Below are 144,179 nucleotides of genomic sequence, written 5' to 3'. Positions count from 1 at the left end.
CAGCAGTATCAGGTGCGTCTTCCCCTGCAAAGACATAAAAACAAAGAAATGGAAACAGGCATTAGCACCATGGCACACAATGAGGGCTGAGAAGCAAGAGAACCAGTACTTGATTGACACATGTCCCACATGACGAAAACCCTCCCATGCATGCACCCTCACTGCGTATGAAGGGGAGGCAAATGGCACACATTGATGACACCAAGATGGAAGATGAACACATTTTCTGCATGCTGCCTGGCAGTGGCATCACACATTGGCCTGTGATTGCCAGGTGAAACACACATGCCATCACACAGATGGCATGTACCATTGCTATTGAGTGAAGATGGAGAGGAGGGCAGCACCTATTCATTCAGTCCAGTTCCCGCATGTAATAGCTTTTCTAATTCAAACAGGTCAGATTTTTCACCTGGAGCTGCCAGTCCAAAATGGTCCAATTGCACAGGGACATGTGTGAACAAATGATATCCAGGTAACAAAGTCACTCCACTTTACCATAGCCATGTCAGACATGTGACTAGAGGACTGCGAAATGCCTAGTAAAAGTGGTGAAATGCAAACAATCTGACTGAATGAAGAGTGAAAAATAAGCAACAATGTTGTGGCAAGGTGACACTTCAAGGGCAACTGGCGTGCAGTTGGGCTAGATGTCTACTGTTGGCAGAAGGGATACTGCTATGGCCAAATGCAGCTGCGCAGGATGTATTGCATGAAGCACATGGCTGACCCATATGACTCAGGCGCACATACTCTCACCTGGCACACAAACAGAAGCCCTCACACACACACCATGCACATGGATGACACACACATGCATGTGCACTCACCGGACAATGCCTCGTAATCAGGCAGATCTCCCACGCCTTGGATCTGTTCCTCCGTGACGTAGGTCCCAGCGACTGACTCATGTGGAGTGAGTTCCATGTCTACTACTGGAGACCCACCTCCAGTCACTAGAGTTACGGCATGACTTGAGGCCAGCTTACTCTTTGCCCTGCGCTTTAGGTCATTCCAGCGCTTATAGCAATCATTGGCTGTGCGCCTCACGATTCCAAGGGCACTTACGATGTCTGCAACGGTCTGCCAGTGTGCGTGGCGTTGTGCAGGTGTGGTCTTGGATCCTGCAACAATGACCATCTCGTTATCATGTGCGGACACATACTCGACAAGTGCATTCAGTTCGTCATCCGTGAAGCTGGGCTTCCTCGACGGGCCGAACTGTGTAGCCGTGTCTGGGGCATCAGCCTGTGCCGGACGAGCACTCTTCCTCTTCCGCTTGGAAGCTGGTGGTGATCCTGAGTGTCGTGCGCCGCTCTGGACACTAGGGGCAGGAGCCCTGGTGGACTCTGTATCAGGAGTGTGGGATTGCACACTCAGCATGTGAGTTGGTGCAGGCATTGGCTCAAGTGTAATGGTGTCAGGGGGAATGTCAGCAGGATGGACTAGAACCGACACTGTCCTGGCTGGGTGTGTGAGAGCTGGGGTGGATGGAGCCGCAGCTGGCCCTGCAGCCTCTCCGCCCTGCCTACTTGGGGCAGCAGATGACCTTGCTGCCCCAGATGCACGTGGCATGATGACATCAACGTGCACCAGCGCACGTGTCATAGGCCTGCTGACCTGGAAGTCAGCCATGGAGTCAGCCAGGTCTGGTGCCACAATGGGCTGGTCCAACAAGGGCTGAGCATGGATGGTGTCAGCCACATCAGCCTCAACAGGAGGGGGGAGGGGGAGATTATGGGTGCCCTTGACTGGTCCTCCACACATAGGGGGACAGGCTCACCCTGCAAGTAACGACCACGTCCCCTACCGGATCCACCACGGCCACCACTTGTGGCTCTTCCACCTTTGCCACCCTTACGGAATCCTCGCCTCCCAGCCATGGCACTGATGTTAATGTGCGTATGGGAGTGGCTGTAAACTATTGTCCTGGGCAATTGGGGGTCAAAGGGGTTGGGTACCAGATGGTAATTGTACCCTAGTGCTCTAGCAAGGCTGAATGTAACCCCTGGGGAAAGATGACGGGTCACGCTACGCACAGGAGCCCCAAAAAAGTGAGATGACGTGCACGCAACCCCTCCTAGACCACGTGTGCAGAAAGAAAAACCTGCACTACGCTGTGGCACCCAGTAACACAAGAATGAACGTATGCGTGTCACACGCAGCCTAGAATGACCTCTGAAGGGGTAGGCTACACACGGGGCAAGCACAGATGTTAGATACGTGCATGACTCACCGTCTGCCAGGTAAAAGAGCGTGAAAAAGGAGCGCGTTTGGTTGGCAACACCCCCGCCAAAAGAAGATTTGTACGCTGTCTGAGGAGACAGGACAACAGTAGAAGGGAACACTGTTTGAGGGAACAGGCCCAGGTAAACCAGTAAAAGAGAAAAAAGAGAAAAAGCTGTCAGAGGTAACAGGGAATATGAACTTGAAACGCTGTGAAGTAAATCGCGTGTGAAACGACAAGAAGTACAGAATTCACCCACTCGCTCTCCACGAAAAGCACGTACAAGGAAATGGTGTTCTACACGTACCTTTTATACAGGCCCACACGTCCAGCGTCACTTACGCGGCGTGTACGCGCTAGGGTCATTTCCACCAATTACACGCTTTGTCACTGCCACGTGTACGCGCTAGGCCCATTCTTTCATTTTTTTAACACGCAACATTTTCTAACGTGTGCCCAATTCAACGTGCACGTGACTTCATAGACGCGCATACGCTGGCGACGCCTTTACGCGCTAAGGGCCTTTGGTCCAATGACATCGCATATGCGTGCTGCCGTGCATACGCGCATGGCCCTTTCCTCGTATCACACGCGGACGTGCATTTTTTCACGCACGCTGAAATGCGCATGCACGTCTGTACGCGTCACGTCACAGGGGCGCTTGCGCTTGGGGGGCCTTCTGTCCAATGAAAATGCGTATGCGTGCAGACGCGCTTACGCGCTAAGGGCCTTTCCTCGAATTACATGCTGACGTGCAGATTTTTCACGTGCCAAATCACTCCGTATCAAGCTGGCCACGCGTATGCACACGGAAGACCACGCTCCTGCCCAGAAGGCCGAACTACTGCCCCACAGAGCCCCGAGCACGCTCCCACCTGTCATCTGCTGCTGCCTGACTGCCTGCTGCCCACGTGCACTGCCATTTGCTGCCTGCACATCAGCCAGGGGTGCTGTTGCTGTGACCACCCCTGCTGGAACCGAAGACTCCCGACTGGGATTCCATCGCTCCACAGCCCAGCCCCAGGACCCAGTTGCCCACCCACTCCTGCCTCTGAGGTTGTCATGTCGGGGCAAACACCATCTGTGACCACTGACAACCCCCGGCCAGAGAGGCAGAGGGGCACCAGCTTCAGTGCCACCGAAGTTGGTGTCCTGATGGAGCAAGTCCTGGGGCAGTATGATGCCCTCTTCGGAAGTTCCCGCGCCGACAAGGAAGGACGGACTCGGATCTGGACTGACATCGTGACTGCCATCAACGCAGAGGGGGTGGCAGTCCGCGACTTACAACATGTCAGGAAGCGCTGGGAGGACTTCAGGTCCAGGACCCTGAACAAGGCCCGGCGCCTCTTGAAGGCAGCGGATGCCAAGGGGCGCCGGGGCCACTTGTCGGAAGAACAGATGAGGGTCCTGGAACGCATATCCCCAGCGCTCCACGTCCAGGTCCTAGAGAAGCAGACCCGTCTGGAGTCGAGCGGTGAGTGTACATGCATCCTGATTGTGAGCAGTGCGTGTGGTGATTATTCGGTAGTGTGCAGGTTGCACATCTGTTTGTATGGGGTCGAGTATGGCTGGGGGTGTACAGGGCCGTGGGGCTGACACATGCGAGGGCTGTAATGTGTGAGACATGGATGGTGCTTGTGTGTGTAGGCTTGCATGCCAAATGCAGTTGTGTGGGCACACATGTTTGGATGAATGTGTATGTAAGTAGACATGTCCGTGATGTCACGCATGTATGTTGTTTTTGGCTGCATGTATCAGCACTGTGTACATGTGCATGTGTGTGTATTTGACAAGGGTGCAACAGTGATGCAACATGGATGCATGTGACAGCGGTATGTGGAAGCCTGATTGGCAGATGTGACATGGATGCCCGTCTGAACAGTGCGACACTTGGCAGAGGTGTACACATGCATGCAAGTGTGGTGGTGTGTGTACATGTGTGGTGCACTTCCTGTGTTGCATGTGATGTCGGGCTCACCTTTGGCTGCTCATGCTGTTGTTTGTCTAGGGATGCTGGTGGCAGTTGCGATATGGCTGTGGTATGGCTCATGTGTGCGAGTTGTAATGACATGTGTGCTGGGGATTGTGATGACATGTCTGAGGTTTGCCAATGCCACTCATGTGCAACTGTCATGTGTGTATGTGTCCATTGTACAGTGCCCTGATGCCTGTGTTTTGTTTCTCTCTGTCTGCAGCGTCAACTGATGAAGAGGGCGGAGAAGGTGCTGTGGAGCACAGCGGCGGGGATACCACCGCCAGCCGGAGGCGCAAGGCCCGGCTCCCCTCCCGTGTTGTCATCTCGTCGGGGAGTGAGGAGTCCGGTGCCGCATCCCAGGCCGCAGCTGCCGGGGGGAGGTCCAAGAGGCGGAGGTTGGAGTTGGACTCCTCGGCAGCAGAAGGGGCAGCTGGGACCCCACAGGGCCCAACAGGGGAAGATGGCACGGAGTCATCCAGGTTGGTGGGGGGTTTGGTGGAGGAGGAGGCCATGCAAGCACCAGAGACGGGGTCTGGAGGTGGGGATCCCACTGGTGCTAGTGGTGCAGTGCAGGACCAGGGACAGGAGGCAGCACAGGCCACCGCAGAGGTGCCTATGTGCAATCCTGTCCCCGATCCTGTCCCTGCATCATCTTGCACCAGCAGGGATGCCTACGTCCAGACCCGTTTTCAGGCAGGGGATGAGCTGACGTCAACTGGCCTTCCTCTGCCTGCGGACGTGGCTATCCAGGTCCGGGTTGAGCCTGTCCTGGCTGGTGTGGCGTTGCGTCAACGGGCCATGCGAGGTGACCTGCAGTCTTTTCATGGAGAGACTGCACGTCATCTCGAATGGCTCGTTGACCATGTCAGCCTGCTGGGACAGGTCACCCAGGCCGGATTCCTCCGTCTGATGGGGCTTGCTCCGACCCCCTCCTCAACTGGACCCCCTACGCGCCAGTCGTCCTCTGAGCCATCTTCCCACCCATCAGTCACCTGGGTGCCCTGTGGAGCTGCCTCTGACGGTGCGGCCAGGCTGGTCGAGGAGGCATCCCTGCCACAGTCGGGAGTCGGACGTCCAGCAGGGGTGGCCACATCTACGACTGCACCCCAGCCGGCGGAGGATGTGCAGGCAGCAGGAGGCAGTGCACGGGCAGAGGCAGAGCAGCAGCAGCAGCATGGTGGGAGCCATGAAGGCTCGGGGCCTTCGACATCGGAGGGGCAGGCATCGGCTGCAGGGCAGGAGGACCCAGGACAGAGTGTCTTCCGTGTGGCAGCGGTTGGGCCACGCCATAGATGCGGAGCGGCGGCGGGCGGAAGAGGCGCGGCTCACAATGGTCAGGGCGGAGAACTCCATGCGGAGGGCCCTGAGGCGGGCCGAGTGCCTCAAGGCAATCCGCAGGGGGTTGGAGGAGGACACGGCGTCGTCCCTGCGGACCCTCGGGGCCATGGAACAGGACCGCCTCCGGGACATCGAACAGGAGTTCGATGATGCCCTGGCCCGGAACACCACGGAGTGAGCCTCTGGACTTGCCCGCCGCCTTTGTATATAGTTCTTTAGTTTTAGGTTTCCTTTGTTTGTTCTTATGATTTGGAGTCGACGGACACTGCTCCACTTTTTGTATATAGTTGCATTTTAGTTAGGGTTTTTTGTAAGTTTCCTTTGTTCAGTTGGGCTCATGGACCCTTGGAAGTATTGTACATAGTTCTTCATTGGATTGATTTTATTTTTCATTTGACTTTGGACAGCATTGTTTTGGATTAGGATTTGGTGTTTTTATTTTTTTAAACGGACATGCAGCTTATCTTTTTTTCATTGCCATTGTAGTTTGTTTCACTTCTTTTGCATTCTTATTTTTTTAATACAATTTTGTTTTCATACTTCACTGTGTGGTATCATCTCATTGGTTTCATGCATGTCATGTTGGGTGTTTTCCCATTCAATTGCAACCATTGTGTGTGACGGACATGGATTCATTAGCTTTATGAACATTGGGGGTGTAACATGTAATTTCCATTTCCATGTGGGTGAAAGGGTTACTTGGTAGGGCTTTTTGGCTGTGGAGGCTGACCATAACGCACATGATTGGGGATTGTGAGGACCTGGTGGAGGCTGCCCATGGTGGCTGGGGGGTGGGGGTGGTGGGAGACATGAGTGGGGGCCTGGTGGAGGGTGCCCCTGCACTGCTGGGGGGTGGGGGTGGTGGGAGACATGAGTGGGGGCCTGGTGGAGGGTGCCCCTGCACTGCTGGGGGGTGGGGGTGGTGGGAGACATGGGGGGGCCTGGTGGAGGGTGGTGGGAGACATGGGTGGGGGCCTGGTGGAGGGTGCCCCTGCACTGCTGGGGGGTGGGGGTGGTGGGAGACATGAGTGGGGGCCTGGTGGAGGGTGCCCCTGCACTGCTGGGGGTGGGGTGGTGGGAGACATGAGTGGGGGCCTGGTGGAGGGTGCCCCTGCACTGCTGGGGGGTGGGGGTGGTGGGAGACATGGGTGGGGGCCTGGTGGAAGGTGCCCCTGGTGGCTGGGTGGTGGGGGTGGTGGGAGACATGAGTGGGGGCCTGGTGGAGGCTGCCCCTGGTGGCTGGGGGGTGGGGGTGGTGGGAGACATGAGTGGGGGCCTGGTGGAGGGTGCCCCTGGTGGCTGGGGGGTGGGGGTGATAGGGGCCATGGGTGGGGGCCTGGTGGAGGGTGCCCCTGGATGCTGGGGGGTGGGGGTGCAGGGGGACATGAGTGGGGGCCTGGTGGAGGCTGCCCCTGCACTGCTGGGGGGTGGGGGTGGTGGGAGACATGGGTGGGGGCCTGGTGGAGGGTGCCCCTGGTGGCTGGGTGGTGGGGGTGGTGGGAGACATGAGTGGGGGCCTGGTGGAGGGTGCCCCTGCACTGCTGGGGGTGGGGTGGTGGGAGACATGAGTGGGGGCCTTGTGGAGGGTGCCCCTGCACTGCTGGGGGGTGGGGGTGGTGGGAGACATGAGTGGGGGCCTGGTGGAGGGTGCCCCTGCACTGCTGGGGGGTGGGGGTGGTGGGAGACATGAGTGGGGGCCTGGTGGAGGGTGCCCCTGCACTGCTGGGGGGTGGGGGTGGTGGGAGACATGGGTGGGGGCCTGGTTGAGGGTGCCCCTGCACTGCTGGGGGGTGGGGGTGGTGGGAGACATGAGTGGGGGCCTGGTGGAGGGTGCCCCTGCACTGCTGGGGGGTGGGGGTGGTGGGAGACATGAGTGGGGGCCTGGTGGAGGGTGCCCCTGCACTGCTGGGGGGTGGTGGGAGACATGAGTGGGGGCCTGGTGGAGGGTGCCCCTGGTGGCTGGGGGATAGGGGTGGTGGGAGACATGAGTGGGGGCCTGGTGGAGGGTGCCCCTGCACTGCTGGGGGGTGGGGGTGGTGGGAGACATGGGTGGGGGCCTGGTGGAAGGTGCCCCTGGTGGCTGGGTGGTGGGGGTGGTGGGAGACATGAGTGGGGGCCTGGTGGAGGCTGCCCCTGTTGGCTGGGGGGTGGGGGTGGTGGGAGACATGAGTGGGGGCCTGGTGGAGGGTGCCCCTGGTGGCTGGGGGGTGGGGGTGATAGGGGCCATGGGTGGGGGCCTGGTGGAGGGTGCCCCTGGATGCTGGGGGGTGGGGGTGCAGGGGGACATGAGTGGGGGCCTGGTGGAGGCTGCCCCTGCACTGCTGGGGGGTGGGGGTGGTGGGAGACATGGGTGGGGGCCTGGTGGAGGGTGCCCCTGGTAGCTGGGTGGTGGGGGTGGTGGGAGACATGAGTGGGGGCCTGGTGGAGGGTGCCCCTGCACTGCTGGGGGGTGGGGTGGTGGGAGACATGAGTGGGGGCCTGGTGGAGGGTGCCCCTGCACTGCTGGGGGGTGGGGGTGGTGGGAGACATGAGTGGGTGCCTGGTGGAGGGTGCCCCTGCACTGCTGGGGGTGGGGGTGGTGGGAGACATGAGTGGGGGCCTGGTGGAGGGTGCCCTTGGTGGCTGGGGGGTGGGGGTGGTGGGAGACATGAGTGGGGGCCTGGTGGAGGGTGCCCCTGCACTGCTGGGGGGTGGGGGTGGTGGGAGACATGGGTGGGGGCCTGGTGGAGGGTGCCCCTGGTGGCTGGGGGGTGGGGGTGGTGGGAGACATGAGTGGGGGCCTGGTGGAGGGTGCCCCTGGTGGCTGGGGGGTGGGGGTGATAGGGGCCATGGGTGGGGGCCTGGTGGAGGGTGCCCCTGGATGCTGGGGGGTGGGGGTGCAGGGGGACATGTGTGGGGGCCTGGTGGAGGCTGCCCCTGCACTGCTGGGGGGTTGGGGTGGTGGGAGACACGGGTGGGGGCCTGGTGGAGGCTGCCCCTGGTGGCTGGGTGGTGGGGGTGGTGGGAGACATGAGTGGGGGCCTGGTGGAGGTTGCCCCTGCACTGCTGGGGGGTGGGGGTGGTGGGAGACATGAGTGGGGGCCTGGTGGAGGGTGCCCTTGCACTGCTGGGGGGGGTGGTGGGAGACATGAGTGGGGGCCTGGTGGAGGGTGCCCCTGCACTGCTGGGGGGTGGGGGTGGTGGGAGACATGAGTGGGGGCCTGGTGGAGGGTGCCCCTGGTGGCTGGGGGGTGGGGTGGTGGGAGACATGAGTGGGGACCTGGTGGAGGGTGCCCCTGCACTGCTGGGGGGTGGGGGTGGTGGGAGACATGAGTGGGGGCCTGGTGGAGGGTGCCCCTGGTGGCTGGGTGGTGGGGGTGGTGGGAGACATGAGTGGGGGCCTGGTGGAGGCTGCCCCTGGTGGCTGGGGGGTGGGGGTGGTGGGAGACATGAGTGGGGGCCTGGTGGAGGGTGCCCCTGGTGGCTGGGGGGTGGGGGTGATAGGGGCCATGGGTGGGGGCCTGGTGGAGGAAGCCCCTGGATGCTGGGGGGTGGTGGTGCAGGGGGACATGAGTGGGGGCCTGGTGGAGGCTGCCCCTGCACTGCTGGGGGGTGGGGGTGGTGGGAGACATAGGTGGGGGCCTGGTGGAGGGTGCCCCTGGTGGCTGGGTGGTGGGGGTGGTGGGAGACATGAGTGGGGGCCTGGTGGAGGGTGCCCCTGCACTGCTGGGGGGTGGGGGTAGTGGGAGACATGAGTGGGGGCCTGATGGAGGGCGCCCTGCACTGCTGGGGGGTGGGGGTGGTGGGAGACATGAGTGGGGGCCTGGTGGAGGCTGCCCCTGCACTGGTGGGGGTGGTGGGAGACATGCACTGTTGATCAGTAGTCCAAGGTGACATGTGGGTTGGCTGGGGGGCATGCCCATGGTGGATGGGCTGCCTGCGGGACATGAGCAGGGGTGCAGGGTAGTCCTCCGTGGTGTGGGCTGCCTGCAGGGGCCGTGGAGGTTGTGGAGCGTACACCTGGGAGGACCCACACGGCCAATTCACGTGTAGTACTCCCCAGAACCCCTGAAATATACATACCCTGCTGAAATCGCGTGTGGAACTTCCCGCGCACCCCTGAAATACACGTACCCTGCTGAAATCGCGTGTGGAACTTCCCTCGCACCCCTGAAATACACGTACCCTGCTGGAATCGCGTGTGGAACTTCCCGCGCACCCCTGGAATACACGTACCCTGCTGAAATCGCTTGTGGTACTTCCCGCGCACCCATGGAATACACGCACCCTGCTCGCACTGGCCCAATCGTGTGTGGAACTTCCTGCGCACCCCTGAAATACACGTACCCTGCTGAAATCGCGTGTGGAACTTCCCGCACACCCATGGAATACACGTACCCTGCTCGCACTGGGCCAATCGTGTGTGGAACTTCCCGCGCACCCCTGGAATACACGTACCCTGCTGAAATCGCGTGTGGTACTTCCCGCACACCCATGGAATACACGTACCCTGCTCGCACTGGGCCAATCGTGTGTGGAACTTCCCACGCACCCCTGGAATACACGTACCCTGCTGAAATCGCGTGTGGAACTTCCCGCGCACCCATGGAATACACGTACCCTGCTCGCACTGGGCCAATCGCGTGTGAACTTCCCGCGCACCCCTGAAATACACGTACCCTGCTGGAATCGCGTGTGGAACTTCCCGCGCACCCCTGGAATACACGTACCCTGCTGAAATCGCATGTGGTACTTCCCGCGCACCCATGGAATACACGTACCCTGCTCGCACTGGCCCAATCGCGTGTGGAACTTCCCGCGCACCCCTGAAATACACGTACCCTGCTGTAATCGCGTGTGGAGCTTCCCGCGCACCCCTGGAATACACGTACCCTGCTGAAATCGCGTGTGGAACTTCCCGCGCACCCCTGGAATACACGTACCCTGCTGAAATCGCGTGTGGAACTTCCTGCGCACCCATGGAATACACGTACCCTGCTTGCACGGGGCCAAACGCGTGTGGAACCTCCCGCGCACCCCTGAAATACACGTTCCCCGCTGGCGTTTACCGTTTGCCAGCCCGGTGAACTGGTCCAGGGTTAGCGCAGCCCTTTGCGATGATTTAGCGATTTTGATGGCTTTTCCTTGCGCGAGGGCGTTCTTGGGGGCGTTTCTGGCGCTGCTGCAGGGTCGCTGCGATTCTCTGCGCCACGGCTGGTTTGGGAGCCTAAAATCCATGAATACGCTGTGCGCGGAAATCGGTTTTGGCGCACGTGCCTGGCGCAGACAATTGCACGCGGACACTCTGCGCCAGCCGCTTGCGACACTTTTCTGCGAAATTCTATGAATTACCCTGACAGTGTCCAGAATGTCCAGAATTAAATGAAAATGGAGGTGTCCTAAGGACACTATACCTGTCCGTACTGTTCGCAGGCAAGGTGAAACTGTTCTAAGAACACATACAGTGTCCGAGATGTCTGCAAAAAAACAAAAATGGAGGTGTCCTAAGGACACTGTACCTGTCCATACTGTTTGCAGGCAAGTTGAAACTGTTCTAAGAACACGCATGGTGTCTGCGGACATAAAAAGGCTATATGGCATAGTTAAAATGTTTGATTCTATGGGTGTGAGCTATGGGTGTGATCTATGGGTGTGATATGCTGCGGTGGTTGTGGCCAGGGCCTAGAGTCTTGGGTGCATGGCCGAAGGCCGTAGGCCGTAGTCCATGCCCCCAAGACTCTAGGCCCTGGCCACAACCACCGCAGCATATCACACCCATAGAATCAAACATGGGTGTGATCTATGGGTGTGATATGCTGGGGGGTGAGTGTGGCAAGGCCTAGAGTCTTGGGTGCATTTGGTGGTTGTGGTGAGGGCCTACAGTCTTGGGTGCACCCAAGATCAAAGTTCAAGACCAATGTTATAAGTACCAAGGTTATAGTCCGTAATCAAATGAAAATGGAGGTATCCTAAGGACACCATAACTGTCTGTACTGTTTGCAGGCAAGTTCAAACTGTTCTAAGAACAAACACGGAGTCCCAGATGTTCGTAATTAAATGAAAATCGAGGTTTCTAAGGACACTATACCTGTCGGTACGGTTTGCAGGCTAGTTGAAACTGTTCTAAGAACACACGCGGTGTCCGGGATGTACATTATGAAACGAAAATGGAGGTGTCCTAAAGGCAATATACCTGTCCGTATTGTTCGCAGGCAAGTTGAAGCTGTTCTTAGAACAACCACGGTGTCCGCGGACATTATCTGAATTGCAGGTAGTACATAATCTACCATGGTTTGCATTTTGTACAAGTTGCTGAAATGGAACAGATTCACAATTAGGTATGGATACATACATGAAGCGCTCATTAGGGATTTGTTCCTGTGTCACATTGTTGCAGAGAGTGCATGTAGGTTTCCACATGTATGAAATCTGGAAAATTTAATTTATAGGTATGTTTTTGTTTTCCAGTACTTGTAGTAAGTACATTAGAAATTCTTGTGGATCTTCTTGTGAGTTGATAGTGAATTTCACCATTCCAGCACAGTAGTCCAATTCTTGTCTTATTCCATGAACACTATACGTGTTTGTCAGGATTGTTTGTTGCGTTTCTATGAAGTACTAACATTTGCAAACACAATTGGTCTGTACTGTGTAAGTAGATGTTCTCAACAATTGGTGGTAATTGAAATAGAATATTCATTGCTACATTTGCGTAGCAACTTACACCAGTTATATTTGAAAATTTGAATGGACCAGATAGGTCTGTGTCCAAGTCATTTTTTCGGAGTGCTTGTTGCTTCTTTGAAGAAGTACCTGAGTTACTTTGAGTAATAGGTTCTTCTTTGGTTGTGGTAATTGAGGAAGTATTAGTTTCTTTTTGTCTCTTTGGAGGATTTGCAGTGAGATCTTGTTGCATTTCTGTTTGAATTATTTTTCTTTTACGACGTTTTCTTTTTTGTGGAACAGGATAGATTTTTAGATGGGGGTGTATAGACAACGTAGTCTATTGTATTCTAAAATGCAAGGAATATCAGCGTTTACTTTATTTGCATCAAAGTTGATTAGAAATAGACCGTCAAGTGTACTTAAGCGTGATAGTGCTACGTAGCTCATGCCTTCTTTAAAGACTGTGTTACCAATATCTATCATTGCTTTGTCTAGGGTAAAACCTTGTGATTTATGAATGGTGACTGCATATGCCAGAGTTAGAGAAAATTGTTCTCTGCGTACATACATGTCTTTGAAGAGAAGGAATCAAGCTGTTGAGTGGCCTATCCTTTTTATTTTTGAAGGTTTGTCAAAGAGAATATTGACAAACTGAATGTTATTGTCACGTGGGTATTTTTGAAAGCCAACAACTTTACCCATTGCTCCATTAACTAGTCCTTGCTCCAAGTCAAGGTTACGTTTAAGCATTACTCTACAGTTTAAAGATAATTTTATTATTTTTTCCAAACAAGCTGTCTTGGAGATAGAATTTTCCAAGGTATTTAGTCTTGTTGTGGCTTGTTCACACATGGGTAGTGTCATACCATATACGTCCATTTTGTCTGTTGCGTAAATTTCAGTTATTGGTTGCATTTCTTTTTTCAACATTGTTTCATTGAATTTGGAACAGCTTACAAGAGTTGGCATTAAGGACATACAATTGATATTATTGTGTGCTAATTGTTCCATAACATCAGTAGCACATGAGTTATGCCCATAAAGTGCATGGATGTGCTGGGTTTTTAATATTGCTTGTGCTTCTTGAGATAGTACACCAACTCTAATACTTTTTAAAATGTTGGCGTAGGTGAGGTCTGCAGACTGTCACATGTTTTCTGTTAATTCTCTGTATTGGAAATGTTGCCAAAGGTTATCATTTCCTATGCTACCAACAGTTTTCCGGCAGAGTTTGTGTCCTAAGGTTTTAAACATTGGTTCACCTTTCACTGGTGTCAATTGAAGATGATCTGCGAAAACAATAATGTGTTTTCCTCCAAAGAGCTCTTTATAGTGTGTTTTAACCCTTTAAGTGCCATGGGTATTCTCCCCAGTGCCAGGGCCTTTTTTGGTGATTTCGGTATGTGGCCATTCAATGGCTTGTAACTTTTTTGTTACACGAGATATCTCGGCCAAATTTGGCTCCTTTTTTTCCCACATGTAGGCGGTCGTAACGCCACCCAGGAACCCTAGGTTGTTGTAGGGGGGGTGAGAGAAAATTTAGTTTTTTTTTAAAAAATGCCAATGAACCGATGTACAAAGTAGCCTGTGGTTTTTTTACTTGTAAGAGCTAGGAACAAATGGTTTGCTGTGCTGAATTCCCCAATTTCCTGGCTTTCAAGAACAGTTTGGGTGGAAATGGCAAAAAATTATTTTGATGTGGTTATCAACCGTTTTGTGAGAGGTAGGCGATTTTGGCCATTTTTGCCAATTGGACATGCATGGACGAAATGGAAGAAAAGCGTAGAAAAGCCGATTTGGAGGACGGAAAGGCATATATTTCTGAAAAGTAGACAAAATTCCAAGTTTAGGAAGGGGTGATTTGCGTAGGTCAGGCAACAACTAGGTAGGGGAAACTGCCATAGATTCGGGGAAAAGCGGGAAAATGACCGCAAAAAACAGATATGTGTTGGACATGGTTGGCTTGGTACGGCAATGGCTTCTTTGAATTTTGAGAAAAGCAATGCTCCGCTCCATTCCCCCGGCTCTTGCAGTTAGGAGAGCACACATTGTTTGTAGTGTTTTACAAAACAAGCAATACCACAAGATAAAAACTGAGCCATGGTACACAAGAGTTTTACGCTCATGGCCTGAACAGACGCACTTAGCATGTGTAAATCGGGAAAACCAATGTGGTGAGGAGCAGCAAGCATACATTTTTTGAAAGAGCACAGGCAGACCTTTTCAAGGGTAGGTTAATTGTGCAGGTTACAAAAGTGTATGGTGCCTAAAGCAGCGGCTAAATGTAGGTCACATTTGGGAAATGAAAGGGTTGTGTGACAAAGGGCACCAGCAAATGGGTCAAAACGTTATGAAAACCACACAAACACAACACATGGCCTACCATCCCACATTCCCTCAGGTGTGCCGATGAAAACGGTACCTCACATGTGTTGGTGCACCTACCTGGGCGCCAAGGGGAAAGCCTAAAACACAAGTAACCCCAAGTCTGTTTCCAGACCGGAATTTCAGATGCTCTGCCGACCGGCACACCATACAGATATGGGCCTCGGGTGTCCAAGCCACCAAGGAAAACAGGGAACCCCATGCATTTCTGAAAAGGGGACACCCGTAGGAATCAGCAGAGCTATGATTTGTCCAAATCGCCCCAGAATTTATTACCCAGACACCCCCGCAAAGTCTGAAATGTGGGAAAATAAACGTCTTTTCTGCACATTTCGCTCGGCTCACCCACCGAAACACACTGCCAACAACACATGGCCTACCTTCCCGCGTCCCCACACGTGTCCCAATGAAAACGGTACCTCACATGTGTGGGTGCACCTACCGGGGGCACAAAAGGAAAAGGGTAACCCACTGGTAACCCCAAGACTTTCGCCACTGCTCATTTTGTTCATGTGGGCAACCTACAGATTTGGGCCTAGGGTGTCGAAGCCAGCAAGGGAAACAGGGAACCCCATGCATTTCCCAAAAGAGGACACCGGTGGAAATCCACAGAGGTCTGCCTTGCGCAAATTGCCCCAGTTTTTATTAGCCACAATCCCCGACAAAGTGTGATATTTGGTGGGGAAAAAACACAATGTTCACTTTGTCTGGGGTTCTGGGTAATAAATTCTGGGCTGCTTCGTGCAAGTCAGACCTCTGCACATTCTTACGGGTGTCCTCTGCCGGCTCGTCGGTGGCAACCTGGAGCGATTTCCACTGACGAGCCGGCTCGTCGGTGGCACTTAAAGGGGTAAGTACTTGTAATCTGAGGTGAGTCAAAGTCAACATTAGGTTGGAGACCATGCTCACTTCATCTATTAGTAGCATTTTCATTTGTTTTAACACTCTGTGTAGTTCCATTGCAGCTTCTGTAGAAAGTTTGTAATATTCTAATTTCTTTTGGTGTTCTACTGGTAGGAGTAGCAATCGGTGTAAAGTGACACCGCCTATGTTGTTGGCAGCTACAACAGCTGACAGTTCGTTGTTTGTCAATTGTTGAAGGAACTTGCTGATGATTTTGATTAAGAATGTTTTGCCTGAACCAGCTTCACCACTGACGTATAATACTATAGGTTTGTAATTTTGGCAGGTACATTCTTTATTTTCATGTTGTACACCATGTGCAATTTCTTTAGTTACTTCTTGAAAAATGCTACGCTGCTCATTGTTTAGTTTTGATTGTAGTGTACTTAAGTCTTCTGTATCTTCATACTGACACATGGAGTTTTCTACTTCTGTCATAGCTAATTCTGCCTCATTTGCTATTAGTGGCTGTCCCTGTGGTTCTTGGCTTTCTGTTATAGAAGGTTGACTACTGTCAGGAGTGTCCTTATCTAGTTGAGCCTGGAGTTGTTCTTCGTGTTGCTGTTCATTGTGCAACATTGTTTTGTACTGTGTAAAGTTTACATCGGTGATAGTGCTTTCATTTGCTCATCGGAGTCATAGTTATCTAGTATTTCTTCTTCTTTTCTCCATGGTTTAAAGAGTTGTAGCAGGGACATGTAATATAATTCTTTATGTTGAGGAGTTTTTAATGCCAATTTGATATGATTAATTAAACCTGGTTTGGTAAGTTTTACTGAGCTGCCTTCACAAGTTGTCACTCTGCATCTTCCTTTTTTTTCATCGGGTTTTGTATTATTTTTGTATGTGAAGTTTTGGGCAATGTGGTATAGACACATGGGGGCTCCTTACAAGTCAGGCGGTATGGGTTAACGGGGTTCGCTAATGGATGCGGACCCGTTATTCCCATTCTGCCTGATTACGAGGTCCCCTCGCGGGACCCGGTAAGGACACCTGGTAAAACCAGGCATCGTTACCGGGTCCCGAGAGGGGACCAGGGAGCTAACAACGGGCCGGTCGTAATCGGCCCGTTGTTAGCTCCCGCTCCCATTCCCATTGAGCCCTATAGGGGCTCAAATGGGAATGGGGAAGGTCCGGGCCCAGGTTCCATGAGGGAGGAATTACTAGGCCCTCCGAACTCGGAATGGCCCGGTAATTCCCCATTCAGGGAACCCAGACCTGGACCTGGGTTTGGAGGCAGCCATGCCCTACCGCCAAACCCGTAATGAGGCCCATGGTTTCCAAAGTGGTACTTCTGTTTGGTAGTATATGTCTAGTAAATTGTTTTTCAAAATGTCTTGGCTGTTCAAAATTGTTTCTATGTCGTTGTATGATTTGAAAACTCTTTTTCTAGATTTAGCAGGACCAAGACTTAACCATACTTTATTTTCCGATTTTCCATACAAAGCAGTACCGGTTAAACAATCTGCAGCTTCATAGCAGCCACATTCTCTATGGGAGAGCATTTTTATGCCCAAGCTGTACAATTTCTGAGACAGTGTTTTGTCTGATGACAGGTCATTTCAGAGGTCTTGAAGCTCTGTTTTTTCTGCTTTTGTTAAGTAGACTAAAACATATCGTGCAACTTTAGTGGAATTGTCTGCAATGTACTGCACATCTATGTTTGCATTCCACAAGAGGGCAATGATTGCATTGTAATCATTGATATATTTGCTTTTTCTGTTCTTTTTATGTAATATGTATTTTTAGGTGATTTACCTTTAACACTGTGTCTAACTGAAGACATGAAGTTGTTCACTTCACCTGTTTCTGTAACTGGTCTAGGGAAACCAAAAAGGCATTTGGTGTAGTACTTCCCTTTGTTTTTGTATTTGCGACGACAATATTTGCCACTTTTGTGTCTTTGAAATTGCACAATTTGTGCATGAAGATCACATATTTTTCGATAAACTGTAACACAGTGGCATCACTGTCTTGACCAAATTTAGGAGCATCTTTAATCCATAAAAGCATGTGGATATGTGGTGCTCCTCTGGCTTGGTATTCTTTTCTCCAAAAGAAGTGTTGCACTTCTCCGAGGGGAGGAACAGTTTTATTACAAATAAAGTGTAGCATAGCAATGAAGCGGTGATGGAAATATCTTGAAAAATTGACAGGATCTAGACAGCAAAGTTCTCCAGGTGTTAGTATATCATCTGTTTGTTTTGTTTTTGTTTGATATGCGTAGGAAATCATGTAGATCTTCCCATGCATATTCTGAACAACTTAATGTAACAAACCAAGTGGGTGGGCCAAGGTTTCTTATCATGCAATGTACATCTCCGTGACGTCGGAACCAGTACTCTTTCGTACCACACATGTTTGCTAACAGATTTGATTGTAAAACGTCATCTTTTTCTTGCACTTTTTGTAGTAATTGCATAGCTGACATATTTTGAAAGCGGGTTCCTGATTTTAATGTGTGTGCAACTCCGTAACATAGAGTAGCTAGTTCACTTTCAAAGAGTAGGTGGATTATGTATTGCACATTTTGTCTAAATCTGGGATCTTCAGAATACATTCGTAATGAGCGGTATTCTGATGCTGTTATCTGAGTGGGTGCCAGTAGGAAAGAGTAAAGGAAAAGCACATCCTTCTATACTTTTTTCCCATATGCTGATTGGTGATCCTTTTGTTTGTCGCATTTGGTACGTTTCTAGTGCATCATCTATGGTGTGTTTAGAGTGTAATGGATGAATTGTATAATGGTCTAAAATATTGGATACTGTAGCAGGATCTAGAAGTTCAAATTGACCAGTTTCTGGTGACTCTTGTACTATTTCAGTTGATTCTCTTAAGTTTTCTTCAATATTTATTTCTTTGTAGTATTCATTATTGTCGTTTAGATATTGCAAGGCTTGTCTAACTTTATGTAAATCTACCAGTTGTTGCCAATTTTTTTTGTCTTTTGTAGTTACACCATTTACTAGGACAATTAAAGATTGTTCTATTGGACGTTGCACTCCCAGAGTGTGCACATTTTCTTTTAGATCTAATGGTAAATATACTACTTTGCTGTGAATGCCTTTCACCAATTCAGAGGGAGGTAATTTTGCTGTTGTTGGTTGAAGGCGTATTATTGCTTGGAATGGGTGTACTGTTTGAATTATGATGCTCTCATATAAATTGAGTTGTTGCAGGGGCTTTGGTAGTTGTTGCAGGTGTTTTAGTAGAGGGAATAATTCCAAATTATTTGTGATAGCACGTGAAGGAGTTTGATTATTGTCAGGTTTTGCAGTGCAGTAATTGCAAAGTGTTAAGGGGTCAGTTATTTCGTATTTGGTTTCTGCTATAAGGTAGAGATCTAATGCAAACCATTTGGAATCTTCATTGTCTTCTATCTTGTATGTTATGTCTATAGTTTTTGTGTTGCTTTTATAAAAAGTTCTGAGGCAACACACACACACAAGGTTTGGTACTTCAGCGGATGTACTTTTGAATTTTAATATTTCTTTTTTGTATGTGTGTATTAGAAGGTTGCCACGTACAGTATTGTTGCTAGTCTGTTGTAAAGCGATTGCATTTTGTAAGTGGTTTTCACTTCCAAAATATTTGCTCTGGATAAGGTTGATTTCTTCGAGTAGGTCTTTGGCTGTACCATGCAGAACATTGTTATTTAAAGTGGCTAGTGCTAAAGCAGGACTTTTAGCATAGTACAGTTTATAGACTAGATTTCTTATAGTTGAATGATGTGTTGAGATCATTTTGATGTGATGAAGCTGCTTTTGCAAATAGGTCCTGAAATGCAGGCCAATGAATGTCCTTGCAGTCTTGTGTATTTGCGCACTGGACAGGTATCCATATTTTGCAGCAGTTTTATTTTGATTTTGTCTTTGCCTTTCACATATTGATTGAGGAACTGGCGTAAAGATTTGAAAGATTTTTGGGAAATTTTACACATTGACGTGCATGACCATTTGTAAACTGGACGCTCTGGTTCAGTCAAATGGAGAATTGATTCTGAGTTCGCTGGAGATATTTTTGTAAGCAGTATTTCCTCTTCCATTATGGTATTATTGGGTTCTTCATAACCTCGTCCACTGCTATGGATGGCAATTGTGTTTGTTTGTTTGTATGCTTCTTCATTGAAATATGGTTCTGTGCTTGTGGTGTGACTCCATTCACATACACAGATATTTAAGAAGTTATTTTTGTTGACATTCCGTTTATTGAGAAGACTTTGTTTGTAATTTAGTACTTAGTTTTGTTAGTGGTTTCATTCTGTTTAACACTAAAATAAATAACTTTCTTTTGAGAAGGATTGCACTGTCTATGAAAACCTCTAAGATTAATTTTCTACTGTTGTTTTTTAAGGGTTGTGCATGATTTGTCTCCTGATTTTATAAGATTCTGAAGGACTCTGTGGCGGAACATTTTTATTAATATACTTTTTTGGTTTGGTTATTTCCTGCTATATCAAGATTTATAGGAGCAGTTTTAGCAGTAGTGGTACCTGCATTTCTGTTAATCATTTTCTGTTTTCTTTTACATTTTGATAGAGGAGGCAATGTTTTTGTACTGGAAGATTGTTTAGTTTTGCTAAATGACTGTATTAGCTGTTTTGTTTGAACTTTTTGTACAAACTCTGCTAGAGATGGATGCTTATTTTGGACATTTTTATTTTCATTTGCTCTATTTCTGCATTGCTTTCTAAGGACTTGCTTTCTGGTAGGTATTCTGTGGGGTCTGTTGAAACAAAAAAATAGAAGGTATGGGTTGGGCTGTTGTGTAGTGTATGTGTGCAGTATGCATGAGTGTTTGAGTATGATTGTAAAGATGTATCTGGCGGTGTGTGATTGTGCATTGGACAGCTACAATTAGTTGTGAAGGCTATTCTTCCATTTGTGTGTTACTATACAGTGGTTCAGATGACAGTAGAAAGTGAGCTAGTGGTGAGGATAAGCACTAATAGTAAATCAAATGGTATAAAATTAAAACTATTCTTTGTTTTGTAATACTAATATTCTAGGGGCTGAGTTATGTTATTTGTGCTCTGAAAAACAGGGATTTGTGTGCCATTCTGCGTACTAATCCATGTTTAATAAATGGTGATTTGTGGGTAGAATGGTACACAAATCTTCGTTTTTTTACTGCACAAAATACATGAATCACCCGCACAGTTGTTACGCTCACCTGGCTCCCACAGAGGCGTCGATCGGAACTGGACAGCTGCGGTCTCCACCAATGTAACGCATAGGGCCGAGATGACAGACTGGACTGGCCCATCTAGCTTCGTTTGCATGGCCCATAGGAATATTCTTCTGCAAATGGAGAAAGAGAATTAAACACCCGTGGAGTTGAGCGTAAATCCCCCCACCCCCGCTGTTCTCCCCACAGATCGCCTTTGATGTCCCCTCTTATAGTCTCACCTGATGGTTTGAAAAGATGAGCTCTCCATACTGCATTGAGCGCAGGGGCGCGTTGATAACCAGTTGCTTCACTGGCTCGAAGGAATTGGTGAGTTCCAGAACAATATTGACTCCGAGATTCCCGGCAAGACGCCGTAAGTATAAAGTTCATAAGAGTTCAAATGCCTGACTTTCACTCTTGTCCGATTCCTTGCAGGTTGCATCTTGACCCTAATGAAGAGTTCCTCGTGGCAATTGGTAGTATTCTGGTAAGGATTTGTATTTTCCGACACAGTTCGATAAAATAAAGTCAATATGTAACCTGTTGCTTTCTCCCTTATTCAGGCGCTGAGAGAAAGTATGAAGTCTTGGGGATTAATACCTCTAGCGGTAAAATCATGTAAGTCTATTGTGGTGAGGAGGGTTCCCCTTGTTAGTTCCTTTGTTTCACCTTGCTGTCCTTTTATTTCCCCTTAGGGGCCGGGGTTCAGCAAAGATGCAGTGGAAGCTGCGCCGACCCGTGAAGAGGAATAGTACCCCCGGTGGTAAAATCAAGTAAGTCTTTGCGGGGGTAACTAATATTCCTCTGTGTATTCCCTTAGCTCACCTTGCTGTTCTTGTCTTCCCCTTAGGTGCCGGAGTGCAGCGGGAACATGCAGGAGGATGCGGTGGAATGTGAAGATGCTGCGAAGGCCGGTGAGTTCAGCGCGGCGCTGCAGCAGGTGAGGCGACGTGCATAAAATAACTTCTTTCTTCCAGCTCGAAGGCGCGATGGATCGGGAATTCAGAGAAGGATTAAAGGCATTGCTCTTGTTCTAACCTTTTCTCCTTCTTTATCCCTTTTTCTAGGAGCTCCAAACTCGAGGCGGGTGTGGCAGAAGGCTGGATGCAGACTTGCAGGCACGGTGAGCGTTACGCTGCTGGATGCAGAATAACGCAAAGCGCGTGCTGCTCTTCGGGCGTGGTTTAAATAGCCTCCAAAGTAGTCCCAGGTAAGTATTCCTCTCCAGCCCCGCCCGAGTAAAAAATAGTCCCTAAGTAAAGTAGTCCCTTGCAAGCCTCTTTTTGCTTGGAGCTCTTGCAGCATGGTCTGCATCAGGTAAGTTTGCAGCATGGTCTGCATCAGATAAGTTTTAATATATGAGCCTGGCGCTTGCGCCAGGACTGACTCTCCATATGAGCCTGGCGCCATAGGCGCCAGGACTGGACCCAAACAGCCCCTAGCAGGGGTTGTTGGGCTTGCTTAGGATAACTTGATGCCTGCTTCCGGGGTTGATGGATGTAGTCTGGGTCCACGGGGGTAGGCATCATGACAACAGTGTGTTTGAGTAATATATTTTAATAACAAGATGATAAATATTACAAGTAAAATTATAACAGTAACAGTGGAAGCAATTTAAAATTGAGAATCAGACCAAGAAAACAGTAAATAGACCAATTAAACTGAAGGAAAGAAGGTGAGTAGTGCAGTAGAAGTGAGAAGGAAGGGTGTGAAAGAGGAGGACGAGGGAAACTTATGGGGTTAAAGGGGAGATTTGGAGGAGAAAGGATGGAGATGATTAGGAGATAAGGCAAGGGGGAGGGTGCAAGAAGGTGGGAGGGGTTTCATGTTGGGGAATGGAGAAGGAGAGATTTGAGGAAAGGGTAGAATGAGGAAAAGGTAGAAATAGAGCGGAGTGAGAGAGGTAAGGAGTTCCAGTGCAGGGGGGCTAGGAGATGAAAGGAGCGGAAATGGGGTGTGGCACAAGAGGAAGGAGTGAGAAGAAAGTGGTCAGCAGAGTGAAGGGAGTGGAAGGGAGTGTAGAAAGAGAGGAGAGAGGAGAGATAAGGGGGAGCAAGATTGTGGAGAGATTTAAAGGCTAGGCAGAGAAAGTAAGGTAATATTGTACTTACTCTTTTTTTGTGGAATGAGCAGGTTTCTTTGTAGTTGGTGTTTGTAGTTCAGATTGTGCTGTTTTCCAGGAGAGTGGTCTTCACTACAATTGTAAAAGAAAGAAGTTAGTACTTTTGCATGTTTATAGCAGTGATGTTAATTGAGAGATTCATTTGTATGTCTTTGTAGTAGTATTCTTGTTAGTGTATGCATGCAGTTTCATTTAACTATGTACAGCCTTTATATTTTATTTACAATATTTTAGTTCAACATGCTTTGCAAACAAGTATAATATTAACTGTATGAAACTCACTTGGTTTTTTAAAGTTGTGTTATAGGATGTTAGGAAAAAGAAGAAATAATGATATATTTATTTTGCAATTTTTATAAGGTAAATGGCAGAAACTATAGAAAACCATGGAATGTGTGCATTTGTGAAGGTGTGGGTAATAAAGCAGAAGGATGTGATTTACAGGCATTGGTGTTATTGCAGCTGGGAGCTTTTCAATTATAGTGTCTATGTGTGTGAGTGTATGAAGATGCATGACCTTTTACTGGCTGTGTATACGTTTATAATACACTTCTTAATGTTTTTCCACAATTATATTGTTATTTCTTCCATCTTCTAATATTATATTTTTTTAGATAGGTGTGTGTGTAAATAAGAAATAAGATAGCAGACAGGTTTGGAAGTGACAATTGATTATATCAGATGGAAAAATGACAGTAAGTTCATTTTATAGGTTACACAGTTTAAGTGGCAGTTACTCTGTTCATATGCATTTATAAGAGTTGTATGTGTACTGTGCAGAAAATATGCATACCTGTAGTTTGTATTCATGCATGTGGATATGCATGCAGCTGCCAGTAGAAATCTTGGAGACTTGTAGAGCAGTTGTGTAGGTGCTTTCCAATGATATGAGACTTGTACTCAGAGTGATCAACAGTACATTTGAAGTGCTGAACTCTGATGATGGAGTTAGATGTAGAGGTCTTGGATGTGATTGGTGGATGGTTGTGTGACTGGGTAGCTGTAGCCAATGAGGTAATGCATGGGGAGTGAAGTGGAAATGGTAGAAGGGCTGTCCAAGTCACGATATGTCCCCGGACATGGCAGTAGTCCGCGGACATCGTGTATTACATACAGGGATTTTTGGGTGCAGAGGCATGTAAATAAGAGTGAGCAGAGCGATTGATTGGTCAGTAAAGTTTAGTGGGTGAGTTGTGTAAGGTGAGAGTTTGTCAGAAAGTCTTTTTCCTGAGAGAAGAACAGTTAGCTATAGCTGTGTGTTTCAGAAAACAGATTGTGTGGATTTTGGGAGACTCATGGATACATTTGTTGGAGGTGCATGCACAACAGTGTGGAGTAGCTGCAGATCTTGGATTCCCTTGTGTGGAAGTGCACTGGCATGGAGTCCGTGGAATGAAGTGGCTAGACTTGCTACCTCTCTGTGCTCGTTTGGAGACACAGATTCATCCAGACATAATTATAATTCATTGTGGAGGGAACAGTTTGGGACAGGTGTCAGGAATTTCTTTGCAATTTGCGATGAAAGAAGGACTTGGGAAGGTCATGGACATGTTTATAAATTCCCAAGTAATATTTTCTCATATTGCACAGAGACAAATGTGGCTGCGTTCTTCTTCATTTGGTCCACAAATGGAGAAAGCAAGGCGGAATGTTAATAAGGCTGTTTGTGCCTTTCTAGGAGATTTTGGCATGCCCTCTTTTCACAATGAAAATATTATGTTTCGTAGCACATACATTTTTTGTAGAGATGGAGTTCATCTTACTTATGCTGGTAATCAGATTTTTCTGAGAAATGTACAAAAATGCATTGCATCCTTTTGTGCAATTACAGCCATATTTTTTACAGCAGGTTATGACTATTTCAAGTTTTTCAAATACAAAAAAAACACCACCAAAAGGCTCTTTTCAGAGCCACCTCTTCTTCCCAGAGAAAAGTGCAATGATATTGATAGGGCAGCACCCCAAAATGTTTGATGTCTGCGAACTGTCCGCGGACTTAAAAAAATGCACAGGGCCCTGCTCCATTTATTAGTCTCTTCTATTTTTAGACTGTGAAGGGCGGTTATGAAAAGAGCCTTTTTTTATTTTTGTTGTTTTATTTTTTTGGTTTCTTCCCCACGACACACTTGGAGAGGAGGGGAAAGGAGGGTAAGGGGGGACACCAACCACAGGGATAAGAAAGGGCAGGTGGAGAGAGGAAGATGTAGGGTGAGCCTTACTTAGGTAGGTAGCAGGTCTTCTCGTGCTCTGAGACAGCAGTCTCAAAAGCACTTTGAAGTCTCTCCCCCCTGCAGAGTACTGCGTCGCAGTACATACACAAAACTGTGACCCTCAAAAGATAAGGGTCATCAGCATTGTGAATGGCCTGTGAGACAGCTGGAGGGATGCGCTCTCCCACTGGAGTGTCTCTTGTGGTGAGAGGAGCGGAAACGGAGGATGAATAGAGGAACTCAACCTACTACGCTCCTCGCAAGGTACAACCTTGCGAACGGCCCCACCGTGGAATGACCTTAGGTGTCGCTTCATAGTAGTCGTACCAAAGCGGTAAGAACCAAGCCTCCAGGACTCAACACCATTTTGCACTGGTTGCAGGTGACTTTGTTTGCATGTGCCTTGGGTACGTTACCATGAATGGTAAATAACCACCACACCCAAGACTCGCGACGAGTGCTGGTAGTAGGGACTTCCACTACCTCATCCTCATCATCCTCCTCTACATCCTTACGCCTGTTCCCCTCTTCAGGCCCTTGGGGAGGTGGTGGTGGTGGTGGTTGAGGGGGTGTTGGTGGTGCTGAGGCAGATGAAGCACCAGGTGGCAGTAGAGGAGCCATGGATGCCATCAGGTTTCAGAAAAATCTGGAAGATTGGCAGCCAAAGTACATAGTGTTCTGTAAGATAGCCAGAAACACAATGAGGATGAGCTCTGGGGTGTGGCCTTTTATAGGGGTGCGGGTGTGCAGTTCGCGGACACCCACCCTGTCCGCGGACAGATCGAACATCCCAAAAAGGCTCAAAAAGTTCCAAAAAGTATGTAGAGAGTCAGGATAATTGTCTGGGACATGTGCTATGGTGAATGTTTAGTATTAAATACTGTGGATAGCCTGAAAATGCACTTTTAAAATGTTCGGGGACCCGGACAGTGTCTGCAATTCAGAACACACGCTCAGCGTGGGTGCGGTCACATGATGGCGTCGCGAACATGTCCGCGAAGGGAATGGGTGTCTGCAGGACATCAAATGCACAGGAATGGTTGTGCACGGGTGTTCTTGCGGACAGTGTTCGGGTCCTGAAATTTAATTAAAAGTGCGACACAAGTGACGCGAACAGTTACGGACAGGTGCGATGTTCGGAAATTTACGGGTGTGGTGCGCATGTGCGTTGATGTTCTTTAGGCAGTACGGACAGGTATAGTGTTCTTACAATACCCCCATTTTGGTTTTTACGGACATCCCAGACACTGAGTGTGTTCTTATAACAGTTTCAACTGGCCTGCGAACAGTACAGACAGTTAGTGTCGTTAGGACACCTCCATTTTGGTTTTTACAGACATTCCGGACACCGAGTGTCTTCTTAGAAGAGTTTCAACTTGTCTGCGAACAGTACGGACAGGTATAGTGTTCTTAAGACACCCCCATTTTGGTTAATTACGGACATTCCGGACACCCGCACCCTAACTGCCTTTTTTTTAAAAAACACAAAAAAGAACTGAATTAAGACACATAATATTTTTGTTTTATTATATATAGATGTACAATTTATGAAAGAGAAGGGGAAGCAGAAACTGACACAAACACAGAGGAATTGGGGGTTTCAAGAGGATGGATAGAAGGAGATGAGGGGATGGAAGTCTCATCAAAACGTTTTCCTTCGTGGAGAGGGTTTGGTGATAGTTGATTGGGATATGGAGAGGGGGACAGGTACATGTGGGACAATGGTATTTAATTTTTCCTTTTATGTGGTCCTCCACAAAGTTCTTCAGATGGTTGAAATTTGCCATGAGCATGTCCATTTTTTCTTCCATGCGCTGGAGAGTCTTATCCAATGTATCGTTTGGTGTACTATTTTCAATGTTTGTATGGTCTGTTAAAAAAAGATGTTACGTGTACATAAAGTAATGCTTATTAATTTGGTTATATAGAGAAGTGTCTACCATTAGTATCACTATCGTCAGACATTCCCTCACGTGGGAAATTCTCATCAAGCCACTCCAAAGTACTGGACTTTTCTGTGAAAAAAAAATCTTACTTTTATTGTATGCAATACAGACATTTTAGAAATATATAAGAAAAATGAAGTACACTTACTAGCTTCTGGTAAATTGTGTTCTTACTGTCTGTAGATCTGCTGTTGCTCCTAGTTGTGCAGTTTCTGTGAGGTAATTGTGTTGGAAGCCTATCTTTTTTTTATTTGGGTATATTCCATTTTAGTACATATGGTATTTAAATGGATGGTTGATGTGTTAGATATATAGGTTCCATTTCTTATTTATTACTACATATAATGTGTTTGTGTGCTGGTTTTTGAACTTGTGCACTGTTCATATGGCACAATATAACAATTTAAGATACCTCCTGAGTTTTTGGGTAGTGTTGCTGTTGTCCGCGTCTGTCCGCGGACATACGCACAGTCCGCGGACATCAAAAACACTAGCTGTGGGTTCAACATGTTCTATGTTACATGTATATAAAGTCATGGATATTATGGTTAGGTTGCGCTACTAAAAACCTATGAAATTCAGTAAAAAAACATTGTTAAAGGGACGTTATGGTTCCAAGTAAAACCGAAAAACCCCTCGAATTCATAAGTTATGGTAAACTAAGCAACCATAACTGGCGCCACCACTGTGCACTGCTAAGACTAACACCCAGGAAATCAAAGATGACATCACAAATGTCATTGATGACATCACATGTTTATTTACTTTTCATGAAAAGTTTGTACAAGGGATTCTTATTATAATGTTGATAAAAAAGTATCAAGGATCATTGGAATAAATATCATGAGCTACTAAGTACATTAAGCAATGCACTGATATAGATATCATTCTATTATGAAGTTCTATCCAGTGTACTAAACTACTCATGTAGAAACATAGGCATTGTGTGCAGCACACATGATGGAGTTGCAATATTCATAATCTTGGCATATTGAATAGTAAGATGATAACTGCTATCTTATTAGAGTTTGCGTACTGTGAAACATGTAATAAGTAGCTAATAAAACCCACTTACTACATAATTGCATTATATTACAGACAAAACACAAAGAGACAACAACACATACAAATTTGAGTATATACAGGGAAAGTGAAGTAAGCAAAAAAGCAGCAGTGGTAGCAGAAAGTGTTCATAAACTAACTGATTATCTTTAAGCAGAGAAATGATTGCTCTGTTTCAAAGCTGCTACTTACCCTATGTATATGTATAACATGATGTGACTGGACCCTAACGAAAGTAGTGTGAGTACAATGCATACAAATATGAGCATATACAGGGAAAGTACAGTAATAAAAAAACAGAACTATCAGAAAGTGCTGATAACTCTACTGATTATCTTCATGCACAGAAATGATTGCTGTCGTTCAAGCCTGTGTCTTCCCCTATGTATATGTATCATATGATGTGACTGGACCCTATGGGAATTACTGTAAGAACATATTTGAAGAATATGTGTACAAATATAGTACCTTTTCAATTTTTAGTTCCTGACTGTTACTGAAGAAAACATTGTGGCCTAGATATGTCAGTAAATGAAAAAAGGGTGAGGCAGACATGTGATGTCATCAGTGATGTCATCAATGACATTTGTGATGTCATCTTTGATGTCCTGGGTGTTAGTCTTAGCAGTGCACAGTGGTGGTGCGAGTTATGGTTGCTTAGCTTATGATAATTTACGAATTTCAGGGGTTTTTCGGTTTTACTTGGAACCATAGCATCCCTTTAACAAAGTTTTTTTACTGAATTTCATAGGTTTTTAGTAGCGCAACTTAACCATAACGTCCCTTTAACAAAGTTTTTTTCCTGAATATAAATATATATATATTTAATTTTATTAGTTTGTTACAAACTTTTTTAAAAAAGAAGTTGATGGAGAGCAGAATTAACTCATGATTTCCCCAATCCATGTGTTTTATGAGATGTTTTGTCACACCATGAAGTCCATCTAAATTAAGCTTAATTTTATGTGTGATTTTACATCTGGTCGCAATCCATGATTGGTGATAGTAGTTTGGATATTTGATCCAAGTAAGTGGATAAGGCATCAGTTAGTTTTATGTTTTGTCCTTTGCAGAATATCTGCCACCATTCTGCTCCATTTAGTGGTGGTCTTTCTGCAATGAAGGTTCCAAGATGTCTCGTTCTTAATGCTGTTATTGCTGGACAAAACAAAGTTAAATGTTTCAGTGTTTCCGCAGGTCCTTCACATAGTCTGCACTTGTTGTCTGGGAACTGTTGATTTTGTGACTCTCGAAGAGGTCTTTTGTCAGAAATAAATTGAGCTGAAATCTCATGAATAAGTTACGATGATGTTAATTCGGGAATTTTTCTAACTATTTGGGCAATTTGTTCATGGATTTCATTTTATTGCATACATTTTGGAACAATTTGTATTTTTGTCTTTGATCGGTAGTGTCAGACCAATCTCGTTAGCAAAGTTTCCTTTTTACTTGATCAGGATTTTACTGCAATGTGGTCAGTGACATGTTGATATCTGCTAGTATTTTGACACATTGATCAATCAATTCTTTAAGAATTGGTTAGTTTGTGTAATGGCAGTGTGAATGTAAGATGTTAAACTGTGGTGCAGTGTCGTCTGTTACAATTTTTCGGTGGAGATAAAGCACACTGAAAATATATACAGCACTGCTTCCAACTGTATCCATTATACCTACTTGCGATGGGTGGTCAGAAAGGTAGTTAAAGTTCAGACCACATGGATAGCTATGCAAATGGTATGCTTCTGTGATGAAAAGAAAACAAAGAATGAAATGCCCATGCTGCTGCAACTGCGCTGTCGCTATTGAAGCCAATTAAACAGAAATGCAGCCCTTGTTTAAGAACATTTTCATTTTACATAATACTACCTGTGCCCTAAAGCAAAGTGAAAAGAATGTTCATGATTCAATATGCTTTAATAACACTGTAACCTACACAATGCAGGTAGTTGAACAAAGTGAACAAAACACAAATTCCTTTTTACATTACTCAGAAAGTATTATCTTGATAGAATCATTAACAGAGGAGGGTGATAAAAAAAAATAAAAACACACCAGGACACATCCCAGTTGCTTCTTTCAAGGAACTGTGTTGATTACTAAAGTAAAGAGTTGGTTTGCAAGCTGCTGCTAGCCAGGCTGTCACCAGCGAGCTCCATGATTTATAAATAGCCTGTGTAAGTGGTACGCAGGGAAGAATGAAAGGGCCCGTATTGACAAGATTTCTGTGAGTAAAAAGGCCTAATATGCACCTTATCCGGAGGGCTGCCTTCTTCCTAAGGAGAGCTGCCCTCTTTCAGACTGAGGAGGTGAACCCACTACGTAAAACCCTTCCTAGAGGTTTGGGCAAGCGCGAACTCACTGAGGGTGACCTCCCCCCTTCCTTAGGGAACAAGGACTCCCCAGTGAAAACAACATCTCCCTTAACACAAGTGCCCCAAGTGTTTTCTGCATATATGAGCGCCTTGATGAAAATATTGGCATAATGGGGCCTTTAAATATGCTTGGATGGCTGCTAACCCCTCCCCCCGGAGAACTGAAACCCCAGGACCGATGGGACTGTGTCTCTCGTTGCAGGGAGAGACAATTATTTGGAGAGACAGAGCAGTTGAGGTGGTGCAAGCCAACCATGGGGAACAGGCCAATTCGAAAAAGGCCACACAGAGTGGTTGCCACAGCTACAGTACAGAGCTGACACAACTTGGAGGCTGGACCATAACATGTACGTGGTGAGCTGAGAGCCCGCATAATGCTTCTGAGCCCAGGAGCACCAGAGGCCCTACGCTCCGAGGTCTCTGCCGGAAAGAGACCAACCTGCAACCAATGTGAAAGATCAGCAAGCCTGTGGCAGAAGTGGTGACCACTGTCAGGTTCTGGCTATGTATGCAGGTTGTGTGTGGAGAGAGTTGGATCAGGCTATGTATTTAGTGTGTGTGAAAGCACATGTGGTTAATTAAATGATTGAAGAAATCTATGGTGTTAAACTGGGGTTGGCCTTAACTACCTTACTTACAGAAGGAGTGTTCCCCAAACCAAAATGGTGGCGATTTTATCAGGTAGTTGATTGGAGAAGATAGGCTCAGGCAGCTGACTGGGGGGGGGGGGGTGTACAGCAGAGAGGTGTTTGCAGCCACGGTGTAAAGTCAATATTGTAAACCAGGTGCTGGAAAAGGTATGGCAGATGGCAGCATTAGTATGGCGAGGTGCGCGTGCTGCAACAGAGCTGCTTACAAGGAACAGAAAGTAGCAGCTGTGCGGAGAGCGTGGACACAAATACAGAGTTATGCGAGGAGCACTGGAAGCTGCAAATTTAGTAGAGAGCGGGGAGCAGAACATGTCCTTGATAGGGAAATGTGAAGAGCACTGGAGGCACGGAGAGAGCAGGAGAGGGAATGCAGGAGTTGAAGTGAGGAGCCCTGCAGGGGGACAGAGGCAGAATCTAGGGAGTGCTGTGCTGACAGGCAACAAAGCGAGGAGCCCTGCAGTGAGCAAGAGCAGGGTCTCTGCAGTGCCATGATGTAAGACACCGGAGCGAGGAGTACTGTGCTGGCAGCCTGGTGCTGGAACTGGGAATGTGCAAGGAGTGCAGCGGGATCCAGGGGTTAACTGTAACTGCCAAGAGCAGTAGAACAAAACAAATCCCAAAGCGGCAATGAAGTAGCAACGCATGGTGTTGCTGGAATGGAAGCCATAAGTAGAAGGCAAGTCATGTTCACGCGCCGGCACGAAGGAACACTAGACTGAAGTCTGCCTCCTAGTCTTAAGTTCCCCAGCAGTGGCCATCTTGGGAGGTGTATGCTTGTATGTTAAAGCATGCGAAAGGATGGGTTCTCCAGTGGTCCCATACTTTCCAAGGTCTCCAGTTCATGACAGTATGCCCCTTGTGACAGATTGGGTCCAGGTTTCCATGGATGGAGACAGTGAAAACGATTGAGAAGCGCTGGGGCATCTACAGCAGAAAATGGTTCCAACGTCCGGTCAGCTGGACCATATCCTTTCCAGTCAAACAGGTATTGTGGCCTGCCTTGGAAGTACCTTGAGCCACAGATTCCTGAAACTTTTTTATTCAGGTCCGTCAGTGATGTAAATCAGTAGTGGTTTGTTCTGCTGTGGTCGACCAAATCGGTCCTGAACGTGGGGTTTCAGTTGGGATACATGAAAGACCAGATGTATCCTGGGCGAAGATGGAGGTAACGAGACCAAAGAAATGAGGAAAGAGTTTGAAGGAACTAATTGTCTGAATAGGAACATGGAGGTGAGCCATACCCGATCTCCGACTTGAAGGGTCGGTTCTCTTCTTTTTTTGACGTCTGTATATCTCTTATGTGTTTGAGTACCTCATCGGTCTGCTAGAGCAATGGCATGCCCTTGTTGGATTTCTGTCATCAGGACCGTTACTGAGGGGAATTTCAGAGATGTTGTTTCTGCGGTAGGGATGCAGCAAGGGTGAAATCCGTAAGTACAATGGAATAGACTCATTCCAATAGCCGTATGGAAAGAGTTGTTGTAGGCATATACGGCCAGAGGTAACAACTGATCCCAGTTGTCTTGTGTGGAAGAAACAAAACATCTGAGATATTGCTCTAACATCTGGTTGAGAGATTCCATTTCACCATTGGCTGAGGGTGGAATCCTGAGGAAAGAGCTTGTTGGATTCCTAAAATGCGTCAGACTTCTCTCCAGAATCTTGAAGCGTACGGAGGGCCTCGATCGGAGATGATCCTTTCTTGTAGCCCATGTAATATAATTATGCTCTGTAAGAAGGGAGAGGCCATTTGAAGAGCTGTAGGCACTTGGGGCAGGGCCAGGAAATGTGCGATTTTTGTCATGGTATCAAAGGTAAGCAGGATGGTAGTCTGTCCTGTAGATGGAGGCAAGTCCAAAATGAAATACGTTGATATGGATTGCCATGGGTGAGTCGGTAAGAGGGGTTGAGTCAGGAACCCTGCAGGTTTCCAGGTTTCTGGTGCGACACCTTGGTTTGGATGCAGACAGTACAAGCAGTGACATAGTCCTGGACATCTCGAGTTTGAGTGGGCAACCAGAAGTGTCTGCAAATGGATTCCAAGGTTACACGAATGCCACTATTGCCCTCAGTCAATGAGTCATGACACATCTGTAGAATGTCTTTCCACAAAGGACGGAGTTGGCACAAAGACCTGCCACCTGTAGAAAAGAAGATCATCTTCTTGTTCCAGATGATAGGTCTGGATCTCCTTTTGTAGACTTGGTTGCAGGTTTCTGGTCTTTTGGGTGAGCATCTGAATGAAGTTCGCTAGATAAAAGAGGAACATTGCCTTAGGCAGTAGTCTTTCAGTTTGAAAGGATTCCGTCCTCTCTTCCTGGATTTGTGACAGAGCATCTGCCAATACATTCAATGAGCCTCATTCCAAGCTTGCCCGTCTGGTAAAAAAAAAGTGGTGATAGAAGACACCAGCACTTTTACCAGATCGGCAAACTACGCGTGAGGCGGACCACCATAGGCAGAAACATAGCCACCGGTAAATCGACATCCGTTAATAAAAGCACCGGTGAATCTGGTGCCGATGTGCACCAGCTTGTCCCCTAAGCTATGGCGGTAATACCGCCACAATGGCAACACTGCCACATCATGAGCTTTACCATTCCGGAAATACCACAAAGAAATTGCGGTAACACAGCCAAATGCTAAGTAGCTAAACCTTCACCTGAAAGCAGGCTGTAAACGGCAGAAAATGCATGCAGGTGTGGGGAATGAGGCCACAGGAGCGCCCAATGCATTCAGGTGCACCCAATGCAGCATGGAGTAGTTGTAAAAGGCTGCACCTTCAACTGACACACTTCCAAACACCAGAATGCTACCGCTGGCAGCAGTCAGCATTGACCTGCAGCTGAACCATGCCAACAAAGTGCTGCAAAGGCTCGAGGATCAACAGAGGGCACAAAAGGCATTGGGCAGGAGGAGAGGCACCATGCAAGGCGTGCACCCATACCCCATGTACAGGCCACACCATGGACCCTCAGTTACATGCAAATCCTAACCCTGCACCGCCTCGACAGGGAGAGCATATCATATGTCCTCAGCATGATCCAGGGAGACATTGAGTGCAGGATTGGCATACGCACAGCCATATCACCGCTGGTGAAGGAAGTGTCGCTCCTACATTTCCTACCAACAGGCACAATAAAGCATACTGTAAGTGAGCTGCACGGATTAGCACAACTGATATTCACCAAAGGTATGGTGGAGGTGCTGGATGCAATCATGCTGCATGTGGGACAGCAACTACAACTCTCAGAATGCAAAGTACCAGGAGGTGTACATCTAACATGCCACAGGACACCCCTGCACCAATGACAAATGGCACAGTCAGCAGGAGCACCCATCACATCATCACACAAGTGAATCAATGAACTGCATGGCACACTGTGCGTCAGTATGGGATGCTGACCCACAGAGAGACACTGTGCGTGCAGAAGGACACGTGAAATCTACAGGCCCAGGTCACAGTAATGTAAACCAGAGACATGGGGTGCACACCATGTCATTCAGTGCAGAACATCGCCTTTGTTTGTTTAAAAATGTACATTTGACTGAGGAGAGCAAATAAAAAATACTTCCAGTCTTATATTAATTAAGTGTTTGTGGTATACATCTTTTCTCCTTGGTATCTTCTCATCTCTCCTTTGGATTTATATGAATAAGTACTATAACAAAGGATTAAATACATATTAAATTCTATTTGCATTCCAATTACTTGCAATCAGCTTTGACTCTTTCAGCCAGGACTACCCCCCTTGTGTTTCCTTTACATGAGATGTGCGCCAGATGAAATGACACAGGGGGACCCCTCAGCAGGAAAAGAGATGGCATGTGACCAGATCAGTCCTGTGTGCCCACAACCATGGCTGCTATGTATGTGGGGTGTGAGCATCATTAAGCATGTAGGTGGAGGCTCTCACTGGAATGGCCCCCTGCCCCTATCAGACTTGAGCAGGACCTCCTTAACTTTGCCAAACTATTCCCATCCCCTACGGCCTTACCACTATCGCATCCTTGCCAATCACCCCTCTGCCACTGACTCCTGTGGCCTGGACCTTCATGCCACTCACAGGGTACCAGGCCCCTGCCTACACGACACCACCACCCTCCCACCCCTGCCCTAGTGGGCACCCTAACCGGTGGATGTGCACACCACCCTTGGGTCCACTCCAGCCTAGTACCTAGCCAGTGCCCTCCCACCCTGGAACCCCTCAGCACTTCACTCCCGGGCTGACAACAGCACCTGCCCATACCTTTTGCTCCCTCCCCAATCTCCTGCATGCCTCTTTGCAGCACTTGCATGTCTAAATGCCACAAGGCCTAGTAGGACCATGATTGCATATGTACTGTCATTTGGCATTGTTTTTTACTTCTTTAGTCCCTTCCCCATATTGCAGTGTTGGGCCGCAAAACATTATTTGGTAGTATCAGCGCCTCATGAAACCACCACTAAATGAAATGAACATGAATGGCAGAAAAGTACACTCAACATCCAATGGCCCATATGCAAATAGGTGAACTGTGCAACCACATGTTACCCTGATCATTGTGGCACTGCTGGAATTATGCACCCATCCACAGTACCCAATTATATGCTCCTATGTCTGTCCCCCTTGCAGGTGACTCCGGATATCCACAGCTCCAATAGTTGATGACTGCCCTGAGGAATCCCCAGAGACCACAGGAGGTGGCATATCATTGTGCCCACATTAGGACCAGGGTGACAATTAAGCTAACATTTGGTCTGTGGAAGGCACACTTCCGAAGTCTACATCGTACAGGGGGAGCTCTGATGTACAAGCCATATAAGGTGGGCAAGATCATGCCAGCATGCGCTATTTTACACAACATAGGCATCCAGCGTAACATAGCCCTGACTCCAGATGTGGACATGCCCCCACTGACGATGATGATGCTGTGCCTGCGGTTGGCACACATGAGGACACTGCACGTGCAGAGGCCAGGCTGAGTCGGATTGCTCGCCAGGAGCCAATTGAGACCTTTTTCTGATGCTGCCTACCATTATCCCTAGCAATGCATCCTTCAATGCAGGGTCAGACTGGGACAAGACATAGGCCCGGACATCCAAAATAAAGTGGCCCACCCATCGCCTCAAAAAAGTGGCCCACAGCTCGCCTCAAAAAAGGGACCCACCCCCGCCTCAAAATAAATGGCCCTCAAACCATCATCCATAAATTGCGTCAATTTGCGACTTTACAGAAAATGCTACTTATGGAGGGTTCATGTATCTGTTACATTACAACACAACTCTTAAAATAACAACTTTGCATACAGTTTTGTGACAGGGTCCAAAGCTCCAAGGCGCGGGATTGGCATGAACACAATCTTTCACCTATTGACAAAACAGGAAGTGGCATCAAATAGCATTGTTCCAAAGTACACTACGAAAAATATGGTTATGATTTCACTAATGTGATATACATTTCATACAAGAATGGATCACCATATGTATCATTAATATTTGTGTGTATAGATCCATATTGTCAAATTACTGTGAATGCAAGCAGACTTTCAAGCACAAATGATAATATGTACTGTATAGCACTTACACTTAAGCTTTATTTATAGAACAAATATGGATACAATATCACTCAACCTATGTTCGTACTCATTTATCGACCTCAGAAGGATGAAAGGCTGACATGGTTCGAACCTGCAACCTGCAGATCATACACTCATCATGGCAGCGAGCGCTCAACCCACTGAGCTATCATATCGGCTATAGTAAAATTAGCAATTATTCTGTAGTGTGGAAACCATTAACTGGTGGCAGAGATTTAACAGCAGACCAGTTAAGTTCATCTGCACGTCTGGTGCAAACTTGGCCGCATGTCAAGCCTGCGTGCATCTACTTTTCAGGCTTCAAAGGTTTGCAAAATAGGGAAATCACCGCGCTCATAGGACATCGAATACTCTGAGCACTCGTTACCTCGTACATGCAAACAAACATCCTGAACAGTATGCCAGGGAGATGGGAAAGATAGACACATTACAACATTACAACAACAAATAATGGTACAATGAAGTCAATGGTAAGCCACTTGATGTGCTATCCCACATCCGTTGCGCCCTACTGAACTACCCAATACTTTGAGTTGTAGAACCTTTGCGTGCATAGGATATATGATTTGCTCTAATCTTATGTAGTTCAATATTTTACAGGGTTATGAAAGATGGTGAGTTTGGAGTATCCCTACTCTTTATTCTACTGACAGCACTCCGACCCCGCCTTTGACTCATGCCTTCTTGGTACTACAGTTCCCCAGTAGCTGACATCCATTTGTTTTAAATTAGATTGCTGCTTTGATTGCTTCCTCGTCTCGTCGGAGGTTATGTCTCAAAATACTCTAGATGGTTCCAACAATTGGTTCCCGCCACAACACGCATGAGCAAACACTGCGATTTGTAGGTCAATGCACGGGTATGGCAGACCAGAGAACAGACCCTCACATGATGTTTATGTAAAACACTGCAGCAGGTAGCAGTCTGAGATAGGCTGATCATTTCCAGACACATGGAATTACTCTTCTTGCAGTTCCAAAGTGCAGAAGTGTCAGCTAAAGTGCCACCCCACTCATGCTCACCGATGCTTGAGGGCATAGAACGTGCTACCACATGACCTTTGATATCCCCTACCCCAGTGATGAGCTTCTGTATTATTTAAAGCAATTTTTATCCAAAACGTTGGCATTCTGCATCTTAATTAACAGAGATTGACAGCCCCCACAAAGAGCCAGCTACTAAAACTAGATAAAGCTAAATGCATTGCGTCAAGAATCCATAAGGGTTGCAACTATCTGTATAGGGATGTCTCCAAATGGCACACCCTGGTTCTACATACCTCTCCTCCTCAGGTCCAGGGCAGTGAAGTGAAGTGGGCTGGAGGAAGCTTCTTGTGATGTTTCTACAGTGGAACGTTGTACTTTGCCAGGCGACTTGCATTGTGTGAGCTTAAAATGGGGTTTTCTTGTTCTGCTTGTGGCTGAGCGTTGGCCCTCAACACTCAGAGCGTTAATGACTTCCCAGCTGAATTGGGAGGAAGCACTAATGGTGATTGCGGAGGGACCAGCAGTGAAGGCTTGTTATTTAATTTGTCCTCTTTGGTTCCTATCTGTGATTTATGATTTCAGTTTGTGGGCTGTCATCACTGCTGTGCAAGTGATTGAGGGCCTCAGCTTCAGTGTTGTGCAGTTGTGGTTAAGTGTGGTTTTGGGTTCTGTTGGGACTGTATATGAAAACAGAGGACAGGAAAAGAGAGTTGAAACCCTTCTCATATGCCACCCATGGAAGATTATTCCGGCACATTTAGAAACCCTTCATGGCCATTCTTATAGATGACCAGGCAAATCCCTAAATGGTGGTGCTGCTGCAGCCTAACAGGGACCTTTTCTAATGCTATACCACACCTGAATCCCACTGGCTGTTCCTGATAGTTCTTAATATGTGAGAAAGAAAACGCTGTACCAATCTACAGAACGAAAGTGTAAGTGTTGTGCACACTCGTTGCAAATGATTCAAGGACATAGTTGTGCAGTCTATAGCTGCATAATGCAAACACATGATGCTATGATCAAATATTTCTACACTGTACACAAGCTCTTAGGCACAAGGTTTTTGTCAAGTGACCGAGGACACCGAGATGGAATGTCTTGTGATGATCGTAACAGAGACAATGGCAGGAAAAACATGCTATTATTACTGCAACCTGCGAAAAGCAAAATACATAGTTACAGTTATGGAGGGAGATCCCGCCTACCGTACCATCGGAATCGCTTAAGAGTCTTCCCCGTGGGGTCCCAGACAGTCCCTCTAAGCCTCCTGAGTGGAGCCTCAGAAGCGGACAGAGAAATCCTTGTCCACCCTGCTGTCCGACGACGAAAGCAGCTCACTGCTGCAACTTGTGGCGGCACTGGTGGCGTGTGGCAGAGAAGTGAGCAGAGTCTGTAATACAAATCACTGGGATGAAGCAGGCCGGGCTGAGGCAGCCCTGGCCCCGCCTAGCCCTGCTGCTTCCTCCCAGTGTTTTGGACCATTGACTGCTGCTGGCACCATGGTGTCGCGGGCCGCGGCAGTTGGCCGCTGCGGGCCCGCCTCATTCATCAAAGAAAAGGTAACACTTAGGTGTTACCTTTCTCTGCATCTGCGGCGGGCCAGCGGGGCCGCAAAGGATCTTTAAGTTACTTACAGATACTTTGCAACTTACGTGTCCGGAGAGGCCCTGGGGGCCAGTTCCTGAAGCCCACGCCTGGGCCGGAGTCCGGCCCAGGTGGGCTTCTGGAACAGGCCCACATGGCCTCCTCATGATTTCGGTACGGTCACAGGCGAATGGCCGAGGGGCCAATCCGACCCCTGCTTCAATGTTAAATGCACACAATAAAGACATGCACATACTGATTGAGGTCTGACCAAGGAAGGTTGCAAGTGTACAGTATTTATATTGTAAAGTGTCAATCAAAATATACATATACTGAACACCAAACACATCACCCTCCCCAATCACCCACCCCAACAATACACATCAGCAACATTACTTTGTGCGTGCCTCACTTTCGGGCACATTTCAGTTTAGGGTCTGGTTCCTGGAGTCTTGTGGTGAGATGGCGCATGGAACGTGGGTTTGGGGTTGTGGTTGGACTGAAGCCATGTGTGGTGTCCCCCTCATATTGCTCATAAGACTCAAAGGCCACATCCTGTTCCCCATTGAAGTCGGGCTCCACAGCAATATCCACCTGTGGCATCTGGTGGTGGGCATGGTGCAGGGGGTTGCAGGTGCATGTGAGGGCACTGTCCTGTGGCATGTGTGCACTGTCACCCCCAGTTCTGTAGTTGGAGGCCACCACAGTGTGTGCATGTGACACTGGTGGTGGCTGGGCTGCAACTGCTGGAGGTGGTGGTGGCTGGGCTGCCACTGCCAGAGGTGGTGCTGGTGGGGCAGCTGCAGGTGTTCCAGCTGGTGGCTGGGCTAGACGTGCAGCACTGCCATGCTGCCTGCTGTGGCCTGCAGTTGGTCTGGCCTGCGCAGGAGTGGTGGCTTTCCTCATGCTGCCTGCAAGGGCCCTGCCTCGTTGCTGTTTGTGGAGAGAGTCCCTTGTTGGGGAGACGAGATGGGCTGTCAGCTCTGCCTCGTTTTGTATGACTTGACACTTTTGAATTTCCCTTTTTGTGCCTCCTAGCAAGAGAGCGTTGCCGTAGTCAAGTCGCGACAGGATGATGGCCCTGGCGATTGTTGCAGCATTGACTTCATTAATGAAGGGTCTTATTGCTCTCAGGAGACGTAAATAGTAGGCATTATTTTTCTGCAGGTAGCTTACCTGTACCTCTGAACCCACTGAAGCTTCCACCAACATCCCGAGAGTTTTAACATGTGGCATCACCGGGATGTTTGCGTCCTTGATGGTGAAGGACTTATATTCATTCCCTAATTTGCATATGGCCTGTCGAGTGCCGAAAATCAGCAGCTCGGTTTTAGTATTGTTTAAACACATCCAATGATGTTGCATCCAGTGGTCTATGATGTTATAAACCTCTGAGATTTTCGTGGTATAATCACCTGTGAGTTAAAAAATGAGCTGCGTATCATCGGCGTAATTCGTAAAGAATGCGCCGATGTGTTCCAGGAGTTCGCAAAGGCTTCTCAGATATAAATTAAACAAGAGAGGTGACAGACTAGCTCCCTGCGGGACTCCGTAAAAGATGGGAGCGGCCTTGGAGAAATTGTCGCCCCAGTGTATTCCAGCACACCGATCTTTGAGAAAGGATGATAACCAAGCCAACGCCTTAGGGGAACAACCTACAATGTTGGCCAATGCCTCCTGAAGGAGCTGATGATCCACCAAATCAAAGGCCGCGCTTAAGTCGAGGAGCATGAGAATACCTGTTTTGCCTTTATCTCTCAGGCCCAACATATGCGACTGGAGGTCCAGCATAGCAGATTCGGTACTGTGGGAGGCCCGGAAACCTGATTGTTGATTATGCAACAGCTTCAGATCTTCCACATGTTTTTGCAGTTGGTTTGTGGCAATTTTATCTAGCACCTTCAAATTGAAGTTCGAATTAGTGATGGGCCGTAGGTTCCCGGGATCTTTGGGGTCCAACCCTGCTTTTCTAACTAGTGGGGTAATAGTTACCTCCTTGATGTCCTTGCACCACACCTTCACTGAAAGATGCATTAACTATCTTCGTTAAAACCGGTGAGAAGAGTTTTTTATGCGCCAGAATGATTTTGGTAGGCAAAGTAATCTCTGCACACGATGTCGGTTTCATCTTGGGTAGGACCTTACATAAATTGTCCTCCGATATGGGTAGGAACTTAAAACTCCCACTTGCTTTCCGCGTTTGTGGCTGCATCAGAGTTTAGATTTAGGCGCAAAATCTTGGACATGGAACAATGCCCCATCAGTACTGTCTTAAGACTTGAGTTGGGTCTTGTATCCTTATAAACACTGGAGAATATCAGAAGCGCCTCCTTGGCACAGGCCTTCTCCTAAGGAACAATTCTTCTCCTTTGTCATAGTACTACTTCATTACAGTCCTCCGACATTTTGTCTCAGTCTTTCGACTTAGTCCTCTTTCATCGAAATCCTATGTCAGTCCTTCTCCTTTGTCACAGCGCTCCTACTTCGTCACAGTACTTCTACTTCATCATAGTCCTTTCTTAATCAGTCCTTTTTGTTACAGTCTTTCTTCATCACATTAATTTGTAAAGGTCCTCCTTGCTCGTCACAGCTCCTTTCCTTCATCACAGACTCTTTCATCAGCTTATCATTTTCATCACAGTCCTCCTACGTTGTTACAGCCTTATTTCTTCACAGTCCTTCTGCTGCATTATGGTCTTTTTTCCTTTGTCATACTCCTTCTACTTTGACACATTCCTTCTGCTGCAACATAATTATCTTTCTTCACTGTCCTTCAGCACAAACCTTCTTAAGCACAGTGTGTTTCCTTTGTCACAGCCCTTCATCACCGTTATTTTCCTTCACTACAGTCCATCATGTTCTTTCTACTTTTTCACATCCCTTCACCTCAATCATTCTCCATCATCACATTCCTTCACAACAGCTCTTCTCCTTTCATCAGTAATTCTCCAAAATTACACTCGTACTCCTGTGTCCTATGTTAGCCCTTATCTTTCATCACGTTTGTGACAGTCCTTCTCCTTCGTCATAGCCCTTTTTCACAGCCCTTTTCCTTTGTCAAACCCTCCTCCTTTATCCTAGTCCTTCTACTTCATTCTAGTCCTTCACTTTCATCATAATTATTCGTTTTTCACAGTCCTTAATGACAGTTCTTGTCCTTCATTTCATTTATTCTCCCGCATCACAGCTTTTCAGAACAGTCCTCCTTCATTGGAGCCCTTCTTCATCACACATTTATCACAGTCCTCCTCCTTTGTTACTGTCCTTCTCCTTCCCCACAGTTCTCCATCACAATCCTTCCCCTTTGTCACAGTCGTTGCCATGCATCAGTCATGCATTCCCCTGTTATTCTCCTTCATCGGTCGTTCATCACAGTTGTTCCTCTTCACCACAGTTCTTCTACTTTGTACAATCCTTTGTCCCATTGAAAGTGTCAATGGGAGAGTCCCTCAACCAGTCACAGTCTCCCTCTCTCTAGCTCCCATCTGTATCGCACCATCTACCTTTTATTTTCTCCCCCTCCATATGCCCCTGTTTGTATGTTTCTCTCGCTCTAGCTTTCTCGCTTGATTGCTATCCCTTTCGCTCTTGTTTGCTACCTCTCATAGGCGAGTGTGTTGCCCGCTGGGGTGGGAAAGTTATCAGAGAAGGCTAAGAAAGAATTAAAGACTGAATGGAGAGTTTGTAAGGAGTTACATACTGAATAAAATGTGATGTAATTTTGATCCGTTATGCAAAAACAACCACTTCCTTCACCAAGCATGCATATGGATCTGATTATGGCATTTCCACATTGATCAACTTGGGGACTTGCTTGGTTGCAGGGTTCAAGGTATGCATCAAACTTGAGCTCAGTTATTATGTGTCAGATTTGCAGACATGGACTAAGTGGAGCAGCTGCTTCGGGTATCCTGGAGGTAAATGGTAAGGCATGAAGTCTGCTCCAATATTTTTAAGCAAGAAATGAGCATATGCCTTCCTGCTGTCAGATCTCCTTACATATGTTATAACTAGCTTGTTTACATTAATGTTTGGCCCTCTTTGCATGGTAATGCCTGGTATCATGGTGCTTGTTGTTTCCACACACTAGTATGCTCATTTTGCTCCAAACGATAGTTATCAAGCAGTACATGCCTTCAGATGCATCCCATATGTTATGTAACTATGATCATGCAATGTTTGATGGAACAGAGATCAAAAGCATTGTATGGGCCTCTACGGCTGTGCAATCTGCAGAGTGTGATAACCTGGTGCCGATTTACAATGATAGAAGTATTTAATCAGCAGCAGAGATTAACAGCTCACATTATAATAATTATGTGATGACAGGCTATGATGCAAGGCAGGTGTATGCTGCATGGAGCATTGCAGATATGATGGCCATACTTATCGAGGTAGATTTAGCTCCACTACCCAGCAGAAGATAAGGTGATCTACGAGAAGGAAACGCGACAGGTCTTTGCTAGGACACGCACCCTGGAGCGCAGACACTTTAATTGTGCTTCACCAGCGCAATAAGAGAGGATGTTGTTCCCCCTTCTGCACACGTGCAGCGTTTTGCTCCCTGGAAACCATCATGGCAACACACAGAATGAGGATCAGCCTTGTTGCTTGTTTTCAGACAGAATGAGCCTGTAAATCAGGCTGAGCATTGAGGCTTAAACTATGAGTCTGCGCTTTCATGGAATTTAGCCTGCTTCTCTTTTTGTCATTCTACCTCGTGGGTGTATACACACATGCCGACATTATCCATCCCATTCGGGAGGCATTAGGCCACTCTTGGGTTTATCTTGTCATTTTGGAACTTGGATTATTAGATTTGCCCATTATAAACACAGCACTAGATGCCCCAGAATGTAAAGTTATAACCAGACCTGGACTTACGTCTCGTGACCAAAATGGCTAATGTTAACACATATGTGCATGACATTGTTACTTGCTGGTAATCTTCACTACTCCTAGTCATATTCTTCCTCTTCACAGTACTCCATCCCATGAATCCATTCCATCTTTTAACCAACACTCCAGAGAGTACAATACACCCGCAACCCAACAAATATTTTAGTTTCAATAACCCTTAACACATAATGGAAGGTTTTCAAAGTTGCACGAGGTGAGGCAAGGGTATGGGGGAGTGTCATGCATACTGTGACGAGGAAGAGAATGACTAGGAGTAAGTAACCAGGTCATTACCTTCACATCCCTCTTCCTCGTCCCAGTACTCACTTGTGAGACATACAAAAGACAGTGGAGAAAAATTGATTCATGAACACAGAAACACTAGTCTGCAGTTGCAACACTTCATCACCAACTTTATTTCAGAACACCACAACATGACCCCGGAGTTGCAGTCCCAGCGGTCAAGACCTGCGCCCCCGCCCCCAAAGGAGGTAGACCATTGCATGTGCAAATTGAGACAATAGTGTTACCAAAGTGTTAGGGTCGGCCCATGTAGCCGCCCTGCAGATCTCATAAATCGGCAATCCCCTTGCCTCCACCAAATATGCCGCCATGTCTCAAAAGTCGTCAAAGAGACATGCGCCCCAGAATTGGCTAAGGCAATGGCCTGCCTAATCCAATGGCTAATCGTAGGTACCGTTGCCTTCTGGACAGGCTTCGGACTCCCGAATGTTACAAACTGTTAAGACTGTTGAAAAGAAGCTGTTCTGTTTAGGTAGGTCGAGACAGACCTTTTCCCGTCCAGTGTATGCGACAGAGCCTCTTCAAGCCGGTCAAGTGGCACAGCGAGTAGAGCGCCCGCTTTGACACCCGTGCAGAGCCTGTTAACGCAGGTTCGAATCCCGGCGGGGCCAAACTCAGCCTTTCATCCTTCCGAGGTCGATAAATGAGCACCACACACCGTGGGTAATAATAAGCAGCGCTCAGATACCTGAGGGTTTGTAGCGCTATATAAAAGCCTAATTATTATTATTATTATTATTATTATTAAGCGAGTTGGGACTGGGAAAAAAGGACGGCTGCACAATATCCTGTTCCTGATGGAACTTCAAAAGGACTTTAAGAAGGAAACTCGGATCACATCTAAGAACCAGAGAATCCGGGAGAACTCATAGGAACTGAGCCATGCTCAAAAATGCTCCAATTTCACCCAGCCTCCTTGCCAAGGTAATGGCCACAAAGAACACTGTTTTCTGTGTGAGAAACTTGATATCAATGGACTACACTGGTTCAAATGGAGAGTCCAGCAAAGCATGCAAAACCAAAGGAAGGCCTCAAGGAGGAACACCAGCACACTACATGGGTTTAGACAAGAGAAAACTGTTCAACAGCCGGGAGACAACAGCTCACACCCAGACCTGAGAACCCAGGGCTCTCTGAAAGCCCAGATCGCCGCCCACTAGTCCCTAAAAGAGGACAGAGCGAGACCCAGGTCCCATCCATCCTGCAGAAATTGCAAAACCCATCCATCCTGCAGAAACTTCTAAATCAAAGTTACTGAACAGTCCAGGGATCACACTGACTTCCTAGCATATCACCTTGCAAAGTTTTTCCAATGTGCCCCATACACTTTCAGCGTCGAGGGACGCCTGGACTTCTGAATGGCTAAGGCCAATTGTGGAGTTAAGCCCTGTCTGCGTAATCCCTGCCTCCCAACTTCCAAACCGCCAAGTCGGAATCCGAGAGGCAGGAGGGCCCGCCTCATCCAGAGTGGGCACAGGCGCTAGGGAAGGAACCATACCGGAGTCACAGCCAGGGCGAAAACAAGAGGGTACCAAAAGCGCCTTGACCACACCGGTGCCACCAGAATCACATTTGAACCAGAGTTCTGAATCTTCAGCAGTACCTTGGGAAGCAGTGCAATTGGAGGAAATGCATAAAGAAGTCCCTGCGGCCATTGCAGTGTCAAGGCATCCACACTACAAGGCCCCGGATATGGGAACCTGGTGCAAAACCGGGGCAGTTAAGCATCCATCAGTGATGCAAACAGGTCCAGCACCAGTGAGTTGAACCTTCGACAGAACATGCAAAACACTGACCTGCACAAGATCCAATCAGACGATGGGAAAATCCTGCTCAGGCCGTCGGCCTAGACATTGTCCACCCCTCTGTCTGAACTGCTCGCACAGACAGCAGGTTGTTCTCTGCCCAACATCCCAACTGGAACGCTAGAGACTCGAAGCAAAGTGAGTTTGTAGCACCCTGTCAAATGACAAACTCCAAAGCCAACATATTGTCTGTCCGGACCAGACCAGCCTATACCCGCATGGCAAAGGAAAACATCTTGAGAGCCAAGAAAATCGCAGCCAGCTCCCTTCAATAGGACGAATGTGATGTCTGCATCGGTGTCCAGCAAACTTGAGCACTCTTTGCCCCAAACCCTGCCGCCCACCCAAGGCCACTGGCGCCGGTAGTACAATTTTTCAGTAAGGTGTGAATAAATAGAAAACCCCTTAACAGATTGTCCAAATCCATCCACCACCATAGCTGAACCCTGAGATCCGGGAGAATGGCTGAGACTGGTACATCTGGGAATCTTTCCTCCAAGAGCAGTCTAAGTGAGACACCAGCGGTCGCACGTACAGATGTGCCCATGTGACCACAAAGGCAGACGCTGCCATGTAACCCTGTACTCTGAAAACTTTCCCGGTCGTAAGCGAGTAAGTGCTCATCAGAAGACACAAAAGACGCTGCAGGCAGACTCCCAGGTCATTGGAAGCAGAACCTGCCCCTGTGCAGTCCAGACATGGGCCCCTATATACTGCAGATGATGAAAGGTTCCAAACAAGATTTGTCCTCCAAATGGATTAGGAACCCCAAGAGATTTCAACATGCCACGGATGATGGCCACATGCTCCTGCAACAGTTCCCTAGAGGAGGCCCTGATCAACCAGTCATCCAGGTATGGAAACACCTGTATCCCCCTGACATGAAGGAGAGCTGTCTTCAGGCTGACGGGAAGGGTATGGAACTGGAAATGCCCGCCCAGGAAGAGAAATTGCAGATACTTTGATGCGACCCCCGAATGGGCATGTGAACGGATGCGTCCTGGAGATCCAAAGTAGCCAAAAAGTCCAGATTCTCGATCAATGGGATGATCCACTGCAGACTTGAAATGTAGAGTCTGCACAAACATGTTCAGACGCTTGTGTTTCATGATTATACAGCACTTGTCAATGGGTTTGGGCACCACACATATAACAGACTAGAAACACATAGCCCTCTCCTTCTGCTGCGATCTGAGCGTGACCTGCAGGTCGCAGGTCCGAATCCTGGCAAGGGCAACTCAGCCTTTCATTCTTCCGAGGTCGATAAATGAGTACCAATTGCGGTTGGGTGATATTGTATGTAAATATGTGCTCTGTAAAGGGCTTTGGATTAAGGCGCTATATAAATAACACATCATTATCATTATCATTCTCTAACAGTTCCAGGACACTATAGGTCAATGCCAGAACATACTCTGCCCTCCTGGGAAGCAGAGGAGGCTAGACAAACTCGATCTGGTATCCTCAAACAATTTGGTTCACCCACAGGTCAGCAGATACATTCCTCCAAACTGAACATAACAAGCAGAGCCTGGCACCAACACATATGGTTTCAGGACTTTTGCAAAGGCACCGGAAGAAAGGGTTTGCCAGACTCCAACTGCCTGTTTGACTGGCATCCACCAGGATGCTTCGGAAAACTCCCAACATGACACAGCATGACCTCAAAATGTCTTGCGGTCACGAGAAGCCGCAGCCCTGGGCTCCACCTCAGAGCATCGACGAAGCTTGTCATCATGCTTATCCACTTTTAATACATGAAGAACCCTGTCCTCTAGTGAATCACCAAAGAACATCTTGCCCTCAAATGGAATTGTGAAGTCCACCGCCTTCTGATGCCCATCGGAATACCAGTCAGGGAGGTGCAAGTGACGGGGGTCTGAGACCCCAAGATGGATGTAACATCTGAAGATATATGTACCATTCATCGATGACGTCTTCAGTATATGGACATCAATGGAGGATGACTTGTTGACATTTTTTGAAGTGATGGACAATATCAACAAAAGGATTAAGTTTACTACAACATTTAGCAGATTTAACATTCATTTCTTGGGTGTGGAAATCTATCAGGATGGTACTGGATTGAACACCAGGATATATACCAAGGATACCGATAGGAACAGCTTATTCTTCACCATAAGCTTTCATCCCAAACAGACATTGGATGTGTACCATTAAGCCAATTTCTCAGATATCGTAGAAATATCTCGAGCCCTGAAGAGTATCAGAGACAAGCATTGAATTTAAAATCTAAATTTGTGAAACGCAAATTCGACCCTGAACTCATTGGGGGTGTAGCAGAGCGAGTAGCACACATTCCAAGGGAATCGTTGTTGACACTAAAGCCACTGAGAGCAGATCCCGAATGATATATGTAACCCTATTACACACGAGTTCACAAATCAAGAAAATCATCCAAAAACATTGGCCCATGTTGCATATGGATCCCACTTTTGAGACATAATTTCCAAATCCTCCTACATTTGCATATAGGAACAGCATGTCACAGAGAACCTCTTTGGTGAGAGCTGAATTGGTCAACCCGAAAAAATTGAAAACTACATTCATGGGTACACAACCGTGTCATAACTGTCAGCACTGTGGTAACCTCATGAGGGGCAATACCATAACTCACCCATATTCAGGGGGGGATTCCATTTGAAACATCAATGTATATGTGATTCTTCGAATGTCATATATGCACATGCCCCTGTGGGTTTTTCTATGTAGGTATGACCAAGAGAAAAGCCAACTTATGTTGGACCGAACATAAATCCAACATACGTACCAAAAATCTCAAGTCACCAGTGGCAACACACTTTGATGTAGACTACACTTGCTATCTGTGAGGTGGGGTTCTCTCATTCTGGGTAATTTTTGTGACTCAGCATGGGGCTTGTGGCTAACTTATTATCATCATGTCAGATTGTGAGCAGGGTGGCTTGCAGGATGTTATTCAAGATGTTATTAATAGGGTCCTATAATCTAACATACTTCTGTTATTTTTGTTTCTTTGCGTGGTAGTCTCTGAAATGTTGGTGTTGTATACTATGAGGGAGCACCCTTTGGTGGTTTCCAAGCCTATGTATATATATAAGCAGGCATTTTGGAGAACCTAGGTATCTGTTGACGTGGTGTACTACTCTAATTAATTATGAGCTCACTGTTCTGCTGACTCAGCGCTTCCCGTCCGGTCGCCCTGGACGGTTCCTGCGATTGTCTTATTAATCGATGGACAATTATTACTTTAAATTGTCTTCTTCGTTATTTTACTCCAAGACTTAGTCTTTGTCTGTAGATACTGACTGGGCTTATTAGCCTATAGTGACTAACACGCATTGGCAACAAGCGCCGGTGTTATCTAATTGAACAGAGTGTAGCCACTCCAAGATGGCCGCCTCCCGCGACCCAGCCTCCCTGGACCCGGAAATGCCCATTATCCGTCTCTGCTTTAAATTACAGACGCAGAGCACCAGACTGGTTCGCCGGTCCATTGCTCTCCTGTCCAAGTGAAAGGCCATTACTCCAGTTACAGGTACGATCTCAAGGGTCACCCTTTGAGTGACGTGATGGGTTTAAGGTAGGAGGGAGTTCTCATTGATTCCTTCATTTGTAGATTTCTGAGAGAACGCGTTGTACCCTATTAGACGCTCATCGTTGGGTGAATGGAACCGCATCATTGATGGCAATTACTGATGTGATTTATTTAACTTATGGAGTCTGATTATTGCGTTTTACATTTCTAGGTATTCTCTCCTTAGTGATTGGATCTACCACTTGAAAGGTCAGTATTATCATTATACACAAGCAGTGTTGAACCTATGTGATTTAAGTTTATTTTATGAATAATGTTGTTCACACAGGTATATTTTTAAATTTTCAGATGTTAATGAAATTAAGGCAGTAACAAGTTAACAGCCTTGATAAAGGATCATTTTGTTCCAAAACATGTCAGCATGGTGGAATTGTCTGTCACTGAGATTTACCACAATGGGCATTCTACGTTAATACTGTTCGATGAATATTTGTGATTCATTTTCAGGTTCTTATTGATTTTGTGTATATTTTCATGTATGATCTGTGATTTATAACAGCTATGATACTGTCTTACATGGAACTTTGGTATGTGATTTACTATTCGCTATTTGTGATTAGCTTTATACTTTATGTACTTAGCTTTACCATTTAGTAAAGCCAGTGTTATACTCACTACTGTCTGTTAGTGAATTCCTGCGATTCAATGTATGATATTACCTGTTTATTTTCTTTACATTTTCAAAAAGGATAATTATGAATGAAGTTGGTTTGGGATTTTGTCCCACAGGAGTGCATATGGGTTCACCAGTTGGCAATGACTGGATTGTGGTTTTTTTGTGCTTATTTTGGAGTCCCAATTGGTCAGGGGGCACCACCTGGTAGAAGTATTGTACATTTTATAGGTAGAAGGTTTGAGCATCTGAAATTATTTGAAGTGCAATTTACTACCACTTTGGTGCACCTCCCACTTGTTTACACCCCAGGCCCTGTGTTCACGGGCACAGCACAAACCCCATCATATGCCAAATCTGACAGGAGCTTCACCTGTGGCTGCATAGCTTGCAAAATGTGCCCATTCATCCACAAGCTGAGCCAATTTATGAAAACCATCCAAAGCAGTATCAGCTGTGTAAGAGGCGTACGTGGCAGCCCAAAAGGCCATGTGCGCCCTAGCGGAAGACATTTTGAGGGCTGAATCCACCTTTTTGTCCACAGGATCCCCATCAGCCGCCTCCTCATCCACCATTGATTAGTGACACTATCAGATGTAAGCATGCACTAACCCGTGCTTCTGGATTCAGCTTGCAGATAATGCCGAACAGCCCTAACAGCGTTTGTGACCCTGGAACTTTAAAGGGGACTAGACCTCCGTCCAGGATGTCAGCAGGGAAAACCCCCTCGCAGGGACAAATAAACCTTGCTGATGCTGCTGGTAAGTATTCCGAGAAGAATGATCGTGAAGAGTGGCTGTAGAGCTGGAGTCCGGGTTGAGATGAAGCTCCAAAAGGAAAGGATATCAGGATTGGAAGGAGCATGTTAAGAGGGCGTATCCAAGAAAACAGAGAATTGGGAAGAAGGGACTAGAATTACAGGAACTAACGTGTTAAAGACACGCAGCGTAGGGCACCTGCGAACTAGTAAGCTCGAGAGCCGCGAGGAGCTCAATTAGGAATGGAAATGCCGAAGGCGGCAGGAGAGAGCAGAACGCTTCAAAGACAAAGAGTTCTATGGGAAAGCGGATGTACACTACATAGGCTGCAACTAGAACTCAGGGTTAAGAAGGGAACAGAGAACAAGAGAAGAAAAGATTACATTAGAATAGCGGTAATGCTTACTAGGATGAAGCGACGCATCCGCTTACTGTCTTGCTTATCCTGATATGCTCTCACTGCCTTCTGGAGTCTGTCGTCGGTTTCCTGCTCCCACTGTGGAATAGACTGCTGTGGATCGAATAAATCCATGGGGCTGTAGAGCGCCATCTTGGATGCGAAAGTATAGTACTGATACAACGTCACTTCCATCGCTGCCACAAGGACCAAGCTGACAACAGCCGTCTGTTGACAGACCCACAAGACTGGACAGGATAGTATCCATTTGGACCCCCTGAGGAAGCACAACCTCCTCTCCATGAAAGGTATAAAGCTTAGCGATAAAGCGAGGAATCGCCATCTTCAGCATCAGCCTACACTGCATTGCAGAGGAAGGCAAGGACTCCCCCCTGTTAAAAGAAGAAGATGATGACAGCACCAGTCTCGTGCAAACGCGGACCAACAACCTATCCAAGAGTGCAGAAGCCCTCTTACTCTTGGAAGAGGAACTCTGGTCAGAATCCATAGAGAAAGACAGGGACGTGTCGCCCTCCCCCTCCAAATGATTCAGCTTACACCGCCTTTTTCTAGGAGCCATGGCAGCCAGGTGCAACAGGTAGAAAAACTCAGGTAACCACCAGCAAAAACTTCCATAAGGCATCGGCAGCAGGACCCAAGAGGAGAACACCAGGCACCAGCACAGCAAAAGACCAGAAGCCAAATGAACAGAAGCAGAGCCCCCAAAGGTAAGAAAACATGTACCACCAGGTGCAACCAATTTCGATCAGGCCAGCCCATGCATGGCCGCCTCTTCCATGTACCTGGGCCACCACGTGACCAGCTGTCCCAGTCAAGCAGCCTATGGGCGTTCAAGTGCCCACCAGCAAAAAGCATGGCAAGACCGACAGGTGTTATGCCTGTCCAAAGCCACCCCCTACCCCCAGAATCCAACAGGAGGGACCCCGCAGAGACACCGGAGCCTGCCTGGATCCCTGTGGGGTCCAGAAACAATGCACCCGCCAGTAGAAGCAGCTGCACAGCCGGGAGCCCAGTCATTATCTCATTGCAACTGAAAGCAGCACTGGAGACCGGGTGCTAGAGCGCGGTAGTCAGAAGACGTCAGGAAGCCTCTCCACACCTCACCTGACGGCAATGACTCCCCGTCCGGCCCCATGCATGCCAACATTTTGTAGCAGCTTGAAGGTAGATTCTCTCTGAGTACCGGTAGAGTTGAATTTATCCATTAGAATGCATTGGAGTTAGAAGTATTGTAGGAGGGAGGCAGTAAAAAATAGCAACAATTTTGCTAACAAAAGCAGGAGTCTCCTGCCTAAATTGGAAGGGTTGGCATGTATGCAGCTCCCACCCACCAACGGCCAAGCCTGGAGCTACTCTCCGGACCTGGCAGATGAAACAAACAAGGCCATTCACGCCAGCCCACCCATCAGGGCCAGGAGGACAGGATCCAGCTGAACAAAGCCCATGCTCAGCAAGGCGGCCTTGGAAACCAACGTCGCAACCCCTCAACCCGCAAGCACCATGAAGCCCAGCATTGACTGCAGGGGGCAGGGAATCATCCAGGTGCCCCTGCAAGCTCAGCAGGTCTCCCAGCCACGCAGGAAGATGCTGACAGTTAGGTAGGAAAATTAAAACTAACATGTTGTGGGGGTGGGGGAATATTGTACTCTCTGGAGGGGTGGAGTAGGTGTAGGCGTTATTTAAAAGATGGAATGGATTCCTGGGATGGAGGTTGGGGACCTCACAAGTGGGACAAGGAAAAGGGATGTGTATAGCAGGAAGGACAACTGACCAGAATGCAACAACACCAGGGTGCCCTGACATCCCTGGTGCAGCAGCACCTTCAGGAGGCACAGTTCATGCGCGAGAGCGTCCAGTCCAGTGGACACCGTAATCATACATGCCAACGTTCCGAGGCACCTGGGTGGGAGATTTCTTCAGAGAAATCGGGAGAGAATAATTTCCTCATAGGAATGCATTGGGGAAAGTACAATTTTAGGTGTGAGAACGTGAAAATAGCAGTATTTTTCCCTGAAAAATCAGGATTCTCCCGCCTAAATCGGGAGGGTTGGCATGTATGACCGTAATGCACCTGCACTTGGTCACTGTGCATGTGCTATCATACAGATGTCAAGGAGGGTAAGGAAGGGGAACAGAGTTATATCATACATCGCAGAGACAATGGCCATGTTACTCCAGGCTTTCCTGGATCGACGGCCCAGGCCACCCTCCCCCCGACCCCACACCATCGACAAACACAACACCTGCTAGTTTGGTGCAGAGCAGCCCATGAGCTGAATTAAAGTGTATGCTTACATCCATACAAAAGCCCATGCAATGGGGGCATTCTTGGGCAAAGCTGGCTTCGTCAAATTTAAAAAGTGGGGAGTGTTCAGAGCCCCTGTCAGAGCTTATCACAAGAAGCAACATTTGTAATAGAAAATCTATGTTGCTCCTTCATATAAACGTCTGTAGCTCTTCATCATGCATTATTTTCAAATAATCTCTCCCCTTTAACCAGTCTGTATAGGGCACGTTGACATCATAAATGCCAGCCATCCCGATTTAGGTGGGGAAACTCCTGACTTTTCATGGAAAAATTTTATATTTTTCACTTTCTGCCGTCTAAATAATTCTAAAGCCAATTAATTCCTGTGGGAAAATGTATTTCTCTGACAAAATCTTCCTCCCAGATGCTTCAGAATGTTTGCATGTATGTTGCAAGTATGCCCTAAATTCAGTACAAAATATACATCTACTTTATTTTCAAATCATGTTCATAAAAAGGCTACAAGATACTTAATCGTGTATGAGCCAAAGGTGCGCGCGCTGTCTAACTGTTAGTGCAGACCATGTAAACTACACAAGTACGAAAGAGCCACATCCCCGGCTAAGTCAGAGAGATTCCAGTGCAGGTTTTCCCTCTCTCTCACGGCTACACGCACGGTTGTGCTGCAGTGCACAGTTTCCCGCCGAAAGTCCAAGTTATTGGCCGAGCTTTCAGTTTAATGTCTGTACCGTACATGTGTGACAAGGAAGGCGTCGGTTTTGGTGTGTTGTCGCAGTGCCCAGCCAGCTCTGCCCCTTTCGACACGAATTATCCCGCGTTCGGAGAGATACGTCCGCGTCACATACAGGGTGAGTTACTTCAGACTTAGGTGGAGGGCGGGGCCAGCATGGCGAGTGAAAAGTATGAGCTGCAGCCGGTTCTCGACGAAATCGTTGTGGTCCACTTGTACAGAAACACGTTTCAGCGGTAAGTATCCAAAGCATGTTTGTTATGCGATTGGTAGGGCATTACAAAATATAAAAGCAGATGCTTATCTAAATGCCTTGACCTCAGTCTGTGGTGTGGGTGTGTGTCTTCCTTTTTTTTTCTTGTTTGCTTTCTGGGACTTGTAGTTCAGCTTTTCCCATTATAAAATTCGGACTACAAGTCCCAGAATGCAAAGAAGAAAAAACAATATTACTGGCACATACAGATTGGAACGGGTCATGTTGGTTGTGAACTAACGTCCTGTCTATTGTTATTTCAGTTGCCCTTGTTACTGATGGCACAATGCAATGGGGAGCTGGCAGTGAACCCCAGTATGGTTTCTAACGTCATTTGCGTAAGCTGGTAAGAGTTGATGGTAAGTTCACATTCCACAAGTTTCAGCACTTCCCCTTCTACATTCAATACGTAACTTTTCAATTAAAGCAGCAGTGTTAAATTATTTGTTCTTGTTTATCCTTCCTGTTAATCAAATATCTCAACTGTATATAAATAATGTGCTTCATAATTTAATAACGTTAATCAGTTCTTGGTAAACCAATAAGTATGTATTTGATTTAGCATACATCCATGTAAGAAATAAGCACTTATGGTCACACAGGAGCGTGCAAATGTTAGAAACCGGAGGCAGTGAGTCTCTTATAATGGGGAGAGTTTGAGTGGCATGATGACTGAGGATGAGAAGGGGTATATTGCACAGATACCGGGAACAATACAGTGGACGTAATTAGGACAAGTAATTGTCAATGGATAGGCAGTCCGGCCAACTAAACATGAGCTCTGACCTCAAATTATTAAGTGCTAGTGTAGTAGGGAAAAGAGAGGTAAGTGGCAAGTTAGTGGCGAGGAAAGGTGTAGTAGTAAGGCTGGAGAGGTGAGTCAAGAGTATAGTTCAGAAGCCAGGAGGTGGGCTTTTAATTTGTTTTGATGCATCAATGTAGACTGTGTTTCGATTTGCAGAGGGGAGGGAGTTCCAAGTAAGAAGAGCAAGAAGAGTGAAAGAGCAGAAGCGAGAGTTGCCATTTGGTGGTGGAGGAGGCAGAGCGAAGGCTGTTAAAGGGTGTGTTGGGGTTGATAGAAGAGGATGCATATGGTGGTGCCTTTTGTGTTTCCCTTCTATGGGGCCCTTGTTTTCCCCAGATGTTGCTGCGCAGCAGCGTGCCAAAATGGGGGGGACACATAGACAGAGAGAAAGAAGTGTCTTTATTTAATTTCTCTCTTTCTGATGACAAATGTGGCAAAACCCTAAAGTGCACGCGCGAGGGCGTGCGTTCCTATTGGTTCCGTCCAGCATGACAAAGCTCCTCATCACGCTGCATTATCGGGTCCTTCCCGGACATGACATCTTTCCCTCTCGGGCAAAACAAACCACCGTACTCGCAGTTCAATTTAAAAGAATTTCAATCAACCTCTTGTGATACATCGCTTTGGTCTTGCTGACATCGCCATTGCGGGTCCAGGCTCATTTGAGCCTGCATCATCATTTCTTGACCCGTCTTGCTTGCCTTCTTCATTGTTCTCCTCTCTATCATGCTCCTTCTCTCCCTCATGATAAAGCTTGAATTGTGACACGTTCCGGTTGATCACCCTGCCCAGGGATCGGGCAGTCACCATGGATCCCTTGATCTGGGTGATTACTAATTTCTCTGGATCAAACCTTGACTCCGATTTTCGTACTTGTTTCTGACACACGAGCACGATGTCTCCATATTTCCGACATACAAGCACCTTGTTTGACATGTAGAAGACTTTGCTCTCTGTCATCAGCATATCTTTTCATTTCACGTTTCTTTGCTGCATCCTCTGCCTGAAGTGTCATGAGGTCATTCTCCCGAGGCTCTTCTCTGTGAGGAAGTCGCGTTCTCACTTTTCTTTGAAATACCAGCTCAGATGGGCACCTTCCCGTTATCATGTTCGTGGAATTTCTGTAATCCCGGAGCATGTGGCACACCGCTTTATTTAATGACATCTGGCTGAGCTCATTTTGTTAAAGCACTTTCTTTGAACTCCCCATGAACTTCTCAATCATTCCATTGGCTTGCCAGGGATGCAGCGCACAATCAAAATGCTTTTTAAATTTATGAATTTGGATTCAGCTTTGAGAAGGCAGCCAACCTGTCTCACACCCCCCTTAACGTACACCCCATGTCGCAATGGACCATGAACCAGGCAGGTGTAATAATGAAATATTTATTTTATTTTAATTTTGAATAGAAATCAAACACATTCAATATAGGGCAGCAATCACCAGTGTGGTGATAATTACATAGGAACATAATAGAATACACTTAGTTTAACCTTCTAGCACAGGAGACACAATGGACAATTGAAAGAAAGCAAAATTATTTTTGGGGTAGTGCTTTTAAATGGCACCACAGTTAAGCATTCCCCCTGCAATACCCCCTCAAACCTCTGTTAACCAAATTTTGTGTGGGCGGAGAGGAGTAGCAAAGAGTCAGGTATACTATGCAAAATCGGATTGAAAATCCGACCTACCACCCCTAAATGGGAGCTCCCTTGAAAATTGAGTAAAATGGCACTCGGAATTACTAAACAGTTGTTTTATATATGCGGTTGAAAGAATGAGGCAAGAATGTGTGTGGCTGTACTAACGAGGCAAGAAAATTCACAAGCTACAAGGCAATGTACTAACAGGCATACAGTTTAGAAAATTGACTTTGGAATAAAGACAGTGCAGCAAGAATCACGTGGCAAAATTGCAATTTCTACATTTCAGGGGTTTAAACAGCAAAACGGTGTGGAAAATGAGATAAGCCGACAAAATCGGAATGCGGTTTTAATGCTAAGGTACAAAGGCACATAACAGATATGATATGAAAGAGAAAGGATAACTGTACGAATTCTTAAAGGGAAGGGAAACTCGGTTGTTCAACGGGAACAATTTCACGGGACTACTCGGTTTTGTTAGTAAAGTGATTTCTTTTACTGAGCTATATTTTAGTGACTAGATTGTTAAAGAAAGAATGTGAGGAGGTTACTTGCAATGGCAACTGCGTTCAGCTCTATATGGGAATTAATTAAATTATTCAAAATAGTACTAAGAACTTACACAACGGAGAGAGATGGTTTGGAAAGAATTGTGCTAACACATGGAGATTAGTACTAATTTTCCTAAGGACAGGATGACAATTTAAGAATTTACTAGGGTATTTACAGGGTTTGACAAATGGCGAGGTAACAGAGCAAAGGATGCAGCTTTTTGGTTACTGCGGAAGGGTGATACTTACAACAAGCACTTGAATGGGGTAGTTTGGACAGCAAACCGGGTTTCTGGACAGCAAGGCAAGATCTCGTCACTGCGCAGCGGCAGGCTTTCCTGGAGGGGACAGCTGGGCCTAATCTGGTCACTGTAGTCAGCGAGGTGCATCAGCTGGGCAAAACACGGAGCGGGGCAAAAGACGGTCTGGTCGCTGGATAATCCCAAAAATGGTTCCACAGCCTTTCTCCCTGAATTATTGCAATTTTTGTAGGGTTTAATTCTGAATTGGAGCTTCAGCGTGGGTAAGAGGTTCTGCCTGGATCTGCTCTCAGCTTCCCCTGGCCCGGCACTGGAATCTGGATTCTTGCAGGGTGAATGTGGAATGTTTGGATCCCTGGATGTTAATTTATGAATGCAGGATTTTCTTGAATCTTGGATTTTTGAATGTCCTCACTCCCCCCCCCCCCCTAAACTTCCTTATTTTATAAAGGCCGGATGACATCAGAGGATTTTTACGATGTGGGCAGAACTAAGCTAGACCTACCTCTAAGAATTGGATAGGTCAGCCTGTGCATGTCGCCGCCTCCCTGTCCGCAGATTGGACTGAAGGAAGTGACTCACTTATATTGTGTGTGTTTTTACAATGTGCTTTGTTCTACCAAGTTACTTTAGCCAAAATCAGTTATGGAGCAAAACATTATATTTACAAATGTCATTATCAGGAAAATTAGATAGGCAGATTCCCTATTTCACAAGGGACCTTTCTGTCCAAACGCCAAGTTTGTGCGATATTGTTTCATCATTCTGGCAATCTTTTCCCATTTCCATGGAAAACATTTCACCTAAAATTATACAATTGTCTACATATATATGTATTATCACTGGGCATGTTAGCATTAATTTTCAAAACTGTACCGTGTACACTCTCCCCAGAAATGACATTCTACTGCCATTTGCATCCACAACATGTCGGAAGAACCTACAATGTCTTTGTATTATGACATTTAAACAGTCATAATTTCATATTACTGTTTATTTAGGTTACTGAAATAAACACTTTCATATCAAAAATGCAGCTGAAGAGCGGTGTCGCCAGGAATTCACACTTGCCCGTGACAAGGCCAGTCCCCCTGATCCATTGTTCTTGGCTGGAGAAACGCCAGGAAGTCTGACGAGGTCGCCACATCCCACACCTTCGCCCCTTTCATGTGCCCAGGGACTGGTCCACTTGGGAAAGGTAATTCTGTTCCCAGGGGAGGCAGGGTTCTTTGAAGCCAGTGCCTGCCAAACCATTTCTGCTGGTCTCAAAGTAATTTCATTTATTTATTTTTTCCTTTCTTTAAACAGAACCCAAGTCTTTTTGGGAGTACATATCGTGTATATTTTAGAGCAAACCCCCATCTTCCAGCACATTTCTGTGCAAGCACATGGCATCATTTTGATAATTCACTTTCCAAAGGCATTTTCCTGCTTGGCAAAAGCACCATTTTACACGTGGGTTAATTTTTCTTGGATGTCACTTTACAAATGTGGTTTTTCTTTGCATCTTTATTCTGAACATTTCCATAGCCCTAGTCAATTTCTACTACTCAGGAATATGTTCAACACAAGGGTTCTTTGAAATTGACATAATCACAGAAGGAGAGAGAGAGCTTCTTGTGAGGAATTTTGCCAGTACCACTTTGTTGCAAAAGTAAAACGCTTGCTGTATGGCCTGGAGTGAATTTCTTTTCTATTTCACAGATTTTACTTGACACACATGCCATTCAGTGAGGAATGCCCTCCTTTGCTGGTGTGTAACCTGAAGATAGGTGGGCATGAATGGATCAGCACCCAAACTGTGTACTGTGGAAAAGATGAAAATAACACTGGTGCATATTCCTTTTAAACACAGAATATTTTCTTTTTCAGTGTGAAGTTTTGAGCTGGCAGAATAGCAGCGCTGCCTTTGAATTCTTTTCTTTGGTGCACATGAAGAAAATACATGCATCAATTCTTGGGGTGTTCTATGTTTCAACTCGCCCCATGTGTGCTTGACAGAGCCAGCACAGCCATTATTTTTGAAACTGCAAAGTGCAGTTTTGATGCAAGGGAATAGTGCTGCGCAGAGCTAGCGCAGCCGTACTTCTTGTAACTGCTGAAAATGCAGTTTGGTGATGTAGGGGAAGTTCTGCTGGGCTAGTAAATGTACCGCACAGATTGCCATGTCTACTACCTGCTGGCATAGATCCTTAGGTGAAATTATGCTCTGCCCACACATCACCAATCTTGCAGTCACCGACCGCTCATCCTTCACATGTCTGAATGCTTGCATTTCTTGTTTCAAAATCACTTGATTTCTTGTGCGTAGTCCAATGACTGTCTCTCCACCTGCGATCTGTTATGGGCTCTTTCACTTTCTGCAATGTTCTGTCATTCATGGTGTCATCTCTCATCATCCTTGTCGTAAGTGGCTTCAGTGTTGCCTGCTGGCTGAGTAAACAAATGTATTCCTCTGCCATGGATGAGTTTTTGTTTCCCAAGCGGGTGCCAGGATATGAAGTCCGACGGATTGTACTCCTTTTTTTTAATATCCTGGCTTGTGAACGATTGTGAAGTTAAAGTCCTGCAGCTTTTTTACCACCTCTCCATTCTGGGAGGCATTTTGCAATAGGGGTTTCCATATATAGTGACTAGGGCTTGGTGATCAGTAACCACTGTGAATGTCTTTCCCAGCAAGAACATTTGAAAGTGCTCACAAGCCCAGACGACTGCTAGGCCTTCCCTTTCTGATTGTATTTTGTTTCAACATAAGCACCCAGACCTACCAGGCTAGCATCCCTTGTTCCGTGCAATTGGCTGGATCAAAATATACCATGCACTCAGCTGATTCGATGCCTTTCTTTATTCGTGCAAATGCCACTTGACACAGTCAACCCTACTTTTATTCCTTTCCCTGTTTGGTGAGCTCTCTTAAAGGCGCACTGATCGTAGCAAAATCCTTAAGGTACCTGCTGCAGTAACTAACCATACCTAGAAACGACCTCACCTCACTTCACTCATGTCTTGTAGGGGCGAGATTTCTACAATATCGGTCACTTTTCTGGGATCAGGCCTCATTCCATCTTGTGAGAACACATGTTCAAAGAACTTGAGGTGCTTCTTGTGAAATGCACACTTTTCGGCATTCAGTGTTAGCCCTACATCAGAGAGAGCCAGACACACCTGATGTAATGTTCGATCGTGTTGTTCGAGATCCACACCAAAAACTAAAATATTGACGCTGTAATTAAAGCAGTTCTTGATGTGTCTAATTACTCTCCTGATGCTCTCCTAGAAGATTTCGGCAACTGACAATATCCTAAAGCTTAATCTCTTGTTCTGAAACAAGCCCTTGTGAGTTGCAAATGTAGTTATGTAATGTGATTATTCATCCAACCGTTTCTGGTGGTACCCTTTGGTATAGATCAAGCTTAGTGAATATTCTTGCTCCATTTAGCATAATCATATCGTCCAGATGCATACCAGGATGTTGTTCTCGTTCAATTGCTTTGTTGGCTTGACGCATGTCCACAGACAGCCACATTTTATCAAATAATCATTGCTCGGACACGGCGTCCACATGCGAGACCCATGGGGTGGGACCACAGGTAGGTTCTACAATGTCTTCTCTCAATAGGCATTCAATGTTCTTCTCTACTTGCGGTTGTAGGTGAATGGGTATTCATCAGGGGTGCTGCGCTACTGACCCATCTATGTGAAGGGTAACTGGGTCTCCTTTCAAACATCAGTTCCCTTGAACAATTCTGATAATCATTGCATTATTGACAATGTTGCATGATATACATCACTGCAGCAATTTTCATTTCGAGGGCTGTGGGTCTCCCCAGAAGATTACTTCCCAGCACTTCTCCTTGGAGGACCTACAACTCCGTCATGGCTTGTCACCCTTTGTAGCTTAGTTGTATCAAGAACTTTCCATGTTTTTGGACTGGATCCCTGGCGTCCCACTGGCATACTTTCAACTCTGATGGTATCAACTTGGGTGGATGCAGCATTTTGCGAAATTCTGAGATGCACATTATGTTGAGCATAGCTCCTGTTCCCATGACAAACTTGGCGGGGTGTTGACCTACTTCGATATTGATGTCTCCTTTCGGGGCATTCACCATATCGGTTATCATATATGCTTACTCATGCAGGACTCTTTCCTGCACTGCAGGGGATGATGGAGACCTCCCTGTAATTTGCAGCACATGACTAACCAGATCTCTTCTCGCGTTGACATCTTTAATGGGCCCTGGCGGGCGCATACTGTATTCTGGTCTGGTCCCACTGCTGCTGCTTCTTTGTGCCTGGTGTGGTGGTGCATTACACACTCTTGCCATGTGGTTTTCCCTTCCATAGTTGGGGCATTTGTGTCCAAATGCAGGGCATCACGTGCCTTCCTTGTGTGGGAATGGTAGACCACACCTATAGCATTTTCCAGTTGAGCCATGCCTTCAGGCCGCGGTATTGCTAGAGTTGTTGCCTCTTTCTCCTTGCCTGATGTAATATGCCTGCTCTTTTCCCAGTCCCTTATTTGTCTCAATCTGCGTGGCCTGGTAATCTTCTCTCGCTTCGGTCCTTGCCATTTGCAAGATGGTGTCAAGGGGAAGAGGTTTGCTGTGTAGCCTCTTCCTGAACGGGAATGATGGGCACCCTCCAATAAATTTCAGTCTAATGGCTTCTTCATTTGAACATTTGTGATCACAGTGAGCGATTTGCGCAGTCGCAAATGCATCTATGGACTTACCCGTCATTTGACATTTTGTGTTGAACATATGTTTCTCATGGTCTAGGTTGCGCTCAGGGTCAAAACATGTACACAGGGCCTCCTCGAGTCCCTCATATGTCTTTAGTTCTTCAGGTGACAACGTAGGAATGAGCTTTTCAACTTCATCTCCCACTAAGTTGATGAGCAATTTTCTGGCAAACGTACTTGGCGCCTTCTCGTCGTATGCAGCAATGTAGTTCTCAAACCTTCACAACTATCTTTCCCATTGCTATCCCAAGGCTTGCTGGTCACCCATGTAAAAAGGGTCTGGTGATGGGTTACTCATCCTTGGACCTTTCACTTGTCGGCCTCTGACCTTGTCTCTCTTTACCCCCAGACATGTTAGCTGTAGACCTTGCACTCCAGTAATGTGTGGTAGTGACCAACTTTATATGTTAACATTTTTGTTTCTCTTTCTTTTCTCATGTGAGGAGGTGCAATGATCCCACCTTCATTGCCAGATTTGGACTCACTTCTATGGAGAACTTGTCGTCCCCAACTGTCGTGGCACAGCAGTGCACCAAAATGAGGGACGTGGAGACAGAGAAAAAAGTGTCTCTTTATTTACTTTCTCTCTTTCTGCTGACCACCACAGCAAAACCCTAATGCGCATGTGCGCATTCCCATTGGTTCCAGTCCAGCGTGACGAGACTGTTTGTCACGCTGCATTCACTGTGTGCTTCCCTGACACAACAGTGCCTTACTGTTGATGGATTTATGCACTTGTAGGACAAATTTGAATTTGACCCTGTTTTGCATAGTTAGCCAGCCTGCTGGCGTTAGGAAGAAGTAGGGGTAAAGCGAGGGAGTTCAAAGTCCTATTAGCAAAGTTAATATTTTTTTCAGGGGGACAGAATGCATGGTTTGGAGTTCCAAAGGGGATACTGGCGCAGTAGTCGAGTTTAGAGAAGACAAGAGTAGTTATGGGATGTTTGGTGGTTTTGAAGGGAAGGAGGTGCAAGATTGTCCTAATATTTATGAGGTTGAGGCAAGCCGCTGTTGCAGTTTTATAGATGAAGTTTCAGAATGTGGGTGAAGGGTCACAGATGACACCAAGTTTAGAGCTGTAGAGAAGGGAAGAGTGTTGGTGGGAATTGGATAGTTAGGGAAGGAGAAGCAAGACAGATTATGTAGGGAAGAACAACACCTCTGTTTTGGAGGAGTTTAGCATAGCAGAATATGAGACCATCCCGTAAACAGTAGAAAGACAGTCAGAGATTTTGGTAGATGGGTGAGTGGCGAGTTCAGGATAGGAGAAAAAGATTTGGGTGTTGTCTGCAAAGAGTTGGTACGAGAACCCAAAGGAGAAGATCAGTGCCACAAGATCAGAAGTGTACAGTGTGAAAAGGAAGTGACCCAATACAGAGCCGTGCGGAGCACGAACAGTAAGAGGAGTGAGTTGAGAGTTGGTGTTGTTGCAGAAAACAAGAGATTTGACAGGGTTCCGGGTAGGAGTTGGTCCAGCAAATGCTTAATCACAAATCCCAAGCAGAGAGAGAGTATTGAGGAGATCAGAGTGATCGCTGGTATCAAAGGCAGCAGATAAGGTGAGTAGGACTTGGATAGGTTGGAATGTTCGACAGATGCAATAATGTTGGGGATATTCATGAGAGCAGTTTCAGTACAGTGGCAGTAGCAGAAACCAGATTTTGAAGGGGCTTAGGAAGGTTGTGCGTGTCAAGAAATGTTAAGACAGTTGAATGCAACTCTTTTCAAACCTTCGATTAGTGAGGAAGAAGCGACATGAGGCAAGTTGGTGGGCAGGTTTGGATCTGGACTTTGGAAAGTAGAGAAAAGCATATGGAATCGAAGGATGGGTTGAAGAGATTAGCGAGGTGAGAGGACTCTAGAGGGTTTGACAAGCTGAAGAACAAGAGGATTTGATGGCCCACAGGAGGGGTTAGCCTTCATCAGCTGTGCAAGAACTTCTGCAGTGTGGGTATGACTGAAGTATGAGATAGAAGCAGTGAAACATGGTAGAGTAGGTGGAGTGAGAAAATACGAAGATGGAGTAAGAGGGTGGTGGGGAGATATTGCCTGATTTTGGAAGCAAAGTGCTCGGCAAGGTCACTAACTGGTATAATTGTGGGTTTAGGGTGCGTTGGAGTCAGCGAGGATTGTTGGAATTTTGAAAGACATGCCAACTAGCTTGGTTGTGACAAAGGTCTGAAGTTATTTGGCCTCACTTTAAAAAGGGGAATTGCAAGCATAGTGTCGGAGGATTAATCCCCAAGGGATTACCCCCTTTTCTGAAATTAAGAGTGCCCTTTTAGAGCGAGTCGAACAAACGGAAGGGTTCTTTAAACAGAAGTTTACAGAAATACGCCTACTCTCTAACGAAAACATCATTAGAACTGGGGGCTAGGGTGCAAAACACTGTCTCGCCCTGGTTAGTGAAAAAGACTCCCTGAAACATTAGCCATAGAACAGTTCATGAAAGCCTTACCTCTCATGCTAAAGGTTAAACCCACTATAATACAGCAATTCAAATAGCCGAAGCCCATGCAGAAGCAGCTAAACAATTGAGATATATAAAGCATTGGAGACTAAACAAGAACACAGACCCTTCACTAAGAATACAGGCTTCGAAAAACATCCTAGGGAATTTCCCCTGGAAATACCGAGGAGAGAAGAAGTCAAAAGACCCATTCCCCATAAAGGATTCGCTTCTCCTAGAGAAGGAGGGAGGGGGAAAATGTCTGCACCTTTTATCCCTGTGTGTTTCTCCTGTGGGGAAAAAGGGCATTTGACCCAACTGCGACCTAAAATCAAACAACCGATGGAAATAGGATGATTGTCGTCGGAAGAATGGCCAGAAATTGAAAGTGAAATTTAAGAGGAAGTGGAATGTACAGAGGGATGTTTTTGTACATCCCAAGCCTTTTGACTCATTAACCTATAAAAGTAAATGGTATAGATGCCCTAACCCTAGTAGATTCCTTAAGTAAGCAGACTACAGTACGATCAGATTTGCTATATCCTAATGATCCAGAAGGGAGAAAACCAGTAAGGATAACGTGTAAATGGTTATGTTGAAGCCTATCCAAAAGTATCATTAACCCTGAAAGTGAGGAATCACCTGGTAACGATGTCACCAATAGTACCAGGTCTAATCGAAGAGAGGTCGTACCAACATTTTGACTCCAAAAATTCCGGCATATACAATATTGCGCATTTGCATGTACCAAAATTATGACTCATTTTGGTGCGACCCAAATGTGCAGTATTGTACACGACTGAGGGGTTTGCGGGGGGTATCCCCTGCACCCCTTGTTCAGAGTAATGGGAGTCGGGGGGGGGGGGGGGGGTTGCAGGGCTGTCCCCCGCTTCCATTACATGGAAAGTGGCAGACAAGAAAGTTAAAGTTTAAAAAAAGAAAAAAGGGACCTGCAGTGCCAGTTCCCACCGATTGTTAGTGGGAGGGAACTGACGCCGCAAGCATGGAGGGGAGTCGGCGACACACACAGAAGTGTGCTGCTGAAAAAGTTAGTAGGTAGGGGGGAAGCGGGTAGGGGGATGCAGGCAACAAGTAATCTATATGGTCACTGTTCCTCGCCATAATGGAAGTCCGTATTTTGCTAGGTGACATTTTTGGCAGCGCAGTGATCACATCGATTCCCCAGAAGAGGTAATATTGGTACTGACTTTCCCAACTTTAACAAATTATTAGGAAAATGTCACTATTCAATATCTAACTAGTCCCCCCCCCCCCGCCGCCCTACAATAGCTGGGAACTAGAGATGGAAGGTCTCGATCCCATATGAAATTGGAATATAGCGCCAAGGAGCTAGGGAGCAGAGTAGTCACCTATAATCAGAATCCTGAAAACCCACAAATGCCGATCTGTGAAGAAGGGGACGTCCAAAGCCAGAGGGGAAGGGTATGTGATGAATTGTGGGATTCAGTCACTGCTCCCAAGAGGGGAGCCCCTTCCTGTGAGGCTAGGGAGGTGAGCACGCTACACAATGTTCTCCATAGGGGGGCGGTAAGCGGGACCTCACAGGGAGAGACTCCCCTCTTGGGAACAAGAACTCCCTTTCTGGTGAGGAACTCCCTTTACGTTGTCTTCAAAAACCCAGGGCAACCATATCAGTTGACAAACAACAAGACTCCTCTTACCTTCTTCTGACATTATAATAACTTATGTATTTGCCTAGTACTGCGAAGAGTAAGAACAGAGTCGCCGTAAAGAATACCTGTCTGACAAATACTGAGATGAAGAAACTTGATGGAGTTATGCAAACAGTCTAAAGGAAGGACTATCCTGAGAAGCTGGTGAAGCACCAGCATTGCGTAATAAAAGTGGGAGTGACCCAAGATTGTCAAAACGAGAGCTGAGAATTGTAAACCAGCTGGAGACTTGAGACTGGTGACTGTGGGAGAACAGCGGTCTATTCCAGGAGGGACATCCACGCAGGGGTCAGGAGAAGACCCGAACAGAAGGTGCTTAAGGTAAAGCACACCAACAGCAAACCCGGAAAGTCTGTTTCCCGATGAGGGAAACCGAAGTGAAGGAAACTGAAGTGTGTGGTGGCATGATAGGACAGAGAAGCCAATATTCTCAGAGACCAGGACCCGATACGGAGGTGTGTCCAATGAAGTCGAGTATACAGATAGAACAACTGTCCAAACAAGGAGCCGAATGGAGTCTGATGCCGGCCCAGTGATGCAGCCCCAGTATAACAAAGGCAACTGGGAGAATAGGAGATCCGGTGTACAGGGCATGTGTGACACCTATATACACTTCTAGAGAAAGTATGATTGTGAAGAATGGAGGTGCCTACTCGTCCCAGTGAGTGGCAAGATTCCGAGAGGAGTGTAATTCAGTCAGGGACTCATCCTCCTCGCCCCAGTGTCTGGAAAAATGAAAAGAAGATTGCTAATTGCATAGGGACTCCTACTCGTACCAGTAACTGGCAAAATCATAAGAAGAGTGATAATTACACCAGGACTCATCAAACTCGTCCCTGTGACTGGCAAGATAATACAAAGAGTGAGAATCCTTCAGGGACTCGTCTTACTTGTCCCAGTAACCACTTAGAGTTTAAGAAGAGCAAGAGTCAAGTAAAGACTCCACCTACTCAATTCAATGAAGAGTTAAAAGAATTAAAGGAGTGGTACGGTTAGTTTAGCTTAGCCTTTTGGAGGGAGGATAGACTTGTTCGGACTTTGGACTTCACCATTGATGACGAGCACCCTAGTTTAGTTGTGTTAGGTAGGGAAAACCCTAGGATAGGAAATGTTAGGCATTTTCCTTTTATTATTTTCTAGCAAATACGTTGAACATGGAACCTATTAATCTGCCCCTTCCTTCTGACATACCACAGTGTCAATGAGAGAAAGGTAGAAATCCCTTTTAGCAATATCAAGTGAAGACTTTCATAGAGTCAATGGCAGAGAGGTGTAGTTGTAGGTGACTCCATCTGCGCAGGCGTATCCATGCAAGGACTGTGTATGAATGGGGAGACCCAAGGTTGAGGACACTGGGATTTAGGGTGAAAATTAACAGTGAGAAGGGGGAAGTCTGTATGGTATCAACACTGACATCATCCCCACTCTTTCTAGCTCCCATCCCTGACCTCCTCCCCACTCTTTCCCATCTCCCATCCCATCCAGGCAGCTGGTTCAGCCAGCCACCATCTCTTGAGATCTGTCAGCCACTTCTCTATATTAGGACACTTAGCGTTTTGCCAGCACAATAGACAGACCTTCACATTTAATAGCAACTGGGGGTCGGAGGTCGGAGAGCAACCAATCGGATTGCTTGGATCACGGGCTGGATCCCATGTTGCAAACCTGCGTTCCAAACAACCGGATGATTTCTTCCCCTGCCCCACCATCTCCCCACCTCCACCCCCCTCGCCCTCCCTTCCCTTAATGTTACATTTCCCGTCCCTCCCACTCCGTTACCTTTTTTCTTCCCATTGCTGCTGCCCCTCTGTCTTCCTTCTGGCCTTCAGATTGGGGCCAAAGTTAAAGCTTTCGCTATACTTTGGCTTTTAACTCTGGCACCAGGCCGGATTCGGTATTCTTGCTAACATGTGTTTCAAGACTTTCCGTCTTGTCTAGGATACATACCCAAGAGACATACCTGAGGTAGGTACACTTATTTAGTTATACTTAGATCATGTAGCTTCCGATATACGGCCACCCAAAACACCAGTAGCACCGGGTAGTCCCAGAAGACATGCATTAACCCTGCATACTCCCGTGCACACAATTAAAAGATGAGTTAGGAAATAGTCATCTGCGTGGGGGGGGGGGGGGGGGGGAAATAAACTCTATGCAGTAAATTATATTGTGACAGTTTGAACCGGGCGTTCTTCGAGACCTTTGGGTACAACGTCACTCTCTTCAAGGTGGTCTCATCAAATGAGATGCTGAAATTCGTCTCCCAGCTATCTTCAATCGAAGATTTCCTTTATTCAATAAAACGAGCATAGTCCCATACAGATGCGGTATTGCCCCTGATTCTTCTCTCACATTATAAAGTGTGGACAGCAGTTCATCGGTCTCTGGTTCAGAAGGCAAGGCTACTACTTTCTGGCAATATTAATGTCCCGCGTAAACAACGGACCAATCAGCAAGTCTGATCTGTCTCGTAGGTAAAAGGAAGCATGGCCCCATTTTCGAAACCATCCCCCATACCGCTATCTTATAAAAATGTCTTACCAGGCCTGCCTTCAGCCACCCAATTTATAGGCACTCTGCATGTCCTTCACTGAAGTCCTGTTAAAAACAAGCATGGCAAAGCTATCGAAGTCCTGTTTAAAATAAGCATTGGCAAAGCCAACTTTTTTGGCTTGTGCATATGTTTTGAAGCTTTTGCCATGCACTGCTATTAGATGCTCAGGTACTCTCACCATTTTGCCCCTGCTAACAACAATGTGCAGTTAATACCACTACGACTGTGCCCGACAAGCACCTTTCCGATGCCTAAACAAAAGCCCAACAGTTGGCATTGCCAATGCTTGTTTAAAGTTGCTGCTAACTTAGTTTGAATATCATTAGCCAGTTCACAAGGGTTCCGTGCATGTTATTATGTTTGATGTTTGTATAGTGCCTACTGCCATTGCTGTGGCTTCGAAAGCCATTTGGTTGGACGGCCTGTCAGAAGACCATAGTCTGTTCAAACATTAAAATAAAAGAGCATTACATTGAATACCGAATAGTAATTCGAATTAGGTGACTATTTAATTACTAGTAGACTAGATTAAAACATGAAGATCCTGTACAGCATTGTGTTCAGGCACAGAGATGACTGCTATGTCAGTGACTTTGTGACAGCTTAACCGATTTTATTATTTATTTTTTAATGGGACTTGGCTGTACTCTATGGGTTGCAGCGCAAAAGGGGGGATGCACATTATACATAGTCTATCAACCCCCCAATGCAACTGTCTACAGTTGAGGGCTGTGCTATACTTAACATGCAGAACACATGTACACTGAATAAAATGCAAGTGACATGCACAATTGTCAGATGTACCAAAGATATATTAAACACATGTTCTCTTGTCTGTACCATCGGGCTCTTGGAGTTGAAATGTTTTATATTTGATACAAACGTGATGGTGGTAACGCATAGCTATCTGTAGAGAAAAATACCACCTCATTCTCCATGACCTCACCAATCCCCAAGACTCCCAGTGCAATAGAGAAAAAACACTTGCCCCACCCACCATTTCCATTGCTGTCAAATCTGCTTGCCAGCCTTCTTATTGTTCATTTAAAATCATTATTGGTGTCACCTTCAGGTGCAGGCGGTTGTTCTTTATGCACGCGCTGAAGATGTATTTGTTAGACTCCCACCTCCAATACATTCAAAAGCATAGCGTTCTTTCTGGAAACAACACCTGTACCACTGATAGCTTCAATGTATGTTTCAATGGTCAGACTCCCTTGAACCCAAGGGACCGCGAGCTTCCTGCTGTTGCATGATTCTAAATTGAGGGAAGCTATTCACCTCCTGCTTGAAGCCCAGAAGAGCCTGGTTAGCTTGACACCAACAGCTACCAGGAGCTTCTTTTGGTTCCCCATGCCAACTGATGCAGAATAAACAAACCTATGTGACATTAACTTTCTGCATTTGGGACAATCTATAAATGAGCATTAGGACACATCTATGTGATGTATAGCACATAAGGGGTCACAAGTTTGCATTTTATGTGGAAGTTAGATTTGCAGAACGCTATGAACTGGCTCCTTGTTCCCCAGTGGTAGCTTCTGCTCTATGGTTAATTCCAGATGCTCAGGAGCTGCTTTTAGCTACTGCTTAGCCAATCTTAATTTCAAGACCTGTGTTGGCCGGATTTCACACCTTGCATGATGGGCGTAGGCATTGGTAGGTCACAGGCTGCTCATCGCTAATGTAGTAGTCCAAAATGCGGAGCAAATGCTTAGCTCACAGGATTGTCATGCACAGGTTGTGGAAGGGGCATGGACAGGTGTGTCACAGTTCTTGGGGCCTCACGGCTCAATCTGCAGTCCTAGTTCTGCCGCACTCCTACCAATGTTTGATTTTTATCAGACCAGCTCCACTTAGGGGCCACTGTGCCACAAGTTTTATTTTCAAATTGAGGACAAGCTCGATGGAGGTTACTGAATATATGTACCTCAGTTATCAGGAGGAATTGACACAAATCAATTTGATGGAAACATTGTTGTCATAGTGTAAATTGCCCAGATGACGGACTAGCGTCCAAAATGCATTGGCATCGACTACACTGTCTTGCGTCTGTTTTCTCTGAATTCACAGTTTGATCGAACCACTGAACATGATACTAAGCTGGATTATATGCATGTTAATTATGTCCACAGACCACTAATGTGATTAGCTATTTTAGCATTGATTGCGAGCATGCAGTTCTCTGAAACCTTTTCAGGGATTTGTTTGTGTGTACTTTAGAGTCCAGAGTTACCTGGGCCTTCTGTAGTGCTCCTCTAAGATAAGAAAATAGGAATACAACGTTGTTTACAGTTTACGTTCTAAAGAACGGAGGTGTCCGCCTTTCCCAGATTTCTTTACCGCTGTGTCATTGCAATCAGGACACAGAGGTAACAAGGGAGTGGGCCGGCTCACCACAGTAACATTATTATAATCCAAAATTAACAATTGAGGATAGGCCCAAGCAAAGAAGCCACACTGGATAGGCACCTGAGAGTAGCAGCGGATGTATCCACTCACTCTGCGGTCTCGCTCCAAAAGTCCTCGCTTTGCATGCTAGTGTTCTGTACATAACCCATTCACCCTCTGCATGCCAGACACATTTCCATTATTCGTTTTAGAAAGGGTGAAGTTTGGGCATGTGTGTGTTTGTCACAATATTCCTCCTTTTGTGAATAATAGGATCTATGGCAGTTCACTCCATTTAACTTGCAGTCCTTCAACCTCAAGGGTAATCTTCTTTCATGCCCTGATCGCCTAAGCACACATTGGGGCTCATTACAAGTTGGGTGGTAATATGGCGGTAATTCTGCCAACGTGGAATTACCTTTACTGCTATATTGTCAGGCGGAATTACCACTGTATTTCAACTTGGTGTGAGCGTGCACACACCATTGGCGGTAACAGTAATTCTGTTCCATCGGAATTACTGCCGAAAATTAAGTCCACGGCGGTAATTCCGCCCGTATTTGGCAGAATTACCTTTACCGCCATAGATGCAGTGCTAATGCCGCGGGTGAAATTACCGCCAGCGGAAATATCGTAATGGCCAGAACGGGAAGCATGGTGGCAGCCATTTTGAAATCAATCCTTTCAAAAGAGGAGATGGTACATCAATACCTTTTTTCTCAAATGGTGACCCACTGTTTTTTCAAAAACACTAATAAGCAGTGCAAAACATTTTTTAGTAAAAAATATACTTATTTTTATTTCATTAGGTATCATAGAAAATATAATACAATTCTAAAACACCTTGTAATAAACCAGGTAAATGATCTGAACACATTACATACAACAATGCAACATTAATCTATTTGTTGTGTTAACAAAGAACCCAACATGTTTCTGTCAACACAACCATTTAGGTCAGACATTCATAAGGGGGTATCCAGTTGCAGCTTTTAATCAGTGTCCGAACATGTATTTACTGGGAGAAGGTCACTTTTAAAAACTGCTATTATAGTATCGTGGAATTCCATTTAATGGACGGAACATATTCCAAAAATCCTTTTCAGTAGGACTTGTTATTTCTTCAAAAAACCCTTATGATGGGGCCGAGCAAAGGCACACTCCAATGAAGGCTAACACAATGAATGCAGCAGGGCCAAGCAAAGCAACTTCTCTTCATAACCCTAATTTACAGGATTGCTTTTCGTGGTACATCATGGCAAATTTCTCCACATCCTCAACTGGAAAACGTAAATGCTTCACTTAGAACCACACTGTATATGTATACATGAATGCTGCATTCATTGAGCGTTACCCTTCATTGGAGTGTGCCTTGCTCTGACCCATCATGTTGGGTTCTTTGTAAACACAACATATAGATTAATGATGCATTGTTGTATGTGATGTGTTCGGATTATTTACCTGGTTTATTACAAGGTGATTTAGAATTGTATTACATTTCCTATGATACTTAATAAAATCAAAATAAAAGTGTATATTTTTTACAAAAAAATGTATTTTGCGCTGATTATTAGTGTATTTGAAAAAAAACAGTGGGTCACCATTGGAGAAAAAAGGTATTGATGTTCTACCTCTTTTGAAATTACTGTATGTTGTCTTTCCCTAGACAGTGGAGCTAATTGTGTCTTGCAATAGACAAAAAATTAGGGAAACAGTACAAACCTGTATAATACTGAAGAAGCCATTTTGAAATCCCCATTAAGGAATTGCCATCCAAGCCCAAAACGCACTCCAAACAGTCCTCCGAGATAGGCAAAGGGAAGGTGTCAGAAATGCGCATGAGAAAACCCAAATTCAACGAGCGGGAGCTCACTGTTCTGGCAGAGGATGTGGTGGCCCATGCAGGGGAGCTATGTGGCCCACGCCACCGCAAGACATCCCCTCCACAGTGCAGGAATGACACATGGACCGAAAAAGGGACCAAGGTATCAGCCGTGGAAAATGGTATGGTGATGAAATAAGGAAGCACTGGTATGGTGATGAAATAAGGAAGCACTGGAATGGAACGACCTAAGAGGCAGTGTGCGGATGCTCGTCTCCAACCACCGTACGGACACAGTGGCCACAGGTGGAGGAATTGTGAAAAGCATCCTCCACATGGCGGGCCTGAAAGGCGTGGATACGGCAGAGGCGGGAGCCAGCAGCCAGGAAGACCCTAGTGAGTACATGAGTGAATAATGTGCCACATACACAACTATTACAATGGAATGGCAACAGACATACTTGCAGTCTCCCAGCCAATGCAGAAACAACACATGAAACACCTTGGGACAGTACATCAGTGTGCATGGTAGGTGTGAACTGCCTAAAAAGCAAACAATTTACCAGGTATATCCCCACCATCTTGTACCAGCACGTTCAACACCCATCCGCCAAAGAGCTGCAACACACTGCACATATGCAGGGTTAGAAATTGAGGGGAGCTGGGAGCTATTTAGCTCCTGCTTCTAGCACAGGTAGAGCCTGGTTAGCTTGAAACCAACAGCTACCAGGAGCTACTTTTGGCTCCTAGGGCCAACTGGTGCTTTACAAACATGTAAATGTCACATTAACTTTGAGTATTTGAGAATGTTAATAAAGAAAAATTAGAGCACATCTAATATACATTTAAACACATTGGTTTATACAAAATGGACAAAAAGGTAAATGAGCATCTTTGGTAGCTCTTGGTCCCCCCCCCATGACCCCCAGTAGCTCCTGCGTACGGGGTGATGCCTGACACCCAGGAGCTGGTTTCTTGCTCATCGAATCTCACTTTTGATCCCTGCATATGGCATACATGGAACAGCTGCAGATGTCTTAGTCAAACAACCATGAAATGCCACAAAACAGTAGCTGTAAGGCCTCTGTAAAGAGTGCTTCTCGCCAAATGTCACACCAACACTCCCATGGCTTGCAGGACATCCCTCATGTGACAGGAGAAGAGGATATGCATAACCAGCAAGCCCTACATTGGCACACATTTCCTTGCACATCTGTCAATTACATGACAAAACACTCCAGCCAAGGCGCACATAACAAACACTTGAGATTCACACTTAAACATGATGCCACCAATCCATCATACTGCCTGTCGTATGAAAAAGGCCACCATGTGGTGGTATGTCCCTGTGACCCCATTATACATTGCATACATTACATGAGAGCACACCCTACAACCTTCCAACAAGGTTAATGATGCACTCTTTACTGTCTCCCAAAAGGCACACAAGACACCCAGGTCCCCATGGAGGGCACCAGTGGGTTCGGCACACCTGGACCACCAAGTGCAGCTAATGGAGCAAACAATGCCACACCCAGAGAGGTCATTCCCCAGAAGGAAACCTCCGGGATTCCCCAGTCCAAGGGTCCTGCTGCCAGCACCTCTGGGGACACGGGCACATCTGCCACAGTCGTGGCAGTGGAACGAGACTCTACAGTGGACACCATCAAAACACCTGCTGTCACAGCAGCACCTGACACTGGCACCCCTGGTTCCTCCTCTCCAGCTGCCCCTGTGAAAGAGATGTCCCAGGGATCATCCCCGTGTGTGGCCATTCGCCCATGCAGTCTTCTCGCTCCCCTTTATCTTCTCGCTGTGCCCTCCATTGGCACCAAACGGAGGACACGGAATCACAGCCAGATGATGACGAGGTGCCTGATGAGCAGGTGTCTGGCATTCAGGGAATGCACCGCCATCCCTCACCAAGGCCAGTACAACAACCCACTGTGGATGACATCTGGGCGAGGCTCACACAGATGGAGTGGCGGCAGAATGCGATGGAGTGCAGGGCACGGGCAATGTGTGATGTGGCGCTCCATGCCTCCAGGAGGGTGTCCAGTGCCCTGGACTGACTTTGTCCTTGTGCTGCTGCGGGAACTGCAAGTACCACCCACACGAGCGGAAGGGTATGGGAGTTGTGTGTGCAAATGTCAGCCACCAACAATAACTTCTCCAGGGTCATCCCCCTCACCCTTCAGTAGGGAAAATGGCACTGTATAAATGACAACTTCAATACAATGTCCGGAGCAGTAAACCGGTAAGTTCCACGTGCTGCTACTCCCACAACAAAGCGTGCAAAGAGGAGGAGAAGGTAATGGACACATGTGTCACACAGGCTGCAAGGGCTTTGTTTTGGGGATAAGGGTGTGGGTAGGTTATTGTGTTGGGGATGAGGGTGTGGGGGAGGGTATTGCGTTGGGGATGAGGGTGTGGGGTAGGGTATTGGGTTCGGGATGAGGGTGTGGGGTAGGGTATTGGGTTGGGGATGAGGGTTTGGGGGGTATTGCATTGGGGATGAGGGTGTGGGGAGGGTATTGTGTTGGGGATTTTAACACTCGAGTATTAAATACAAGTTAACTTGAAGCAATGCTAGGACATACCTTTTTGTGTGAATGTGATTCCTTTTATACATGCCTATGCACAAAGGGGAGCAGCATTTGATTATCGATGTGATCGGTAATGATTGCATATTAGTTAATGCCGCACCAGAAGTCCATCCTTCCCTCCTCCCGCTCACTGTCTGGCAGCACTGCACCTGCAGGTAGTTGGTCTTTGTCATCTTTACTTTGCTTTACTTTATGCTTATAACGCGCCGTAAGCCTGCGGGCATCATCAAACGGACATCTCGCCTGAGCAAGATGTTGATGAGTTTGTAAACAATCGCTCTGTTTCTTGGCGAGTATCCTGATTCTAAATTGTGATGCCCGTGTCGCTTGACTAAAGGTTCACTGTTGTGTTTGTCCAACAGTGACAGGACATCTTTGAAGAAAGTGGTGCTTCTTTCTATGGTGGACGTGATCTCACGGCCAGCATAGAAAGAAGTACCACCTTCTTCGTCTTCATATAGAAAATATTAGCATACAAATACAATTAAAACCGCACATAAAGCATTGATATTTTTGTTCGGTGAATCAATGTAACAATCAACTAGAACCCCAATCGGATAAAGAGGTTTTTTCTTTAATAACTTAAGCTCATATTTTTGGTTCAGTTCATTGAGCATGGTATAATGCAATCAGTAGAAAATAAAGATATGAACAAATAAATTAATCCTCTCTCTTTGGCTCATGAAATCTAAAGATTGAATTCAAAGATATGTGTCCAACCTTCTCTGGCCCGTGCTTCAAGGCCCCTCCAGTTGGTTTTAGACACGAAAAAACGACCCTTCAGCAGGCCAAAGTTCGGCTCTATGGACAGACTCGTCCTGACGTGTGCCTCGTTGTAGGCCACCTCCTGTGGCGTACGTGGATTGCGCACAGGTATCATTAGCCAAGGTAGCTGGCAATATCCAGATTCAACTGCAAGAGCAAAAGTCACAGATGTCGGGCACTGTACGTTGTGGACTTGTTGACTATTCTAAGGGCATGTTGATGGACACTCTTTGAATGCGTTTTTCCATATTTTTCATACATGATTTTCCATTACAGTACTTGTATGTAGAGTCATTTGCTATGGAGAAACATGTGAATTGTCATTTTATACCATGCACACAGCTCACGGGCAGTACTCGTCACTTTCTTGGTCTGTGATTGACGTGGCGGAATGCATGTTGGCTGTGTTGGGCCTTTGCGTTACTGGGTGATAAGACGTTACTATACTGGTTTGCGTTCCATCCATTATATCCTCGAGTACATGGCATAACCTTCTGCAAGTGTTTCTTTGTCTTCGTGCAGTGTTGACATATGAAACTGGATATGTAGGGATGTGTTCAATTGCATTGTGGTTCCTGCAGTCCTGTGAGTGCTTTGCTTGCCTGCTGGGGCAATGTGCATTGCCTACATACTACTGCATTGTCCAGCATGTCCTTCTCCGGTTGGTTGGTAGCTGTCTTGTGCGGGGTGGGAGGGCAGGTGTTGACAGGGCATGCATTGTTCAGTTGTGGTAATGCCCACCCCCTTTCACGTTGCATTTGACTGGTGCTGCAAATTCAGTTTGTGTGATGGAACTTGTACTAACCCAGTATCCATATCCATTGCCCTCTGTGCCTTTCCATGTATGCATGCGGTACAGGGTGTTAAGCTAGTTGTCAGTTAAGGTCCAGGGTGAGGGCCTGACCCAGGGTATGGGCACTAGCCTTGCATGGCGGCTCCTCCTCCTCCTTTCTGCGCCCTATGCTGCTGTTCCAGCCTGTGCAGCTTAATGCAGAGCAGGAGCAGCTGCATGTCCCAGTTAGCAACAGCTGGTGTTGGAAAATGTGTTGGGGGAATAATGTGCTTTATGTACTCCTGAGTGGATTGGGTGTACCTGTGACTTGGTTTCTATCACCTGTATGCATTTTCCTCCACCTAGAAGATGGAGGTAACTGCACCGTGTTTTTGGCTGAATTACTGCCGATTCCCAGTGGAAATTGAGCTGTGTTTCGACTTGTAACACAGTGGAAATACCATTTCTGGTTCTGGCGGTAAATCTGCCAGCCGAATCAGCTCTTGGGCTAATTCTACCTATTCTTAGCAGTAATTTCGCTGGTGGTAATTCTGCAGATTGAATTGGCGACAAGTACATAGTTCGGCAGAGTAGTAAAAGTGGCGGTAATTCTGTTACTGCCACCTTTACTGCTTACCGCCAAACTCTTAATGAGCCAAATTGTCCTTGAGGTGAAAGGTTCTCTATTTCCTCTTCGATACAGAATCCATGTGACTTAGGTTCTACTTCTATGCCACCAGTTTCCTCTAATACGACTCCGTCATGTCTTTCTTCATCTTCTGACTGATTGTTGATTTCCATAACTTCTCCCTTTAAACCTGGACCCTGGTCCTTTCAGCAGATCTGCCCTATTCACTGTTGTCACTCCTGTTTGTATAGCATAACTCCATTTTCTATACACTGCTGTCTCCTGTAAGCATGTTATTCCTGGCTATCTTTATCACCTTCAAAGGGCTACTATACACGCTTTTGCGATATTGGTTTCTTATCTTAGTCTCCGGGTCATATATCGGTTGCTCACACTGCATACCTGACATTGTAACACAATTTATGATTTCAGTGAATCTTCAACTCTGTAACACATATTTCTTCCACTTATATGCTGTAATCCTCTCTTTCGGGTAACCGAGAAGGGGTCAGGCTTGAGTGAGCTGTCCTACACCAACAAAATGGTGGGACACATTAAAATATTCAACTTTGTATGGGATGAATCGGCCTCAATGGCTGTGAGCTTCGCATTGTGGTTTGAGGCCAGTGCCAACTACAGGCTTAATTTTCCTGTTGGGAATCAGTTTGCTCTTTCCACTTGTCCAGTGGCCTCGGGGATAATGTATGGCTGCTCTATTGTTTTTTTAATGCCGTAATTAATGTTGGACATGGCCTTCCTTTGTCTAGAGAATAGACCGTTTATATATGAATGGTTCCACTGCTGTGCATTTTATGATTCTGCTGAAACCGTGTAATGCGACAACCGAGTTGGCAAGGACTATAGCTTAGGTTACAAACTTCCTACTATGTCCCATGATTTATCTAGTAATCCTCAATCTCATGGGAACAGTAAAGGAATCATATACTGAAATTCAGCGATGTTGGTTACACAGGACAAGTTCCGTCACTCGCAGCAGACTAACGAGGTTAGCCGCAGTCCAAAATAAAAGATTAAAGATGTTTGAGAATAACCAAATCGCAGGCGCGTTTGTTACGACAATCCAAGCATTATTGGTACATCAACTCGTGTTAATTCCATGCACGAAGGAAGTGTTATTGGTATTCACAATCAGAATTTCTCTGAATTTTGATTGTAGCTTTAGACAATTGTGTATTAACCTCATTCACATCCCACGAATTGTCATTGATCTTATATCGGCATGCATAGCTTGCAGACACGCCTCCTTTTTGTATTAAAGGGTAGTTCCTGGGGCTCTTAAACCTTCCACTGTAATCCCTCTGCTAATGAATCCATCGCTTGACCCAGGGCTCCTGCAAGATTATCAACCAATAGCAAGTTTGCCCTGGCCTGCAAATGTTCTAGAGAAGGTAGGTGGTTGTATTCCAAGGTCAGAGCCATGTTCAGGAACACCACCTATTAGAGGTTTTTCAATCTAACATTCACCCAGCACACAGGACAGAGATGGCCTTAGTGGCATTGTGGGATGGCTTCTTAAAACTTGCTGATGAGGGAGCCTGCACGCTGCTAGTTATATTGGATATTTTGGCAGCATTTGATCACCTAGACCATGACATCTTAATGCTTATGCTGTCTGTATCGCCCAATCTCCATCACTCCCTTCCTGGGCAAGCTCCTGGAGAAACTGGCCATCTCCCAGTTTAATCTCCATGCTGAATCTGTGGGTTGTCTTCATGACCATCAGTCTGGCTTCAGAGCTGCCAGAAGCACGGAAACTGCTCTCCTGAACATCCGCAAAGACCTGCTCTCCAACCTTGACTCTAACATTCCATGTGTTCTCTTCTTGCTTGATCTCTCTTCTGCCTTTGATACTGTCAACCATGCCATCCTGCTTAATCGTCTCTGTGATAACCTCGGTATCACTGGTCAGGCTCTGGCGTGGCTGACTTCTTTCCTCTCCAATCGACCCTCCCAGGTCCAACTTGGGCCCTTCCCCTCTGACATCTTTTTCTCTACCTGTGGTGTCCCCCAGGTGTCCCCCAGGGATCTAACCGCCGCTCTCTCCCCAACTTTCAGTGCTGTGCGGATGATACCCAGCTCATTTTCAGGCTACCCTCGGCCTCCTCCTCTCCCTCCCTCATCTCAGACTGTCTGTCCGCTATCCAGGATTGGCGTGCTGCCAAAGACCTCTGCCTTAATGCCAGTAAGACCGACATTCTACTCATCGGCACACCCACTCCCTCCTTCCCTGCAGCTCTCCGGCCGGCCTCTCTTGGCCCTCTTCCTGCTCCTACCTGCAAGGCAAAACACCTCAGGGTCATCTTTGACTCCACACTCTCCTTCTTTCCTCATATTTTCGACGTCTCAAAGAAGTCACACTACCAGCTGCACCTCCTCAGAGGTATTATTCCTTTCCTCTCCTTCCCCCAGAAGCTCACTGTCTCCAGAGCTCTGGTTCTCTCTAAGCTGGACTACTGTAACAGCCTCTATCTAAATCTGCCTGCCTCTACTCTCCGCCCTCTGCAACTCATCCAGAATAGGACTGCGAGACTTGTGCTTGGCCTCAAGCCCAGGGACTGTATCTCTCCAGGACTGAAATCTCTGCACTGGCTCCCAGTGGCTGCGAGGATTAAGTTCAAAACCCTCTGCATTGTCCACAAGGCCTTCTGGGGCCTGGGGCCAAAATACCTTCAACTCTCTCTTCCTATATATCTTCCTTCTCGAGCTCTTCGCTCATCCACCTCCTACTCCCTCAGGGTCAGCCGCTTCTCCAAGCAACGAGTTGGGGGTACATCTCTCTCCTCGGCTGGGGCCTCCCTCTGGAACAGCCTTCCTGCCTCCCTGAAACTTGAGGAGAACCATCTCTGGTTCCGGAAGCACCTCAAAACCTTCCTCTTTGCTTCTGCTTTCTCTCCCCCTCTCCCCTGCTAAATTCCTGATTGAAACTGCATTGAATCTGCACTGGGCCACTCTCACTGTTCTCGGTCCCTGGCCCAGCCACTTGCCCCCTGCTCTGCCTCCTTGGCAACCCCTGCACTGTGGGACTGTCTCTGTATCCCTACAGCCCCCCCTCCCAGCACTTGTCTGCACTTACCTTGCACTTGCCGCCAGCTGGCCCTTATTATTTATCTTGTTATTCTACTACCCCTGTACTGCACTTTCCCCTCTCCCTTTCCCCTTGCACTTTCCCTTCCCCTCTTCCCATGCACTTGCGCGATCTGAATGACACCTGGCCTAGTAAGATCGTTGTCTGTCTTCCCTTTGTCCCCCCTCCCTGCCTCGTCGCGCCTTGAAACACTTGTGTATAGGCGCGTTATAAATGCCATATCATATATCAATCCATGAGATTTCGGTTCTCTCCACCCTGTAAAGGGGCTTATTTGGTATGTAGACCACCTAAGGCCACAAGCAAACTTCCCATACCTTATGTTTAGTCAGTATTGCGCCTTGATACCCCTAATGGGCTTTGCTGATTATGCTAAAACTTGCATTTGTGAGAGGTATGGCTTAATCAGGGATGCAAGGACAATGAGAGGAGTCTTTCATCTGACCACCATTTGTTTCTGTAACATCTCACCTTCGGCAAAGATGTTTCACTCTGTATGGCAACCATTCACTCACTCGCTATATCGCTCAGTGAGGGCCGATGCCAACACATTCTGCCAAACCTGTGATGGGTGTCTTTGCTCTGTCCTAAGCAAATGTTTTGTCTTTTTTTGGGGGGGAAGTTAGAGACACATTTTGCATAGTAGTCTGCCACTTCCATGAATTATTTAATTTTTTCTTTGTTGTACAGAAGCAGGGCATCTGTGTTCCCCTGGAGTATTTTAAGAATCTCCTGACTACCAATTAGAAAAGGGTCCCCAAGGTGGGAAGACTTTTTGGTGTTCAGATGTCATAGCCTTATTCACTTTACTCAGAATCCTATAGTTCTCTATTGTATTAAACTAGTATACAGACACACAATTCCTTGGGTTTTTAACTTACTGTGGAAGAGATGGATGGATGGAACAAGATAAACAATGCCATATTCGTCCAAAAGACCAAAACAAAGAATGACCCTTGTCTGCAAACATCTCCTGGAAGCTTCAGTCTAATCCTTTCTTTTTACATGGTGCACACCGTGATGAAGTCAGTTGCTGGATTCTGTCCCAGGCATGAATGGGTTATTTCAGCCCAGGAAAGAGTGACTTTCAGACCATTGTCGCTAAAGCTGTGAGTTGCCTTGCGATTGAATTTGGTCACCATATCTCTGGATCAGAAAGAAGTGACTCAGGCACTGTCCTCTTTGATGGTTTACAAATAGTTAGCTGATTTATCCCTTTGAATTGGTCAAAGAAGTGACTAGGTGTTAACATTCTGGAGTTTGTCTTTGAGAACGAAGACGTGACAGAGGCCATGTCCCTGTGACACTGATGTTGAGAAAAAGTGTACTGGGTGCTATATAGATAAAACTGTGAGAATAGAGGGAGAGCGCACAGTATAGTTCTTGCACAAAAACTCTAATAGTTTTGCCAAACCTGAAACCTTTAACATAAAGTGTTGCAAGTTAAGAGCACCCTTTATAGATGCAGATAGGCCCATTTTTCCCAACTACCAACAACTCAGAGTAAAAATCTACTTAGTGTGTCATGTGTTTTGATGGTCAGCCATACTATGGTGTGAGAAGTAGGATTGACAGAACTTGACCACAAGGTCTCTGACAACTCCCAACCTGCAAAAGACAACTGATGCGAGTAATGAGAAATGGGAGAAAGGGTTTCCTTGCACCATTGTCCCCGCCCAAGCCTTTCTTCTATCACATGTAGGCAAACTCGCTCCACCACTCTTCCCCAGAATGTTCTGCCAGCCAAAGTATTGCTCTTGCTCCCTGGAGAGCCTTTGAATTCTTGATGGCTGAGGAAGAGGGCTAGAAATGCCAGGATCACTTCTTGATCAAAAATGACAGGTTAACCTAATGGGTGACGTATTATCCAAAAGTAAGTGGCATGATAAAGCATTTATTGCTGGTTCCCCGACCCTTCAGGTACACTTTCATGTGCATGGCCCACTCCACCTTTCGGCACCCCATGTGGAACTGGCACAATTGCAAAGCTGTGTCTTACCCAGATCATGTTGGTTAGGAATATACATCGATCTTTAAGGGTATTGTGCTTCCTGCCACATCTGGCAGAAAACCGCCAATGTACCAAATGCACCACTGCAACCTCTTCCAGTCAATGTGCTTTGTGGTAAATCGAATCAGTAGACGGACAAGGTAGCATTTTGAGTTATTTCTTTATTGGAAAACCCAAAACCTAAGCTGTCCCTACGTTTCTCAGCCCCACTTTAATGGAAAGAAAAGGCTTACATTAGTTTTAAACAATTCAGTAGCAGAATTTGCTAAGTAAGATTTTCTTGAATGGCAAAGAAACATATTTGATTTAGCAATTAGGTACTAATATTTTAAATGTCACCAGTTATTTGTACGCAAGGCATACAATTGGCAACAATACAGTATTTCTGTGTACTGCTGAAGTAAAATATTAGTGAGAGGAATGTCTGTAAATGTTAACTGCATGAAAGGACATAAATGGATACGATAAGACTCTGAATAATGTTTTCAGTGCATGGCTCTGTGCAGCTGGGTGCAGTCTGTGTCGCCCAGGGAAATGTTCTGTATATCGTATGCTTGACCCTTCTTTTGCCGTGGAAGGACAAGTTGAGAAGTTTCATAAAACCAAAAATTCACAATGTAAAAGGAAAGTCATAGCCTGTGACCAAGTACGTAGTACGGATTTGAGGCGGGCAGGGTAATTGTCAACTTCAGGTGAACAAGATGGGCCTTACCTGTCATGGATATCAACTGTTTTCAGTTGAGTTACCATTTACCGGGTGAGGGCAGGGCCGCCAGCGGTCCTCAAGCCAGAATCAGGTGCAGCATTCCAGCCCTGCACATCATTGAAAGCAATATTTATTGCTATTAGCACTCTGAGCAGCCATCTTGGATGCCAATACTTTCTTTTTTTTTTTAAGGGAAGCATGAACTGTGCAAAGCCTGGTTACCTTAAAACAAATTATCATATGTATGCAAGTATTTCCAGGACCTGCATGTGAGCAAAGAGGTGAGTGTGCAGGGGGTTGCGGTGTCTCTTTCCAGTAGAGACTCAGCTTGGGGCAAAGGCTGGGCAGAGGCGCAGCGTCCTAGCATTAAATGCAGGCAGCTACTTGTAGATTCCGCTTCAGCAAACTAGGTTGAACATTGTAGTTTTGAGGCCATCTCACTTTCAGGGTAGCTGGTATAAATCAAAAGGGTGATGAGCTAGAATGTCAAGGAGTTTGGAATCAGCTCATGGGCTGATCAGCAGTTGCACAGATGTATGCAACCAGCAGGTCAAAAGAACTAGGTTGCCATCAAAAGCATTTGGCCGTTTGATCATGTACATTTTCAAAAGTGCTCACTCGTCGCATATAATGCACTTTCCCCCACATAATGAAATATAGTTTACACTATGAGATTGAGAAACACAAACTGAACTGAAAAACATGGAGACAATGCAATGTTACGCAGTAGCAATACTGTAATTATGCATTATGCAACTTACATTTGTAGGAAGGGAATTGAGGCACTGTCTTAAAAAAAATACAGTGCACACATACATTTCTTGTCTTTGCCAGACAGGCTATAGATAGATTATTACAAAAATCATCATTCTGAATTGACATTATTTGAAATAAAGAGAATGTCTCTTCTCTAGCACTCTCTCTCTCTTCTCTTCGACTCTTGGAACTTGCAGTGCACAGATGGGAGGGTGGAGGGATCCCAGAGGACAAGAGAGGAATGCCAAGTGAGCTGTGCTTTCATTGAACAAGATAATTTAAATAGCCATCGTTCCTACACAAGTGTCAATTTAATACTGAATTGCATACAAAATTGCTGTGCAACACTGATTATTTAATGCCTTTATGCATCCAGAAAACAGTTCTAGTCTGATATGTGTTTCTACCACTATAAACGAAAAGGAGCATAACTTTAACAAAGCCTTTGCCCAAAACAAAAAAATATTTGCTGATGTCTCTATCACAAAAGGGGTTCCTTGCCCCGTTTCACCATTCAAGTAATGACACCAAATGTCTCTTCCACCATCCCTTTTTTCCCTCCTCAAGTTGCATAGCAGTCTATGGTTGGTCTTTGTTTCTGGATTTCCAGGGTGTTTTGGCTGAGTTTTCTTACACCCTTGAGAACCTCCTGCTTCATAGGTCCACCCCAGGTACTCTACTTGGGCTTACAGCACCTTTACACAAACACGTTCAGCATTTTGCACGATCGTTTGAGGGAGTAAGAATTCAACAAAATGCAGGAGGAGACTCTGAGCAATAAGTTAAGGCCCTGAAGAAGGAGTTTAGCTCCAAAATGCATAGGCATACAGGGATGACTACGCTCGGTCTCAAGAAGTGCTTTCTGATATAATACAATAATTTTTTCTTCTCATAAATAATGTGTGAATATTTAACACATTAAGTTTATTAAAAATATATTTTGCTTTAACAGCCAAACAGAATTTTGTTTCAATTTCAATGAATCGCATTGAACCGAATTAGACATTTGTTTGAAAAATACAAGGCTCATCTTGAGCACTCGTGAGCGCACCAGACTTAGCTGGGTAGTGTTATCCAGCTTCTTTTTGGAACTCCACTTGGGCTCCCCATCAAGGAATCCATGATATTTTCTCCAGTAAGCTACCTCCTGGATTTTACCCCTTTCTGGGCTCTCGGGCCGCACAACTCGCTGTGACGAATTCTGCACCCTATTATGAAGAGCCACTCAAGTCATCTTAAGTCACAGTACCTGGCAGTATAGTGAACCAGGTCTACTGCAAAAAAACAAGCGAAGTACACGGGTCTAGGACCCGCACCCATAAGATTTAGAGCTCATATGAACTATGTACCTATAAAAGTGCAAACCAAGCCTTGAAAAGGGAAGCATTCTCCCTGATATTGAACTGTCCACTATGAATTGTGATTGCATAAGACCTCCTAGTCAGCCTATGGTACAGTTCCTTAATGTAGGGATGTTTAGCAAATGACACAAGGTCCGAATTGGTTCTTCCCAATGCTGGTGAATGCAGGATAACAAGGGAACAAGTGCCTGCCCAACATGGTGGAAGATGGGTCTAGGCCAGTAGGCATCCATCAGTGCAGCGATCCCTGCTCGTAGGCTCAAGAGCTCCATGGTTCCTGAAATTTTTTTGTTGGTGCCCAATTTAACTGTTCCCTTGGATCTGAAACATAAACAGACCCTCCAGGATTTTGTGCATGAAAGGGCAGATTTTGCGGCATGAAAGGGCAGATTTTGCAGCACAGCCCTTTATTTATTGCAGCATTTTTGCAGCACATTTATTTTTGACTGGAGGGTGCGAGGTTTGCCCATTCCAGGAAAGAGGCAGTGTCCCAGGGTGTCATTATTTGTAACTTTTAGTATCAATTAAATAGGAAGAGACTGAGATGTCTCTGGCTTGGGAGAACAGTGTTCGTTTTGACTATGTTTTTTTGGTGTAATGCGCATGCCTATTTAATATTATTAGCGGTATTGATCATTATAAGTTGCAATGCTGAAATATTTCCCCTTCTATATTCCCTTTAAATGTTCTCCAATCCCCAAACACCCACACACCTCTCTCCAACACATGTCTCACCAATTCCCCATTACAACTTGTATTCCCAAACCTCTCACTTAGTCATACACACTCACATGCTATGTCACACTGCCAAGTCACAATTTGCACTCTCCAGTCCTTGCCGAACTCCAAACCATACTCCCAACTCCCACCCCCCAGTTCCTCCCACAGAAGAATACATTCCTTCATTCTTTCGTGCTACTTCTGCATCTTGCATCCTTTCCTCAAATCTGTTGCACTCTTCCCTCATCCGTTCTACCAATCTGCAGCTCACTGCCACTTTCCAGCCAACCCCTCTCTGTTTTTGACTCCTTGACCTCCCTGAGCCCAAGCTCCCTCTACTTTCTGTACTGCCGCTCCCTCTCTAATTTCTGGCCCACAGCCCCAGTGCTTCCTCTCCGATCTCTTGCCCACATCTTCCCCCTCTGACACACTGCTCTCCCTCTGCTTTCTTGACTACCATTCCACAGCTCACCCACCACTCCCTCTTTCTCTCCTTTTCCCTCTCGTATTGTGACCATTTTTTAATTACTGAAAACTGTAGATTTTGACCCAGATCCTCCAGAAATGGGGCATCTAAAAATAGAGCAGAGCATATGCTATGTTTAGCTAACCAGTTTTTGGAAATTAGCAGGTCCCCTTATTCTCAAAGGTGAACCTGCGCATTTCCACGTGGGCTGAGCTGTAGCGCAAATGATGCGCTGGGCGGCCGCATTGAATATGTTTGTGTTGGAAGCACTCTTCTGACAATGTTCTACAGGTTCACCACGCATTTCACTGTGACAGGCCCTTTTGGCCTGCCACTGTAAAATACGACCCCCAAAAAAAACATTTCTATCCGGTTTGAAGAACAGAAATCGAATTGAGACAGCAGCTGAAGTATTGCAGTAGTTAGTAAGGACCCTCTCACCCCGTGCACCTATTCAAAGTGGGCCCATAGGATTGCCTTTCATATCTGCACATTTAAAAGTGCATCTTGTCAATTTGGGATGTGCTTTTAAATGCACAGAAATGCCCCCAGATTTGTGCAAATGGGTGAAAAGGTCACCTGAATGGGCGCATATAAGATGTGCCCATTCAGATGTCCTTTTTTGGATTTGGGCTGGGTTTTTTTGTTCTTTTTTTGCGCAAGTGATGAGATGTGTGCGCATTTCATTTCTTTAGTAAAATAAACGTTTTGAGAAACTGGGTCCTTGAGGAATTTTTTATTTTTTTTAAATGGTTGTTTTTGAAAAAATGGCTGCTTTGCGCATTTTTTATGGGATTGCAAAATCGCTATAAATTGGAGGGTCTGCATAAAGAGCCTCATTATGAATTGGGCCGTATTCCGGCAGTAAATCCGCCGGATTACCGACCAACAAAATTACTGTTACCGCCACTTGATTGTGGTGGTGGTGTTAGTCAATAGGACTCCATGGGGGATTTCAGCGGAATTACTGCTGCAGTAATTCTGTGGGTTTTGCTGTTTTTCAGCGGCACTGCGGTGTCCCGACCCTCCTCCTGCTCCTGTGTTGCTTTCACAAGCTCCTCATCTGCTTCTTTCAATACATCATCTATCTGTCTTTGTACGTGCTTCCTTATTTCTAAAAGTACTGGGTTTTTAAAAGTGTGTGATGTATTGCTAACAGTGTCTGTGGATGTTTTTCTAATTGCCCTGCTGGTTTCCTTGTCGACTTTTTTTTTTTTCTTTTTTTATTGTCACCTACAGGTGCAGAACAGGGATTGGTATATCATGCACCCATGGAGGAAAGCATTCATAAGGGCACCTGGCCGAAGACGCTGTAATTTTCCTTATTAATTTTGTCTGTCTCCTTATTAGGATTGTCCTCTATTTCCTCAAACATTTCCACAATTCTAATATACTTTGTCTAGGGTTTGCACAAAAAGACAGAAAAAAGACTGAACGCACAATTAGTGTACATTTCGTCTGGTTGAAAAGACTGAATCCCAAAATCCTGACAAGGGGAGCGAGAGTGTCCCCACTCACCTAGTTTGGTAATATGGGCTTCGGGGGTCGCAGGGGTGTCCCCCGCAAACATTACATGCGTGGCAGGGGACAACCCCCCGCCCCTCCAAAAGATTGAGTTACAAAATGCGAACAAGTGGCGTTAACAATTTTTCAATCTTGTGGTACTTACATTTTTTACATACATCCCTTTGCCTGGTCTTCAGTTTTTTTGCTTTGTGTGTGGACAATAAATATGTATAAATGTATTCTAAAACATCCTGTGCATCCGTGCCCTCTGCAGGCCTAGATTTAAAAAAAAATTCCTGCTGTTCCCTGTCCCCACTCTGCGTGGAGGGCCTCATACTTGTGTTGTAGTGTCCATAATGTTGGTAAAATTCCACCCTTCCCTACTCAAAAATCTATTGACACTGTTACAGCAGTGTCATTTACTCCCAAACCTCTGCATCCCACCAATAAATCAATTTACAAAAAAAAACAATTCGTCCCAACAAACGGCGATTTGCAAAAATCCAATACGCCCTGACAATACTTTGTCCCACCAATAAACCAATTTGCCCAAAAAATCCAATTATAAACTGGTTTTTCTTTTTTGTTTCAAAGGCACTTACACACCATATGAATTTCAACTCTTCTGACTCGCACATTCTTCCTATCAACCAACTGATCCACATCCAAACGCAAAAACCTCTAAATACACCTCTCTAAACAACCATTGACCAAACCTCTGAATAGATAGCTCCAAAAAAGTCTTAAATATCTCCCTCTCGTTCCTCCCACCGAGGGATGGGGGTTGCCTTTCTTCTTCTACACAGCGCTGTCTTTACCCTTTTATAAGAGGAGATCCCACATCAATTCACAATTCTACTCTACTTATGTCGTCTTTCCCCACAACGCAGGAGATCCCTTCAAGATCTCATAAAAATAGCATAAATTATATACAGCATTGTCTTTTCCCCAATGGAGGAGTTCCCTTCCAACTTAAACTACTAACCAGTTAAACAACAAACTTGCCAACAACAATTAACATCCACAATGCTGCTTTTTAATGCAAGAGTGCACTCGCTTGATATGGGAACTCGGAGTGCCCTTGTTTCGTAGTCTCCCCTCCAAACTACCTGAACAACCTGGATCGCGGGCCTGCCTAATGGATCGGGCAGACTTTTGGGCAACTCATCATCTGCTCAACTCCTCGGCTGTGCGCACATGAACTGGTCTCTGCAGACCGGCACCACGGCCCCAACGTGTGCGGCAGGGAGTGGCCAGCTCTCCGGGGGTACTGGATCTCTCTGGGGCCTCCAAATGTAAAGGTGCAGTTCCCCAAAGTAATTCAAGAAAATAACTCAAAAGTAATCAAAAATAGAGTGCACAACTTGCAAGGAAAAAAACAGCTCTTTATTCTCAAAATACGGTCGGGAGAGTGTCAGACAGCTCTGTGGAACTTAACAGCAAAAAACTCTGGGCTACAGTATTTAAGGTGGAAAACCGCAGAATTTTGATATTCTACAATGCAACTTTAATATGTTTTTCGTCAGCTAATCGTCATTGACCCCCTAAAGAACACTATGCATTGAATGACCGATTTAGGGGATTTCCTTTTTCATGTGACAATTAAAATAACCACCCCCCAACTTGACATCATTTAATGGTCATCTAAAAATGTCACGCTCCCATTGGTTGGCACTCTTCATAATACGATTGATACCTAATTGGACAGAGGCACCTGAGACAGCTCGGACTTTAGCATCCCACCGAGACAGACCAATGATATTGTGAGTAGAAATCGGTGAGGTAAAATCTTTGTTGCATCCCCTGGAGAAAAAAAACATAAAATCCCATCCCCATGATTGACCCTTTAGCCTTCCTCCCCTGGCACCTGCAACTCTCGTCTCGAGACACGCTGCCAATTCTGTTAACAACGAATAGCTGTGTGAAAAAATGTGTGTGCAGTACGGCTGCTGGAAATTCATTTCTTCTATTTGTCTGCTTTAACCTGTCAATTTTACCTCCAGACCAAATGCCCTGCTCTCATCGGGGACGCTGTGCTCACATCCTAGCTCTTCAATTTGGCAATGCTACTGTGTGGGCTTTCTGGTGTGTCTCACTGTGTCCTTCACAACCATTATGTATTCATTTGGCTATCGTCTGGGAAGGCACCTGCTGCCTCAAGCCCCATTTCCTGCTCTCCACAATTAGCTGAACACTGTTAGGCATGACCATAGCTCCAAAATGTGGTTTGCCATCCTACGTTGTCAAAATCTGCAGCCTGTACCAATGGTGCTCTTCAACATGGCAGACCTCTTGCTCAATACAACACCTATACTTACTAAAACTCAATCTAGACATCCCAACTATATCCAAACTACTTAACTTCATCTACTAATACAAGTATAATAGAATACATGCAATATAATAAAAATTGGTTTTCTGCACCTGTGTTCTTCTGTGTAGCATGCAGCTTAAAATGTCCCTGAAGTGTGGCAAAACTACATCTACCCTAAATACAATGTCACACTAAAAACAACACGTGATATCTGCAGCACTACCAGGGGTCTAATGTCTTGCTAAAAGAGTTTTCTTATCTTATATTTGCGCACACCGTTGGATTTGCATATTTACAAAACAGTACTATACAAGCATACCAATGTGACAACAACTTTGTGTCTTTTGAGAATGTGCATAACGGAGTGTGAAGACACATTGCAAAGACACAAAAAAGGTAGCAGGAAACCCTCTCTAGAAAGTCTGCAGCCATCACTTTTTGCTCACTGTACTTGGAATATCTATTTGCATATCAGTCTTTGCCCCGCTCAAAGGGGCAGTCCAGCACTGAAATGCCAAGCAAACCTTATTTGAACAACAGTACTAACAGCAAACCCAGACACGTGTTTCAGCCTTATTGGGCCTCATCAGTGAGGTGGAGCTGTGCCTTTCTGAGCACCGTGAGAAAGGGGTCCACGTCTGGGTTCCCCCAGGTAACTTCTGGCGACCAACCCCAAGTCCCTTGCAAAAAACAAAACAAGGTAGCAGGTGCCCCACTCTAGAAAGAACTTAACCACTTAGAGTGTCTGCAGCCATCGCTTTTTGTAGGAGGTTTGCCTGGCATTGTGGTGCTGCACTGCCCTTGTGGGCGGGAAAAAGGGCACAAAGGGGACAAAGGGGACAAAGACTGATATGGATATTCCTCCTTTTGTGAAAAGTACAATGAGCATAAAGCGATGGCTGCGGACTCTCAAAGTGAGAAAAAAACAGAGAACAGGTTATCATGCCATGCTACCTTTTTTGTATTTTTACATTGCAAAGACATTTAAAATAAACAATGGGTCATATATAATGTAGAAATTTACAGTTTTCATTGCATGTGGTAATCGGATTTGCAGTGCGCTATGTACCAGCTCATTGTCCAGAGCTAAGTACTGCTTAGTGGGGAATCCCTGAGGCCCAGGAGCTGCCTTTTACCCCGTGCTCATCAAACTTCTTTTTTTAGATTGCTGACGTCTCCTGTGGAGTCATGCAGTCACTAGATTTAGCAGGTTGTTGTTTGGTACTAGTCTTGAGAGTAACTCTGAGTAGGTGATACCGGTTCGTATAATAACTGGGTGGACACTGGGTGAATTATTTATCAGAGATCTTTCTTTAGCAGTCACTTCTGTTGGTGCAGAAGTAGCACAACATATCGGACATGTCCTGCCATGGGGCAGAAACTGCCATTCTCGTCTGGGATTTGATGGTGTCACTAAATATTTAGACTCTGTGGAAACCCTTTGAACAGCTCGATTTGAGGTCAAGTGACGGATTCCGTTTACTATTTTCTAATCATGCTACCTATGCTTTCTTGATCTGGAATCCAGTCTCATTCATTCTTGCTTCTTGCATGTGAGAGCCCTTCTTTATTGGCAGTGGGGGGCTGAGCAATGTGACTGAGGCATAGATCAGTGTCAGGAGTCCCAGCAGTCGTGGTACAAGATTAGTTACGTGTATATGTACTTCCAGGGCTTCCTTGCAAGGTAGATCTTACTGAGATTTCACCTTTTTATCTAAAGAGGAGCTGCATGGTGTGGTCTTACCCATATGTCTGCCCTCCAACAGTTGTTGGCAGCTTAATTGCTTGGCAGTGCAAAGAATTCTGGTGGTCAAGGGGCCAACAGGGCGATCTACACAGATATCAAGGATACTGGGCTAGCAAAGTGGGAGCAAGGAGTAGTACATGAGGTGATACTTTTTGTAAAATTTTGAGAGGAGAGTTGATACCCCTTAGAATCATGTACATCAAGAGCCACGATAATGTGATTTGGGGACAGGTGAAAGGCACTGGAAAAGGGAATGATGAGGGATGCCATTACATCTGTAAAGATTTCAGCCAGACACCTTCCAACTCCTCCTGCTTGATCAAGCTGATGACTGGAGCACCCTTTGGTAGGAGCCCTGTAGAATTGCTTCCAATGTAAGTTGGTAAAACAGATCTAGAGTGTGTCCGTCCAGTAGCGTGGGTGATTTTTGTCACCACAGGTTTGAGATCTTCATTGCAAGATGTGAACTTGACATCTAGAGGAAGTTGGCCCATAATCGGATGTTGCTATGCAGTTATGAACCTGTTGGCTTCACTCTCTATGGTAGTGAAATGTGCTTAGATTTATTTTCCTTTTTATAATCCATTGTAGATCATGTATTTGGATGACGTCATATTACTAACCGACGCTGCAGGATGAGCGATTTTATGAATGGTTGTGTGGTGGTGTTGTAAGCATTAGTGAGGTTTAAGTAGGGCTTCAATTTAACTACCAGGCCCATTTCACCATTGGTCTGTGCTTGGTCAGGTGGCATAAGTCTCTAGCACTACTTGTACATGAACTCATGTGTCTGTATTCAAGCAACCGTCAGTGTGGTGCTAGAGGTTGATGAGATAGATTGTGTGTTTTATGTTGCTTGTCTGGTTTTGAAAAGGCTGAGCACTAGGAGTTTGTGCCTGTGAGAAGAGACCTTGATTAAGGGTGCTTCAGGGAGTGGAGTAAAGAAAGACCATGGCTTTGAAAAGGAGGGTGAGTGAGATGTGTGTATTGATCGTTAAACATGGATATAGGTCTGTGTGAGTACCTGTGGTTGGTTGCTCGCTTTGAAGAATGGTGTTGAGACTGAAAAACCTGTGGAGTTATGGTTGGAAGTGAGTGGGGAAGCATTCCTTTCCAACTGAGTGATGGCCGTCGGGAGAGAGTATTGATGTGCGTGATGGTGCAAGTGGAAATGACAGCTCCATTCAGTTAAATTAATCGCCCGTCTTTTAGTGTTCATTCTAAACACTGGTGGAGCCACACATGAAAATGCTTGTTTCACTGAAATCATTAAAACAAAATAGAATTATTAATAATTATTTGAATTGTGGAAGCAGAATGTCATATGAACAGCCATTAGAAATGTTTCTGGCACAGAGAATCAGGAAGAACTACAAGGCAAGCAGCAGGACCCAAAAAGCACTGCACGTTCTGGAGTTTAGAGGGACTCCTAGCATGTGACCAGATGGTGTGAGCCTCTACAAGCGAGAGATGGTATGTGATACCAAATAAAGCAAAGATTTACAAGCAATAAGTTGCATGTACAAAGTTATAAGAACCTCTATCGCGGAACTACTCCTTTTTCTTTGCTGTAATGTTCTATAAGTCAACTTTGCAAGATGTCTTTGAACAAGACCATTCCTCACCTAGGGGGGCCTATTTTTTAACTGCAACCTATTTAACATACTAAAGAGAAAGCTAAAGCTCGAGGAAATGCTTTCACTTTCTTAAAGCAAAACATTTTACTTTTACTCAACAGCTAATTCATGCTCATGTTAAACCTGCTCCGGTTTAACCATGTTTGCAATTGAAATACTAAACTTAGGAAGACAAACGTGTTATTTAAATATTAAAAAATAAAACCACATTTAATTTACTGAATTTGTCGATTTGCTTTCTCATTATTAAGCAAAAGTTTTTTACTTCACCACTCCAAAACATGATCGGCTAGTACCACTATGTCCTAATAGCCTTATAGACCTCGGGAGGGGTAATTATCGCTTGGGATAATGACCCTTGCCCAACTTATGGGACTCTGCTTCGGCTCAGGCCATAACTTGGTGGTAAGACGTTATCTCGCTACAATAACCCCTTCCCTTGGTCTAAAAGGCTGGCATAGCTTGCGTTTCATGTATAGTGTTTCTTGCACTGGTAGTAAACTGTTGCCATTCAAAGATGGCATCCTCGTTTGAAATGGCATAGCTGCAGGAAATCTGAAAAGCCACAGTGGAATGACTCCACTTCCCTTTCAACGGGCTGAAATCAGGTAACCACAATTAACTTGCCTTCTGTGTATGTGGGAGGTCGACCCTCTTATGATTCAGCAAATGCAACAAAACAGTTCATTTGTTTAATCTAAGATATTTACTTTTAGGTGATTTTCCAACATGTCAATGTCATGTAGTATCCTCAGTTCTTATTGAGATTTATATCACAATATTTAGGAACTGTTCCTTCCTGTAATGTTGTCTTAATCCATTTTTATTAGAAACCGTGCTCGTTATGTTGGTACAAAATATATTTTCCTTTTTATTTTAGAAATAGTATGTAACAGAATGAAACATTACATATAAAATGCATTCAGGCACACCTATCCATTTTTTTGTCGTTCTCTTTAAAGCACAGATTTTGAAAGGCCTTCTATTTTGATACTTTTTAAAATTTCAGGTACTTTTTCTGCTGATACTGATTATGAATGCCTCAGCAAATTCCGTCCGGGTGACGTCGCCAACTTTTAAATTCCAGTCTCCGCCCATTAAGATGCTGGCTGAACCGCTGAGCCGCTGCACCCGCCGGGTGGAGGGCCAGCCCGCATTCTGGATGAACAGAGGTCTTGGCAACAGTGAACTGGACGTAAGCGTAGTGTGGATGCAGGGCACAATACTGGAGGTGCGGCCTGAGGGTGACACTACAGTGCGTTTGCGCGATGAAACCGGCAACTTCTCAGTCAGTGGCATCAATTCTGTTCCCAAGGGAAAGCCCTGCCTGACAGCAGGTAAATATACCTTATTTCGCAATATAGGATTGAGGTGCTGATATGTGAAGCAACCTTTTAACTTTACAGGAGAGAGAAATTGATTTTCAAACCATGTGACAAAACGATTTTTATCAACTTTGTCTAACCTTTCAAAGTATATTAGACGGCATTTGATTGGGGATATGGTACATTCTGTTCTAAACACATGAACGAAAGTGGCTAGTAGTAGGTGAGGCATAAAGCACAAGAGGTAACAAAGCACTAGAGGTAATAATACACAATCCTAATTATTTCTATGTTTGTACTGTTGAATATTTCTTTTTAAGTTCACCATTCACGTTGTTTTTGCCTTGACCAGGCAGCCATTGTGGACACCTGCCCCCTGGCCAGGGAAGGGCTACTACAGTTCCCATACCTACCGTCCAGCTGCACATTAAGGGCTGTTCGACAGCCTGTTAGAGAACAGATGTCACAGTGAACAGTCGATAGACTACTAGTACTAACCAAGTTCCTAGGCCATCACTGCGCCTATGTTGCATTGGAGGGCGGGCCGACACATTCTTTGATTCGTGCCAGTGTGTGCCAGGACTCGCTCCATCCTTCACCCAGGCTGCCATGTGGACGCAACCCTGGACTTCTTTCTTCTACTGGCCCACCCCATCAGGCCTGAGGGTGAGCTGGCAGTGCCAGGCAGGCCTCCTCCTGTTCTCTGGCCACCACGCTAACGTGGGCCCAGAGCGCATATCTTTTGGGTCTGCTACGACATACATTTATGGCTGGGTGGCCTCGTTTTAGCCCAAGCCGACGTCTTCATGCGGTCCTGGACTGACATCTTCTGGGCCCAGCCAGTCTGGCCTTTAGGTGGGCCAACTCCCATTCAGGTTGTGTGGGTGCCCGAGCTGCACTGTGCATGCAGCCCAGGGTACACATTTCACGGTGGGCCTCTCCTAGCATACACAGCCCAGTTTACCAAATTCTCAGAGTCCCAGGGGCCGCTCGAGGCCACGCCCCTTTTGTCTATCCCTCCAGTTGTTTTTTCACTGGTTTTCCTCCAACTGTCTCTCCTGCCCGAACCATTCCTTCAGGCCTGGAGGTTAAGGGGGGGGGGTAGTAGTAACCAATACCTGATACCTAATGTATAGGCTTGATTATTTTAAATAATAACTGCCATATTATTTTGTTTTGTTGATAATACTTGCTTTTGCAGTCTGACGGTTATAATCTGCTCATGACAAATATCTATTATGCTTGGGTGTCTTGTCCACTTTGGCAATATAGGGTGTTGTAGCATGGCAGCCCAAAAGAGTGTCATGAAGGGAGCGTCATGAAGCGGAGAAGGAGGAGCAGGGGGGGAAGAAACACGCGCCCAGAAGTTTGGATCAGTGCGTTACAACCAGCTAACCGGTATGGTTGTCGTTATTTCTGCGTTGGGCTCAACAGGCCAGACCCTGATCATGGCGATGAGGAGGTAGTCGACCTAAGCACTCCATACACGCATCAACCTTGGCGGGGAAACGGAAATCGGGGAGAGTGCAACGATCGCTTCCAGCGGCCAGTAGACCCCTAAGCAGGAACAGTGGGCACGGCTTCCACAGCATGCAGACAACGCTCAAGGCCGCCGGCAAGCACAACTACCACGCGCCACTGACGAACATTAGAAAAGGAGGTGGGTGCGACCACAGGCCCTGGGAGTGAGTAAAAAAACAATTGCAAATGTATGTAACCGAATAACAGCACACAAGACACAGATGACCAGACTCTTGCAGAGCAGCACATGCTTGTCAGTGCAAGCGGCACAAGCCACAAGAAAGAAAAAGCGCAGGGAAATGTGGTGAATCCAGTGGAGTCATCACAAAGTCCCTGGCGGTGACCTCCTCCCATGTGGCCAGGGGACGGCAGCCGCTACCTGATACTGACCTTGGGGATGGTTATATGTGGGAGGATCACATAGGAGGAGATAACTACTGGGGAGACGTTTTGACTCCCGAGAAGAGGCAGTATTTTCCCCCCTTTCCCATGAGGAAGACCCCTAATACCTGAGTTTTCGATGGTCTATTGTCATTCTGCTCAGGGGCCCACCTTTCACTCAAACACCTACAGCACAAACACAACACCTTTTTCTGATATGCCTTTATGTGAAATCCTGATGGGGAACCCGAGTTGCGAATCCAATGTCATTCATGGATTCCAACTCCCATAATCACACGGGTACTGGGACGAGGAAGATGAGTAAGGGGTTTGTGCAAAAGTGACAGGAACTCGAAGTATCACATGCAGACTAGTTGTTTCGAATACCTAAAGTGTGGGGGACATTTATAGATGGAAAACGCAACACGCTACGGACGTGAGCAGTGCAAGAGAGGACATTAAGAATTAGGTCGGGACTCATGAACCCAGAGAAGGCCACCGGAACAGAGGAAGAGAAGATTCATGAGGGTCGTGGAGACTAGAGGAGCCGCACTGCACGTCAGACTGCTCGCCAAGGCAGCACTCTTCACTCCAGAATGAAAAGAGAAGCTGGCAAGTCACAGCAGAGCCACATTGGACGCTGGGAGAACGTCTGCACACTTCCCAATGGAAAGTGGATGAAGGAGCCATCCCGCAGAGGTGCAAAGAGTATTGGAAACGCTGGAAAAGACTGGTGAGTCTGCCCAAAGTTGCTGGGGGCCCCGGGGCGTTCAGCCAAGCACAAAAAACAGATTGTTCGAATGGTACGAAATGGCTAATGTGGGCTAAGCCCAAAGTTTACAAAATCAATACCCAATAAGAAGAATGTTTGAATGCTGTCAAGACAAAGTCCAAAGGAAAACCCCAACCCAGTACAGATTCACGAGATGTCAATATGGGTGAGAGGTTTGTACAGACATTGCCAAAGATACATATACCAAGCACCTCAGGTTATGTGCTATTTTTTATTTATTTTTACATTTATAGCAGCGCACAAAGCCCTGAGACATCCAGGTGCTAGTTGCAATACAAGAGCGGTAGCACAGTCCGGTGTGCAGGACCAAGCATGTAGTTGCAACATAGGGTGGAGCGATGGTGCACATTCCAGTAGAGCTCAACTCATTGTACAGGGGGCTACATCGGGCATGCAAATAGGCATAACTAGCGACATTTGTTTGAAAGCAATGATATAACTAAAGAACTGAGAAGCATATATAAGAAGTCCTGGCAGGAAGATTCCTGGCAGGGGAATATACCAGGCAATCTGCAAAGCTACAAAACTTTTATAGAAAGACTTCTACAGAACTTTATTGCTTAAACAAGAACATTGGGAGTCCAAAGCAGGTCTAAAGGAACTGTTACTTAAAGGAACACTTTTGCAATCTTATTTGAAGAATCTAGGGGAAGGGAAACCTCCTCTGAGTCTAAGGTTCTTTTATATTGGAGAACATTTTCTTTGGAGTTATATTTTTGGTGTGGAACACTTTTGCCATCATCAAGTCGGACATTTCCTTGCACCCTTTGTTGTTTTGTTTATAGTGTGAGGACCAGGATAGGACTTTTTGGACATAAGGATGGATTATTAAGTTATGAATCCCCTGACACAGACCGATCCTTAGTTTTGTTTTTTAGGTAGGGAAATCTTACATTAGAATAGGGCTAGCATGCATTTCCCCAACCTCTTCATTTAATAAATGTCTTTGTTTAAAAACATGAACACCGTGTGTCTGCCTTTCATTGCGACCCCTCACAAAACTCAGTCGGCTGAACGGGAATACAAATGAACACGCCAGCCACGCACACGGATTCCTGAAGCACCTTGTAGCAGGCACACACACCAACGACCCCAGTAACTGGCACCAGCAGTACAGACCAACGAGTAAATCCAGCAAGAGGAAGTGATGCAGGAACATCACAGGAGAGGTTAAGCATGTGGCTAGACTTATCACAGGGCACATTCATGAATATTTTTGATCCCTACTCAGAAGGACCGACCTCCGATGGGAGCTGTCACTATAGCAATTTGAACTCCACACCAAGTCAAGGAAGATTTCAACAGCCGAAGACGCACATTTTCCAAATGCTAAATTTAGGAAGACTGGTGCTACGCCTGTGCAATGCTCTACCCAACAGGGGACAAGAGAACGACTAAGAAGCAGCAAAGATGGCACTGAACAGTGAGTTCAGACCACAATTAACCCGGATTCTGAATGTTTTTAGATGAGCCTGACATGACAAAGGCTGGGTGAGAAGATCAACAAATTCCATGCCTGAATACGAGTGATGGTGGTAGGAAACAAATTCCCAGACAAGGAGTTTGCTGTTCGACAACAAGTAATCCATGGGATTCTTTGGAGGAACTCTGCAGAGTAATCATATCTGAACAAAACATGCCACAAGCTAACATCCTAACCATTGGTCAACAAAGATGGAGGACAGACTCTCAATTAGTGGCCATGGATGCTGCCATGAGCCGCCACCCTTTCAATGCGGAGAACGTAGCAATGATTAGCACATGGGCAGTGAACCGAAACAGACCACCCAGCCTGCAACAAGGCAATCAAAACAGACCACCCAGCCTGCTACAAAGACCCGAGCGAACACATGAAAAATGCAAATGTTGCAGAGTGGCATGGCATAAAATCGTCAACTGTGCCCGGCCCTAGGTGTAACCTGACGAAAGTGTGGCAGACTAAATCACTTTGCATCAGTCTGCCTCCGCTCCAGACCTGGAAGAGAACAAGACAGGCTGTGCCTGAGAAACGTCCAGAAGAAAAGCAAAGGGCAGGCCAGAGCCATGGCGGACGGACAAGACCAGAGTGACAGCGAAAGTCATGAGGAACGGTTGGAGAATGAATCGTTACCAGAGCCGTGGACAGGACACAGCAAGGCACACAGCAAGAGGGTGCACATGGTTTACGCTGTGAAGCTCACCAAGAGCAGAAAGCACACTAACAGATCACAGCCGACCTGTGTAGTACTAGTTGACAGGGCACCTATTTGCATGATGATTTTTATAGGGGCCACCGTAAATGTCATGTGCCTAGCCAGATCTGAGAAAATTATTGCAGGCCTCCGCCTACAACACAAAACCGTCCAAATATATACGCATATGGCTGCAAGAAGCCATTATCAGTGAAAGGATCATTCAGCCTACACCTACAATGATGAGAAATGCTATATGTATATATTATATGCTAGCATTGGAACAGTCCTCCAATGCAGAGAAATTGAAACTGACCCACTTTGCATTCAGCATTCAAGCCCTTGAGATTGATAAACTGCTGGAAAAACACGCCAAACTATTCAATGGAATTTGATGTCTAAAAAACTGCACTGTGACGCTTCACGTAGACCAAGAGCTGTTCGACACAGATGCGTTCTGTTCCATTTGTGGGAAGCTGGGAAGCAGAGCTCAACAACTACAAGCTCTACATGTCATAGAGAAAGCATCATGACCAACAATGTGGGTATCTATTAGGACTGATTTTTCTATACTCTGGCCTGGTGGACAGATGTATAGAAGGCCAACCTAAATTATGACAGGAACAACTCTGGGAAGCTGTAGCCAAACCAGTTTAGGTAGCTGTGACATGCGGTCTAGGCTAAGTTCTTCAGAGGTGGTGAGCTTGTAAAGGGTCCACAATGAGATCACACAATGTGCATCACAAATTACACTTAGACAGGATGTATAAAAATACAGTTATTTAATTATGGCCAAAACACACTATAGAAAAATGAATACAAGCAGGTAGACTTATCACACAACACTATTAAACTAAATACATATATACATTCACTGGGGTATAAAGCATAATACAAATCAAATACTCTTGCAAAGGAATGGTCAGACCAATATTATACACAAAAAGGTCCACGGAGAGGGTTCCTAGCTAAAATTACCTAGCCCTAAATTGTCTGGGGCCTTGTGCCCTATTGTTCAGGATACAGTACCACAGAATTTAGGATGCAGGTAGGGTTTCTGGGGTCCAGTGAAGGCTTCTTAGAGTTGGGGTTCAATGTAGAATAATGCCCAAAAGGATCCCCAACAGTCGGAAGTCTTGCATAGGCAAGCATTGGCAAAGCCAATAGTGTTAGAAATTGGATTATTATAGGCCCATTGACTTATAATGGGAGTATAGGGGTAGGTTAAAAGCTCCACAACTTACCCTCCTTACTCCGAAACATCCCCAGACTTGGTAGAACAAAGGAAGGGTGTTGTAGGTTGCTTTTCCCTCTGAAATCCACGGTCCTTGATTTTCAGGGGTTGCAGGTGCGAGCTTCACTCTGTTTGGTGTCTTTTGCTGGTGCAAGGACTCTCGGTCGAAGAATGCAAAAACAAGCAATGCAGCACCCTTCTCAGGACTGGACTCGGGTCAGGTAAGCAGGTTTCGGACGGTGCACGCCGCGCACAGTGATGCAACAGGAATCAGTAGCCGCTGTCGGACTTTCTGGTCTATCTCGGGTATCCTTCTGCTAGGACTCCGACATTCTGCAGGAGGGAGCCTTGCAGTGGCAGCTGAGGGGCCATCAGGTTTCAGGCTGAAGTTATCACGGTAGCCCAAAAACTAAGCTGTGTCAGCCACAGGATGGTTCCAGGGCACTTCCGAAGGCGGTTTTTGTGCTGGGCACCGAGTAGACGTCAGGTATGGATGGTTCCTCCACTCTAGAGATCGTAGCACCTTTGCAGGGATACTAAAGATCACAAGCAAGACAGGGCTCCACCAGAAGATTCTGGTTTCTTCGCGGGTCTCACAGCCGAACTGGATACTTGGCTCCTTCAGGTTTCTCCAGGTTCTCTGCAGAATGGGTGCAGGGGTCCTCTTCTTATCCTAAAAGCCAGGTAGGCGCTGAAACTCCCAATAGCTGGCCTAGCCCACACACACATCCCAGGAGCAATGTTCCCTCTAATTATTTTTCCCTAAGTGCGGAAATGCTTAGCTTTCGTGCGCAACTTATTTTCCATGTGCGCAACTAAATTACGAGGTAAGCTACTTTGTGAGCATGCATAGTTAGTGAGCTACCTTCTCCAAAGAGTTTGCAACGGAATCTCTCCTTCCCAACCACTGCAATTCTTTACGAGTCAGTGTAAAAGGTGTATCTTGAAACACTTCTTCCCAACATATAGGCTTAAAAAAAAACAAATATTTTATGTTGTTATAAGGAGAGCTCATCAACTAGTCCAAGACTTCAAGATATGCTATAGTTCCTTACCAAAATTACCCATGTGCAGAGAAAAACATGTGTACGCACAAAAAAACTTTGTATGGTTGGGATAAACAACCTCAAGACAATGGAGAAAATGTGTAAAACCATTAAATAAAAAAAGCATGTTTATTAACAAAAGCAAATATCACTTATCACTGATGTGGCTGTCACAGAATTTAGACAGGATAACCTTTTTGCAAATGAAATAAATAATGGCTACTAAAAGGAATGTGTCAGAAAACATGCAAATAGGAATTCATGTGCAACTTTATTGAAGTAATTCAAGGGCCATGAGAACATGCCTCAAAATGTGTGTAAGGACGATAATTGCATTTGAATAACTGCACCACAGAATTACTGGGCCTCTGCTTGCTATCCATATTACGTGGTCCTGTGAGTTGAGCCATTTGCCCAAAACCAGCCTTACAGCTAAGAGGCATATACACGATCCATTGATACTCCCATAAAAACAGGGAAATGTTCCCATCAAAAACGGAAACCATGAACATATAGGAACCAACCCCCTGCTTCTACCCACCAGGTTCCACTGATATTTCTTTGAATCGGTGACCCGCAGAGCAGTGGTATTGGTAGAAACTCAAATAATACTACTGCCCAATCTCAAGAGTTATTTTAAGGGGAAAATATTTTAATAAACATGGCTTATCCCTATTGGCAAAGCTAATTACTTTCTTACTCCCTGAAAAATCATTTGATTCGGAGTAGGGAGTAACGTCATATCAGAGCCCTCCTTGCAACCCTGACATAGGATGTGATCTGACAGGATACATAAAACTGCTTAAAGTTTTGCCCACCCTTTCGCACCACAGCCTAGACACAATTCCACTAGAGTCTTACTGAGGTTTCGTCTGGAGCACCATTGAAGAAAATCACATATATTTGCCTTTTAACTCAATAGCAGCAATGTTCATAGGTACAACAGAGTCAGTGCTTTCTTCTTTAACTAGGGACCCCTGTTATCAGTTGGACAAGAAACGTGAGGATGCTAGAGGCAATAAATGCAAACACATTATCAAGTGCTTGTGTGACATATGTACAAAGAATAGGAATCATGGGATGAGGTTACACATTCAAGTAGCCTGGTTACTTGCACTCAGTATCTGATATTTGAGCTGACATTTGGGCTACATAGTCTGTGATGCTTTGGCTAAGATGCCATGAGTAACAGAAATTCTTGCGCTTAAATGTCATTCATATTAGAAATATAAAACGAGTGGATGTAGGTACAAGCATGGTAACCATTTGCAGAGCCAAGGTAGGCAGAGTCAAGGTTGTCTGGTAATATATCTGAATGAGGCCTGGCGCAGAAGTCATAATGCATATGTGTGGTAGAGTCAAGTATGGGAGTCGTGGGTAGTGTGGGGAGATAATTTGGTGAATGCGTGCATACATCTCTTAATTATATCTGGTGTTCATGCAATAACATTTTCATATTTTTCATATTCACCTATTGTGGATGCATTCTACCTTTTAGGGTTTGGGGGGTTTTAAGGTCAAGTTTGCATAGCAGGGCAATGTAAATAAGCTAGACCAGAATATCAAAACTAGTTCATGTAATTTAGCTTCATTTTGAGAGAAAGCAAATATTAGGTACCTGCTGTGCCTTTTGCCTTATTACATCTTTTGGAATAGGTGTGAATTGTCTGTGTGCGCTGCTGAAATTCTTCTGAGCGGCACCCAGAAGGAAGTTGGGCAAGCGCACATGTTCACAGCTTAGAAGGAACATTGCCCAGGAGTGGTCCAATCGGGACCACTGGAGGGAACATTCATGCATACCACTCAGATACACAGAAACCAGTATGTGGATTGGAGTCAGACTGACCCAGCCCACATCCTGCCTGCAAACACACACAGCCCTCCAGTAGCCTGCCGAAAGCTGCTGCTTTCCCATGCACTGGAAGTCCTAATACAGATTTCCCTGGCCTCTGAGGCCAGGAAGAAGGCTAAACAACAAGATGGAAAAAGAACAGGTGAAAAAATCTTGTGGCACGGCCATGTTTGACCAGTAGCCACAGTTAGTAGCTAAACGCAGTAAAGCTAAAACGAAATTCCCCAGAAAGTGGGGAAAAGTCACTGCTGCCACCAGCCCATCTTTTAAGCACATCTAGAGTAACCATAGATCCTCTGAGTGTTAGTCTAGGGCAAAACTAAATGTACCCAATTACACTGCAGTGTAAGCTGCATTTTGCAATGATAAAAAGTTACCACAAGTGATGCAAAAGTAACCACAAGTAGCAAAATAGTCACAAGGCTAAGGGAAACACTGTTTCCCAGCACTGATAGCTTGAAGGACATATCGGTTTCCCCATAACATGTGAGCAAAGGCCAGTGCAGTGAAGCTTAAGGCTTCACTGTACTGCAAAAAGTACAGGTCAGATTCAAAAATAAAAGCAAAACATTTGGGGGGTTCCATAAAGATGGAAGGAAAGGTGCAGTAAAGAGAATATTTCCTAACGGTATCCCTGATGGGCGCCACGAAAAAACCCAATCAACAGAATTAAATATGCATAGACATGTGCTTACCGAACGTAGCAATTGGCTGAGAATGGCACATTACGTCAACAATAGAAGAACTAATTATAGACTTGACAGGAGCCACTATTTTCAGCAAGCTGGACCTATGATCAGGCTACATCCAGATAAAACTGGCCAAGGAGTCCTGTTCCATTACTACCTTTTCATCGCACCTAGGACTGAGAAGGTACCGCCGACTAAACTTTGGGATCTCGTCTGCAGCGGAGGTGCTCCAAAATGAATTGCGGAAAGTGCTCCAGGACTTCCTGCCTGACCCCCGCATGCCGGGCGCATCGCGGCGCCACAACGAGGCTAAGCCTCGCTTATCCTGCTCATTACATCCGCCGGTAGGCGGATGTGCCGGCGGCCCTACGAAGGCCATACAAAGGCCTGTTGAGAGCCTGTTTGGCCTCACTTCGTCGCCCCATCCAAGGGAAGAGGGCAGGAGCCCTTTCCCCATCGCTGCAAACCGCAACAGCTGGTAAGCTGCAACGAAGGCCTGCCTGGCCTTGTCCGACTTCCTGCCTGACCCCCGCATGCCGGGCGCATCGCGGCGCCACAACGAGGCTAAGCCTCGCTTATCCTGCTCATTACATCCGCCGGCAGGCGGATGTGCCGGCGGCCCTACGAAGGCCATACAAAGGCCTGTTGAGAGCCTGTTTGGCCTCACTTCGTCGCCCCATCCAAGGGAAGAGGGCAGGAGCCCTTTCCCCATCGCTGCAAACCGCAACAGCTGGTAAGCTGCAACGAAGGCCTGCCTGGCCTTGTCCGACTTCCTGCCTGACCCCCGCATGCCGGGCGCATCGCGGCGCCACAACGAGGCTAAGCCTCGCTTATCCTGCTCATTACATCCGCCGGCAGGCGGATGTGCCGGCGGCCCTACGAAGGCCATACAAAGGCCTGTTGAGAGCCTGTTTGGCCTCACTTCGTCGCCCCATCCAAGGGAAGAGGGCAGGAGCCCTTTCCCCATCGCTGCAAACCGCAACAGCTGGTAAGCTGCAACGAAGGCCTGCCTGGCCTTGTCCGACTTCCTGCCTGACCCCCGCATGCCGGGCGCATCGCGGCGCCACAACGAGGCTAAGCCTCGCTTATCCTGCTCATTACATCCGCCGGCAGGCGGATGTGCCGGCGGCCCTACGAAGGCCATACAAAGGCCTGTTGAGAGCCTGTTTGGAGCCACAGGAGCCAGGGGCCACGGACTCTGCCCTCACCGTTCCAGCCGCAGCAGCACACCACGGAGGAGGGCGGGAGCACTAGCCTCCTGAGCCGAGGAGCATCTTCAGCTGCACACGGTTCGGCCGTGCTTCAGATCACCCTGCCTCATCGAATTCCCTCAAGGGCGAGGGTTGTCATCATATCACAGTCAGGTATGCCCATCGTGCACATTTATTGTTATTCCAGCTGCACGTCGAGTTCTGAGGCGCAACGCTTCTTGAGAATCGACTGACTTCGTCGGATTCTTCCGCCTGGCCCAGCAATGGCGGGCGCATTACGGCACCAGAGTGAGGCTCTGGCCGCACGAATCAGCTGTTGACCTCCCCATTCATAATTATCCCCTCCGCCGGCAGGCGGGAACGCCGGCCTCTCAACAAAGGCCCGCACTAAGGCCCCTGTTTGCCCCCTGTTCGCCTCCGGAGCCTCGGAGCCAGTGTCTACTCGGACCTTTAATCCATTGCGAGTAGAGGGGATACCCTCAGTTTACACTATTGTGCTCTCTGGTATGTCTACTGCTACTCCGCATTCATAAACATTTGAACTCGGTTTCTTTCACCTTTGATAACTGTTTGCTACATACGCTTATGCCTCCAACTCCGCTGCCTCTATGCGTTACTGCTGCCACCTCTTAATAGTACAGTCATTTTCAGCCCCTAGTGCTCTATGCCTCATGACTGCAATTGTGCTGTGCCTTATGGTCGCTAACGGACCACTGCATTTGTGTTGTGCCTTATGGTCGCTAACGGACCACGGCAATTGTGTTGTGCCTTATGGTCGCTAACTGACCACTGCAATTGTGTTGTGCCTTATGGTCGCTAACGGACCACTGCAACTGTGCTGTGCCCTTTGGTCGCTAACGGACCACTGCAACTGTGTTGTGCCTTATGGTCGCTAACTGACCACTGCAATTGTGTTGTGCCTTATGGTCGCTAACTGACCACTGCATTTGTGCCTTATGGTCGCTAACTGACCACTGCAATTGTGCTGTGCCTTATGGTCGCTAACTGACCACTGCAATTGTGTTGTGCCTTATGGTCGCTAACGGACCACTGCAATTGTGTTGTGCCTTATGGTCGCTAACTGACCACGGCAATTGTGTTGTGCCTTATGGTCGCTAACGGACTACTGTAATTGTGTTGTGCCTTATGGTCGCTAACGGACTACTGTAATTGTGTAAGTGTCATATGGTCGCCCTCACGATCCTTACCAGACCACGCGCGCTTAGACTCTACTAGGTCAACATGCCCCCCACCAACAGTCTAACTACTGCAAACTCTCCTCTGTACTCTTTCAGTATCCTACTTACCAGACTGCTGCCCACCCTTCTCCTCCTTATACTGCACTCTGGCTGCACTGCACTATACCTTACCACCACCTCTATCTACCACTCTTACTTGCATCACACCTCTACTATGCCATCCCACGCTCACCACACCAACCCCTATCTTAACAACCCAGCCCTCTGGATCCAGCACTTCGCCACCAGACCTTCACCTAACTTACCCTGCTCTATCTCCTTGAGAAATGCTAGACTTGGCTCGCGTTTTACCCACGCTTCCTATCATTTAGCTCACCGCATCAAACTGCCTCTCCCTTTGTCACCACCCACACTTTCGCCTAATCTACCACCATCTTCCAACTCCCCTAACTCAAACAACATCAAAGGCGCGCTAATCAACGCCAGATCACTCCCGGCTCACGCCCTAGAAGTAGCTGACTTGATCATCAACCTTGACCTCGACTTTATAGCAATCACTGAAACCTGGCTCCACCCAGCTTCAGGTCCTCTCCTCTCCCTCGCTATCCCTCCAGGCTACAACATTATCAGACATGACCGTAATTCCATCCAATCTAAAGGAGGTGGCATCGCCATCATCCACAAAAACGCTCTGAACTTCCACCTCTCAGCCACACATCACTCCTCCACTCTGGAAGCACTGACAGCTAAACTAGCTGTCACACCTAACCATTCTATCACCTTCCATCTACTCTACCGGCCACCTGGCCCACTATCCACCTTCGCGGAGGACCTCTCTAACATCTTCACACACAACACCAAAGCTATCTCCCAGGTCTTGATACTGGGTGATTTTAACTTAGGCCTCCACGACCCCAAGGACACTGCTGCTTCGTCTATTGACAACATCCTCACTAATGCTGGATTCACTCAGTTCCTAAACCAACCCACCCACAACAAGGGCAGAACCCTTGACTGGCTAGCCGCCCTCAACTGTCCCATCAACATCACCTCTAACCAACAGTGCGCCTGGACAGACCACAACTTAATTACATTCAATATTGAGTCCAAACCTATCAGCCTCCCTCACAACATTGCCCCGGCTATGGCCACCCGTAACAAACGCAACATTACCTGCGATAGACTCCTCCCCCTCCTCCTTCCAGCTCTCAATGACCGGGATCCCTCATGCTCTGACCCTACGGCCTTGGTCGACACATTCAACCGGGCCATGCTCATAGCCTTAGACACCATCGCACCCTCGAAACTGAGAAAATCTAAACCTCGAGCCCACCTAAACTCTTGGTTTACACCCCATCTCAGAGCCCTGCGCAAAGAAAAACGAATTGCAGAATCCCACTGGAGAAGCAATCACTCGCCAGCTAACAAATCACGCGTACTCCTGGCCACCCTTAACTACAAGGAAGCTATATTCCAGGCAAAAAAAGACACATACAACAAACGTATCGAACAAGCCAAATCTAACACTAAAGAATTGTTTAAAATCCTAAAAGAACTTGAAACTCCTGTTACTCCACCTGACGCCTGTACCAAAGATAGCACCTGGTGCTCCAAAATCCAAGAAGCTCTCCTAGGTAAGATTGCCACTCTCCAAATTAAAATCAACAACAAACAATCTAGCCTTCAATCCAACCCTCTACAGATCCCTATACCTACCATAAACCTCTCTAGCACAGACTCTCTGACTCCTTTTAGCTTCTCTCCACTCTCCATTCTCGAAGTGGAAAAGATCATCACTAGCCTTAAACCGTCCAATTGTCAGGGTGACCTTTGTCCTGCACCTATTATTAAGGAAGCAGCTCATGACCTAGCACCATTCATCACTACGCTCATCAACTCCTCCTTTAGCTCTGGGATTGTACCGGACAATCTTAAGGATGCGTGGGTCATCCCGCTTCTGAAAAAACCTACCCTGGATCCCAGCATACCCACTAACTACAGACCAATTACTACTGTACCTTTTTTACTAAAAATCCTTGACTGCGCGGCCTACCTACAAATTCAGGAATACCTTGAATCAAATAAACTTCTGGGACTCAGGCAATCAGGGTTCCGGCCTCGCCATGGCACTGAGACCGCCCTTATCGATTTAAAAACGCAGATCGAAGAGCTCAAAGACAAAGGCAAACTGGCGTTATTACTTCTCCTGGACCTCTCTGCTGCTTTTGATCTTGTCAATCACAAAATTCTCTGCCATCACCTCAAATCAGCCGCACATTTCTCAGAAAATGCCTCTACTTGGATCAGATCCTTCCTGGATAATAGATCTATGCACGTGTTTTCCCCACTTGCGGCCGCACCACCCGCTCCGGTCTCTTGTGGTGTGCCTCAAGGGTCTTGTGTCTCGCCCACGTTATATAACGTGTTTACCAAACCCCTTTTCGATATTCTGGACCACTTGGGCGTCACGTATACCAATTACGCTGACGACACTCAGATACTAATCCCCATCACAGGAGACTACACAACTGACTCCCGCGTCATCAACGCCATCTACCAGGTCATCCAAGCGTGGATGGCCCAACACGGCCTCTGCCTAAATGATGAAAAGACAGAGCTCCTCATTCTTGGTTCACCACAAAAACTCACTAAACTTGACCCTGCTTTCAAGTCTTTCACCATTGATGGGAACACCATCCCTATTGCCAAGGACACGAAAACCCTAGGGATTTACATCGACTCAACCCTATCCTTGACTAGACAGTCCAACGCAGTCTCATCTGCAGCAGCGTATACTTGCAAGCTCATCACCGCCTGTCGCCCGTTCCTAACCACTGCCAACTGCGTAACCTTGGCCAGGACCCTCGTACTATCCAAGGTCGACTACTGTAATGCCCTCTATCTAGGTACTAATCTCCACAACTTAAACAAGCTACAAATTGTCCAAAACAATGCGATCAGAGCGGCCCTTAACATTCCTAGGCGCCAGCATATATCTGACACCAGGCGCAACCTGCACTGGCTCTCTATCCCTCATCGCATCTCCTTGAAGTCCTTGGCTCTCACACACAAATGCCTCCACAACCAAGCCCCTCGCTACCTGGCAAACAGATTCTCTTTCCACAACTCCACCAGACCTCGCAGAGCGGCCCAAGCCAACTGCCTTGTCATCCTGCGTTTTAATCTCCAAAGATCAGGTGGAACCAGCTTCCCCATCCTGGCAGCCAAACTTTGGAACTCACTCCCCAATGACCTTAGAGCAGAACCTTCCTTCCTGAAATTCAAACACCTTACCAAAGCTTGGCTATCCGCCCAAGACAGCTAACACCAGCTTACTGCCCTACTTGCACTTTGACCTACTCTGCATCCATTATTAACTATCCTGTAAATCACTGCCTTATCTATATTCGCTTGAATGTATATTTTGTAAATTTTGTAAATCTTCTTGTAATACTCCTGTAATACTTTGTCACATGCCTTGTCATGCCTTCATCTTGTTGTAACTAAGTTAAGCGCCCGGTTGCCCCTGGGCCTGGTGCGCTATAGAAATAAATAAAATACTAAATACTAAATACTTAACGAGCACCATAAATGTCAGTGAAGATATTCTGATATATGGCACATGATAGAAAGAACTCCACAAACGACAAGCTGCAGTGCTACAACGCCTGAAAGAATCCAGGCTAACACTACGCTGAGAGACGTGCGAATTCAGGAAGAATGAACTGGCATAGATCCCGACCAACGTGGCAAATGTAAAAAGAACAAAACCTTCAACAGGAATTTTCTAGGAATCCCATGTATTGTGGCCGGTTCATCCCAGACCTAGCAACAGTACCCGCCCTGCTAAGAGATCTTACATGGAAAGAGACACCCTGGGCCTGGGAGGCAGAGCAAAGGGAAGCGTTCCAGACCCCAAAAGATTCACTAATGGGCACGACCATGGCATTCTTAAACATGTCATGGAACACAGAACTGCTCGTGGATGCCAGCCCAATAGGTATCGGGGCAGTTCTCACACAAACAGACTGAGGAGGCATCACCCACCCCGTTGCATTCGCTAGCAGAGTCCTTACAAAAACAGAGCAAAACTATGCACATATTGAGAGAGAAGCGCTGGCTATTCTGTGGGGCTGCAGACATTTCCACCTGTACCTGATAGGACACCCCGCAAAAGTGTATAGGGATGGCAAACTATTAGTGCCAATTTCCATGGCCGGGCTTGAAATCGAGGTATTTTACTGGAGCCGACAACCCAGCAGACTATTTGTCACGACACCCTCGACCAGCAACAGCATCAGAACAAGGAGCCGCGCAAGAAACCGATGAACACATATTCCACGTGATAGTCTGCACCAGACCGAGAGCAATGAAGCTGCCAGAGATAGTGAAGAAAGCGGCCCTAGACACATGCCTGCAGCTAGCAAAGGAATCAATAACAACTGGAGACTGAAAAAACATCCTTACAGCGGTCACACACCGCACAACATCAGCACAACAGATGCTACTGTGCCTTTTTGGGGTTTGCCATGAACTATCCGGATAACCGTATGGTGTGATCCTCACGGGTCATCAGATAGTACTACCAGCAAGCCTAGAGGAACGAGATGTTAGACTGGCCCACAAATGTCACTAGGGGATAGTGAAGACGCAAACCTTCCTGAAATTGAGAGTATGGGTCCTGAATATCCAACAAAAAGTAATGTCTCTGATCGGCTCATGTGCAGCAGGCCAGTCATCGCAACGCCAGGGACCACCTTAACCTATTGCCAGTCTCCTGTGCAGCCAACTGAGATGGGACGTCATAAGCATAGACTTTTGCACCATTGCCATCAAAGCCTAGCTATTTGTCACTGTAAATGTAATTTATCGAGAAATTCACAGACGCACTCTGTGATAACAGCACTCGAAAAGATGTTTGCGGTGCACAGAATACCAAACAAACTTTAAAGGGAGGGAATTTCAAGGATTTCTGGACCACATGAACATACAACACCATAGGATCACCCCATGCTGGCCCCAAACCAATTGGCATGCAGCAAGGTTCATGGCCTCTCGGACCAAAACAGCCCGGATAGCAAAGGACCAGCAAGTTCTGTGGTTACCCAAAGTGTACAGATTTCTACGATTGTATGGCCAAACGTCTTGCCGACCTGATGTTGGTACACCCGAACTGGTCACCACCTGAAGTCGATAACAATCAAGTTGAGTGGACACGGAAGACGAGAAACGAGAAAGAGAGCCTGACCCGGAGAGTTCACCCCAGCAATCTCACGCCGATTGTCAATGCTGGTAAAAACCAGGTCACTGCCAAAGAATATGGCCCTCTCATAAAAATCACATCCATAGACGATTCTTAAAAATGAACACAGGATGGTCACAGCCAAAACCACGACGAGGAATCCCTTGCACTTGCAGAAAGTACCCTTCACCATATGGAAAGAAACACTCAAAGCATCTCCAGGGAGAAGCGCGCTCACCAAAGGGACACCAGGAGAAGAGAACCAGCAATCAAACAAATCGCAATGGAGCCACCCACAGAAGAAGAAAAGACCATGGAAAAACCCTTGACTGCCAGCAGGGAGAACATTTTGAAGTAAACGTTGAGAGAACAACCTCAGTCGTCGATGTAGCTGAGAGGGCTTGTCCTCCATGGCGTTTATCAACGAACTGTAAGCTGAACACTGTACTAATGCTATTGTTGTTTGTTGTAATCGAAGTTGGAGAGGGTTGTGGTGTAGAAGAAAGGAGCTAGGAGAGACATGACGCAAACGTCTTGACGCGCAGGAGGAGGAGCAAGGGAAAATAAAGTAGCACGAGCTCGGAACTCAAGATCAGTGTATTGCAACCAGCTTACCAGTGTGGGTGTCAGTTATTGCTGCGGTGGGCGTAGCAGTCCAGACCCTGATGCTCCTACATCATAATCACAAGTGGCATCATATCGGTTCCCAAGGGCGAGCCCTGCCTGACAACAGGTAAATATCCTATGCACCATTTTATTTAACTCCTTTCTGGTACATGTAGAGGTGGCATTACAGTGGACTGATAGGACGGACTGCAACTCACTGTTCAAATACATTGGCAAAGGGATTTTTGAGATGAGCAAGGCCACAAATATATGCAATTGTATACCTTAATTCGCAATGTAGGATTAGCAACCTTTAACAACTTTTCAGGGGAGAGAAATCGATTTTCAAACCAAGTGACAAAACGATTTTGATCAACCTTGTCTAACCTTTCAATGTATATAAGACATGCATTTGCATGGGGATTTGGTAGATTTTGTTCTAAGCGCATGAACGAAAGTGGCTAGTACTACTATTATGTGAGGCACAAGAGGTAATACTACACAAACCTATTTATTTCTGCGTGCATGCTGTTGAATATTTCTTCTTACTCAGTACAGTCACGTTGTCTTTGACTTGACCAGGCAGCCATTGTGCACGCCTGCACCCTGGCCAGGGAAGGGGCAATACAGTCCCCTTACCTACCATCCAGCTGCAAAGTAAGGGGTGTTTGACAACCTGCTAGAAAATAGATGTCACGATGAACAGTTGATGGGCTACTAGTACTACCCGAGTTCCTAGGCCATCACTGCACCCATGTTGTGCTGGAGGGTGGGGCTGACGCATTTTTCAATTCATGCCGGTGTTCGCCAGGACTCACTCCATCCTCCACTTTCACCCAGGATGCCGAGTGGTCACAACCCAGGACTTCGTTCTTCTACCGGCCCGTACCATCTGGCCCGAGGGTGAACCGGCAATGCCGGGCAGACCTCCTCTTTTTTCCCCTGCCACCATGCTCACGTGGCCCCGAGCGCAGATCTTTTGCGTCTGCCATGCCATACATTTCAGGCAGGGTGGCCTAATTTTCATCCGGGCTGCCATCCTTATGCGGTCTGGGGCTGACATCTTCTGGGCCCGCCCAGTCTGACTTTTAGGTGAGCCGTCTCCCCTGCAGGTCGTGTGGGTGCCCGAGCTGGACTGTGCACGCAGCCCAGGGTTTACATTTCACCGTAGGGCGCTCGTAGCATACGCAGCACAGCTTACCAAATTCTCAGAGGCCGCTCAAGGTCATGGCCCTTTTGTCTCCCTCCAGTTGTTTTTCTAGTAGTTTTCCTCCAAATGTGTCTCCTGCGCAAGCCATTACTTCACGTGGGGGTGGGGCTTGAGAGGCAGGGGAGAGGAATTGTTAGTCACCAATACCTACTGTATAGGCATGATTGTAAATGTTAAATATCTGTCTTTTTGCAAATGTATTTCTTTGTATAACACTTGCTCTTGCAGTCTGGCAGTTATAGCCGGCTCATGACAAATATCTCTCATTCTTGGGTGTCTTGGCCAGCTTGGCAATGTAGGGTGTTGTGGTTCACATGGCGGCACCAGGCATCATGTCCCTCTACCCATGATTGGGCATGCTGCCCCACTTAGTACTACCCCGCAATGCAGCCCACTGCAGCCCCCTGGGGCGAAAGAACCAGCGGCAAAGGACGGCTACCACAGAGGCAGCTTCAGATGATGTCAGCCGGGGAAGTTCTCCCACCGCCCATGACTCACCTCTTACTCCTTTACCTCTATACCCTCTCCTTCCTCTCCACTCCCTTCCAGCCAACCTCCTGCTGTTATCTAGTCTTATTCTTCCCTCTCTTCTTCCTCACACCCTCTCGCCTCCCTTCTTACTTTTGTTTCTACCTCCACTCATACCTCCCATTCCCTCTCACTCCTCTGTCCCTCTCCACTCCCTTCTTACCTCAGCAATAAGGTAAATTGTTCCTTGTACTGTTTTCGAGTTGTCATTCAGTTGCCATTTTATGCTTGTTGTATTTCTTCTTGTTCTCATGTAAAGCACTTTGGATTAAAGTGCTATATAAATTCAATAAAATACAAACCTGCTGCTACTGACCAGGTAGGTGCAGTGCAGTCAGGGGCGGAGCAGCAATCGCTGCACCCCACTAAACTGACCCACCCCTCTATAGTGCACCACCGATATGCATCTCAGTGAACTGTATTGCTTGTCCATCTCTCTTTTTATTTTTACATTGTTATTGTGTTGGAACTAGGCCCTTTACATTGCTGTTGTGTTGGAACTAGGCCCTTTTCCCTCTTCTTAGGGAAGTCAAATCTGGGTGTTTTACAGTGCAATTACCCCCCTCCCCTGTCTTCCGTCCACACTGCTCCTGCATTCCCCTGTGGTTGCCTGCTTGTTGCCTCCTGTGTGAACTCTCCCCTCTGTTGCTTCCTGTGGTTCTCGGCCTTAGGCTGTGCTTCTTTCCTCCCTCATGCCCTCTTCTTGCCTCCTCGCACCCTTTATAGTACTCGCAATCGCTCCCATCTTCTCAAACCGCTACTCTTATATCCTATCCTATCCTTCTCACGTCTGATAGGAAAAGGTTGAAGAGGGATATCTTGGTCTCCAACCCTGGCCTCCATATCGCTGATGCCCACATCCGTGCTTTCTCCAGACAGACCCTAACCGACATCCTCTTTGCTGTTCCTTCCCCAGACCTATGGACCCCTCCATATGCTCTCTCTTTCTCTTTCTCTTTCTTTCTTACTAATGGTGGCACTCAGTGGGATGTCCTCATGGCCTACTTTCACTCTTCCAAGACCATCATTAATGTCTATCTGAATGGCACCGTCTTGGTCCTGGGCCCTCAGCCCAATCTCCTCCTTTTCGATAGGCACCTCCTGCGTTTTATCAACTTCCTTCTCCTGCTACTCCTACTAGCATCTCTCTGGCTCCTCTGCCACCTCCTTCCGCTGCCTCTCTCACCGGCCGCCTCCTCTCTGGCTACTATACCACCTCATGCTACCACCTCTGCCCACACTCGGGCCCCTCTACCACCTCCGCCAGGTGTACTTCAAGCCTGTACCCCACCCCGGAAGTCTTTCAAATGCGGCAACCTGCTCCGTGTCGCTACTCTCAACTCTCGCTCTGCTGTCAAACACTCCTCTGGCATTAGCCACCTCCTCGAAGTACTTGACCTGGATGGCCTCACTCTAACCGAGACATGGTTCACAGCCAGCTCTGTCACAAGTTTCGACACCCTCCTCTCTGATGGCTACAAGAACCTCTCCGAGCCCAGAACCAACCGACCCAGAGGTGGAGTAGCTCTGATCTTTCCAGAGTAGGTCCCTGCTTCTGCCATTCCTACGCAGGCCTACTCCTTTGAATGCCTGGTCTGCAGGGTGTCTATCTCTCCTGGTCTCTCTGACTGTGGCCACCATCTAAAGGCCACCTGGCCAGGTTGCCCTCTTCTCTTCTGTCCTTGCCTCTACCTCTCAACTTCTCCTCCTCCTCAGAGACATCAACCTCCACCTGGATGCTTCTAACCCCTCCTCCTTGGGTTTCCGCAACCTCTGTGACTCTCTATTCTACCCTCTGGCTAGACGCACTCTGCCAGACACACCTCAGACATCCCCCTCACCACTCCTTTCTCTTGGACTGACTACTTTCTGCTTTCCTCTCACCTGAACCTCTGTCCCTCGGGCAAAGCCCTCCCCAGCACTGCCAACTACCTTCTCGGTCATTCGGCCCATGAACCGTGTGTCAGTGGATGCCTTTGCCTCTACTTTCTCTGCTCCGCCTACTCCTGCGACTGACTCACACTCTGACACAGCCCTCTCTAACCTTCATCTTTCTGTCTCCATCCTTGCCCCTGGCATGAGAATCTGTCTGAAGCCTACCTCCAAGTGCAACTCTTGGTACGACTCCGACCTCGCCACCCTGAAACGCAAGTGCAGGGTGGCTCAGAGGAAGTGGAGGGCTTCAGGTGCATTTTCTGCCAAACTGCATGCCGCCGCTGTCCTGTCCAAGAACAGAGTCAAAATCCAAGCCTGCGTCTCTGTGGCCTCTAACAACACGGCTGAACGCTCTAAAAATCTACAAGGAGCTGGCCAATCCTTCTGCACTCTCCACCTTTTCTATTCCCTCCCATGCCCTCTGTACGGCTCTGGCTTCTCACTTCACCACTAAAACTCAGGACATCCTGTCCTTGCTCTCCTCTTCCTCTCCCTCTATATCTCTCTGCCCCCTCTGGCTGCCTCTCCCTCTCCTCCTCCTTTCCCCTCTTTCTCTCTGGCAACACCTGACGATATTGCTAGACAAGTCCGATGTTTGAAAGTGTCGTCCAAACAGGTGCTCCCCTGCTCATCCAGAACCATCAAGGACCACATTGACCCCCTCGCTCCAGCCTTGGCGGATTTCTGCAATCCCTCTTTCGCCACTGGATCTTTCCCCTATCTCCTCAAGCACTCCCTTGTGCACACTGCCATAACAAGCCTCCTGCCATCCTACTCGTCTGGCAAACTATCCTCCAATCTCGATCACTCCTTTCCTGGGCAAACTTCTGGAAAAGCTGGCCATCTCCCAGCTTGCTCTCCACACTGAATCTGTTGGTTGTTTCCATGACCATCAGTCTAGCGTCACAGCAGCCAGAGGCACGGAAACTGCTTTCTTGAAGGTCTGCTCTCTACTCTTGACTCCAGCCTTCCTTCTGTCCTCATCCTCCTTGGCCTTTCCTCTTCTTTTGACACGGTCAATCACGGCATACTGATCAATCGACTCTGTGAGAACCTGGCCACCACTGATCAGGCCCAACTTGGGTCCTTTCTCTTGACCACCTGTCTCTCCACATGTGGTGTTCCCCAGGGCTCTATCCTCTCACCCTGCCTTTTCAATGTCTACTTGACCCCTGTGGCCTACGTGATCTCTACCTTCTCTAACTTTCAGTGTTGTGCGGATGACAACCAGCTCTCTTTCAGGCTCCTCAGCCTTGTGTTCTCTCTCGCTCATTCCTGAATGTCTAGGATTGGTGCGCCTCCAATGATCTGTGCCTTAATGCCACTAAGACTGAGATCCTGCTCATTGGGACCCTTACCCCCACTTTCCCTCTCTCTCTGGTCGCCCTCCCTGGGCCCTCTTCCTTTGCCTTCCTGTGAGGCAAAAAACCTTGGTGTCACATTCGACTCCACTCTCTCCTTCTCTCCTCGCATCACAGACCTTGCCAAGAAGGCCCAATACCAGCTGCACCTCCTCAGAGGTATTCTTTCTTTTCTCACTTTTCCCCCAGAAGCTCACCGTCTCCGGGGCCCTGGTTCTCTCTTGGCTGGACTACTGCAACAGCCTCTTTCTCAATCTGCCTTCCGCTACTCTCCGCCCTGCAACTAATCCAGAACAGGACTGCGAGACTTATCCTTGACCTCAAGCACAGGGACTGTATCTCTCCAGCCCTGACATCTCTCCAGTGGCTGCAAGGAGCAAGTTCAAGACCCTCTGAATCGTCCACAAGGCTTTCTGTGGCCGCGGCCTGCACTACATCCAACTCTCTTCAAAAATACCTTCCTTCTCAAGCCCTTCTTCTTAGTTTCCTCCAACTCTCTGTGGGTCAGATTCTTCTCCAAGCAAAGAGTGGGGGGAGGGGGAGGGGTAGATCTCTCTCCTCTACAGGTGCCTCCCTCTGGAATTGCCTCCCTGTTCCTCTCAAACTGGAGCCAGACCACCTGAAGTTCCTGAAGCAGCTCAAGACCTTCCTCTTCTCTGCTTTCTCTCTCTCTCTCTCCCTCCCCTGCTGTCCTATCTGTCTGCTGCGCCGACTGGCTGCTTGGCTACCCTCAGGATCTCACTGGTTACCAGGCTCCTCCATGATCAGTCTCCCCTGCACTGCTTCCGGGCCTACCGCGCACAGAAGGGATGTACCTGTAACCTCTACAGTCCCCTGCCTCCTGCACTTACCTAGAGCCTCGCTGTCCTGGCTGCACTTACTCCGAGCAATGCTGCCTTGATTGCACTTCCCCCCTCTCCTCTACCTGGTAATTCCCTCTCTCCCTTTCCCCCCCTGCACTTTGCGTTGTCGCACTTGCATGATCTGAATGACACAAGTCCTAGTAAGATTGTTTGTCTTGTCCTCCCTCTGTCTTCCCTCCCTTGTCTTGTCACACCTAGAAACACTTGTGTACAGGCGCGTTATAAATAACATATCATATGGCAGCCCAAATTGTCGTATCAGTACACCAGCGTGAGCTGGTCTGCCTCCTGCATTGTGGAATGCCTGTGCTAGCTTGGCAGCTTTTGGGACCGGCATGGCAATTCACGGGGCCAGGAACTGCTTTGCTACCCTAGCCATCGAGTTTAATACTTTCGTATCTTGGGTTATTTTCTGTTGGTATTGGCTGTTAAGTTTGGCATCATTGAGAGAACTTTGTTCATAATTTCTAGTTTGACGGAATTACCGGTGGTATTTTTCCTGCTGCACATAAATTGGAGGAAATGCTCCACATTTCTTTCTAGCTTGAAACTTGAAATATGGCGGTGGGTTGAAACTGGCGGTAATTCCATTACTACAACTTTTTTTTTATTGCACTGCCATACTAGAATTTTGCCCATTATTGTCTAGCCTACAAGAGATCTGCCAGCATCAGTTAATTATGAGACCGTTGCAAGTTGGGCAACCAGTTATTTTGAATATTGTTTTCTAGCACAGTGCTAAATTCAGACAGGCCTTTTTTGTCATATGTTTTTTGCAGCATTATATATGTAACGGTGACTGGGGCACATGGTTGTTGCCTAACTCGTTGCTATTTTGTTCTGTTTTTGCTGCCTGGCTGTGACTCCCATTATTCTGCCTTTGGCTTTTTCTGCTGACAGATGCTTGTTTCAGCAGGCACTCGGCCACTTTTTAGAGAAGGCAGCGTGGCTATGGAGAAATCATCCTGGTCTCTGTGTGCATGCTCTCCTTTCAGCTTGGATATATTTTACTTCTCTTTGCATGCAAACGCAAAAATCCACTGTACTATTCCACATTGCAAATCATGCAGCGAAGATGAGCTGCCCTCGGCTACTTGGTGGTGAAAGCATATTGTGGTATACAGTGAGTAGGCCAAATAAGGACGCACTTACCTCACAAGTTGCTTGGATTAGGAACGATGTAGATGACAAGAAATGAAAAGAACTGGATGGACATTTGAAAATCCTTGGACATGCCTAGACCTACCTGCAGCATGCATGGAGCGTCACGTACACCAAGTAAGCAATTTACATTTTGAACAGAGTTCTCCCCCAGTGGTCGATACTGTGACAGTGATATTGGCAGTTTGAAACATATCCTCATTGATTGTATACCTATTAAGTTCTGGTTGGAGGTTTGGAAAGTGATAAAAGAAATGTGCGTAATGCATTTCTATCTAGGCCAGAACCACAAGAATAAAGTGAAACGCATATGGTCTAACTGGAAGTTGGTGATTTTTATTTATATATATATATATATATATGGGTAGTAATGGGGGGGGGGGAGTGCTATCCAATAAGGACTCAGATTGATTGAGATGCGGTGCTTAGTAGCTGTGCTGAGGCCTAGGTGTGACTACCAGATTCTTTATGTAGCAGCTGGCCCCATGATTGGGGGGGGAGGATAATTGCTAGGGGGCTCCTCAATATAAGCCTTTGCTTTGAATTCCTGCGTGAGCATGGTTTCGGTGATATTCCCTGTTTTTAAGTGGTTTTCAAGTAGGATTTAGGATTGATTTAGAGACAAATGATTGTTACCTCTTCCCTGCGTTTGTTTGTATTTGCTGCATGCCATATTGTCTTTATCATAGGATCTAAATGCCAATAAATAGTTTTGGAAAACAATGTATCGGCAGCAGAGGTATTAAATGTTCCTTCAAGGCTCATGTTTGGTTTTCAAAGTTGTGAAAGAAAGGGACCGCGTAATCAGTATACTAAAGTGAGCTCGGAGTCCCATTTGTTCATTGGGGACAGGGAAATTAAAGACAGAAAGGGCTTCATCAGGAAACCTTGACCAGGTAACATTCTACAATTCCTTCATTTGTGCCTTTTAATTCTTCCAATTGGTTTCAAAGACCAGCCATCTAAAAAAGGAGGAAGACGGAACACTTCATAACGACTTTTCCTTCATCCCCTGCTTTAAACCCTAAGAAATAAAGCACATTGGTTCTCTACACCTCTTGTTTAAGCAGTTCAACTGTAAATCCGCTGATAAAAGGAATAAATGTACATTGATCCTTGCTGCAAATCATACACGTTTCCTCTGACGAGACCTCCACTTGTAAACGGTCAAACATCTCACAACCCGTTACTAAAAAAGCAGTAGAACTGCCCTAGAAAGAATCTGCAGCATGAACCAACAGCATAGCCCAAGAGAAGGCTGGATCAGGCAGGATACGAACGACAAGCCGCTAGAAACAAAATTGTGCATCCGAAAGCAAACTCAACAAGACTCACCTGAAGGAATGCCTCCAACCTGCTTGCTTCTCGCACAATTTCGACACTAATTCGGGTTTACCAGACGAGAATCTAGGAACATTAGGCTGTGTGGTCACGCTCTGCTTAATATTTTCATTGACTGTGAAACAGTCGATAGCACCTTTTTACAGGTGCATCTTCAGAACAAATACCAACTGGCATTGCAAGATGTCAAGGGCTGGCTACAGAGGGGTCACTGTCCCCATGTGTAGGCGTTCCTCCATAGGCACGCCAAAATTGTATTGCAATTGAGCTATGGTGATTGGCTCATTGTCTGCCTATGTACTTTCATTTCAGTTTACAGCTTAATGGCCCATGCCTTCAAGTAGAAGGCCTGACCCCCAAACTTAGTGTGGGTTTCATCATGTAATTGCGTCAAAGGAGACACATTTGCAGGTGTCCACAGTGCTATCAAGAGCCTAGAGGGCCTCTAGTGTAGCTTCTGGGAGCAAAATTGCTGGACATGGAGTACTATTTAACTCCTGCTTGTAGCTTAGAAGAGCTTGGTTATCTTAACACCAACAGCTGTCAGGAGCTACTTTTGACTCCACTGTTTAGGTATGTGCATAAAGTATCATCAGGAAACACCAAAAGACGTTAAAAACATAATGGTTCATATTAAATGGAAAATATATTTTAGTTTGTATCTCATGTGAAAAGGTTATTTGCAGCATGCTATATAGTAGCTCTTTGATCCCCAGAGATAGCCCCTGTTAATTGGTGGTGCCTCCTACCTAGGAGATGCTTATAGTTTCTGCTCATCAATTCTTTTAGGCCAATCCCTCTAGCTTTCACTACCAGGTTAAAGGTAACCGTGGTATCCCTGAGACCCTCCACAAAGTCCCACAGCCTGCCAATCTTAAGTTCTTTTTTCCCTTGCCATTTAAGGGATGTTTCTATGGGGCGGGGCAATGCATTTAGCTCCCTGTCAAATGAGGAATGCTGTGTGGTGGGACTGGCAATCAGGAAACTGCACTGCACCACAGTATCTTAAATCCTGGGAGTTTGCCAAGCACAGTGCTTTACGTTTTTTTTTTACCTTCACGAGATGGCAGGAGTGTTTTGTCCCATTCTTAGAAGAAAGCGCTTGGGATGAAGGTAAAGAAATTTGACTATTTAGAAAGCCGGAGGCATTTGATTCTACAACACCGTGATAAACGGAGGAGAGACCATCTAAGAGTATATTTAGTAAGTGCCTCTAGGCGTCTTTATGTCTATATGTATGATTTTGGAAAATAGAATACCTGAATACATTATCTGTCTAGGTGACCAAGTTACTCCATTACTTCCATGAATGTCTCGTTCCCACTTCCCGCAGATGGGAACAAATTCAGTCTGTAAAACCTTTACACCAAGACGGTAGAGAACACATGTATGGTGGGACCAGATACTGGGAATGGAACGAGCTGGATTGCTAGTGTAGTAAAGGACTTCATTGGTGAAGCAGATATTTTGATTGTTTTAACACCAATATTGATATCCTGGGAATCTGACAATTATCTGAATTGACGCAGCAATCGCTCCAGAGCAAGCAAGAACAGAATGTTTGCCAAGTAACATCCCTGTCTGGTGCCTTGTTGGAGAATGCGATCAGAGGACATTCACAGAAATGGGCATTCTCGGTGTACCGTCACACTTGTTATGCCGCATTTCTTTTTGTTTATTTCAGGTTGGGTGTGGCTCGGGTGCATTAAAAAGTGATTTTTGGGGTAATATGAGGTTGGGGGAGAGGTGGTGCTCTTGGGAGGGCATATGGTTGTCCGTGCTACCGAAAAAAATACATCTTTTGTTTCGCCGTTCCTTGAAGAGTCCTTTTTTAGATTTCTGGATTTCTGGATTTCTTAGTCCTGTGGGTTAGCGCCAAGATGCCTTTTGGGTGGATGCTACTCTTAATAAATGTCATTAACATAACATAACGGGCCTGCTGCCAATAAAAAAGCTGCATAAGATGTGGCAAAAACTAAGTACCCAGACACTACGCCTTGGTGACCTTAACTTAGCCATCAAGGACAAGACTGATGAAAACGCCTCTCCATTAGCTAGTCCCCTCCCAGCCCTAGGCTTCAAGCAACTAATCCTCAGCCCTACTCACTCCAAAGGTTGTATCTTGGAATGGTTGGCTGACCTTAATTGCAACAGTAACCTCTAACCTGCCATGCCCCTGGACATGCCGCAACGTTATCCTATTCTCCATACCTATGACAAATCACGCTCTCAGTACCACCCACACTTAACCGAAGCCCCTGCAAATTACCTAAATCGCATATCCTACCCTTGCTGGAGAAGCTTCGCCCATCCCAACACATGTGCAGCAAGCCTGCCCAGCTGGTTGACATCTACAACCAGACCCTCACATTGGCAATCAAGACACCTCTCGCACCACCCACATCCAAGCTAGCCTCTCATCTCAACACATGGTTGATGGCTGACATCGACGCCCTCCACCTGGAAAAAACAGGAGGCTGAAACGAAAATGAGAAACCTGCCTTCTGAGCCAACAAACTAGACTTTAGTGCTGTAGCTAAAGAGTATAAATGGGACACAATGCAAGCCAAGAGTTCCACCTTCAACACCAGAATTCCAAACACTAACTCTAGAATATGTGAGCTCTTCCTAATACTATGAGAGCTTGAATCTCCAGCACCTCCATCAGCTAGTAGTACCAAGGATAAGACCTAGTGCTTTAAATATTCAAAATGCCCTCTTGAACAAAATGGACTCTAATACCAGGGGAATGACTCCCTTTTCCCGGTTACTGTGTTCTTCGGAGGGGTTCCATTTTAATTCTTCAGTTCCACTCGGCAAACCAAATACAAAAAGTCTTTTGTTATATTTTTAGTTAAGTTCTGTAGCTTTCTTGGAGGTTTTGGTAGTTTCCCTTATATCCAACTCTAATTGTCTTAGTTCTATTCAAGTTTGTTCTCTCTGTTGTAGGGTTCCAGGTCCACTTGTATACTGTTCTCCTCTCTGATACTTTGAATACTCAATTTCCAATTATAATTCCCCCTTTTCAAGAGTGCTGTTTCATGTATGAGGCTCATCTTCCTGCCCTCATAAGACTGTCTTTCCCAAGTGTTGTTTCCAATTATTTATCTTTTGGATATGGGTTGTCTTTCCCTTTTCCCAATGTGAGAAGATTCCAATTTGTCTTCCCTCCCACTCTGTAGTATTTGTGGTTTGTGTTTCACTTCATGCAAATCTCTTCACACCAATACTGGGACGAGTTTTGTTTGGTTTGTATCGAGTCCCTCTTGCCCTTCTGTTATTCCCATTCCCGATATTACCTTCTTTTTCTTCAGGCGTACAGTGCTGGTACCTGGTGGACATCAGATTTTCTTTTGTCTTCATTGTACCTCTGTGGGTACTTTCAGTAGCGTCTTTCATCTGCTTCTCGCCCTCATCTTCTGAATGTCACCAGTATCGTGATTTGGATCTGGAGTAATTTCCTCTCGCTGGTGGTGTCAGTGTTGTTTTATGGGCAGACTGCTCCACATGACTGCTTTTTGGTCACGCCATTGCCAAACTCTCTTCCTCCAGGCCTGGATTTCCTCCAATCTCCCGCACTGGTCTACCAGTGTTTCTTGCTCCATGTTAGAGCTGCTCTGACTTATGCAGGCTCTGTGTTCCAAGACAACCCCGCCTTCTTCCGTTCTGTTACATACAGGGGGCTTCCCCTTGTTCTCTTGGTGTTACGCTCTCTCAGCTCTCTGCCTCTCTTCCTGGTTCTCTGGCAGATCATCCCTCATCAGCCTCCTCGGCACAGTCCATTGGAGAGTCTGATTTAAAGGGATATTCTCAGTTCCTTGTTGTTGATGATAGTGCTTCACTTTATCATCAATAAACTGATAACACTCTGGTGTATTATACAAGTCCATATAAGCCATCCCAAAGAGGGCCTCGGGGAGTTCCTCACGGGAACTAGAGCCCTTGTCCCCAAGGAGGGAGTCTCTCCCAGTGAGGTCCCGCTTGCCCCGCCCGCTAGGGAGGGTGTTTCGGAGCAGCCTCACCTCCCTGGCCCCACAGGGTGGGGCTCCCCCTTTGTGATAAGTTCCCTCGATTCGTCGCAATTGCCGGCCCCTCCCCAGGTACTATTGTTCTCCCTGGTGCACCACCAGGGGCAGCTCTACATTTTTGTTTTGGTGCCATCTGAATGATGCTGTGAGGATCGGAGTTCATCTAGACATTACTCAACCAGAGCAAACTGCACTTTTCTGCCACCGTGTTTGCAGACTTCCAAAAGGCTGTGTTCCTTTTTTCCTATTTGGATGGATTTGCGCCAGGTTGGGGCAATTCTCTTGGAATCTAATGATCCCCTCCTTTACTGCTTCAATGGCCTGTCCTCTGCTTTGGCCAATACATTTTACAAGAGGCACAAGACCCAGACTACGTAATTCAAGTGGTTATTTCTGAACAAGATCAATAAGAATAGTCTCTAGCACAGTGCCATTTTCCCCCAGTTGACCACAACCCCTTTCTGGCTAAGACAAGCAAAACTGCTGTAGTCTATCATTGATATTTTGGAGCAACTCAATGCTGTGACAAGATCTTGGTCGTTCAATGCCGTCCTACTACCTTTCCTGACTTCCTAAATCTGGTCATCCTGGTCTACAAAAGTCTCCTTGAAAGAAAAGGAGAGCATATGAGACATGACATCTGTTTCTTGGAATTCAACATGACTCTCAGGGTTGCTTGAAGCATAGAGTTGCAGAAGATGGCCCCAAAACCATGCAGTTGGGCCTCTGTCCTTTAATCCCTGCAGGAAGACTGGAAACTATCTCTGGGTGTTTCCTGCCATCCTCGGAAAACAGCTGGAAATGCCATTCCATGATTGGTAAACCCGAGGAACCGAACTGTGGCAAACCGCATTCAAAGTCACTGGCTAATATCATGTAATTGGCTGTCCCTCATATCACCATACATGCTGTTTTCAGTGTATTGGAATGCCGCCTTCGATAAGGGCAACCTTGTTGGATTGTGGGTCAAACAATAATCTAGCTTGTTCGCCAGACTGTTTTGCATCCCTACCACCCAGAAAACTGCACCCAAGAAGGTTTTTACCATTGACTAGGCTGACCGGACCTTCAGGATGATCAGTATGAAATCACTGAACTCCAGATGGACTTTCCTCTAGTTACATCAGCAAATAGTAAGCTGTGTCCCAATCAATTCAGCTGTCCTTTGACTGATCTTTGGAATGCCCTGTTTAACTCAACATATTCTGGTGGTTGACTGGGTCCAAAGAACAGTTGTTCTCTGTGGACCTCCAATGGGAGGAATTTGAATAATGCTCATCTACTGGAACATCGGTAAGGGTTTCTACAATTACCCACTTTCAATGGCTGCTCCTCAAAGCTCCCATTTGCTGAGCAGAGTTCTTTCTTTGTGATAATGCATGCACTTTTCCACCCAGAGTCTGTGGAAGACCACTATGTGGCCTTATCCATTTTCCTTCTTCACTAGTGTTTCTCCACATCAATGAAAAATGTCTTCAGTGGCTACTGTTTGCATGTGAAAAGGGTAAAGACAGAACTACAAAGAAGGGAGTATTCTTTGCAGTGGCTAAAACCAAATGGTTTGCCACACATTTAGTGTGCAAAGCGAAACAGTGGTATATATTTCTGCTATTATTCCAAGAACCTCACGATTTTGAGTTCTCAAACACATTTTTGATACACTTCTTGCACAAACCATAGAGAGTGCTCGCATTTATGTTATGGTTAGTATCCAAAGCTTCTGGTAATCGGCCCTGTATCCAAAACAGGGATGCGCTAGGCTGTAGAGGTTTTGCACAGTTGCTGTAGAGGTTTTTTTTATTTGTTTTGGGTTGTTGGCAATGAAGATGTTCATTTCAAATGGGTTGAAGGAAGGAGAATCTACTGCCCTGTTGATCGAGTGAGATGTGCTTTAAGGATCATGCAGGAGCACAGCAAGTCTGACCATATTGCCTTGCTTAACACATTGAGCCTCATTCTGAGTGTGGCAGTCCGGAAACAAGGGTGCCGGTAAACTCACCGGCACCCTAGTTTCTGGACCGCCACACTACGAGTCTGCCTGCAGGGGTCGTAGCGCCCGGCAGATCTGAACCTTCATGGTGCTACGACCCCTGTAGGCAGAGTCGTCACGAAAGCACCGGCAACGTTAGCAACGGTGTCAGTGCTTCCATCTCCCCACTCCCACGGAGTCCTATGGGACTCCACGGGAATGGGGAGTTACGAAATCTGTCGTCTGACTTCCCGCTCCACCGGGACTTGTAATGTCCCAGTGGTGCCGGGAAGTCCGGCACTGGATTTGGTGTTTCCGGGTCAGCGGCAACTTGCCGTTGGCACTGGCGGGTTACCGTCGACCTACGAATGATTCCCATTGTGTACGAAATTATTTCCCTTGCCAGCAGTTTTGTGCATCCAGCACTTAATTTGCCCAGTTTTGTAAACTTTTATTTGGTCCAGACTCAGCATTACAGTTTCTTCAATGTGGTATTCAATAGTCAGGTCGTTTTATGTACAAGTACAGAATTATAATCCATTGCTTAAGAGGCAACACATGCTTTGCATATCAGTGATTCTTCAGGGTTCCGAAGTATATAGCGCTATATATGTAAACACTCTAATAATTGATTTGTGTCCTTGTTTGTAATGCAGGTTTGTTGGTGAGAAATTGTGCCAAAAATAATGACTAGTTTTTCTATCTGACACCGTGTTCTGCTGAAGTTGTCTTCAGCGTGGCAGACTGCATGCTCATGCTTGTGTAATGTTGGTATCCAATGGCTATATTTGCTTTAATCGGCAGTTTCTGTACTTGTTTTGTAATTTTGGGATTGTTTTTAGCAATCCAACAGTTTATCAATTCACATGGGTTGCAATGACATTTGAAATGGCATGTGATTATGTCTGAAGAATTGTAATGGCTGAAATACAGTGCAAGTGCCATGTACATCAATAACTGTCCTTCCTTCATTTGTAGGGAAGTATGTGATGATAATGGGCGTTGTTCAGTCCTGTAGCCCAGAGCCCTCCCTCCGTGCTGTGAAGATGACCGACCTTTCAGGCAATCCAATACATAGGAGCATGTGGAGACTAGAAGTCGAGGATTTGCATAGGACCCTTCACCTAATGTAGGCACGATGAAGCTCCTGGGGGACAAAGCAGTTGCTAACCCTTTTAACAACACCTCTTGGATACTCGCGTGGAGGGTTTTGTAGTGCGAGGAACATGTAGCCTCGGACTACCCCGAATCCCACACTACGATGCAGCATCTAGTTACCCTTCTGCTTTGTGTTATGGTACAATATGACAATTCTATATAAGCGTTTTCTCATGTTTTTGTATCATGCCTATTTTAATGCATTATGTTTGACTTAAAGTAAAATGTATGTTCTACTCAATAATGCATTGACCTGCTATCTCCTCCCACTTGACAACACATAGTCGAACACTGTGTTGCCTCAAGTAGCGCACAGGGTAAAGCTGCACCAAATGGGCGATTCACAAACCGAAAACGTCACTTGCACAATTGAAAATGCTTTTCGATTTTAATGTATGGAATAAGAGACTCTCACTCGTTCTGTGTGCGTGAAGATTGAGGAATATTCTACAAGAATGTTTTTAAAAGGATTACCCCAATTGTGGTAAAATTAGTTGCTCTAAATGCTGTGATAGAGGTAGTATTAGTAATAGGTGAAACATATTGTGAAAACATCAGGAAGTAGACACAGACAACTGAATTAAACGTTTGGGCTATAAACTTTTATTAAACACAAAGAAGGGTTGGAATAAGGCCTAACTTGCCGTATGCTAAGGTGAGAGTCCCCTACCCAAATCAAACTAAGTTATAGTCTGTGTCAGGAAGTCCAAAGTAAGTGTCTGTCGGTGTCCAAAACCTATACTTGCCCTCACATCTATTTGATCTATTTGTATAAAATGCATAGGGATGTCAGCCTCAAAACGATGAGGGTTCCAGCAACAGTTGAGAGCTTCTTCCAGCTCTAGGCTTACCCATGGGTTTCCCTTCCCCAGGATTCAAACCATTTCAGTGTCAAAAGGGGGTTCCCTTCCCGAAGCATTCAAGTCGCCAAAACACAGCCCCTTGGGATACTTCCCAGCTCTTCATGTTTGGTTAACTTTCACCAATGTTACAAGTTCAGTACCATAATTTCAGTTCACACAAGATTTCCTTTAATTCAGTCACAAGCTTATTTGCAGATATTTTAAGTGGCTTTTCCATATGTGGGTGTCCTTGGCTAAGCGCAGTTGGCGGACCACACGGTCCTCCCATTACAGGTCACGCAAAGGACCCTCCTTGCTTGCTTCTTGCACGTTCCCATTGGTTCAGCTCCACAGTGGTGTTTGGTTTATTCGCATTTCATATTCTTATGCTTCTTTTCCACTGCTTGTTTTTCCACTATTCACTTGTTTCCCATTCCTGTACTCTTATGGCTGTTGCCAACACGTACACAGTTCCTTATGGCTCTTGCCTATGCTTGTACTACACATTTCCTTTTATAGCGAATTTCCACAAACTTCCAACCACACTTCCTTTCATTCAGATCGGTATTCAAAAAGGCTCACTTTCATTTAGATCAGCATTCACTTAGTTTTCACACATATAACCTGCTCGGTGTCCATTTTCCCCCAGGAGCTTCCTTTGACTCCCCAGGCAAACTGGTATCATACAAACATTCTTACCTTACATTAACTCTGTTTTTTGGGAATGTGTTTAACAGAACATTGGGATTCACTTATAAGACATCTAAAGTGCAATGGGTTATATATAATAGACAAAAGGTTATAATGTGCACCCTATGTGGAAGTTAGATTTGTGGCTTGCTACGTACTATTCTGTACTAGTTCTCCACAGGCAGCTCCTGCTTACTGGGTTATGCCCGATACCAAAGAGCTGCTTTTAGCTCCTGCTCATTCAATCCTTAGTTCAAGGTCTGGTAGACCCCACTGAATGTGTATGAAAAATGTTAGCTTATAAGAGCTATCACTTGTACCAATGTGGTACATTCTCTGGAAATGGAAATCCAAGTTTGAGGCCTTCAGAGACCTTGCTGGAAGATGTAATCTACATGGCAAATGTGCGCAAAGACTTATTTAAAAGTGAGGACAACATAAAAAAGACTGTAAATGTGCCAAAGACTATGTAGTATTTTTCTTTTTTTACACCTGGGTATTGCCTCCATGTCCCCCGTTTTCCTTTATGCTTATCCTTCTCATTGATCCCATCCACTTTCTATTAATATTAGGGTATTTCATATATAAACTTTATTTCGGCAAGCATATGCCATAAAAGTAATAAACAAAACACATGGATGGTAAAATGTTGACAAATAAAAACAGTAAAAATAATAAAAATATATATTTTTATAAACAATGCAATATTCAAGTAAACATCTGCTATTCAGTGAGTCAGAATACAGATCCAGCTACACAAACTAAAACAATAACCTTCAAATATGCAAATAGTTCAGCCCAACAAAACCCTAAACCTAGATTAAAAAGGAACCAGACTCACTAAGCTCTGAAAGGGAGGCTATATAACATTTTCTTAATCCCATAGCTGCCTTGAGGAAGGAGAGCAATGCTCAAGCCACATAAGGTAATTCAGCCTTCAACGGATAGGAAAGGGCAGGCCGACAATTGACAAAATTAAGCTGTTGAAGGACAGGCAAAAAGTTCCCCTGCCGAATGGACGAGTACAAGGGGCAAAACCTCACAAAATTTAAAATGTCTTATTGATAAAAATAACAAAAAGGACAATGCCTCGAGTCAGGAAATCCCCTACATTTTTAAATGTCTGGTCTTAAATTCAGTATATGAAGATGAACCCTAGGGAATGCCCACCATTCAGAGATTTGATCACCAAAGGTGAGATGGGGTTGAATAGAATCCAGAGAGCTAATCCTTGCCAACCTTCTGTTAGTGGAATTTTGCAAAGCACTAGCTTCAGAGGATTTCTTAATGCAGGCAACAAAGACTTTTTTATACTGTTTTTGCTCTCAACACAATGTATAGCACTGGGATGAGTGAGTAACAGAGCATTAAATTGTGTCAAATGACTGTTAATGTAATTTAGCCGGGGAATTTTGTTCCAACTTTCAACCCCCTATATTTGGGTATTTATTGAGCATGGACCTAGCAACTGAGTGCTTTACAGTCATAGCAGGAAGAACACAGTGAGGAAAGAAGAGAAAAGGCAGCGGGGAGTTAACTGGAGGTTGAGGTCGGCCAATTGGCAGCATAGGATCTACAGGCAACCTGGGGAGGAGACGGTGAGGAGCAGATAACTGAGTCTCGGTATGGTGGGGAGTGGAAGGTGTGTGAGCCTAGGTGTTAGGGAGGAGCCATTCCTTGAAGAAGGAAGTCTTGAACTCTTTCCTGAACTGTAGAAGCCATGGCATAAGTCTGATTTTGACAGGATGATGGTTCTAGAGCTTTGGACCATAGGCAGAGAAGGCATCTCTTCGTGTGTGTTCCTTCCTGCACCGTTCGAGTTCAAGTTTGCACATTTCCTTGCTTCTTGTGAATCACAGGCTTCGGAGATGCTGAGTATCTCAGTGAGGTAGCTTTGGGACCTCAGGGTGACAGCCTTGTAGATGATGCAACAGGATTTGAAGATGATTCGGCCTTGCAGCGAGAGCCAATACAGTTCGATGCAGGTCGGGGTGATTTGCTCCAATTTTTGCGGACTCATTTGATGAGTCATACTGCAGCATGCAAGGTGCATCTCGGGTGCCATGGTAGTCGTTGGAATCTTTTCCCCAGAGGCTAGGGATGATTTATTACCCAGATTGACATGGCCAGTTTGTACTGTCTTTGAACACTTGATTTCTCTGTATGTTTTTGACTATTGTGTAGTGGAGGAAAGCACCCTTTGTGTTGAACTGTTAGTAACTGCTGATCTATTTATTGCATATTTATAATGCGCCTATACAGCAAATGGTGTTTCAAGGTGCATCAAGACAAACTGGGGCGTGGGGTGTGGTTAGGGACAAAACAAAAAACGGTCCTATTAGGCCTTGCGTACATCAAGCTTGTGTTTTGCATCGTTACTTGCTTGTTCACCTTAAGTCTCCGTTTCTATATTCAAATTATCTCCAATAAATTGTCCAATGCCATCTCTTTCACAAATCTGCCCTAGAGGAGAAAATATGAAATCATGTAGACTTGGATGCTAATTCATAACAGGTAAGCAGCACTTACATCCATCTTAGATATTCAATTTGCACACAAGTAAAACAAACCAGACCTGTGAAAAGAAAAGCAAATTACTCAAACATTTGTGTGCCTGTTTGAGCCCTTTTTTCCTTCCTGCGTAACAAGTGACTTTTAGTGCAGTTTAAACGGGCATGTTCCAATCCAGCCAGAGCCAGAACTTCTGTGAAGACCAGAGAGTAGTAGCCAGGAAGGGCAACAGAAGGGTTGTGGTCAAGGAGATACCCCAGGCCGCCCCACACAGCACTCACGCACACTGAGAAACTCGCTGACACGTCTGCTCGTTATGGGGTCCCGGCGGCAACTGCTGTCTCGGTCCTCATTTATTTGTTTAGCGCAAGCCGGAACGAGGCTCGCGCATGCATGCATACACCCTTTTACTACATAACATCCCTCCTTTTCTTTAAACAAGAAAATACTGAACAATATAACATTCCAACAACTCAATATGAGTTAACCAGCGTTGCTCCGTCCCACTTTAACCTTCGGGGTCCATGACATAGTCTCGAAACCGAGCAGGGGTTTTTTGCCCCTCTCTGCTCGGGTACCTTCTGCTACTCCCTGGGGTCGGCAGTGGTATTTCTCCTGATGACGGGCCCTCTCCCCAATCTGGTGTTCCCATTGGCAGGGGCCTCCCTGGACTGGACTGTTCGGGAGTCTTTGATAGGCCAGCCGGCGGGCTCGCCTCGAGTTTCTTGAAATATGACCTGTTTCTTGTCACCGTCCCACGTTCGTTGGAGGCCGTCACCATAGGCCCTCTCACATGGGTTACCCCGAGGGGTTGTGGTTCATAGGTGAGGGACATCTTCCCTTTGGGATGTCTGTTCCTGACTAACACTGTGTCCCCCACTCAGATGTCCTTCTCCTGGAGGTTCCTCTGCTCGCTCTCTCTTCCATTCCTGGCGTTTTCGCTCCTGCCAGACGCGTTCATTGTCAATCACCGCAGGTGTTCTTCCTTCCACCTCCGGAATCTGCCCTCTCGGACAGCGTTTGAATAAGGCCTCCGCTGGTGCGACACCTGTGGACTGGTGAGGGGTTGTCCGGTATTCTCTCAAACTCGAATAGGTTCTGTCGTAGCTCCCCTCCCCCATTTAAGGAGATGCAGAAGATCTTGTTTAGGGTTTGCATAAACCTTTCTGCTTCTCCATTAGCCCTTGGCCAGAGCGGGTTTACTTTCCGGTGCCTGATCCCTCATTCTTCCAGGTATTTCGCAAATTGATTTCCTTGAAATGGCAGGCCATTGTCTGAGCAGTTCTAGTGCGAACCCATGTGTGGCAAAGATCTTTTCCAGGGCCAAAATGGTGTGGTTGTAGGCTGTCGATTCTACCAATTCCACTTCTGGGTATCTGGACCATTGGTCGACTACAGCTAGGAAGTACATGCCTCTTCCCGTGGACCCAAAGTCTGCATGAACAGTGCTCCATGGCTGCTCACTCCTCTCCATGGATCTAATCGGGGGCGCTCTCTCCGCGGGGCTCGACGCTTGACATGGGACACATCCTCGTACAAACTCGTCCACCCGGCTCTCCAGATCAGTGAACTAAACTTTGGGCCTCAGGCGTGCTTTTGTTTTTGCTGCACCATGGTGCCCTGTGTGCGCCAGTTCTAGCACCCTGACTACGAGGGATCTAGGAATTTGCCGGCCCCGTAAAATGACTCCATCCTCCGACACGGAGAGCTCATTTCGGGCTTTCCATAAGGCTTGCATATCTCTCTGAGCCCCTGTCACCCGTCTGGAATTGTTGACAAGAACGTCTTTCCACTCTCCACTTCCAATGGCAGACTTATGACCCGGAACACCTCATCGCTGTCTGACGCCATTACAATGTTTTCATGCGCCAGCGCTATTGGAATGGCAGCCTCTACGATGCTGCGTATCATTTCCAGGATCTCCACTACCTCCACCTGGTCTAGATCGCGACTTGTACCGGGGTGTCGGGATAGGTAGTCTGCAGGATTATGTGTGCCAGGCCTGTACTGTAACTTCACCCTGTACTCAATCAACGACAGCATCCATCGTCCAATATGCGTGGGCGGTTTCGATGAGGCCCCTGCCATGATTGGGATTAGTGGTTTATGGTCTGTGATAACCACTACCGGTTTGCCTACTATGTACAGTCTGAAATGTCGGCACCCCCACAATATCGCCAGCGCCTCTCTCGCAATCTGAGAGTATCTCCTCTGTGTCGGAGAGGGCTTTCCTGGCGTAAGCAATGGGGCGCATGTGCCCTTGTGCATAGTCTTGTAGTACTACTGCACCCAAGCCAACCGGACTAGCGTCCACTTCAATTTCAGACTCCTTTTCGGGGATGAAGTATGCCATTGTTTCCTGGTCTGACAGCGCTGCCTTAATTTCTGTAAATGCTTTCTGCTCCCTCACAGTCCATGTCCATGCCACATCGCTCTTTGTTAGCGCCCTTGGAGTTTCAGATGACAACGCCAGATCTCGAATGAATCTGCTGCAATAATTTACCATGCCCAAGAAACATCTAACTTCCACCGGTGACTCTGGGGCAGCCGCCTCGCAAATGTCACGCACCTTTTCGGGATCTGGGGAGATGCCCCCGGTGTGGATGACTAAGCCAAAGAATTTGATGTGGTCCTTGAAAAATTCACACTTTGTTTTGTGGAGCGTGAGATCTAGGGTGTTTAACCTGTCCAGTGCCCATTCCAGCCGCTTCATGTGATCAGCCTCTGAGGACGCGAAGACAAGGATGTCGTCGCTCATGTTGATCACTCCTTTCAGTCCGGCTAAGGCTCCCCAATGACATTTTGAAACACTTCCGCCGCTGATGACACTCCAAAGCTCAACCTCTTGAACTGATGCAACCCTTCATGTGTGGTAAAGGTTGTAATGTAGCGTGACTCTGGATGCAGTTCTAGTTGGTGGTAACCTGAACGCAGGTCCAATTTGGCGAATACCTTCGCCCCTTGCAGCTCGCCTATGATGTCGTCTAATGTTGGCGTGAGGTGTTGTTTTCTTTTTATGGCGGTGTTGGGTAGGCGCATGTCAAAAAGCAAATGCGTACTGCTCCGGGCTGCTTAGGTTTTGGTGCTACCACGATCGGGGATACCCACGGGGTAGGGCCCTCCACGTTTTCTATGATGTCCAAATCTGTCGGCATTTGGAGTGCCTTCTCAACTTGGGCTCTTAGATGAAAAGGTATTCGTCTGTGTTTCAAGGCAGTGGGCCTCACTGTCTCAATGTTGTTTAGTCTTATTGGTGCAGCCTTTACCTTGCCCACCCCTCAGAAGAGGTTCTTTTACCGATCTAGGAGGCGTTCAACATCAGATTGGTATACTGATATGGTGAAATGTACGATGTCCAGTGCCTTCGAGGCAGCGCAGCTCAAGAGGGAGTGGGGGCTTAAGTCTGTCACAAAGAATCTGGCCTTAATCATGTTTTGTCCATGGGTGACCGGCACCACAAAGACCCCTTGTATGGGTAAGGGCGTGCTACCCCCAAAAGTGTAGATCCTCGCTTTGGATGTTTCGAGCTCGGGTGGACCAGGAAGGGCCTCATAATGTTCGGTCGCTAGAACACATACAGACGCCCCTGTATTGATCAGGACTGGCGTTGGGGTGCCACCAATGCTTACTGTGCACGTAGGCTGTCTCCTTTTCCTAGCACCAGTGGCTATGTTGGAGATAAAGAATACCTCCTCTTCCTCCTCCACTATGTCGAGCTCTTGTATGCCTTGTTCTACCGCCGCTACACTCCTGGACCTCCTGGGATTACCCCCGCTCACTCTTGCTGGTCCTTTGAAAGTGGCTACCGGAGCCTCTGCCCTGCACACCCTGGCATAATGGCCTGGCGTGCTGCATCTGCCGCACACTCTTGCTTTCGCCGGGCACTCACCCACCTGTGGTAGGTCATAGCCACAGTATTGGCATGATTGTGGAGCACTGTGGACGGGAGGGCTGTCAGTCCGTTTTTGGCCCCACCGTGACTTGGAAGGAGTTGTTCTTCCAACTGCAAAAGCTTCCTCGCTCTTTCCCGGGCGGACAGCCGCATCCATCCTTGCTCCCCTGCTTTCTGCAAGCTCATAGGCACGACCAGTGTCTAAAATCTGTGCTAATGTTAGGCCTGGTTCTCGGAGAACCTGCCTCCTCAATTTCCCAGAGCTGCACCCTTGTATGACTTGGTTGCGCACCAAGCCCTTCTTGTTCTCCCATCGGCAGGTGCTGGCCAATTGTCTTAATCTTGCGCAGAATTGATCCAGGAATTCATCACACTGCTGTGGCTACTTTTGCATCGTCCTCATTCTCCCCAGTAGCTCTGAAAAACATTTTGAGTTTCTTGACCCAAAGTAACCATTTAGCCCCGAGTTTGGGTGGGGCCCTGAAGTGTCAAATTCTGTGCCGGGGAAATGGCTGCTCCATCCTGTTCACCCATCCCTGCAGGCCGCACAGGCACCCCGCGCTATGGTGTGAGGCCGCAAGCCTGTCACTTCTTACAATAGTAGGGCACTGCACTCACTTGGTTTGATGACTGAGTTGGCACTTCAACACCCTCCAGGACACCTTATTCGCAGATCAGTGATACCACAGCTCCCTGGAGTATCCACTGACCTTAGTGAGACTTCTCCAGCGGTGATGGGTCTTGTGCAGCAATATTTCCTGCTCATCACATTGTCAAAACAGCCTCTGGGCTGCCTTTCCTCCTTGCAGAAGCTTCGCAGCCACGTGGGCTAGTCTGTGTAGGAAGGCGTGTGAGAAAACCCCTTCACATTATCATGCTCAAGGCCACCGTGTGACTGGCAAGTTCCAAAAATTCTTCAGATGATGCACACGGACAGCGCACGTGCACCCTCTCGGGCCGCAACTGTCGCGTGTGTCATTCTAAAATGGCTGCCAACTTGCCACGTAGGATCCGGAGCTGCGATGTATGAGGAGACGCCTCATCCGACGTGTGCCACGTGTTAGAGGTTTTCGCACACATGCAGCGTTTCCTCGTCGCCAATGTTGTGGTCAAGGAGATACCCCTGGCCGCCCCACACAGCACGCACACAGTAGAGAAACTCACTGACCCGTCTGTTCGTTATGGGGTCCCGGCGGCAAATGCCGTCTCAGTCCTTGTGTATTTGTTTATCGCATACGCCAGGTGGAACGAGGCTCACGCATGCGTGCATACACCCTTTTACTACGTAACGAGGAGGAGTGAGGTAGAGAACCGAGAGGAGGTATGGAAGAGCAACATCATGAGGAGGGTAGTGGGTAAGTAAAAACCTAAAGAAGGCTATAAAGGAGGCAGCATCCAGGGGGAAGAAGAGTATATTGAAATGGTGCTTGAATTAAATTTCCAGAGTAGGGGAGAAGTAGTACATTGTGGAGCTGATCAGAGAAGACCCCATGGATTTGCTTATAGAAAAGATGGATAGGCTGCGGTGAAGGAAACGAGAAATTCGAGAAGTAAGAGAGGAAGTAAACCGAAGGGACAAATCGGTTACAAGCCTTAAAGTGATCCATGTCAATAACACACAGGAGGTTGTGAAGGATAAAGTGTGTGCAGGGAAAGGACAGGAAGTGTATTGGAGAACTCTATAGGCAAGAGACCCATGTGGCTTGTTGAGGACGTGGGCGTGAATGGGCAATTGGGCACGAGTCTGCAAAAGGAAATGGCATCCTGATTCAACCTGTCTAACTGATGACCTTCCTGGTGGAGGTTGTGCGGCCTACCCTGGTGTTACATCCCTCACCTCTGTTGCTATGTAGTACTAGAATGTATGTGCATGCAGGGCCCGGAGAACCAGAAGAAGGGGAGGTCTCCCAGAAGTTAAAGCAGAGGACCTAAAACTACATTACAAGGAGTCGCATAAGAAATGTGGGTACCCTTAAATCTACAAGACTGAGTGACTGGAAAAAGAGAATAGCTGGCTAAAAGAACCCCTAAATTTTGGATTACTACGACCAGAAACGATGTAGCTTGTTAGTGTAAGCTTCAAGACTGGTTTCTGCTGTTTTTCCTCTTATGTTGTCAATCACTTTGAGTGATGGACAAAAGGGACTATCCAAGGAGGGGAACACTTGATTGAGGACTATGACACCTAGATGCTGTGTTGAACCGAGAGACATTGGTTTATCAGAAATAACTAGTCGGATTAAGCTTCAATAAGAGGATATCCTATTGTTTTTTCTTCTTAAGATGCCCCTTTGTGTAACACTCCCCAATAAATCTCTTTTTTTTTTTTCAAATTCAATTTTATTGGTTTTAAACAGCAAAAGTGAATCATGAGCTAGAAGCACAGTCGAGCATACATAGGAACCATATATCGCTTCTGCCTCTTTCCCCAACTCAGATTCAAATAGCATAACTATAATGACAGTACAGTCAAGCATGGGTCCACTCCTAACGAGTGAACTATATAACTCCCCTTCCCTCCCTCCCTCCCTCCCCTTTTATTGCTCATAACACTTCCGTGGCATGATGATTGCTGTAGTCTGAAGAAACTTGCGACGCGGCAACATCCAAAGGTCGTTGTCGTTATGGATCGTAAATCATTAGTATTGTGATCGGGTGTGTGACAGGCACAGGCGTTTAAGTGATAAGGATCTCAATTTTCATACATCATGAAAGGCAGTTGGTGAATGCTTTTACTGACTAGATGTTGGGTGGGCATTCGGTCTTGACATGTAATGGCTTGCGAAGTCACTCCACGCTTCTTCGTGTTTCGCCGCCTTGTCGTGCAGGGCTGCCGTTATTTTCTCCATAGTGTAGATAGTGGTGGCGACTTTCAGCCAGTCTTTTTCGTTCGGCAGCCGTGGAGATTTCCATTTTGTAACTAGAGCTGCCCTGGCCGCTAATAGGAGGGGGGATACCAGTCCTCTCACATGCACCAGCTCGTCATCGTCATCTTCAAGACCGAACAACATCAGAAGGGGAGAGGATTCTCTGTCTATGCCATCTAGACGCTTAATCCACCCTAGGACCTCCTGCCAATAAATGCGCACTTTGGGGCACCCCCACCACATGTGCCAGTAGTTGGCGTCCGCTCCGCAGTGGCGCCAGCATCTGGGGCTGGAGGTTTGGAACATCTTTGAAAGTCTATGCGTATCATACTGCCAACGGTGGAGTAGCTTTACAGCGTGCAATTTGTATTGGGTAGCAATAGACACTCTGGCGGGCGTACCGCATATTCGGTCCCAGGCCTGCTGGTCAAATTCCCTGCCGAAATCTTTTTCCCATTTTCCTTTGAGGCGGAGGATCGGGGAGTGGTCCTTGGTGATCAGAGCTTTATACATCCGGGATATCAACCCTTTGGTCGCGTTGGTCGTGTCAAGGATCATTTCGAAGGGCGTTAATTCTCTGCGTGTGGCGGCTTTCCATTCCTCTCTTGACAGCACCCCTTTCAGCCGTAGGTACAGGAAGATCGGGATCGGGTGGATTTGGAGGGCATCTTCCAGTTCTGAGATTGATATAAATTTCTCCTTCCTCCACAGCTGACCGACTCTTTCTAGACCTGCATCAAACCAGGTTTGATATCTGGCGTGTTCGGGGATCCTCTCACGGATGCCAGGTGACCAGAGGTGGCTCAGGGGTGAGGGCCATGTTGTAACTCCTGTCATACCCTTTCCCTTCTTCCAAATGTTCCACATGGTGCCCAATATCGGGTGTTCGCGCAGTGGTTTTACAAGCTTCGATCTGGGAACCCATAGCCATTCTGCGAGGGTCACGTTGCGTAGGAAGTCATTGTCGAGTTGGACCCACTGGAGGTCCTTCCTGTCTCGTAGGTGTGGGACCAGAATCCTCAATTGTGATGCCTGATAATATATTTCTATATCTGGAAGACCTACTCCTCCCAGCTCCTTCGGTAGTGTCAGGATGTCATATGCTATTCGTGGTTTTCTTCCATCCCAGAGGAAATCGAGTATAACTTTCTTGACCTGTCTAAAGAAGTGTTCTGGGATCATGACGGGAAGGACCTGAAATGGATACAAGAAGCGTGGGAGGGTCACCATCTTGATAGCATTCAAGCGTCCCATCCAGGAGATTGTGAGAGGCTTCCATTTTAGTAAATCAGCCTTTAGGGCAGCTAGGAGCTGGGGGAAGTTCGCCTCGTAGAGCTGTGAAAGATCTCTTGTTATATTAATCCCCAGGTAGCGTAGTGTGGATTCCTGTATGGTTAGGCCGAGGTGTGCCAGCTCTCCTTGTTGTTCGGGGGAGGGTACGTGGAGCGGGAAGAGGATAGACTTAGTTCTATTGATTTTGAAGCCGGAGAGTGTTCCATATTCTTCAATGAGATGGATCGCCCGCGGGACTGACGACAGGGGGTTGAGTACGTGCAGCAGGATGTCATCTGCGTACAGGGCCAACTTGTATTCCCTACTGTTCACTCGGATACCTTCCACGGTGGAGTCCGCCCGTAGAGCTCTGGCAAGTGGTTCCAGGGACAGTGCGAAGAGTATCGCCGAAAGGGGGCATCCTTGTCTCGTTCCCCTGGTTAGTGGGAACCAGCGCGAAAATTGGGAATTCACCATTACTGAGGCTTTCGGGGTCGAGTAGACCGCTTTAATTGCTCGGCGGAGGACAGGGCCGAGGCCTATGTGGTTCAGCGTGGCTTCTAGGAAATGCCATTCGACCCTGTCGAATGCCTTTTCCGCGTCAATTGACAGCAATGTTGGCATATCTGGAGATGTTCTAGATTCATGTATAAGGTGGAGGGTCTTGCGTGTGGAGTCAGCGCCCTGTCGACCCAGAATAAAGCCAACCTGATCGTTATGAATTATCGAGGGCATATGCGTCTCTAGGCGGGCTGTGAGGATTCTTGTGTATATTTTGGCATCGGTATTCAGCAGTGATATCGGACGATATGAGGCACAGTACTTCGGGTCCTTTCCTTCTTTGGGGATTACTGCTATCAGTGCCTCTGAGAAGGACGCGGGGGCCACTCCGGAGAGAAGAATGTTATTGAAGAGTTCAACCATAAAGGGGAGGAGGGCACTTTGAAAGGTCTTATAAAATCCTGCCGTGTAGCCGTCATTCCCGGGGGCCTTCCCTGTCGGGAGTCTTTTAATGGCGTTTTCTACTTCTTCTGCGGTAATGGGGGAGTCCAGTGCCTGTGCTATATCTGCCGGAAGAGAAGGCATGGAGACCGCCGACAAGTAATCCGTAATTGCTTCCAAGCCGGGGGCTTCTTGCGAGGTGTAGAGCTTCTCATAGAAAGTGGCAAAGGCTTCAGGGATATTGGGGGGGCAACGGACTCAGAGTGGTTCTTCTTCTTGTATAGTGGGCACCCACCTCTCGCGACGCTGGCCTCGGAGTCTAGCAGCGAGTAGTGCCCCCGCCTTATTACCATGTTCATAGTGCCTCTGCTTTAGGCATTGGAGTCGGTGCTCAATGGCCCCTGTTTCGAGCCGGCGCAGTTCCTCCCTTTTGGCATTGGCTTGTTCTATCTTGTGTAGCCTCTCCGTAGTCGCGGTTTGCGCCAATTGGTCCAGTTGAGTGATTTCGGTCCATAGCCTACTCTCTATGAGTTGTCGTTCCCTCTTTTTGGCCGCACCCTCCCTGATGAGCACCCCTCTCCAGGTGGCTTTGCCCGCCTCCCAGACTGTGTTCGTGGAGACGTCACCTGTGTTGTTTTCTTCAAAGTAGTGGGTGATGTCCTGTTCGAGTTGCTCACGGAAGACCGAGTCTCTGCAACGCCATTTGGTCGACCTCTGGGGAAGGGCCATTTGATCCAATGTGACCGTCACCGCGTCGTGGTCCGACCAGGAGACCGGGGATATACTGGTTTCCGTCATTGCCGTTGTGAGTGCAGGCGTTAGGTATATATAGTCTATCCTGGAGTACGTGGCGTGTGGAGTCGAATAGAAGGTGTAGCCTGTGTGTGACGGGTTCTGATGTCTCCAGGCATCTGTTAAGTTGTATACATCCATCAGTTCTGCCACCCTCGAGCGTGCGCTGGTGACTGGGGTGCTTGCGGAGAGGTCGCCGGCTTGCCTGTCGAGTTCAGGGTCCATCCACGTATTGAGATCCCCACCCAGGATTACTTCGCCTTGTGCCTCAGTCATAACCTTGGGGATCGCTTGGTGAAGAAACCGAGATTGGCCGGTGTTTGGTGCATAAATGGATGCGAGCGTGACGGTGGTGCCTTGTATATTGCCTACAAGGACAATAGTTCTACCGCTCACGTCGGACCAAGATCTCATCATCTCGAATTGTAGGGTCTTGTTAATCAGGATGCCCACCCCCGCCTTTTTCAAGGGGCCAGAACCCCAGTGTTCGGAGCCTAGTTTGGGGTGTAATACTTTCCGTTCTTCGCCTCTGGAGTATCGAGTCTCTTGTAGAAAGAGGATATCAAAGCCTGCCCTCTTGAATTCGCGGGATACTAGAGATCTCTTAGTGGGGGAATTGAGGCCCTTGACATTGAGGGTGCCGATTTTAAGGGTGCCGTGCCTGTCACCTGTTACGTTACGTTTCGTGGACATTGTTGTACATAGTGTGTTCGTCGTGTGTGTCGCGTC

At 46.5% G+C, this 144,179-nt stretch overlaps 1 protein-coding gene across 4 annotated transcripts; it reads left to right on the top strand.

The window, feature by feature from the left end:
- The first annotated feature begins 54,437 nt into the window (after positions 1–54,437).
- RMI2 (RecQ mediated genome instability 2) lies at positions 54,438–132,566 on the top strand. Of its 4 annotated transcripts, none has more exons than XM_069647801.1 (5): positions 54,438–54,668; positions 55,067–55,162; positions 88,854–88,926; positions 95,828–96,155; positions 129,463–132,566. In XM_069647801.1, exons 4-5 carry the CDS (start codon positions 95,852–95,854, stop codon positions 129,615–129,617), a joined length of 459 nt encoding a protein of 152 aa, XP_069503902.1. In that variant the 5' UTR covers positions 54,438–54,668; positions 55,067–55,162; positions 88,854–88,926; positions 95,828–95,851; the 3' UTR covers positions 129,618–132,566. The 4 variants fall into 4 exon arrangements, with proteins under 4 accessions (XP_069503902.1, XP_069503900.1, XP_069503903.1 ...); XM_069647802.1 differs by lacking the exon at positions 54,438–54,668 and adding an exon at positions 54,679–54,786; XM_069647799.1 differs by lacking the exon at positions 88,854–88,926 and having other exon boundaries at positions 54,439–54,668.
- The last annotated feature ends 11,613 nt before the right edge of the window (positions 132,567–144,179 follow it).

Source organism: Ambystoma mexicanum, chromosome 2q, assembly GCF_040938575.1.
Source record: "Ambystoma mexicanum isolate Mex_15411 chromosome 2q, UKY_AmexF1_1, whole genome shotgun sequence".
NCBI classification, from domain to species: Eukaryota; Metazoa; Chordata; class Amphibia; order Caudata; family Ambystomatidae; genus Ambystoma; species Ambystoma mexicanum.
The sequence above is the reverse complement of the archived record's forward strand: the minus strand, read 5'-3'. Positions and strand labels throughout refer to the sequence as shown.

Coding starts and splice junctions, on each gene's coding strand:
- RMI2 (XM_069647799.1), top strand. Junction 96,156..129,462: donor AAAGCCCTGCCTGACAGCAG/GTAAATATACCT, acceptor CTTCATTTGTAG/GGAAGTATGTGATGATAATG.